Source organism: Lissotriton vulgaris, chromosome 2_1 (assembly GCF_964263255.1).
Source record: "Lissotriton vulgaris chromosome 2_1, aLisVul1.2, whole genome shotgun sequence".
Lineage (NCBI taxonomy): Eukaryota > Metazoa > Chordata > Amphibia > Caudata > Salamandridae > Lissotriton > Lissotriton vulgaris.
This window is the reverse complement of record NC_141687.1, coordinates 631,997,119-632,119,014: the sequence shown is the minus strand read 5'-3', so window position 1 is coordinate 632,119,014 and position 121,896 is coordinate 631,997,119. Positions and strand designations below refer to the sequence as shown.

Sequence of the window (121,896 nt, the reverse complement as noted above, 5' to 3'; positions counted from 1 at the left end):
AAGGGGTTAAAGGGTCCAGTCAGGACCAGCGTTAGGAGGACTGAAAATGGCAATCGTAGCCTTTTGGAAAGCTTGAATCTGCCCCGTAGAATCTCCCTTTGGAGGAAAATTCTCCTGAAGAACCTCTACTAGATTTGGAAAACACTCAAATCGGAAAGAAAATGAAGTCTTGGCTGATTTCTTGTATTTGTGTGTAAAGACTTGGAAAAAGAAGAGAAGACGCCATCAGCATTCTATGTACTATCCTGATGTCAAATCCTGAGCCAGCTCAGCTCATTCTCATAAGTCGTTCAACACCATCAGTTGCTGAAATATTTTTTTAGATCCAGTCCGAAAATTACCCATCCATTAATAAGTACAGATTACAAAAGCACCATATAATCCATTGCTGACCGAGTTTTTCATAAACCTTTTGGAAGTTCCAGGGATTTGCTAAGCATGTGGACCTATAACATATTGATGATAAAAAAAAACACAACCAAGTTGAAATCACTGGCTATACCACTTCCGGAAAGAACTAAAAAGAAGTATTCTTGCAGAACACAAATACAGAGCAGGTGATCTTGGATCCAAGAAGGTAACACAAACACGACACAGGTTGAGAATTTCTTTAATTGGACTAAACAAAAACATGTTGTAAAGGGAAGACAAAAGAAAGTAGAGGAACTCAGGAATGGGTGACAGTACTTGCTTAACTGCAATCAGCACAAACTCTCTGCTGATAGCTGTTATGTGCCTACACATCATGCATCATGTATATACCACCCAAGTCAGATTTGTACACACACATCACCCTTCCTGTAGGCATATACAGCTGTCACCCTTACATAAGTACTCACATGGCTACCGCTCTCAGATCTGTGCGCTCTAACCAATACCGCAAAATAATCTGTGTACACAAGGCTTTAGTCTTGAGAAATGCATGTACACTGCCATCCCACAGGAATGTGTACAACACAAGGTCTCTCGCCCCTTCCACCTACCTTCCTCCAATCCCCTTACGCATATGATCAATGACCAAGATCTGTGCCCACTTGGTTGCCTCCACTGTCAAGTAATTCTAGAGATTCCTGCTGACTCTCTTCCCGGATGTCTCGGTCTACAGCCTGTCTATTAGCATGCACCCAGCTGCTGTGTGGAATGCTCTAAATCGGTAAAATCAAAATATACATATCAAGGGAACAAGCGCATCAGTCCACGGTATGGCCAATGGTGTTTAGGAGGAACACACCGATTCACAGGATGTCAATAACAATAAGATTTACCCTGCAAATACTTTGGGGAATGCTGCATTACAGCTCTAGGGTGACGCTCCTAACAAGACAAAACTCCAGATTTACACATCTCAAAAGAGCTCAAACACTGCTTGTGCATACCAGACCCGAAACATTATTGCTTTTTTTTGTAATGGTGGTGGGCTGACATCAGGGAGGTGCAGCGGTCACTCACTACTTACGGTGGGTATAATCAATTACAGTCCACCAAATGCTGACGAAGGCTGAATACTAATGAGGCTATACTGCTACCAGACGTTAACAGTGTACAGACATAAGAGGAAATAACATCATGTAATACAATTTCCATAGCTGTCTATCCATCAGTCAGAAGGTGTTAAACTCCTTGGTGTTAAGGATTAGCCGTTTTATTGTCATCTAAATAAAACATCAGTCAGGATTAATTGCCATATTTCAATGAAACCCCCTTAGTGAAACTTAGTGTTGCAAACAAGGGTCACAGGAAAGACCCACCAGGTCCCTCTTGCAGCATTAAGGTTACAGTAAATAGTAAAGCATGATAGTAATAGGTGCAACAGACAAACCGTGTACACATCTGTTCTGGCTCATTGGTAAGGGAAAGAAATGCGGGCTGCCAAAGTCTCTGAAATTAGTCTACTGACGGGCCCCTTTGGTCGCTTTATTAAACATCATAAGGGACACAGGTTGATGGAGGACACATTGTTACTTAAGCGTGTATTGAAGGTGTCTTATTATGCATCTTACGGAGAAACTACAATTACTGTCCCGGCAAAGGGGCCCTTCTAAGGCCAGAGGCATGCAAGAAATTCAAGAGTACAGAGGTATTTGGGTCCAGTTCACAGCAGGTCTGCAGTGCATAGCATGAATGAAAAGCAAAAATGACCATGCACCATGTGGTGCATGGCAAACAGGAACACCAAGAATGGAGTACGCCTCCTGGAAATTCAGAGTCTGCGGCTTGCACAATACATTGCGCTGAAACACGCTACACTGGACATTGCTTCCAGATGAACAGTAGCTCCCAGCATGGAGGTAAGCTCTGGGGCTCCAGGTACCGCTCCTAGTAATGCACGGAGATTCTACATGCCTTGTTCCAAAGTTTTTTTGTTGTTATTTCAATAATGTGTATCCAATGCAGCTTCCGGCAGGTACCACTCTGGCTGCTCAGCATAACTGTGAGGAAACAAAGGCTAACTAATTTCCTTCTGAAATGCTATCAACCGATTTCCAGCCAGATCATCTAAAAGTTTTTCGTTTAAAGTTTTTAAAATTCTAGTGCAATTAATTTTGCACATTTGCCAGTAACACCTTTTTTAGATTGTTCCATATTTGACATCATTCAATGTAGGTTTTCATCTGAACTACTGTTCAATATACTTTACCTTTGTGATTGCTATAATACTTGGACCATAAATCACCGGCAATACATTTCAAAACACTCAACTCCTTCAGGGATTGCACTTTAGTAGGCATTCTTTTTGTAATAATTACTCTTCAATGGACACAGCAGCTCAACTTCAGACCTACAGGCCAATGACATCCAGGATCGTAAATGGAGATGTAATTACTCATGCGAGTGCAGAAGCTAAATTCTTCATGCAGTTCAGCTGTCTCTGCCATCTGTAAAGGCATTGCTAAAACACACATAGCAAAAGAGATTATATTTGTTACAGGGCTATCCAAGGAGGAGGATTAACACTGCAAAATGCCCTGGAGATCATTTATAGCCTCAGAAGTATACTAATCACAAAGGCAATGGATACTGAAGAACAAGTGATATGGAAAAATGCAACTGAATTAACTTACAGGTAAATAAGGAATATTATTTACATTATTCCATGGGGAATTGGTCGGTGTGCTCCTGAGGGGAAAAAAAGCTATGCTTCTACCCAATACCAAAGCATATGTGACACGTTAAGACAATGCACACCAACATATGGCAGGCAGAGACCAAACAATGGCCGCAATTTGAGCTCCTATACTCTGGGTCCTTTTGGAGGAGTGGAAAGGCAAGGTAGACATGGTGATGACTGCATATATAAAGGCATGGCACAGTATGCATTATGATTGGCTTACTGTAGGGACTATCTTGTGAGCCTCAGTGTACAAGGGTTACTGTTATGAAAACAAAGCCTTAAAAGTCAACATTGAATAAACTGATGAGATACCAGAGGACTCTCCTCTGAGTGTGTGACATGCATGAGAAGTGACTGATATCAACAAGTGGTTCACATCATGTCAGATCATACCTCTGTACCATGAACCAGCAGTAGATCCTTCAAGGACCTGACTGTTGGTCATGGAAGAGTCCATATTTGGCAGAACGACGACTCAGAATCCTAGAGTTGCAGCTCATCCTACTGCACTGTCGTTCTAGTTCATGAGCCAGGACACAACTTTTACCATTAAGAACGATTGGTTTCTGCTATCTTTTCTGACTGATTGAAACAGGTAGTACGTTGTGCATAAATTCTCCCTAAGCTCATATAAGTAAAATTGATCTCACCACCCCTTCCATATACAAGTTGATGAATTTTCTTCAACAAAAGAATCAAACCAGTACAAACGAAGACTACTTAAGAATACTGAGAATTAATTGCCAAATAAATCTACCGGTCCCACCATTAGTGTCAGAAACACATACTTGCAGGCAACATCTTTCCCACATTTACTGTGGTATCTTGTATTTGATATTTTCATTCAAAAATCTGTTTCCCTGAAGAAAGTCACAAAAATGGTTACGAATTCTGAAACCCTGCAAACCCTTTAAAAGGCCATGAAAGAGTTAAACTTCATAAGTGCTCTTGCACTGCTGGAGTTAATCATAATCATTGTACAGTGCCAGGCCATACTCTCCTTTATGTAAAACAATAATTTCGGACTCATCTGACCCGTTGTTTAGATTGTAATTTTAATTCTTAAGAGAAATACATTTTCGCTGTAAAAAACACTTTTAAGTGTCTCTTATTACCCCAAGAGTACAGCACCACCTTCTCCAATTGATAGCTGGTGGGCCCTGACCCTTGACTTAAGTTAATACCATAATTCGGGATTAGCTGCAAAAAGGCTGTGTTAACGTAACCCTTGAAAATTTAAACATCAAGGGAAGTCAAGTCTCCCCATTTATTCAAACAATTCCAGCAGGAATACATGATATAAATGGAAAACCCCACAGCTCAAAGTTCAAATATTAAAATAGGCATGCTCACCTTGAGCAAAGAAAGAAACATGGCTAAATGTCTTTCAAGACTACAACCAGTGCATTTTTTGCACAAACCTAGCTCCCGTACCACTATCAGGGGCAGGGCACTGAAGTCCGGGACAGAAGGATCTACAGAAGAGACAACCAACGATGAACTGCAACTCAAGGTAGACCCGGTCTAAGGAGGGCGGGGTACAGGAGCGAGAGCACAAGAGACAATGAGAGAGAACCTGTGAGGCAGCTCAAGATAAATCCTGCCTGATATCACTGATCTGCATCGCTAATGAAGCAGAGATTGGAACAGGAATTGATTGGTGACGAGACATGGAAAAAACATCTTGTAGCAAATTTGTTCTACATTCCCACAAACTCCTTGACATGCTGGAAGGTAATTCAGAATCTGGTCTAAATGTTTTTGAACCACCAATCCTGAATAACCTCCACTCAATACAGCAGTCAACAGCAGAAATACATACATATTAAAAAATGTAAAACATTTTTTTAATACTATAAACTACAACTTGGACATTGAGGCATGAATGAGGAGGTCAGGCGCCCATAAAATGTGTGTAGCAGCATCTGAAAAAGTGGCTGTACTGGGGGACTCATCAATGTAGCATCAGGTCAGGGAAACGATCAGAATTCAACAAGGATCCCAAGTCTCACCACAGAGACATGACTGAAAATTCTAGGCATTCTTAAGCCTTTAGAAAGTAAAAATAATAACTTAAAGAAACAAATTAAGATTCTCAATCTCAAAAATGCCTACAAGATCAGCAGCATTGAAATTGTTATTAAGAACCTGAACCTGTGCAAATGGTGTGAGTTTAAAGAAGTCATACCATATGCAGCTGGAAAGCGCTATGCCACGAACAATAGAGGGAAGCCTCGAAACAGGCAGGTGTGCACAGGACATTCGGAGGGAGTTGTTAACTGTGCAGTTTGACAGAACAAGAGAGAGACATGCCACTTGCTCTGTGCAGCTGGAGGAAGGTATGCCCAATGCATCAAAAGGAGACAGGAGTGTGAGGCTGAAGGGGGCCATATCCTCCAACACTGAAAACAGCTGTGACCATCGCAGCAAGAGAAGCCTGGTGCAAGTCTTCCTTGCAGTTGCAAAAGAACAAACGAATGCATATGTGGCACAAGTAGATAAAATACAACAGTAATACAGTAGTTGATGCCTTTGTCAGGAGTAGAGGAGTAGAGGGAGACATCGAGAGTTTACAGTACAGTCGTGAGAGAACAGCCCTTTCTGGATTACTGGCAAATGCCTTTTCCGTGAAAGTTATACTTTAAGGAATTTTGACATGCTGACATTTAGTTAAAACTTCGCTTGTAGAATGAGTCAAGAAATTGTAGCAAAAGTGAAAATGCTGCAGTGAGGCCACTAATGCCCCAGAGTCCTGACTCCTTGGGGACTGCTGTGTAGTTCAATTTGAGCTCCAGCAGCGAGAGCAAGCACAGTGGCTCCTGTAGAATGAGCACTGGCATCAGCAAGAGCTGTAGCGCAATGAGTCTCAATGTTATGATGGCTACCACTAACCAAGTCTGCATTCCTTGACACCTCCTGCAGACTAAATCTAAGATGTATGTGAGCAGTCGAAGGGTTACGCAAAGCTCTTGGGATGGAGGGGCGCGGGTTGCAGAAAAGAGAAAGATAACACTGAGTAAGCCATTCCAGTTGCAAGAGAGAGACAAGAATAGAGGGGTGGTGTCACATAGTAAGCACAGGCTTCATGGAGATACAGCATGCCGAGGATGCTGTTGCAACATGATCCCACCAAAAGAGAGCCATTTTAATACCACGAGAAGATTTGCAAAGCACTCCAATGCAATAAGAGTTGCCACACAGCCAGTCTCATTACCGTAGAAGCTACCCAAAGCAAACCCAGGCTCCATGGGAGTTGCCACAAGGTAAGCAATGCTTCCTAGAGCAATTCACATTACCGTGGGTGCTGCCACTCAGTGAGCCCCAATGCCATGCCAGCAGCCTCAAACCAAACACCACTGGCATAATACTGAATGCAGAGCCAACCCTGGTTGCACTGAAGTTGCCACAGAGTAAGCAAATTTAGGAAGGAATTGAAAATATCTTTTCAGCAACATACTTCAATAACTCTTCTCCAGTTGACTACAAACCCCCAGGGTCTGTTATCTGATCATTTAAAACTTCTCGTTAAAATGAAACTAGCGCCAAAATGCCTTATGGTAATTGCACACTCTATAAAATGTATTAACATAGCAAGTGATGTGCAAGCCACAGTTACATTGCAGCTGCGGCTGGACAGGCCCAGGTCACATTGAAAATGCCACAGAAGGGACAGTGGTCCATCAGAGCTGCTGTAGAGCAAGTCCCCAGCAGAGCAAGCCCTTTAACAGAGCAGCAGACAGACCAAAACACAATACCAGGAGAGGTGTAGCAAAGTGCTATGGGCAACTATGTGCTGCTACAGAAGCAGGAGTAAGATGATGGTGCCACAGATCCAATTAGCCTATTGAAGGCTGATGAGAATAAGGACAGGGTTAGACATATATATTGAAGTGCTGTCCACATACATGGACACAACCTGGGTGTGCTCCGCACCTTTATTCCGAAGTCCATCATGTGTTTACATAGGCAGACCGAGAGGGATGCCCCCGCTAGGGCAAACAATAGAAGTGAGAGAGGACATCACTGACTCATGCCCCTCTCAATATTCCATAACTATCATATACTAAGCCCAATTCTTGTCATCTGCAGCAGACAGGGAGAATGTGTGCCTCCCTGTAAATGAGCACATAAAAAAAGATGGTGTTCTATCTGGCACCAGTAGTGAATAGCAAAATACTGTTGCATTAAAAAGACATAATCTGTGTAAATACTCAATAATTAGTGAAAATTATCAGTGATGATGAAAAGTAAGATTTTGGAAAACTGAACTGATGTCAGTACTCCAGAATACACAAGGAGCAGAAGTGACAGATAAACAAAGTAGTGCCCTCTGTCAACAGAAGGAGGCAGAGAAGAGTTAATTATCATACATCATCAGGGCATTTCCACTACGAAGAGGGAGCTGGGGTAACCAGAGCACTACATGGCTCATTCTCAATGTGCACTGGAAAACATAAGTTGCTGAACACCATAAATGACAAAAGCACTCTCATCCCAGAAAGAAATACGCCACAGCATCTTCCCTCCCTTGGAGAACACCATGAGAAAAAGGAGGCAGGGCACCACAATGCTGCCCCAGAGACTATGAGGAAGAAGGAAGTTGTGGATCACCACGATCGCAGAGCACCGAGGGGCCACTTGCCATAGCAATCCTAAAATTCTACAGTGCATCACAGAGGTCATCAGGTAAAAGACGGGGCGGACAGCCACAGTGCTCCTTCAGCATGGACTGGAAAGCAGAGGCCAATCCTTAACAAAACCCTTCAGACCACACCCAGAGGTAGAGAAGTGCACTGATCATAAACAACATTGTCCCTGTCCGCATACCCCCTACCCCAAATGAACACCCCAACTCCTTTAGCAAGAGTGCATCAGGAGGCAGATGTAGGCGGATGACCACAGCCGCCTACCCCTTACCCCAAATAAGGACCCCTCTCCTTTCGGATGAGTCCAGCAAGAGGCGGATGACCACAGCTCTCATCACCAGAGTATGTTCAACATTGAAGAAAAAAAAAGTTCAGCATTCAAGCACGTAATATGCAGGACCAAGGAGAAGGAAAGGCAGAAATATTCACATACACGAGCCGGCAGAGATGGAGGACAGACATGAAGATCCACACGTGTACCAGACCGGATTGGAGAACAGACATGAGGTTCCACGCATGTTCTCCAGGTTAAGGACAGACGTGAGAATCAGGAAGGATGCAGGAAACAAAAACAGAGTTGAGGTTGGTTGGCATGGCTTCCTTTTGCAGATTTCAGGTTCCGGTTAAGAGGTCAGAGGCTGCAACCACTTTTCTCCTTGATACAGTCCAAGTACTTCTAAAAGACTCTGGGAAGAAGCTTCTCTATGAAATCTTTCACAGCATCCATTTCCTGTAAAACAAAAAAAGAATTGTAGCATAAAATAGACAAGTAGTTTCACAAATATGCTATTACACAGTTAGTCGTCTTGCCTGTGCACTGATAAGCTGTCTTCCTCAACTGCTGAACCCAGTGGTGCCGCTTGTACTCGTTACAAGTCCCTCTAGAAGCCATCAGCCTTTACCTCTGGCACCTCAAAGCATAATGCCCCTCTAACTTCTGTGCACAAAATGTAGTTTGTCCCACTTCCTGAACCTTGTCTAACAACTACTCTACTTGACAATGCGGGACACCTACCTCCAATTTCCAGTATCTTTAGACCTGTTCTAACTCCACATCGTGTGAATAGAGATGATTTTCCTCAAAGTCTTATAACTCAAGATGCTACCTTCCCACACACATATGCCTCAAGAATAGGGTATCTTCCCTATTCCTTAACCTTGAGGTGTTCTCCCACCTTTGTTCGGAAATTGTCTGCCCTTACATGGTGTGCCTTGAGAGCGCCTCTCGAGATGAGGGCTGCATCTACTCCTTCACAAAAGGAGATGGTCTGCTCCACCTTTGTTGTCTGAAAATACAGAACTCCCCACTGCCCCTGACTTTAGTCTCTGCTTAACACTATTTTCTACTCATCAAGTTGTCTATCACATCTTTTTTTCGTTAAATCTTTATTTTATCAAAAAGTTAATAAAAGTACAACACAAAACTTGGGAACATCTTGACAAGAGTACGATAGCACACTGACAAATCTATTTACTTTAGATTGCCCTCGTACATGACGGTACAACATTTGCAAGCCAAAGACCTATTAATACTCATCCAATAATCGCATTTCTGTGCAGAAACTCCAATGCAACATACATTTGTTCATAGGAACCTCGCATATATGTATGGCGTCCGGTGTCGATACATCAATAAAAGGTAAAACATTTGTATGTTGCCTGTTATTTCTTAGAAAACAATTATAGCATGGACTCTGGCGACTGTCTATTCCAACCCTGTAGTTAATCAACTTACCATGTCTGCCCACCACGCAAGCCCTTCCAGGACTTCATCATCAGCGTTGACCTCTCAGTCTACATTCCTCGGCCAATGCCGGTCATATCTTTCAGCCAGGCATTGACTGTAGGCACTCTTAATGACAGTCAACTGATAGGTATGTACCAGTTTCCCAATATCACCCCCAGCATGACAACATTGTATGCATTTTACTTTTGTTTTAGGTATGGGCAAGAGCACTAAGATGCAGTGCTTCACTACAAAAGTTATATCAATCAATGTCTCTCTATTCAATTTCTTAACAACCTCCTCTCAGACAGGCCTACATTCCCAGAACATATGGAGGAATGCAACTTAAATCACTTCTATATTTGGGCACTTGTGAGTTCTGTCTGCAAATATTTTGGGAATTCTGAGTGGTTAAGTAACTGATACAAGACATTAAAATGAGACAATTTAAATCTAGCGTTGCTAGCAATCATTTGGACTACAGCACAGGCCACATACCAGAGGGGCTTTTGCAGATCCACTTCTCATTGCAATCGAGCATTCATAGGACTTTTCGCTCTCTTTCTATTCAGAGCTTCATTAAGTCGACACACCAGTTCTCAGCCACATCCGACATCTCTAATGTTTCAGACACTAGACCAAGGTGAACTCGGTCGATATCTCCCTGACCATGTGGGTTATCTTAGCAAATTGCAAGAACTGTCCCCCGCCCCATCTGAATGTCTCACACGACTCTTCAAATGTTATGAATGACTCCTCCGGATTTAGATCTCTAAGTGAAAGACATCCTCTCCACTGCAAAAGAGAGAGAGAAAGAGAGACCATATTTGTGATGTTCTTGTGAATAGAGCCCCTCCCGAAAACTCTTTAGTCTGCAACATTCCACAACGTTGCCACTATACAATCAGCAGTTTGGCTGATTGATTTTTCCTCAGCATCGAGCAAGCATATCTATTTCAACAGTTCTTTAAGAAGGTCTTCCTCCCAGTTCTCATCTCCACAACACGAAGGTAAAGCATGATGTAGTTGTGTGGTTAGAAAATGAAGCTGCATATCCAGAATTTTAACTCTCCCTCCATTTTGTCTGTTTTCACGTGCTCTATTATCACCCTGCTTAGTTTTCCTGCCCAAACCAATGAGGTTAATAGCCAACTGAGTTCCTTGAAAGTTGATCAGGGAATAGAACAGACTGAATTCTGTAAAGTACTTTGACAACTAAAGAGGAGGACCATATTTACTAATGCCACCCTGTCCATCACCGCGACAGCAATAGTGTTCCAAAAAGCAACAGATATTGTTAACCCTCAAATGACCTTGTCTATATTATAGAAGTATTGGGCGTTTGGTGTGCGCTGTTTGATTCCCCAAACATCAATATTGACCGGCCTCATTTTTAGCTCACTTGCGGCAGTTCTTGAAGAGATACATGCATATGCTGCCAATGAGAACAATACAGTCTTATTAGTAATAGGTTGTCCGCCAGAAAGTCAGCCAAAGTTTTGTAGCTCATTCAAAAAGATAGGAATTGCTTCCACTGGGTGAGACATATATATTAAAGTGTCAAACACGTAGGGATACAACATGGGTTGTGCTCTTCACCTTTATTCCTCAGCCATCATGTGTTTACATAGACTGACCGCAAGGGGCTCCACTGCCGGAGCAAGCAATAGCAGTGAGTGGACATCCCAATCTCGTGCCTCTCTCAATATTCCAGCTATCTTATACTAAGCCCCACCGACTTCACCGCCGCCTTACCGACTTCATTCTAGACACAGGGTCAGTATAAAGTAGTCTAATCCAACGCTTAACATTTGTGCCAAATTCCCATCTTCTGCCATACCATATGCACACTTTCTTACTCTAGTGTGTAAAGGCTTTAGCTCATGCCACTAGAGCACCTTCTAGCTGCGACCCTCGGACACATTGATAACATGGTGTCATTTCTGTATATTCATCTGAGTGTTTCTGTCCGGAATAAAGCTGCATTGCTTTTGATTGGCCAACTCAGTAATCACGTGTACAACCATGTTGGTTAAGGTTCAGGATAAGATCTTCACAGGTACATGAATCACAGACAAGGTTCTATAAGACTTCAGCATATGGCGATCGCTATCTAGTTTCAACACCATTTGAACCAAAGCTTCTCTCAGGAGCCAGGAGCATCTGACAATTTAGCACCTCCTTCTCCCTACCAAGAACCCCCTGAAATTTACAATAAAACTCTGGGGGGGAACCGTCTGAACCTTGAGTCTTTCTTCCCTGCCAGCATGCCCCTAAGCTCCACCATGATTTGTTCTTTAGTATGGTTTTGCTCCGATGCTGCAGCTCGTTCCAGAGTAAACAATGGGGTCTGGAAGTCATTCAAGAAGCTGGTATTTGTTCTTCCAAAGAAGTGGGATGCTTTTTGTACACTGTGGTCAGGTATTGTGCAAACGTGGAGATTATTGCTACCTGGGTCGCTATTCTCTTATCAGGGCAATCCAAAGACAATGTAGCAGAGGATGGGAACTCTCTCCTCAGTAGCCATGATAACATTTTATCTGGCCTATCACCTTTTTTATGTAACCGTTGTCTAAAGTCTCTGTAGGCGAGTCTATTCAAGGCGGCTTAGTCTTCCCCAACTCTAAGCTATACCTCTACCATCTAGGCGCATCATCTGGTCTATGTGTTTAGAGTCGAGTAAACTATTTCAACCCATTCTAGGTTATGTTGCAACTGTTTGATTCCATATAGCGTGCTCCCAGAGAACAACTTTCAGAGCACGATTGTTGTGACGTTCATAATCAATATAACCTCTACCCCGGCGCGCTGACATCAGCTCTTATTTCTGCACAAGCCAGTGCAGACCGGTCGAAGAGAGCTTACCCCCTGTCATTTTTTGACACTTTGTTTCACTTTTTGTTCACTCATTTTGGTGTGCTAGGGATGTCTAGTAAGAAGACCTTGGGGTGCAAGCAGTGCGGCGCCAGTCAGCCTGCCAGGTCAGTCACGGACCCCCCCACTTGGTATGTCTCTGGTGCCTGGAGCAAGGCCACACCATAAAGTAGTGCTCAGATTGCCAGGTCATGGCGCTCAATGCTTTAAAGGAGCGGTCCCTAAAGCTACTTGCGTCACAGCACCTCGGAGGTCGCTGCGTCTATCTTGGCCTCAATCCCGGTCGAGAGGAAGGTCTGCGGACCGCTCCGGAGGATCAAAGTCTTCTTCTTTCAAGTCGTCGCAGTCAGGTAAGAGGCATCACAAGAAGCACAAGAGGTTGCACAACGAGACTGAGGAACCACTGTGTTCGATGCCGCATGGAGCCGGGGCCTGGGTCGGCTCGCTCGTTTAGCTTCCTTTCTGGGAGCGATCCCCGCCCAGATTAAGGAGTTTCAGGACGCCATGTGCACCATATTTGGGTGGCCTGACCCTGCCGACAAGACTTTGGGCCCTGCAGGGTCAAATGACAGAGGAGTACCTGTGGGTTCCGCGCCTTTGACTCCGGCCATGGCAGCATGGCCTCCTACTGCAGCCATTCCTGGGTCAGGACTGGCACCAGTTGCACCTCCACAGCAAACTTCCCCAGTGCCACATCCGCTGCAGTCCTCTGCGTCGCCTCCCCAATCCTCATTCCAGACGACACTGAGCCGGTCAGTCGTCCACCGACGCCAAGATCAGCGCTGGCAGAGCTGTATGGCTTCATGGCGTTCAACCTGCCCTGTTCTGAAGGGTTAGGAATAGATGAGGAGGATTGGGAGGGGGAGCAGGATCCCTTAGAAATCCCGCAACCTCAATACATGGACTGGTATGAGAAACTGGGTGATGCAAGTGGCTTGGACACCTCCCCACTTTCTGGCATTCTGTCTCCATCTAACCTGGCCACGGAGAAGGGGGCATCATTTGCTATGGTGGTGTGTAGTGCTGCAGAGCTCTTGGACCTGCAGCTCCCTATGGTGGCAGTCAAGACTAACATCTTGGCAGAGGTCATGCAGCCTGTTGTCTCCACCTCGGGACCCTTGCTGCCTTCCAATGAGGCCTTGACGGACGTTCTTCTGTGCAGCTGGTACAAGCCCAGCTCAGGGGCTCCTGTGAACAGAACAATTGCCCGCTGCCATCGCCCTGCACCGGGTGATCCAGCTTTCATCACCGCCCACCTCACCCCACAACAGCTTGTTCGTTCAAGCTTCCACTTCCCGTGGCTCGCTCCCTTCCGCACCCCTGAACAGGGAATTCAAGAGAATGGAAATCTTTGGGGGAAAAAAATCTCTTCCGCCAGTCTATCATTGTGGTCGGTGAGCACAGCAAGCCTTTTGGGCTGTTATTTTCATTCAATATGGGACACTGTTGCACAGATGCTGCCCAGATTCTTGGAGCAGGACTGGATTCTGCTCTCCCAAGCTATGTCAGCCAGGAAAGATTCAGCGCAGTTCGCCATTGCGATGTGGCTTGGATACAACAGACTCACTGGGTAGAGCGCTTATCACTATATAATGTAAATAACAAGGACCCCCTGTTCAGAAAATTAATTCAAAGTACAGGGAAATAAACAGTGTAAACAATATGGCAGATTATCGACATATGACAAGGGAGAAATCGTAAGGAAGACACCAAAGTAAATAAGTAAAAAAATATAAAGTCTCATTTAATATATAAACTAATATTCATGGTTAAAAACAATTAATAAAAATACACAAAGTGAACCTGTTACATAAACAACAAAATAATTCAAAGCACAATGTATCCCATTAAAAATACATATAACATAACATATATTAGTGGCAAACAGATTGTATTGTTCGACGCGCATTTCGGCGTTATTCAGAACGCCTTCTTCAGGAGCCACAATAATATCTGCTCAAAAAGATAATTATGTAGTTTGTTCCTTATACAGTAATAATCTGCTGTATAAGTAGGGAGTTATTGTGATCTTGACACCGTAGTAATTTTGTTATCTGTTATATATGGAATATAAATGTATTGGTTTTTTTGTTGTAAATGAAATATTTTGCTCCTTTTTTACACACTTAATATGTTTTTCAGATATTATTGTGGCTCCTGAAGAAGGCGTTCCGAATAACGCCGAAACGCGCGTCGAACAATACAATCGGTTTGCCACTAATATATGTTATGTTATATGTATTTTTAATGGGATACATTGTGCTTTGAATTATTTTGTTGTTTATGTAACCGGTTCACTTTGTGTATTTTTATTGTTTTTAACCATGAATATTCGTTTATATATTAAATGAGACTTTATATTTTTTTACTTATTTAGTTTGGTGTCTTCCTTACGATTTCTCCCTTGTCATATGTCGATAATCTGCCATATTGTTTACACTGTAGAGCGATTACCACAACAGTGGCCATACGCCGCCAGGCTAATCTTACGGACATGCCTTTTTAATGGCTCCCATCTCTTTGGAGACAAAGCAGATGTAGCGCTTGAGCGTTTTATGGACTTGCAGGCTTTGACCAAGTCCTTGGGCCTCACCACAAAATCCTGTCTGTGTCTGCTTTTCGCTCCTTTCATGGATTCGGAAGGGGCTACCCAACTGTGCCAAACCTATTCCAGCCAGAGAGCCTGTAAGTTCAGCAACCTCTGCAGGCCCGTGGATGCAGTTCACCCCGACCCCGAGGATCAAGAGACCAGTAGTCAAGCCAAGCCACAATCCCCTCCTCCACTGCAAATCCCCCAGGATCATTCACACCTAGTTGGTGGCAGAATATGTCAACATCTTCATCTGTGGAACATCGCCTAGGACAGGTGGGTGTTGCAAATAGTCCGAAGGGGCTACTCCCTCCCTTTAGAGACTGCCCCTCCATCCATGCCTCCAGTTTAAGATTAGCATACGGAGGATCACCTTGACCTACTCCATGAGGAAGTCAAAATTCTCTTGGCAAAGGGTTCTCAGGCCAGAAATAGGCTGTGGTTGTTATTCCCACGATTTTCTGGTCAGAAAGAACGACGGAGGCCTTCGTCCTATCAGCGTCTGAGCCCAAAAAAGTACTTCCTCAAAAAGTAGTTAAAGATGCTCCGGTCCTGTCTGCCCTGGACACAGAAACCTGGATGGTAGTGCTGGATTTGCAGGACACGTATGTTCATATCCCCACCCTCCCTGCCCATCGTCGCTTACCTGCGGTTCACGGTGGACCATGATCATTTTCAGTTTGCCGTACTCCCTTTCGCCCTCACCAGTGCCCATCGGGTGTTCACCAAGGTGATGGCGGAAATGTCAGCCCACCTGTGTAGATCCGGGGCTCCAGTCTTCCCTATCTCAACGACTGGTTTTTAAAGGCGGGCTTGTCCTAAGCAGTCATCTCTGACCTCCTGATTACAGTGACCCCCCTGCATTAGCTGGGGTTCACCATCAACGTGACAAAGTCAAACCAGATTCCCTCTTAAACACTCCCTTTCATCAGTACACAGTGCAGTTTCAGGCCTGTCCTCACGAACAGGGAGTCCAGGATATTCAGGCTACGATACCGATGTTTCAGCCTACATCCTGGATTTCAGTGAAAATGACTCAGACTGTTGGGCCTCATGGCCTCCTGCAACCTACGAGTGGACCATGCAAGATGGCACAGGTGGGCTGAGCAATGAGACCGGACATTCTACTGGGCACAGCATCAGGGAAATCTCACCGACCTGGTACAGATATTGGAGGGCACTGCAGTGGTAGGTGAGGAACCACGATTGGGACAGAGGCAGACCCCTCTCCCTTCCTCACCCAGATCTCACTGTAGTGACAGATGTGCCTCTTGTTGGATGGGGCGGCCATCTGGGGGGAGGTGGAGAACAGAGTACTCTAGTCTCTGGCGGAAGCAAGGCTCCATACCTACTTATTAGAGCTTCGAGCGATACAATTGGCACTAAATGCCTTTTTACCGTCCATCAAAGGAAGGCTGGTTCAGGTGTTCACCAACAACACTTCCGCCATGTGGTATTACAACAAGCAGGGCGGTGTGGGGTTGTTGAATCTCTGACAAGAGACCCTGCGGCTCTGGACTTGGCTCGAAACAACAGGGCATTTCCCTGGTGGTTCTGGCTGGCTCTCTGAATGCCAGAGCAGACAAACTCAGCAGACGGTGCCTTGGGGATCACGAGTGGCGTCTCCATACGGAGGTGGTACATGGTCTCTTTCAGCAGTGGGGAGAGCCTTGGTTAGATCTGTTCACCTCTGAAGAGAACGCACAATGTCAGCAGTTTTGCGTGTTGGAGTATCCAAGGCGACTCACTTGGTGAGGCTTTTTGCCATGAGTGGAGCCAAGACCTCCTGTACGCCTTTCCGCCCATACCACTCCTGCCCAAAGTGCTCAAGAAGATCAGGAGCGACTGGGCGCAAGTCGTTCTTGTGGCTCCGGGCTGGGCGCAGGGAGTCTGGTATCCCGAGCTTCTGGCAATGAGCATCTATATTCCGATCAGGCTGCCCCTTTGGGAGGATCTTCTGTCCACTCTCCGCTTTCTTGCGTGGAGATTGAACGGCAACAGATGACAGCATTTGACCTTCCTCCCGAAGTATGCAAAGTTATTCTGGCAGCCAGGCACCCCTCCACGAAATCGGTATGCGCCTGCCGATGGAACAAATTTTGTAAAAATTGTACAGAATGGTCCATTGACCCCATGTCTGCCTCTGTTAGAAGTTCTCCTGTCCATCCTTTCCTTGGCCCAGCAGGGCTCTGCTCTGGGCCCTCTGAAGGGCTACCTTTCGGCCCTCTCAGCTTTTCTTCGGCTGCCAGATCCTGGACTTTTTAAATCCCCTCTGCTGCAGAGATTTTTGAGGGGTTAACCCACTTGTTTCCCCCTTCTCATTTCATTATGCCACTGTTTCTTGATGTGCACACCATTTGAGACACAGCACAACTGCTCTTTACAATTGCTGACTCAAAACAGCCTTTTTGGTGGCAATTACCTCTGTCTCCTAACTTGACCGTATTTCTGGACAAAGTGGTACTAGGGTATCTTTTTTGCCCGAGGTTGGAACACCCTTCCGTCTGGGTAGTCTGTTACTCAGCCAACTATCTATGCACATCAGTATCCTTCTAAAGAAGAGGAGCGTCTCTACCGTCGGGACCCAAAAAAGGGCGTTACCATTCTACTTTGATCGCACCAAAGAGTTCTGGCTGGATGATCAACTCTTTATAAGGTACGTAGGAGTAAAACAGTGGCATGCTGTTCAAAAGAGGACTATTTCACACTGGGTTATCCTCTGTATTAAAATATGTTACACCTTAGAGAAGAAGTAGCCTTCAGAAGGCCTTCGGGCACATTACACAAGGGTGAAGGCAGGCACCACAGCCTTCCGGTGTAGTGTGCCAATTGCGGATATCGGTCAAGCGGCCACGTGGGCATCTCTGCACACGTTAGCCAGACACTATTGCCTAGATTCTCAGGTTCGCAGGGATGGCCTGTTTGGCCGCTCTGTCTTACAGGACTTTCTGGTCAGTCCCACCTCCAGGGTAGGTATTGTTTGGGTATCTGTTCAAAGGTAAGGAATCTGCGGCTAGATGTCTATCGAGGGAGAGGTGTGGCGCCGCGGCCAGGGCGACTGACTCCGGAATCTGGGGATCACGGTTCGATCCCCCAGGGCTGGTGGCAGATTAGCCCAGCACCATGTGACTCTGGGCAATAGCTTGCTTAATCTTCCCGACGGCCCCCAGCGCCTAGAGACCCTTACGGGTGATTGTGCGCTTTACAAATGTGGATTATTATTATCAGATGGGCAAGTTACTTACCTTCTATACCGCCTTATCTGGTAGAGACATAGTCTAGCTGCAGATTCTTTACCGACCAACCCATCCTCCCCATACTGCAGAATTGTTTTTAGTGTCAGGGCTGTTCCCCTTCACAGCCCTAGTTGTTCTTTTTATCACACCAATGTCAGTCACTTCATGGCTCCGCGCTTCTGGTGTGGAAAGCCATGAATAGTACATACGTCAGCACGCCGGAGTGGCGGTTATGTTGACGATGCGGACGACTCCGAGGTAACACAGAGTCGACCGACGCCATCTACCGGCACGCAGGGGTACTGCTAAAAAAAAAAAATCCGGATCCAGCCGGACACCTGGAAGTTCATAGGTAAGGAATCTGCAGCTAGACTACGTTTCTACAGTTAAGGCATTACCGAATGTAAGTAACGATTAGTTACTTACCTGTAATCCTAGTTCTCTTCCAGGGGTATACTCATTAAAGTCATAAGCACTGAATGATCTCCGCCCATGAGCGGGAACCCGGAATTATCTCCGCCCATGAGCAGGAACCCGGAACACAAACAATATACATGTGTAAATATAGCCAAAAGTACATAGTACTAACCAATTATACACATATACATGTATAATAACCATAATATGCAGCCTAACATTAATACATAGGCTAATCAAACCAAACCTTACACACGTTCTGAAGCATGAAAATATGCTATATATAAATGCAATAAACAGGCATGAGCCTAAAATGCATTTCATAACCATGAAAAACCTTTTATTTTCATCAAAGAACCTGTTGTAAACAGTTATTTGCCTAAAAGGCTGCATATGAAAAAATGTCTGTGTACAGAAAATAAGACTGGCACCTTGCCTTTAAGGCCCCAGAGAATATGCACACTTTGCCTTTAAGGCCTCCAGGAGAACTCTGTTCCCATCATGCCCCACAGGTGACAGTTAGGTCAGTTCTTTTTTCCGGCTTGTTCTGTGATGAACCTGGAACTTGAGCTCTGCTCATTTGTAGTATTTTCTGTCAGAAGTTGTTTTTTTCTTGTAATTTTTTGGCAAAATATAGCTTTGGTGGTGGTTTATTATCCTTTTCTGACTAAACTGTAGGTATACTAGCACACTTTGGTGTCAAACTATACTTAATCGAGAGAGGAGTATAGTCCGAGAGGAATCAAAACAGGTAGTGTGCCATTTCAACCCAGGTCACCAAACAACTCAACCAAAATGCGGTCTAACCTACAGTATGTATCATGTACTAATGCATGATACAAATACTCTTTAGTGTTAGGGTGCTATCATGGCCATATATCAATGCACCCTAGATTTGTCAATCTTCGCAAGCAGCTCCTTCCAAGTTTTGAGTGGGTGTCTGTCCAGGCTATCATCTAAAGAACAATTCTAATTACTCCCCCAAATTAGCAGGACATCCACAACTGGAGAAAATGTGTCAAATAGATCAAAAATATAATTTATCTTCTCGGTTAGGTGCATAATTATTCAGTAGGTAGATTCCCACCCCACCCAGTAGTCCGTACACCAGGACATGACTCTCCTCCACATCAGCTCTAGTGTATTTTTGCTGTAACATGACACCTGGGGCGACCTAGATAAGCATCCCTCTGGCACATGATTAATATGTTAGACAGAACATCTGACCCCTCAATTTTTTCCAAAACTTGGCCACGTCTTGATCGGTGTAAATGTAAATCCAGTAATTGTAAAGCGCGAACAGTTACCCGAAGGCATCCCGGCGCTGGGGGCCGTTGGGAAGATTAAGCAAGCTATTGCCCAGAGTCACATGGTGCAGGGCTGACCTGCCGCCGGTGCCAGGGATCGAACAGCGAGCCCCAGATTCTAGTGTCAGTCACCCTGACCGCTGCGACACACCTCTTCACCTCCTCCATCAAGTGCGTTTCCAGGACAAACGCAATATTGATTAACTATCATTTTAAATTATATGCAGTCCATATCTTTATCTATAGCAATAAAAGACAAGGACATTACAAGCAATACATTTTGCACTGGTGCCCATAATGACTCAGGCTCATTTCGGTCTCCAAAATGAGTGCAACTAAACAGATGATTTGTGGCTTCCTATAAAAACAAGCATTGGAAATGCAACAGGGCTCGCATTAGGAAAGTTTGAGCTATTGGTCTTATAAATGAATTTTTTTAAATTTATGTGTTATTTTTTAAAATAGCTAAATTAATAGCTTTGTCATTTACAATGCCAATAGTTATAACTTTTGCAAACACCTATAGCATTTGTAATGCACCATGTTTTGTATTTACGTGACTTAGATGTATTGATATTACAAATAATGGCTTTTAATTTTTTTAAATAATTAATACTTATATAAAAGTTATTGTAATGTATAAAGGCAATAGCTTAAACATTTGTAAATAACTTTTGTGAACATTATGTTCAGTGTATTTTATTGTGACGAAAATCCAAGAACAGAAGTGAAATATTAACATCTTTTTGTGACATTTGTAATAAAGCTTGAAACATTGAGAGAACATATTTGAACCAGTTGTTGAATGGCTGCACAGATTGATTCTGTGGTGGCGCTGCGTGATGTGGTTGCGGCGAGTGATGCTATGGTGTTCAGTGATGCTGTGGCAGCACATAGTGATGTTGTGATGCCCCTGAGTGATGCTGTGGTGATGCGATAGATAGATAGGAGGGCGATAGATAGATAGGAGGGCGATAGATAGAAGGAGGGCGATAGATAGATAGAAGGAGGGCGATAGATAGATAGAGGGAGTGAGGGCGATAGATAGAGGGAGTGAGGGCGATAGAGTGAGGGCGACAGACAGACAGATAGATAGATAGATAGATATAGGGCGATAGATAGAGGGCAGAGGGCGATAGATAGAGTGAGGGCGATAGATAGAGTGAGATAGATCGATAGATAGATAGATAGCTAGCGATAGAGAGATAGATAAAGGGCGATAGATAGAGGGCGATAGATAGATAAAGGGAGGGAGGGCGATAGCTAGATAGAGTGAGGGCGATCGATAGATAGCTAGATAGAGTGATGGCGATAGAGTGAGTGAAATAGATAGACAGATAGAGTGAGTTATAGATTTTCTGCTGTGGGCAGCGTGCTCCTCAGAAGCATTCCCCAGGTAAAGGGAGGCTTTGTGCGAGCCACATTCCAGGCAATATACAGTGACGGGATGACGAGAGAGGCAGATAATGTGATGAGAATTGGCAGACCGCAGGCCTCCGTTTTTACTGATGCGCATTAATCTCAGTAATTAGTCTGCATACAAAGTGATATATTTATCCCCCCTCAGCCGGAGCCGTTGAACCACTGGCTCTATGTGTTGCATGCATTCGTTGACGTGGCAGTCTATTTTGGCCATAGCCGCGCTTACAACACAATTAAACGGAACTACTATTACCCAATGTAACAGTACTCAATTCATCCACCTTAGAAGCTGGAAGTGTGAGTTGGTCCTGCCAGGATGTGAATTGATGACCTTTATTACATAACTGCAGATGTCAGCAGCGAGCGTTTAAAAAGCAGAAAAATCTTGCTGTGAATGTATGTGTGCGTGCGTGCGTGTGAAAGAGGTAGCAGTAACAAACAATACCAGATGTGGACAAGGCTCGGGTGCGCCCTGACTGCCAGAGAATTATGGATGGTGATGAACACGCAAAGGACCATGAGCCTGACGTCACTGGCTCTTCCCAGCTCTAACAACCTGAGATAGTCCTTGGCCAAACTTAACCTGGCCGTTGACTGACCTTACTCCTCCATGCCAGCACTAAGCTCTTCAGTGTAAACTCAAAGCAACCCTAGCAGCAATTAAAACCGAACATAAATATAAACAAGCAATAGTTGCTGCTTATTTATTTTATGCAACTAACAATCACTGACAAAGCCAATTGACCGGACTTGTAGGAATGATGTGACGCACAGGCTCTTCCCCACTGAGCTAACTTACCCAGTTTAAACTAATGAGCTGCGGGTTACTCGTAAATCACCTTTAGAAACACGTGAGAGCGTGGAGCTTTGTTGCTGGCATTCACACCTGACCGAGCGACAAGCGGCAGTGCTGCGCAACAGACACGATGACCATGAATGCTATCAAATACAAACTCCAGCTTGAACCTGCAGATTACAACACGGGGCTCCGCAGTATTAGAGGGTCCCTCCTTCACCTCCCATAATGAAGCGCACGGCCTGGGGGCAGACACGGGAGTGTGCAGACAAACACAAAGAAATGAGCACTCCACGCCGCCCCATTGTGAACCTCACACTCCCGCAGCGCGGCAAGCACAGCAGGAAATCCTGCGTCGTGAAATGTGCGGCAGAGCACCCACACCCATTGACATTTTTTTTATTGTAACTTTTACTGCGCTCATTTCTTACTTAAGCTATCCTATTTTCCTCCAACCCTGAAACAAAGTTGGAGAAAAGAGCAAAAAGGATTCTATTTACAGATTCATTACAGAAACCTAGCAAGCACGCCTGGTAAATAAACAAGCAGTGAATAATACACATCCATGCAATAAAAATCATTAAATAACACAGTGGCACATATCAGAAGGCTGCTGGAGCAGCAAATAAAGAAAGGGCATAGAGAGGAACACTGGATTATAAGGACATTGGTGGACTGTGATTGGTTTAATTTTTCCTGTTTCCTCTCCTTGAGGTTCGTAGGAAAGGTGGTACTTAATGTTGGTTTGCAAGCTGCTGTAATGAATACAGTGAAGAAAGATGAGCATAATTCTCGCTTCCGAGCATGACACGGAATCACATTTTCTGTTTACCAGGATGTTGCGGGAGAGGATGTGGCCTAACGGCCACAGCAGCAGACGTTGAAGCTAGGGAGCCGGGTTTGAGTCTGAGCGTGAGGCTCTGCATCCTCGGATTCCTGGCAAATCTCCATGCCAAAAAATGTACGTGTCCATCTGTAATGCAACTGGCGCTCATGTAAAGCGCTCTGATACCGTAGAGTCGAATTTGCACTATATAAAACTGCAAAAACAAGCAAATTAAAAACGTGATCCCAGACTGATGTTGAGGCTGATAAAAAACCTGACCATGTTTCTCCAGCACCCGCAATCGCTGCATCGGTTCCATAGCGAAGAGCACATTCAATTTCAAGCATCGGGTCTTATAAATAAACCTTTTCAGTCATAAGCATTGCTCCGTTGCTTTAGTCCCCACCCCTCCACACACACAGGAAAGTTAATCATCGAGGACATTTTATGTCACATGGGCAGACCATGGTTTATAAAGAGCAGCTGGTGAAGAAATACCACGCATGACACGTTCTAGAATGTACTAGAGGCTGCTTTCCTTCAAAAGAAAGAATGCACTTGAAAAAAAATACCCTTGTTCTTTTCTAGAATTCTCATGAACAGTTTTTCCAGTGGATTGTGAGATTCATACATGGCCAGCACAGCCCTAAAAGGATCTCCTTTCTCTAGGACTGCTTGGCAATGGCCGTTGAGACAGGCCTTTTGCCACCAAGGTATTGTTTATTTCTCATTTATATAGAGAACCATCACAGTACCTGGAATATTTAGGTGTGCATAATTTGGGAGTGCTCGCTGTATGTTTACTGTTCTACCTTTATGCATACCGTGTAATTAGGATTCAAAGACATTCACGCAGATGGTCAAATCTGTTTGGGTCTACTAGTTATCTGCAGTGTCGCATAAAGAATATTTTTGTTATGGCTGCCCTAAATTATCCACTCATCGAGCTTCCGTGTGAGACAAATTAATGCATTTACATACTTTCCCTGGACGTTGGGTTGGCATGTCTGTGCTGAAATGCATATTCATGCGAGTGAAATGAAGACGGAGGGAGACTGAGATTCCCTTTATAATGAAGGGACGTGGAAAGTGACTGCAGAGTTCAGGCAGTCAGTAAATACATTTGGGTCGAAGATCTGTTCCTTGCTGAAGGGCGAACGCATTTGCAAACGAGCATTGGCAGCGCGGCCGGGCCAAAAATAAATAATTAAAACAAGAAAAGGATGGGCTGCAGCCTCGGCTCCTGGGCTCCGGGCTGGAGCGCCCTTTCTGCTGTTTTGCCCGTGGACTGAAGGATAGGACGGGGATGGGGGCAGGCGTTGGGGGAAGGTCCTGTAAAACAAGTTAAACAAGTTTTAAAAGGAGACACCCGCGAAACTGACAGTACGGCCGGTTGGCCGTGAATAATTAGGGGGTGAGAAAGGCGCTGGGAGGTCTGCCTTTGATGTGGTAATGCGATGCAGGCAGGCAGGCGGCTGGTGGCATTGTGCACACGCTTTTTAGGGCTTGCGCAATGACCTAAAAAGCACATGCACTGCAAGGAATCGCCAGTGTTGTTAAACACTGGATAAGCCATAATAGAGCTTCGCCAGCTATGCGCAGAAGCGCATCAGCAGGCGAGCCCTAAAAAGGTGACATTCTAATGTATGCCATTTGTTCTCTATTTATCGCTTTTTGAGATGGCACTTAAGAACTCATAAAATGCTAACAAAAACCCAATTCAAACCCTGCTTCTCAGAATAAACCAATATTAACCAACAGCCTGTGTCACCCCTTTTACTCAATCTGCAAGATCCCCAGTAGCCCGCAAAGTATGTCATGGAAAATTAACAATGAACTAGGTATACTGTTAATTCTTAGTGAATAGGTAGTGGGGGGGGTACAGTGCGGGCAGTCAACAGCAACTCCCCCCCAAGGTAAACCATACACAATACCAGGATAGCTTGTCCATTCCGTTCCCCATTTTCATTCAGGGAGGGGGCATTTTCCAAGTCCCTTTCAGTTATACTCTCTATTTCATGATCTGGTACAAGACCACCAGAGGAATGTCCAATTGCCAAATTACCATTCTCCACCACCAAATGGTAGCTTCAGAGATATTGTAGAGAGTGATCCCGTATTCTGCTCCTCTCCTCCCTCATGTTGAGTCAGCAACCTCCTCGTGGATCCACAAACCAGCCAGATCATGCTCAAGAAGGACTTTGGTTACAAACCTCCAACCAGTCCCACAAATCTTTCAGAGATGTGAAGAAATGTGAACGACTTTGCCTGAAATAACATGTACTGCAAGTTCACTGCTCTCTGTTTCACATCAACTAATGCTTTCCTCTTGTTCTAGACTGATTGAAATAAGAGGATCAAATCATTAGAATTTTCCTGAATTACTTACAGTAGCCAATGTGTGTGGCACTCTGTAGGATGATGTGCCTATCCGAATAATTCATGATTCTGGCAATTATAGCTCTTGGGGAGGCTCCAGGAGGCAGGGGAAGTGCTTTGAATACCTTCAATTATGAACAAAGGAGACAGACCGTCATTCTTCAGGGTATATTTCATCCATAAGTCAAGAAATGTCTTGGGAGTCGCACCCTCAGCAAGTTTCGGAAACCCCACAAAACAAATTGTTACGACGAGACTCACCCTCCACATCCTCCATAATGGCTTCAAATCGCTGAGTGATTTCGGTCAGTGAACTAACTTGGGAGTTTAGCTTCCTTCAAATTAGACTTTAATGAACCAAAAACGTCTTCATTTCCAATGTCCTCATACAGTCAGGTGTTCAGGTAGCTCCTTGTGGCTCACCCCATCCCTATGTCTACCCGAGTTCCAGCTGGCTGACCGATCTTTCCCCATGGTGTGATTTTGTGGTTGGGGTCGTGGAGAGAACTGAACTGGATTTTTATGCTTCATGTATCAGTTTTAGCAATCTGACTTCTACATCTGCAGGCCAAAGCGCCCCTCCCTGGACTCTCAAGCAGCAGTCGCGCCAAGAGCGGGGTATACGGCCAAAATATCAGTTCACCCCCCACTCACCAACTTGCCACAGGCTCAAAGAGCAAGGCGTTATTTGTTCACTGAAAACTCTTCAGTCCAGAATATATTGGGCTCTGACGAGACACTTTTTCCAATCACAATCGTCAAACAATCTCCTCGTGTTTTTGAAACATCGCCAGGATGTGTGGACCTTCAGTCTTCATGTAGACTCAGGTGCCCACCTTATTTGTTTTCACTTCAGTACAGACAATTAATCTGAGGTTAGCAATGCAGCATGGGAGCAGTGCAGGTGCATTAAACAGAATATAGAATGGGTGACGAGTGGCCTAAATTTACTTTAGAAAAGCTCCAACCTCTCTATTAAAATTATTAATCTTTTTAGTTATATTTAATTATAAATTAAATAAAATGTGTATGCTTAGGCCGAGGTCCCCTGCTTCGAGTAATGACTCAGAGGGGGTGCCCGGGTTCCAGTAATGGTTGAGTGTAGGTCCCCAGAAGTAAAAAGGTTGAGAACCACTGTCTATGAAGCCCAAATTACCCTGTTGAAAGCTTTTCCACAATCCAGGGACATCACAGCCACACTTCTTCCCCCTTTTTGCAGCTAAGGAGAAGACTTAGGGCATTTTCTGATGTTGTTGCTGCCTTCTCATCCTGTAAAAAAGCCAGATTGATTAGAATGTATAAGGATTCGAATCATTGTGTTTAGGTGGGTTGTTGCAATTTCAGTGAGGATTTTGATGTTGAGAAAGGAAATAGGCAACTATGGGCAGACGCACCTGGTTTTGAAATCTAGAAGATTATCGATTCTGACAATGTAGGCGTCATTCTTTTTCTTTGACCATTTTGTGGATGTTCTCTGTTAAAATGGAGTATAGCTAAGGAATTAGGGTTTTATCCTTGTAAGTGGCCCGGCTCTCACTGTTTTCTCAATGGTCCTCAATATGCTTTGGCCCTATGTTGTCTATGGTCTCTGGTGCTTTCACTGGATGTGCCCAAGGTCACTGAGTTAAGTTAAGCATTATAGTGGGGTGCCCCCACGGATGCCATGCTGCTGTTACAGTTGAGCCTGCTTAGCTGTGGGGTGACCCAAACCAATCAGACTGGCTGCTGCTGTCTTTGTAGCAACACGCATGGCCTATGTAGCAAAGTACTGGATTCTTAAGGCAATATCTTATGCAAGCGGTCACGGTAAACCTTGGCTGGAGTTGGCATATTAGACATCTCAGATCTATGCTGAAGACCGGATTAGGGGCTTGTCTTGTCTTCCTGCAGCAGCCCCTCACTCGGTTTTGTCTGGAGGAGGTTTGGCTACTAGGACATCTTGCTTTCTCCTCACGGTTGAAAAAGAAGCAGAGTCACTCGCCTATTGCCATACTGGTGCAAGCTCTGCTCAAACTGATTTATTAACATATTTTTACTCCAAGCGCATAAAGATTGAAACAATTTACAGGTACAGCTGACATTCCCAAATCAATGTCACCGGATTCCTACACATTTCCAGTATATTTCCTGTAGCTGGTAGAAGTTTAAATTCCATGACACTTGCAGTCCAGAGTTTATTTCCCCATAATGTCAACTTCACAGTGGACTACTAAAATCTTTCCATGGTAACAATATTTGTTCTCATTTTATTGATGTGTTCTCATTTCATTGATGTGCTTTCCGCAACCATACATCAGTCTATAATCCTTTTCCCAATTCTTGAATTTGGAGATAGTAAATCCTCAAAGTCTGGCTATATTTTGTCTCGCAGTCATAAGAACTAGCCTGCCAAAAATGTGCAGACACTTTGGCAGCACCACTTAATTCAAAATATCTAATACTAATAGTTTGGTACTGGGTACAATAGAAATCATTAGAAGCTGCATCTAAGGCTCACAGAAGGATCCGGTCTCTTTCTCGCTTTCTCCCTCTGTGTTCACTATGTACACATCCATATAACAGACCGAGATTTAGCCTTATATTTCTACTAGACATAAAGCCAGATTGGTCAGGGTGTACTAATGGCCCATTCATCCTTTTTATCTTGGTTTCAGCATTCAATAATACTGGCCTGGAGGAGGCACATTCGGTTGTGGGTTCACCAGGTATTTGTACTACTACGATAGTTGAAAAGCGGAGGTCACACCATAGTACTCCTTCTGCTGCCTTTGCAGTCCTAAAGATCTGGAGTAAATGAGTGAATAGTCTACTTCCCATGCCTTTAAACAGCTCCATCAGCAGACGGAGTACGCTGGTACTCAGGTCCATGTGTGGCATATCAAGGGGTCGGTAATATTTGCTTATGCTTCCACATCTCTCAGGATATCCTTGATATTAGTACTGCCCATGTCTATATGTTCATGTATCAAATTATTTCTCTGCTCTCTTATTCCAAGCCAGGCTAACAATTTGCTGGTTTTATTTCCTACTTCATAGAGATTCTTTTGTGTGGTCAAGAAATGATTACATGTTTTTTTCATTGCCACAACTTGATAGTCCTGCAGTTTTAATTTTAATAGATGCCCTAATCTCTCATCTTTAATTTGTACATACGGCCCCTTTATCTGAAGAACTTCTTGATAGGGTCAGCATCAGTTATTTTTCTCCTTTTTTGCCACACTAGAACTGAAATAGCCTGTCCTTTTATTACTGCTTTCTTTAACTCTGACAGAACAGTGAGTGACCCAACAGTGTTCTCTTTATCCTTGAAATATAGTTCTGTGGCCTGGCGTAGTTCGTTTACTATCACTTTGACCAAATAGTACCAGGGATCGAACCTCCACCCCGTAAATTATCTTGCGTTCCATCAATTTAACTCCATCCATAGCATGAACGCTTGTATATTCTCTTGCCATAAATCTAGCATTATTCAGACTGACCGTGTTGTGGCATTGTGGGAGGAAATAGTCAGGAGAAACTATTATATACATCGAATGGATGAAGTACTACTTAAATCCAGGGTGATGAGCTCTTCACACATCCTTCAGGTCAAAGACTTCAAGAAATCATCTGAGCTGTGTGAAAGAACAAGTTACTTCTCTTCGGTAACGCCTTATCTGTTAGAGACTATCTACCCGCAGATTCTTTACCTTAGAATATTACCCAGGCATCAGACTGTATGTGGAAGAATTTCAAGCAGTACCCTTGTGCCAAGAAGGTGGCATCATGCGGTTCAGTGTGGCGTCGTCAGCACCGGAAGTGATGTGCACGGTGCCTATATATAGGCACTTCCTCAGCATGCTTAAGTCAGTTACTTTTGTGCTTTTCCAAGCTAGGAGAGAGGAGCTACAATGAGCACAGTGGTGTGACGAACACGGGCCCTTAATAGGGTGTTCCCTACACAGTAATTGATTCACAGAGCAGAAAGGATGGGAGGGTCAGTAAGGAATCTGCAGCTAGACAATCTCTACCAGATAAGGTGTTACCGAAGGTAAGTAACTTGTAAGGATTCTGAAGCTTGAAGTCTATCAGAGGAACCTTACAATAGATACCCAAGGAATAACTCCCCAGTTGTGAGACTGTGAAACCAATTCTATTCTAAGTCCTGCAGGAGGACCGAACAGACTAAATGCCTGTCATGACGGACCCAACTGTCCTTTTAGTAGTGCTTGGTGAATGTGTGCAGTGAGGCCCATATTGCTGACTGGCAGATGTACAGGCCTAGGAAACCAAGGGCAAACGCAGTGGTCGCAGGTTTGGCTCTTGTGGAGGAAAGAAAAGCCATCAAGCTGACTGATGATGATGAGGATTCTATAACCATAAAACCGGTGACAAAGGGGAAGCCATAGTGATTCTTCAGACCAACAATTATAACAACAAATGCCCACACCAACTGCGAGGCGTCTGTAGTTAGATACTACAGACGCCCCACAGTTGTACCAACTGATGGTCTCTCAACCAGGATAAAGTCCCTAGTGGATTTGGCCGAATCTCAGGGCTGGATATCCCCCAAAAAAGCGAGGTTCCTCATCAACACGGACCTGAGGGTTCTTTATTTCTACATCTTACCCAAGATTCATAAGAGGACCCTCCCACCCGAGGCCGCCCAATTGTCTCAGGCATAGGATAGCTCTTGGAATCCTCTGATCAAATTCTGTGATCACTTTCTGCAACCTATTGTGAAGAAAATTCCTTCCTACCTCCAAGACACGAGGGATGGTCAAAATTTGATTACAGAGTCACATGAGCGTTGAGCTCACCCACCAGATGACCTTAGACATGAAGGCCTTATACACCAACATCCCCCAGGACGCCACACTCGCTGTTGTAGAAGTCCAGTTCTCGGCCTGTTAGCCGAGAACAGGACTTCACAAACGCCTGTCAGGTTCATCATGAAGTGTGCCACCATAGCCATGCTTTTTCTACTTCAGAATATGCCATGCTTTTTCATACTTCGGAATATCATGTACCATCAGGTTCAGGGGACTTTCATGGGTAACACCTTTGCTCCAAGCCTGACATGTCTCTCTATGGTGGAGTTTGAACGCATCCACATCTACAACCGTATTCGACCAACATTATGACATGGCGTCGTTACATGGACAATATCATCATTTTCTGGAAGGGAGAAGGAGACCTGCAACGCCTTTTATGAATGGATCAATTCACTCAACCCATTTCCGAGGCTCTCACGCACAGTCTCGGATCAAAAGATTAACTTTTTAGACCGTACCATCCGGTTGAGGAATGGCCATCTCTCGAACACACAAAAAAAAAAACCACGGATTGTAACAACTTACTGTGCTACGACAGTATTCATCACAAGGCACTCCGGGATAATCTTCCATATGGCCAATTTCTATGTTTGCACAGGAATTGCAGCTCCATTTCTACCTTTGATAAAGAAGCCAAACTACTGAGAAAGAACTATCCAATACTTGTGATCAAAAAATCTTGCAAGAGGGCTAGAAACAACAACAGAGAGGCTCTGCTGGAACCTAGGACCAAAGAAGAGGTACCTGGATGCAGAATGTGATATGGTAACAGGTGGATTGTGCGATTGGGAGATCCTAACAACCCGATGCCACGCTTTGCCTTCAAGTGCACAAATAACTTCTGTGATATGTTGGTCCACCCTCGCCTTCCAACCAAGCACACACCATCACAAAGAACACTATGGAATAGGATACCTATCACAGGACATTATCCCTATGGCCAGTGTGAAATGTGTCATTTGACAAAACCCTCTAAATCAGTGTCACTAAATGTTAACCAGATCTGGACCCAATGCGCACACACAAAGTACAAAACCAAAAATTGCATATACCTTATAGAATGTCCATGCTCCCTGAGATACACTGGTATGACCAAATGAGCAGTCAAGACCCGGGTAATTGAACACCGGAGCAATATCCGGCGTAAAAGAAAAACTACCAAAATGAGTGTACATTTCATCAACTATCGTCACACTCCCAATGACACACAGTGGACGGTGTTAGAAACTAACACATCTTGGCATAAGAAGAAACTTAGTCAGTCAGTCAAGTTTCTTTATTCGATTAATAAAAATCAAAAAAGATGGACACAATACATTTCATCATTACATCATTACAACATTACAAGCACAGTATTTTGATTATTAATTACGAATTTAAAAAGTGTAAGAAATTCATACAACCTTATTTCATGAAATTAATACATATGGATGGTATCTAAAAGTTATAAAAAGTAATAAAAACGTCATATATGCTAAAAATGATCAAATATTAATTAGTGAAGACCCTGAGTTTAAGCGATTCTTGTTAATGCGTACTCCAGCAACTAAAAAATTTGCTACATGGAATGTTACTTTGGCGGTGGGTAAAAGTTGCAGGAACATGAGTTCTGGCCTGACCTGTACAAAGCCTGCCTCACGTAAAATTGGTAAAAAGTATTTTTTCCTAATCATGGTGTAGTGATCACAAAACATAATAAAATGTAAAGTGTCTTGAATGGAAAAATGATCACAGTCACAGGGTTTCGCATTCTCTGGTATATCCCAATTTTGATAATGACCAAGCATTAAATGAATAAGGTTAAAACGAAATCTGATTAAAAGAAATCGATGAAATGGTCTGGTTACTAAAATAAGATAGGGTTCAATGCCCGGGACAGTCATTAGTGTGTAATTCTTTCTGACAATTGGCCGCTTTAGTTCAGTTTCTTCCCTTTCTGATATATACATATTAGCCGAGGTACTTTTTACTGTGTTGACATCCGCTTTTGTAATACATTCTGGGGAGAAAAAAAAAGGTCAGGACGACCCGCTTGTGTGAGTTGTAACTTTACATATCTCACCCATGGGATGTTTAAGGCTCTATCCAAGGCTAAACAATCTTTAAGAATTATATGATTTATTGATATCTCCTTGTTGAGCCAGGTTTTTAGCCAGCAAGTAACTGGGGCTAACTTTAATGCGTCTGTTAAGTAACCCAGACCCAGTTCCGCGTGTAGTGAGTATATAGGGGTGGAATTAGGGACAGAAAGCAACGATCTCAGAAATGTATTTTCCACCTTTTGAATCTTGTTGTCGTTTGTGTGTCCCCAGATGGCGGAGCCATAATAGGCTATAGACAGGCATTTTGCTTTATATACTTTTAAAATAGCCTTTTCGTAAATCCAAGCAAAGCTGCAGCTGCTCTAGCTACAGCGTTGCTTTTTGAAAGTTGCTGGGGGCCCCAGGTTCCTCTATCATCAAATAAGACTCCTAAGTATGGAAAGGATGGGACTCTCTAAATCCTGCTGGTACAAAAAAAGTTTTAGTTTTCTTTTTTCTACCTGCAGCTCCAGTGATCATGATCTGGGATTTCTGAGTGTTAATTTTCAGATCTAGGGAGGCCATAAGAAGAAGAAGAAACTCATCGAGATAGAACAATAGTGGATTTTCCACCTGTCCATGCAAAGAGATGGCATGAACAATGAGATACCAAGGTACGAACTGAACATGTAACTATCTGACTGACTTTTCACTCTACCCTATTCCTTTCCCACTTGCATTCATGTGGCATGAGCTGTTACAATTCCTTATTAGCGCGTGCAAACTACAATACCCTTCATTTGAGACCATTTTCCTTGCACAAACTCGAGACTATTCTTAGGTGGAACTCCCACAACCCCTTAGGTGTTCTGCAGTTAGGACATCGAGAGGTTCATTAGCCAGGGTCAGTGCTCCAACACTTGCTTTTTGCGGTACCCTACACTCTTTCCGCCTATATTGTCTTGCACAGGATATTTTCCACCTGTGATTCGTAGTTGACACTTAGGCTACACCCCTTTCCTTCTTTCAGCCCCCACAGATTAACATCACAATACTCCCAGTGTCTATGAAACTAACTCCCCCAATATGGCCCGCCGAGCTGAACAATACTCTATTGAGGCTGACCTACCATTTAACAAGCCCCATCACCAATTCCCATTTGTACAATGAGTAACAATAGTCTCTCCAATGAAGGTTAGCCCTCACACATTGCTGCTCTACAGTTGTACTTAGCCCTTATGCCCCAGGTTTTCCTCGGGTCGACTGACCATCAAAATATGGCTGCCGTATTAGCCACACGCACAAATGTAGACACAGACTCTGCACAGCCAGAGACGCGTTCAAGCGATCGGTCCTATTTGATGGCCATTGCTGCCCTGGCTTGACGTTCCAGGACTTTGGAGGTGAGTAGGTTGCCGGCAGTGTCCTGTACAACTTCCAAGTAAGTGTCCCATCACCTTTTTTCACAGCAGAGTCTAGGCACTCGGTTTAAAGCTTCGGTTTCAGTTACGCATAAACCTGGAATATGTCACTATCCCCACACCACAGCGCGATATCCCGCTAAATGGAACAACCTCGCTTCAAATCCACGAAGTACGGGGCTGGGGGCTACTTCTATCCTGCTACGTGATCACTGTCATAGAGCACCACAGTAATGGCTTGCAGAACCCTAGCCACCCGATACACAGATGGCCCTCACTTTATTTTATATAATTTTAATAAAGATGTTGATGCAACCCTTTGTAACCACCTCAGTGTGGGGCATCACCTACGAGAACAAGCTCCCTTCCGATTTTACGTAGTCTGGGGGTAGAGGCACTTTATGTTGGGCAACTAGGCAGGTACACTATAAGAGAGCATCATGCTAATGGGTTCACTAACCTAAGCGACCGGAGCACACAAGGCTGACTTATTTGAAAAGCAGATGGTACTTTGGCATTTTGAAACCGCGTGCCTAGGCCAACACTCATGGTAACAACATTAAAAAACCATAGGGGCACTAGGCTGCACTACGGAGTAAATCATCCAGACACCAACACTCACGATCAGGGCTTAGGAACTTTGATTGATAATATCTAACATGCCCTGCCTCATTGCACTTGGTCACCAATGGTTACAATCATCGACCTCTGGATCCTTAATCACATGGCAAAATAATGCAAATTCACTCACTGGGAGTTGTTACCGATTACTACTTGATTAGCCATTTATTTCTTTGGAACCATGTAGGTCTCTTTTAAACGATGGCCTTGGTCACTGTGCTTCTCCCCCCGAATCAAGGTGCCCCTAAGTCTGTCTGGGACCCTCCATTGTGCCCAAGAAGCACTGTTCCGCTCACCTCGGGGTAAGTTGTGACTGCACTAGAAGGTGCTCTACGATACACCACGTGAGTATGACTGATGGCGAGCATACCATGTTAATTTAGTGTGTTGATTGAGCCCATGACAATTTTCGTTGGTACCTTTCTGTGCCGAAATATGAGCGCTCATCCAACCACGTTTGTTTGTTTTCCTAATAATTGTCACCTGACTTCGAACAGTTCAGGCACAACCTACTACTTTCGAGTGTATTCTCCAAATGACCTATTATGTGTCCACGGTGGATACTGATTTACATTTTTAACATTGTCGATTTAGCTTGCCCACATTTTGTCTCCTTCTCTTTTAGGTGGATTTGTTGTGCTGCAACCATTGTGGTACAGCTTCACAAACATTGAGAGACTATCCTTTATTAGAAGGCGTGGTCCCTGACCCCTATGGGGGCGCTTAGTCACTGTAGGAAGGAAGGATCCTTCTGCATGTATATCCCTCCTTTTTTCCTGGAGCTACGCTGGGTTTTGACTAGTCTGACTGGGATCCTGCTAATCAGGACCCTAGTCTATCTGCTATCTCCCTAAACGGTTACGTTAGTACCTAGGTACCATCCCTGATTGGATACTGGGGTACCCTGATCAGTCTCCAGTATAGGGTACACATGTACCCAGGGCATAGGTACCCCAGAGATCTCCAATGGGCTGGAGCATGCATTATGCCACCCACAAGAGACCATGCAAACTGGAACTACAGGTCTGCCATCGCAGCCTGTGTAAGGTGGTGCATGCGCCACTTATTAAAGATATAGGTTTACTATATTTAAGGGTCATTGCTCTTAAAACCTATACGTCACCCCTATAGCAGGCCTTCACAATCCTGAAGGCAGGGTGCTTGGTTCTAAGTGAGAGGGTGCACCTGTATGAGCAGAGATCCCCTGCAGCCTACGGAGTCCATGCTCCAGAGTTGTCATTAAAGCAGCCATATATGAATATAGAGGGGCATTACGGGACTGCACGATGACCATCTCGTAACGGCTGCAACAAACCCTATTGTGTTTGGTGTCAAACATGTTGGAATCATCCCCCACACCGGTAACCAGTGTGGGAGGTATGATTCCACCCATCGGGAGAGCCCTCCGTTAAGCTCTCAGTGTTCCTGGTACCAGCCTTCTAGTTCCGGACAGCACAAACTGGCTGCTTCCGATCAGAGACACATTTCTGCCCTCCTACTGCTGACCTGAGCTCGAGCAGGGGAAGACAGAACAGGCATCCTGTCACAGGGAGTTGCGACCACCTGCCAGACAGGATTAAGTGTATTAGGGCTGGGGGGTGCACTTGCGAGCGACTAAAAGTCTGCATGGGGGCAGGACTTTATTCAGCGCAGCGCAGCTGTTGTTTTGGACTCAGCCTTCCTCCATCAATATAGATAGCATATGAAAAGTACCTGTGAGAGGCTCTCCTTCAGCAGGCAACTGTTGGGTTGGAGATTATATATATATAGATATATATAGATATATATATAGATATTACGTACAAAACCTTCAATATCCTTGAAGCATTCACGGACACCAAGACAACAAGTGGAATTTGTTGCTGAAAGGTTTATTTTCAACTACAAAGCACTAATATATATATATATATATATATATATATATATATATATATATATATATATATATATATATATACACACACACACACATACATATTACCTACTGGCGGTCGCCAGTAGGTATATATAGTTAGGATTTTTTCTCTATGGAACTTTTGAAAATTCTATGTCTAATAACTTTGGCGTTTGTGGACGGAATCGGCAGAAATTTTCAAGAAAATGGCACATTTTGTTTCTGAGCAGCCCCTGAAAATTTGGGGGGGTTCCGTCAAGGGGGGGGGAGGCCGAGATAAAAGGGGGGTCCCAAAACGCGTTTTTCCCATTCATTTTTCCATAGGGCCTTTGGCCTCACTTTTAGCTCGAACGGCTGAATGGATTTACACGAAACTTGGCAAAATTGTAGGGACTGTTAGCCCGATGTGCCTTTGCTGGGTCTCAATATATGTGCTCCAGTGGATTTTGAGAAATCAACGTTTAAAAAAACAGATATATCTGTGACAGCGTCCTAGATAGCGCACCAGATTGCGTACTTTTCGCGTTACGGAGCTTTGCGTAGCGAAGCTGATTGGCTCTTCGGTGTCTGTCAACATTCTAAACAGTCCGGTGCGGCCGCCATCTTGTCTCTCGGTAGGATCGAGAGACAAGAGGAGGTGAAAAACGAAGGGGGAATTTAATGAAAGGGGGCAAGGTAGACTTCTCTTGACCCCCTAGGAATGATGTTGGGGTTATTAAAGGGTCCCGTGGGGCAAATAATTAAAATTAGATTTTTCGCGGTAGAAGCGCTTCTCGGTTCGCGAACCGGGCCGCAAACTGGTAGCGAAACGGGAATTCGCCATTTTGTGTTTCGATTTAATTAAATTACTAGGTATAAGGGGGTACGGGAGACGTATCCTGACCCCTTATGTTTTCTGAGGGTGGCTAAGGAGGCTCATATATGTTGATACATGTCTTCCAGCGGCTGTGCGTGAGCTTTTTTTTTTTTTGCTGCGTGACGTCTGTTAAAGTTCGATTTGATGGAAATCAGGAACTGTTGACCGCTATTTTGTCACTGCAAGTTAATATTTTGTTAAAAATAATTGTTTATTGATAAACATTGTTTGCGCCATCTTGCCTTTTTTGCAATGCCACACTTTTGTTGAGCACGGCAGCCATTTTAGATGCCTTGACCAGACCTACTCTCTGCACGCCGCCGATCCTCAGCATGGCTCCCCACCCTCGCAAGCATCTCCCTCACGCACTGGTCACCCCCGCTCACTCTCTCATGCATGGGCCAGAAACCTCCTCCCATCTGCGCTGTTCGTGAGCGTTTTTTTTTTTTGCTGCGTGCACCCCGCTCTCTCTCTCATGCATGGGCTTGAAACCTCCTCCCATCTGCGCTGTTCGTGAGCGTTTTTTTTTTCTGCGTGCACCCCCGCTCTCTCTCTCATGCATGGGCCAGAAACCTCCTCCCATCTGCGCTGTTCGTGAGCGTTTTTTTTTTCTGCGTGCACCCCCGCTCTCTCTCTCATGCATGGGCCAGAAACCTCCTCCCATCTGCGCTATTCGTGAGCGTTTTGTTTTTTTTTGCTGCGCGACGTCTGTTAACGTTCGATTTGATGGAGATCAGGAACTGTTGACCGCTATTTTGTCACTGCGATTAAATATTTTGATAAAAATAATTGTTATAAATTAATCCTTATTGATAAACATTGTCTGCGCCATCTTGCCTTTTTTGGAATGCCACACTTTTGTTGAGCACGGCAGCCATTTTAGATGCCTTGACCAGACCCACTCTCTGCACGCCGCTGATCATCAGCATGGCTTCCCTCCCTCGCAAGCATCTCCCCCACGCACTGGTCACCCCCGCTCTCTCTCATGCATGGCCCAGAAACCTCCTCCCATCTGCGCTGTTCTTCTCTTAGAATCACACCCTGTGCCCGCCCGACACCTCCCTTTCACCCTATTCACTACCGCACCCTGTGACACTCCTCTTCCTCTGTGTCCGATTGTCCAGGCCGGTCCCAGGCTATCACCTAGTCCTGCAGGTGTAGTTTATGGCCCCAGCTGTAGAGAATCACCCCTCTTCAAAGGAGTTACAGTAGATCAAGGCCCCCACCCGATGAGATCCGTCACACCACACGCGTTCCTACTATCTGATAACCATCCTGTATTGTGCTTGGGGAGGGGATTCTCACTGTGAGGGTGTGTGGGTCCGAGCCTGAAGCGGAAGATTCCAGGGATGCCTTTTTGTACATCAAAGTCTTCACAATTATGTGTCACATTAAAAATATATAGCACTCCAACAAAGTTGTAGGATTATAACACTTTAATAACTTATAAATATATACAACGGAACAAAAACAGTAAATACATTTAAACATTTTTTTAAAAAAGCAGCAATAATGGTCAGTAGCTGTGTTTTGTGCGAATAGTCCCAAGGCAGCACAACGTGCTGAGTTCTGGACGGCACCCAGGTGATGTTACCTGGGTGCCGCACTGGTTTTTGGTATCCTACAATGCAGCTCCGAAAAACGGCGTTGGGCGTCCCGGGTGGTCCGGGGGGAGGCCTCGTCAGTAGCGGTCTGTTGTGCGAATAGTCCCAAGGCAGCAGAACGCGCTGAGATGTGGATGGCAACCAGGTGATGTCCAGTAAGTTGCCGCACTGGTTTTGGCATCCTACAATGCTGCTCGGAAAAACGGCGTGGGGCGCCCCGAGGGGGGGGGGGGGGGGGGGCGGCGGGAACGGGCCTCCCCAGGTGGAGGCTCGTCTGCTGTACTGGGGCACCCCTTTACCGTTTCAGTTGCCATTCTGCTTTTGCTACACTGTGCCTCATCCTCCATTCAGCTGGTTCTCGCCCGCTCTTGCGGCTACAGCGTCTCACTCACCATGTAGTTGAGTTGCGCCCACTCTTGCGGTGCAGCGATAGGCGACTGCTACAGGACTCTTAAAATGGCGGACGGCTCTTCGGATTTGGGCCTGGTCCACTAAAATGGCCCTGGGACACCTTGGAACTCGGATGTCCCCTGAGCCTTGAAGATTTTACAAAAGTCTTGAGGGCCCCCGACTCCTGCAGGCTTCCGGTGGGGAGCGGCTGCCATGATTGCTCGCGGAATGACCACGACGGAGCCACGAGATGGTGGTGCTCTCATGCTGATGCCAGCTTCAGTCTGAAACATCCAGAAACAAGGTGGGGCTTTCATCGTTTGGGAAAAAAAAAAATGTTTAATCCAATGAAAAGTGTTATTTTTAGGTCATATGATCAAGCCTTCTATCATTAGGAAACCAAAAGTAAAATGAACCAATGAAAAGTTTTATAAACAAGTCACATGACCTGTTATGCTTACGTTACGCGCTGGTATAAAAAGCATAGAAAATCCGTTGGCACGTGAGGCGGCGTCAGTAGCGGACTGATGTGCGAATAGGCCGAAGGCAGCACAACGCGCCAAGATCCGGATGGCACCGAGGTGGTGTTCAGCAAGTTGCCGCACTGGTGTGGCCATCCTACAATGCTGCGCCGAAAGTCGGCGTGGGGTGCCCCGTTGGCTTATGAGGTGGTGTCAGTAGCGGACCGATGTGTGAATAGGTCGGAACCAGCACAAGGCGTCAAGATCCGGATGGCAAGTCCTGGATGTTGGGTGCCATAGTTGAGAGCCAAGATCCGGATGGCAAGTCCTGGATGTTGGGTGCCATAGTTGAGAGTTCTGAGCAGTGCTTGTAACACTGTCTGAAGCTTATTTGCACCTGCTGCAGCTTCACTATTGCCCTGGTGTGGCCAAAGATCGCCCATGACATAGGCGGCCGGCTCCCATGGTCCGGCGGAACTTTTTTCCTTTTCCTTTCTGCATCTTGTCCCACAATCCGTTTGACCTGAAGACACGACCAGGTCCCTGAATGTGTGCAGGGGGACGCTATTGATTGAATCAAAATGGCGGCTTCACACAAAGCTGACTCAAGCGTTGCTGGTGATGCTATACAGACAAAAAATGGTTTTCAGTTTGTACATTTTTCAGGATTTTTCCATCCAAGTCTGCTTGAGAGTTTGTAGAACAATGGCTTCAGATCTTGCCCTCCCCTCTTTTGACTGTTGGTTCTTGTTGCCTATCTCTTCTGTTGTCATTTAACTGAACCTTTTTTGACTGCCGAAAGGGGTTCTGGTCCGACCGCTGGTTGGTGGAGACATTTTGACTATATCCTGGACCTGCCCGGCCTCGCCCAAAATGGCGCTGGTATAAATGGGACTCGTAACTCCTTGTTGTGTACTGGTTGAACAACCTTGATATCACGAGATACGTATGCAGTTTTGAAGCACATGGCGGGCGGGGACGAGAATTGATTGAATATTTCGACATCCTTATTGATATTAAGTTCTGATGTGTTATAGATTACTGAACTATTGTAAGTTCGAATTAACGTCACCCATGGTACTTGCCCGCAAATGTATATCTAGAAAATTTTATTGTTAGTGGCCCTGTTGTATTTTAATTACAAAATGTACGTCCACCGATTCCGCAACTGTTAGACACCTTAGTTCTTGCAACCTAATGGCCCGCTCGTTACGTTCCTCTACAGTGTAAATGTTTCCTCATCATAAACGTTTCCAGTTTGCTCCGTGGCTGGCCCACGTGGTTATAGGCCCGTATTTGTATACTGACATTTTCACAATAAAGGATTTTAAAACAAAACATGGTAGTAGTATTTACATTGGTAAAGTTTTTAATTTTAGTCACTGTTTTCGGATCAGTAAAAGGCAACTGAAATAAAGCAGTCCAATTACATGACGGATAAAAGGTATAATACGCAGGAACGCAGTAAAGATAAATGGTCAAGGGCTGTTGTGTTTTCTACTCCTGCAACATAAAGTGATCGATAAAAATCTGATATTCAGGCGTATCGGCGACTAAGACAGCAGGCCGAGCATCTTTTGCTCAACGGCTCCGTCATGGGACGAAGAAACGCCCTTTTGCTAGAAAAAGGAATATATTTTACTTGCAGGACAGTTGTAAATTTTCCGGGAAAGTACATTAGCCTGGAACATTATAACATATATGTTTAAGAAAAAATAATGTTCGAAAGCAAAAAAAAGCGTAATTTTTAGGTCATATGACCAAGCCTTTCATCATTAGAATAACAAAAGCAAAATGAACCAATGAAAAGTTTTATAAACAAGTCACATGACCTGTTATGCTTACGTTACGCGCCGCGCCCCGGATCGCTTCCGGGAAGCTGCGCTTCGCGCACCGGAGCACTTCCGGGTGCGCTAACGCGACGTGTCATAACGCATTACGCGGCAACGTAGGTCCAGAATATAGTCAAAATGTCTCCACCAACCAGCGGTCGGAACACAACCCCTTTCAGTAGTCTAAAAAGTTCTGTTAAATGACAACAGAAGGGAAAGGCAACAAGAACCATCAGTCAAAGAGGGGAGGGCAAGTTCTTCCCTACCGGGTCACGTTGGGGCGCTACCGGAACTGATCGAACTGGTAGTCTACAGTGTTTCTGGATGTTTCAGACTGAAGCTGGCGTCAGCATGAGAGCACCACCATATCGTAGCTCAGTCGTGGCCATTCCACGAGTAATCATGGCAGCCGCTCCCCACCAGAAGCCTGCGGGAGTCGGGGGCCCCCAAGACTTTTGTAGAATCTTCAAGGCTCAGGGGACGCTTTCGAGAATGGGGCCCAAGTCCTAGCAGACAAGCGTCCGAGTTCCAAGGTGTCCCAGGGCCATTTTAGTGGATCACGCCCAAATCTGAAGAGCCGGCCCCCATTTTGAGAGTCTTGTGGCAGCCGCCTATCACTGCAATGCAAGAGCGGGAGCAACTCAACTACATGGTGAGCGAGACGCTGTAGTCGCAAGAGCGGGCGGTAAACAGCTGAATGGCGGGAGAAGCACAGAGTAGCGAAAGCGGGCGGAATGGTAACTGAAACGGTAAAGGGGCGCCCCACTACAGCGTGTCTTCAGGTCAAACGGATTGTGGGACAAGGTCCAGAATGGAAGAGTCATCAAAAGGCTAAAAGTTCCGCCGGACCCCGGGAGCCAGCCGCCTATGTCGGGGGCGATCTTAGGCCACACCAGGGCAACACGACTTGGGGAGGGGGCAGGAGCCAAGCGCCCCCTCCCAGTCCGCGCCACCACATCGTATGTTGAAAATCTGAAGCCATCGTTCTACAAACTCACAACCAGCCTTGGATGGAAAAATCTTGATGAATGTACAAACTGAAAACCAGTTTTTGTCTGCATAGCATCAGCAGCAAAGCTTGCTATCAGAGTTTATGAGTTTCATGCTCGATCGATTGAGCTAGCCGGATCGGGCAACTAAAAGTATAAAATAGTTATGTAAATAGTTATTTAATAAAATGTTTTACCCTGTTACTTTGCTGGTGTGTTGTATATATTTATAATATTTGCATAGGGTTTGTCGTTATTTTGGGTGGGGTGGGTGGCGGAGCCGAGCTGTATTGCAGCCATCATCGTGTGGAGCTCAGTTCATCTCACTAGTTTCGTATTTCTCATGAGGGGTTGTTCTTAATGTTTCTATTTTAGCTAGGTCAAAAAGAGATCTCATTAGTGGCCTACTGATTTTGCTCGATTCCTTTTGTTTTTTAAAACGATTTTTCACTATCTGCAAAGACTAAACAGAGTATTGCGACTCTGTGCTTGTTTGTAAATAGAGAATGAACCAAAGAGAACCAATTCTAAAACAGTAAATGCTTGGATAACAATGAATCAAATGGAGAGAGAAGCAGACACGACGGATTAGAACGGGGGCATAGGCCTGCGTTAACTACCCTTCACTATCTGCAAAGAGAGAGTACTGCTAAGAGAAAAGAGGGGGGGGGGGCAGCGTTCAAAGTACATCAGCGTGCATAAATACGAAAATGTTTTTACCTATCACGTACTTCACATTTGACAGCTTTTGATATTTGCTATTAAAAAACCATTGAAATTCACTGAAAAAACCATAGGTTTTAGGCCATATATAGTTAGGGATTAGCATTTTCAAAACCTTAATTTACTTGCACAAAACCATAGAAATTCGCATATATAGTTAGATGCAATAACTATATATCGCGCACCCGCAATCCACTGCTGATGATGTCACATATTACATCATTAATGACATGGTCAGTGACATCACTGATGACATCATCCAGTGACTTTATGTTTCTGTAAAGTTAAAATATGTCTTACATATTGAAGAATGAGTGGATGTAGAAGTGTCTGGATGAAGGATTTAGTAGGTGCATGACTGACTGTATGAGTAAATGATTAAATGTGTCTCACTGAGTGCATGGGTTAGTGACTAAACTGTCTTAATTTGTGCATCATTATATCTGTTGTTCTATGAAGTGCTGCATGTGTTAATCAGTAGCTATATGAGTAACTATATGAGTAACTATATGGTTATTGAATGGTTGCCTAAGTATTTCTATGGGAGAGTAAGTGTGTGTGTGGGGGTGTCTGGGAGGTGTGTGACTCTGTGTATACAGGTGTGAACAGTTGATTCACTCGATCTATGGGTTCAAAACTGCATGTTGAAACAGCTGTATGGGTGGTTGACTGTGTACGAGTGTATTAGTGAGTGAATGGATATCTCAGTGCTACATGTCAAAGTAAGTAAATACGTAAAACACAGTACATGTGAGAGTTCACAATTATAAATTACTGTGTATAAGAGCCAGTGAATGTGTGAGTGGCTGAATGGATCATTGAAAACTTGTATCAGGAATTGTATAAGAGAGTAAATATGTGTTAGTATATGTTTGAATAAATAAGGTGTGTATAACTGTATAGTTGAGGAAATGGAGGAGTGACTGATTCTTTTCATGACTGACTAGATGTATGAGTAACTCCATGGATGAGTGACAATCTGCGAGTGTCGGTTTACACTGAGTGTATCTAAGGTTATATTAGAGTCTGAAGAGGTTCATCGTATTATCACATGAATGATATCATCAGTGATGTCATCAGTGATGTCACTGACCATGTCATTAATGATGTAATATGTGACATCATCAGCAGTGGATTGCGGGTGCGCGATATATAGTTATTGCATCTAACTATATATGCGAATTCTAACTGTGGCCTAAAACCTATGGTTTTTTCAGTGAATATATATATATATATATATATATATATATATATATATATATATATATATATATATATATATATACACATATATATATACACACACACATATACACACACATATATATACACATATACATACACATATATATATATATATATATATATATATACACACATATATATATATATATATATATATACACATATACATATACATATACACACATATACATATACACACATATACATATACACACACATATATATACATATACACACATACATATATACATATACATTTTTTTTTCACTGAAAAAACCATAGGTTTCACACCAGTTATAGTTAGCTGAACATTTTACTCATACAAAACCATTGATATTCCCACGTTATAGTTAGACTCATAACTCGTGCGCCCGCAATCCACTGCTGATGTCACATATTACATCATTCATGACATGGTCAGTGACATCACTGATGACATCATCCATGTGATAATACGATGCACCTCCTCACACTCTAATCTAACCCAGTGTTAAATACAAACTACCATTCCTGAAATTATTGACACACCAATACCAGTAACTACATACGCACTCACTGATTTCTAGGTCTACACACACATCCACTCATTCACCCATACAATCACTCATACATACGGTAACTCATCAATACATATACTAACACATACTTACTCTCTTTTACAATCACTGATACAAGTGCACATTGAACCATACAGTCACTTACGCAATTACAGGCTCTCATGTATAGTCATTTATATATGGCAACTCTCACATGCACTGTGTTTTACATATGTACCTACTTGGACATGGAGCACTGAGATAGCCATTCACTCACCAACACATCCATGCCGACAGTCAACCCCCCATACAGCTCTTTCCACATGCACTCTTGAACCCACATACCAAGTGAATCAACTGCTCACATATATATGCACAGTCACACACCTCCCAGCCACCCACACACACACACACACACACACACACACACACTCACCCTCACATACAAATACTTGAACAACCAATCAATAACCCATATATCCACTCATATAGCTACTGATCAACACGTGCAGCAGCTTACACAACAGACATACTGATGCACATATTCAGACAGTTTAGTCACTAACCAATGCATTCAGTAAGACACATTTAATCACTCACTCATACAGTCAGTCATGCACCTACTAAATCCTTCATCCAGACACTCATACATCCACTCATTCTTCAATAAGTAAATTATTAACTTTCACTTAATTGTATTTTAACTTTTCAGAAACACACAGACACTGGATGATGTCATCAGTGATGTCATTTGAGATGTCATCAGTGATGTCACTGACCAGGTCATGAATGATGTAATATGTGACATCATCAGCAGTGGATTGCGGGCGCGCGAGTTATAGTGAGTCCAACTAACTATAACGTGGGAATTTCAATGGTTTTGTACGAGTAAAATGTTCAGCTAACTATAACTGGTGTGAAACCTATGGTTTTTTCAGTGAATTTCAAAGGTTTTTTAAATGCTATGCTAATTCCTAACTATAACGTTTGTGAATCTTATGGTTTTTTAGTGAAATTCAAAGGTTTTTTAAAAACGAATTCCTAACTATAACGTTTGTGAATCTTATGGTTTTTTCAGTGAATTTCATAGTTTTTTTAAAAGCTAATTCCTTTGTTTATCGACTTTGTAACCTACGACTTTTTTTTATTAGCTGTTTTTACAACAATTAATTATATTTAAAAAAAATAAAATTATTTGTTCAATGTATATATTTTTTTTAAACATTTTTTCCTGGTGCCCTCAGGGTGCGCGCACCGGTAAGCTCTCCCGAGAGCGCACCGAGAGCACTATTTCTGCGTTCGTAAAAAAAAAAATATGTATGAAATGTAAATAATAATGCAAGACATTTAGTACCATACTTATTAAAGCAGTATTTTTGATTTACAAAATGAAAATGATTTTACATTTCCGTAAAGGTATCAAAACGTCACTCAAGCGCGCCGCGTAAGCGCCCCCGGAAGCGCCTACGTTCGCGCCGCGTAAGCGCCCCCGGAAGCGCTCCGATGCGCGTAGCGTAAGCGCGTCAAGTCATGTGACTCTTCATTGGTTGCTAACAGTTTTTTTTTTTTTTTTTTTACACAGAATGAAATCCCCACCCATTTCCTTCACTTCTTCTTTCACTTTTGTGACTGCAAGACTTTTTTTTTTGCTCTTGGATCATTGTTGGATTACCATGGCTGCCAGAACATCCAGCAGCGAAGATGACACAGAGAGATTTATTGATGAAGAGGTTCCTCAGCCCCGGGTAAAAGAACACTTCATATGGAAGTTTTTTTTCCATTCCAGATGATAAAAAAAAAAAAAAAAAAAAATAAGTAAATGCTCCAAAGGTGGAGTGCCAAACTTGTCACACTGTCCTCTCACGGGGTGACCCCACCAAAAAATATTCATTTGGTAACTCCACCATGATTCGCCACGTCGAGAGGAGGCACCCCCAGAACTATGCCCGGGAGAGTGTAAGAGCTCTCGCACAAGAGGCTCCCAGGGATGGTGCCTTTACTTCAACCGGAGGACCAACTACATCGGTGAGGGGGCGACCAGAAGAGCTGAACCCTAATATTCAGCCTGCTTTTAATGAAGCCGTAATTAAATGCAGAAAATGTGATCAGCTACTTTGTTATGGGGAACAAAGTGTTATGCTCATGGTTCGAGCATTAGACAACCACCGCTGCCCACCCCAGTCCTAATTTTGATTACTTTTTTTTTGCTCCTGTTGAGCAGTTTCCCATTCCCTGTTTTTGTTCCAAAAAAAAGAAAAAAAGAAAAAAAAAAAGTTCTTTTCAGAACTACCTCCAATTCTCGTCAAAGAGCTCTATTCTTAAAAAAATTAAAAAGAGTAACTGAAGTGGAGTGAAGTGAGAGAAGAGAGGAAAATGAGTGAGAAAGCAAAGAAAGGGACGAGAGGGGAAGGGAAGTGACAAGGGGAGTAAGGCAGTGAAGAAACAGAGAAAGTGAAAGAAAAAGTAAGAGTAGAAGACTGAAGGCCTCATTTATGAGGCCATGCGTCACTTTTACGCCGCCGGTGCGTCACTTTTTGTGACGCACCAGTGGTGTAAAAAAATGCGCCTTGTTGAGTCAGATTTACAAAGTGAAGCATCCAGGTAGATGCGTCACTTTGTAAACCCCTGCCCCACATTATACCTGCGCCAGGTGTAATGTATGCAAAGGGGGCATATTGACGCAAGAAGGGGGCATATTGACGCAAGAAAGGGTCGTAGAAGTGACGCAGTGAAATCTATGAGATTTCACTGCGTCACTTTTACAACACTGTTGCGTCAAAATCTTGCACCTGCCTCACAGCAGGCGTAAGACTGACGCAGGCCCTTTCACATGGGGCTGGCCCCATGTGAAAGGATGCATTGCTGAAGTTGCGTCACTTTTGTGACACTCCAGCAATGCATCACTTTTGCGCTTACAGATACGTCAGAAATACTGACGTATCTGTAACTCTTTGCAACATAATGAGTCATACATTAAATATGACGCATGAGTAGAAGACTGAAGGCCTCATTTATGAGGCCATGCGTCACTTTTATGCCGCCGGTGCGTCACTTTTTGTGACGCACCAGTGGTGTAAAAAAATGCACCTTGTTGAGTCATATTTACAAAGTGACGCATCTAGGTACATGCGTCACTTGGTAAACCCCTGCCCCACATTATACCTGCGCCAGGTGTAATGTATGCAAAGGGGGCATATTGACACAAGAAAGGGTCGTAGAAGTGATGCAGTGAAATCTATGAGATTTCACTGCATCACTTTTACGACGCTGTTACGTCTTAATCTTGCGCCTGCCTCACAGCAGGCGTAAGACTGACGCAGGCCCTTTCACATGGGGCTAGCCCCATGTGAAAGGATCCATTGCTGGAGTAGCATCATTTTTGTGACGCACTCCAGCAATGCATCACTTTCCTCTAAACACTCTACTTTATTTTTTTTACTCTATTTTTTTACACTGTTTTCCCCCATGGTACGCGCACCTGTGAGCGCTCGGAGAGCGCCTATAGATATATATGTGTTTTTGAAGTTAATTTTCGTAAAAACCACTGAAGCAATTTTCACCAAACATAGCAAAGGCACATCTGCGTACCAGTCCCTACAATTTTGCCAAGTTTGGCGTAATTCCGTTCAGCGGTTCGGGCTGTAGACTTGTCAGACCGTCCTATGTAAATTAACATGGAGAAAACACGTTTTGGGACCCCCCTTTTTTCTCAGCCCCCACTTCACGAATCCCCCCGAAACTTTCAGGGAAGGAGCGCAGCGGAGCTGGCCAAAATTTTGGAAAATTACACACAAATTCCTCAACCAGCGCCAGAGTTATTCCCAATAAAATGTTGCGGATTTCCTATGGTAGCCAATCCGAACTATAACTACCTAATGGCGACCGCCAGTAGGATATATAAAATTCTATCCTTAACATGTATATAGGTCACTGCTTCGTTTACACGTTATTTGATTATATGCTTATGGGTCTCCATTTTATGGTATATATCACAATAATTGATAAGTTATAAGTGCTTCACTTTTGAAATATTGCGTAAAATATCAAATAAACAAAGAAATGTAAGAAACACAAATAAATTAGCTTTATGCACAGCAACGCTTGATAGTCGGAGTGTCTAATTATTTATCCATACATGCACAAATGGGTCTTTATATAATACAACTTTATACCTCTTTATTATTTTCCATATACATGTATACCTTTTTACGTAGGTATGTATCTATATATTTATTACTTTACTCCTACAGTAGAAAAAAAAACTTAACTTTCTTCAATTCACTACTCTGTGTGTCTCATCCTATCCTTGTTTCAATAGATCTTCTACTCATTGTACTACTATGCCCTCCCTAATAAACCTTTCCAGACCCTTCACTCCTCTATCCCTCATTTGAGTCATCCAAAACTCATTTTACTACTATGATCTCCTAAATAACACTTTCTAGACTCTCCTTCTATCCCTCCTTTATCCTATTCAATCCTACTAACTAACTTGCATGTCCAATTAACTACTTAGATTTCCCTATACTAATCCACCACTAATCAACTTTGAGTTCCGAAGTAGAGTGCTACTCACGGAAAAGAGCTTCAATGCCTCGTCAGGGATAGTAAGCGCTATATAAATGCAATTTATGTATCTCAGCACCACTGATGACAGACGACTATATATTTAATCACTATGTGGGTCAATGCAGCACCAACAAACATGGGCATTTGCACATCAAAAGAACCTAGAAACTTCATGAGAACCTATGCTGTTATATGCATCTGCACACATACTATTCCCAATGCAGGTGTTATCCTAAAACCATGCAACAAAAATAAAAGGTTATGTGGTGAACAAACCAAGAAAGGGGTAGGGCAGAGCAGTTGGCAACAACACACACTGCCTCACGTGGACCTCATACAACCTTCAGGGCATAGGTGTGCTCTAAATGCCTGCAGGGAACCCCAACTGCATGCACCAGACAAACACTCAATTGTGCCTAACACAGAAGCTTCGTGGCATGCAAAAGAGTGATGTGCTGCTGCCCGATATAGACAAACTGTAGTATACAAGAGGTCAGTACACTCATTCCTACCAAACAGAGCCTTTGCAGCATGTAGGATATAGATATGCATTAGCCTGCCTGACATTTCACTTGTAGTACACTCTAAGCTCTTTTTTGTTTACTAAGTTGTTGTATATAGGTCCAGTGACATTCTGAAACAATGCAGCATTCACAAGACAGCTATGCTCTGCACTTCATGTACTTGTGCGAACTTTCACTGACCTGGGTACAAGAGCTGTGCATCAATCCAGGGTAGGTTTTAAACTGCACTTTCGAGGGATTTACAACACACTTGAGCTTTTCAGAAGTTAGGGCTCCAAAGCGAACTGGAATCATGGGGTCCATCTCTCCGTGACACTGCAGGATGGGAATGTCCTTGTTCACACCATTGCCAGCAGCCTAAAGAAAAGATGACCACAGAAATGTCAGCAACCAAACTGTACAAGTGTAGAATGTTCTGTGCACGCTGAAGCTTACTCCAAGGCCCCACAGTAGATTATCTCCGGGGCAAACAGCAGCAGGTCTACAGATCTAGATGGATGAACCTTGAGACACAATCTACAATTTTTTTTTTAATCCATCTACAAAAAGCGTTTGCCATCTACTGCAAGTACCAATGTGATCAATATTAGGTCCACAACATTACGCGGACAGCTAAACTGTGCAAACGACTTACATTATGGGCTTGGTGATGAGGAAAAGTAGTTCTTTACTGCACACAAAAGCAGTGTAAATCTGTCAGCAGCAGAAGCCGCTTCAAACATTGAAGGATCGCAGCCCTGACAGCTACACTGACCAGTGGACTTCCACTGAAGGTGGCTGCCCCTGTAACTCTCTGCAGAGCTCTTCCCACACAGCATACCCAGAGGAGTAGGACACAACACTTTCTTCCTACTTCTTCATTTCATATCCCATTCCACACACCCTTCTTCTCTTACTTGCACCCATTTTTAATGGGTCTGCTGACCTTTCTATGCTCCAGTACCACACAAAATTTGCTTACCCGTCTAAAGGTAAGAAGGATCACTTACCTGAGGAAATGTTTGGTGAAGAGGCAGCCAGCAGCTGAGCCCTACAACTGCGCAAAGCTTCTGTGGGCAGGTGAGAGCTGTGTACATTGAAAGAGCCCCTCCCTAGAATACAAGAAAAGGATAAAAATCTAAGGAAAAGACAAAGTATTCTGCACATAAAATAATGTATTCAAGGCAACGCATGCCGAACCAACCCAGTTTAAGTATTAGTTCTTCTCACCATATCCCAATTTGAGTGAAGGCAAGATGTTTTCCGCATGCTTTCAGTTGAGTCCCAGATGTATGATTCAATTTTAAGTGATGTTCACATGATAACTTAAAAAGCTTTACATTAGGGGTTTGGGGGACATTCCCTGGAATAACTCCAAGATGTGAGGGAGTTGGGGGTGGGGTTTGGCAGGGGAGAGACGGACATTTACACCATATTGCTCTTACCTGTGAAAATCCTCCTAGTATAATGCGATTGGCTGGGATTCCATTCTTCACCTCATGCTCAATAATCGCTTTGACTGCAATAAACCAAAAGAAAAATAGATTCATGCATTATCTCTGGTACATAGTTACACAATGGGAGTCTTCAGGCATAAGTGAAAATACATCATTATATAATTCAAGGAAGGTGTATGCGATAGGTATCTGTGAAGGACTCATTCCAAAATGGACAAGTGTTGCTTGGAGTCTAATAGCTTAAATGCTGAAAAGTGAAGTGAGTTATTTCTTCCTCCCCAAGTGCCTGAAGTTACTTCATTTGTAGACATCTGATGTGTGGCCATAAACTAATAAACCTAAGCAGCTCTACTACTGCAACCAAGAAGGAACTATCTAGGAGTAACTGTGGCTCCAGAACCTGATAAGAAACAGTTATCTTATTGATGTAAAAAAAATAACCAGCTCTCCCCAGGCTTCCAAAGCAACTGGATCAAAAATCTGTCAGGAGCAGACTGTTTCTTATGTTTTCTAGCCCAGCAAGACTACCTGAAATATTTCTGACGCCTGCTTCTGTCAGCCACAGCCGTCGTCCTTCCAAAAAATGATTATGCTACAAAAGTGCTCTTCTCCTATACGATGTGAACTTCTGAAATCCAGTGCCTGGCATAAGCCACCCAACGTGCAGGAAAACCACATTCAAAGTATGTTCCAACAGTTCTCCATCATTCAAACACAATTTTCAAGTCAACTTTCCTAGAAGGAATGCATCAGATCCAATTTAATAATTAGGTGCAACTTTAAAGTCATGAGATTAAAGTCAGCTTCAGCGGCCATTCATCAGCTTCTTCCACATTCTGTAGTCAGAAATGAACAACTGCTCCTCTTATGGGGGATGTTACAGAACAACATTGGTATCCCACGAACAAACAGGAAAACCCATCTGTAACTTTCCGACACAATGCTATACAAATAATGTAAATCTATTGCATCTCGAAAGAAACTTGCTTCTGGAAAAAAAGGAAGCAAGAACCAATTTTTTTTCTATAACATCTTCAAATCCCTCGGTGAACAGAACAAGAGGTTCACTGATCATTCCATACAAAAAGGTCTAAAATGAACAAATAAGTAAAGTTGATCAAAAGCCAGGCTGCAAACTCAAAAAGGCAGAAAACTGTCGTAATCAGTTTACTGAAGAAACAGCAAGTAGGCCTATCTGATATACCAAACTTTCGACAATTACAAACTCGCCATATCCAGCCAAGCTATGTAAACCCAGTGTTACAATGGAACAGATGTTTTTCCCCAAACAACCAAATTGCTATATCCTGTACACACAAGTTTCAGGACTGTACAAGGCACAGAGTGAGGGTCTGTCTTTACCTCCATCTTCGATGGAAGATGAAGGCAACAGCATTTGAGGCCTAATATTACTAGGTACAACTTTCTTACAGCAGAATGTATAGAACCTGAACATGCAACCATCACTCCCCAAATATGCAACTAACTGGTCACTAGGGTGCTCAATAGCACATGCTTCCACAAGCTACCTAAACATCTACTGAGGAAAGTGCATGTGCAGGGAATGAGATGTCCCAACCCCAAACACACAACTCACAAGGGTTGACATATTCACCAGACAGAAGCACAGAACTTCGATTCTCAACTCTACAAATCAACTCAGATTTCAGTCTGTGATGAAACCTCAGAAAAATGCATAAAGCTATCCCTGGATTACTGAGTCTGCTGCAATGCCATACCATGGTAGATCAGGTTGTGAACTAAAAACAAGAATTTACTATGCAATGGTCTCGTCTTTGTTAAAGTTAGAGCTATTGGCATTGCTAATGACACTATTTTTGTTTTTAAAACATATAAATAAATGGCATTGTCATTTACAATGCCAATAGCTTAATCTCTCGCAAATGCGAGACTTATTGCATTTGCACCCACACACAGACAGAGCCACAGCCACACACACAGCCACACACAGAGAGCCACACACAGAGAGCCACGCACACAGAGTCACCCACACGCACACAGAGTCACACACACGCACACACAGAGCCACACACAGAGAGCCACACAGAGCCACACACACGCACACAGAGTCACCCACACGCACACAGAGTCACACACACGCACACAGAGCCACACACACACACACACAGAGAGCCACACACACAGAGAGCCACACACACAGAGAGCCACACACACACACCAAACAGGAAAACCCATCTGTCACTTCCCGACACAATGCTATACAAATAATGTATATCTATTGCATTTCGAAAGAAACTTGCTTCTGGGGAAAAAAAGCAGAGCCACACACACAGAGCCGCACACACACACACAGAGCCGCACACACACACACAGAGCCGCACACACACACACAGAGCCACACACACACACACACACACACACACACACACACAGACACAGAGCCGCACACACACACAGCCGCACACACACACAGAGCCGCACACACACACAGAGCCGCACACACACACAGAGCCACACACACACACACAGAGCCACACACACACACACAGAGCCACACACACACACACACAGAGCCACACACACAGAGCCACACACACAGAGCCACACACACAGAGCCACACACACACACACAGAGCCACACACACACACACACAGAGCCACACACACACGCAGAGCCACACACACACGCAGAGCCACACACACACACACACAGCCACACACACATAGAGCCACACACACACAGAGCCACACACACACACAGAGCCACACACACACACAGAGCCACACACACACACAGAGCCACACACACACACAGAGCCACACACACACACAGAGCCACACACACACACACACACACAATCACACACACAATATTAAATATATACGCAACACAACATTACAGAAACACAGAATTACATTTCATGAAAGTAGTACAAATGGCTTCTGGCACTCTGGTTTATCATACTTCCCCACTTCCTACCTATTTATGGGATCCCCTTCTGATATTGGGAAGGGGGCACAGAGAATTGGGAACGTTTTCCGAAGATACCATAAACTACACTTTGGGATGTCCAGGGGCACCTGTGCTCTCCCCTCCCGCCAGGCCCTCCAGCGCCCCTTGGAGTCAGTTTCCTCTGCTCCACCAGTTACATAGACATAAAGGGAGTGGGGGGTAGCAGGTGGGTCACTGGAGAGAAAGTCGCTGCAGATCCAGAAAACAAGGGGCTTTGCACTGCATTAAGTTGTACTTACCTCTGTGCCCTACACTCCCTTACTCCTGGCGAGGAGGAGCTCCAAACATTAGGAAATACAGATGCTGAGGCAGCCAACAGGACAGACACTGACCAAGGAGAGCATCCGATCGGAAGTTGAGATCTCTTTCCAAGTGTACTCTAAGGCCCGGGGTGTCCCCCGCGGATGACTTCCAGCAGGACATGCTGTCGGTTCCTCAGCCCTGGCTGCGTGACTGGGACTAGTGTGGCAGAAGGAGCCCAAGGGAACAGTAGTACAGAATACAGGAACCGGGACAAAAATGCTTTATCAAATGTAAACGAAAACGGAGCATGTATTTCGGGAACAGTTATGCCATTGTCTGGTATTACTATGGCCTATGTAATGTTTTGATTATTCTTCGAGTTTGTAATTTTAAATGTAAAAGTGCAGATTTTTAAGGTGTTCAGGATAAATATTACCATTTTGAATTTGAGTTGTTTGCTTTGATGCAATGGTGGGATTCGAATGTGAAACAATTTATAGGTGCAGCCATGCTGGGTGTAAAATGACATGTATTGGTCTTTTAACTCACTGAGATTTTGATGCAATGGCTTAGAATTCAGTGGGGCACACATATTTCAATAGTTTGATAGGCAGAAAGTAACAATTCAAGAGCATCTTGTTACAGACACAAAGTAACAGTAGTCATTGAGGCTGATGTAAGGAGGTTGTGAACATGTTTTTCAAATACAGAGATGTACTTTGCACATTTCGGAAAATAGATACGGCTCCGTTGCTTAGATCCGCTCTCTGCAAAAATGCTGCAGTGCACTGGTGGGTGCTCATTGTAGCTTTTAAATGGCCAAACAAATAAGCTCGCGCTCCGGTCCGCTCAATAAGACGGCGCACAAAGGGCGCAGTGCTTTATATTGTGCAAGGGTTATTTGTTATCGTTTGAAACGTTGCTGGGACAAAGGATGTATATATTTACTGTGTGCTGTGCCATCAGGGCGCGCATGGTTCTGTAGGAAGCAGCCCAAAGCCTGTGGGTGCTGTCAGGGCAGACACCGTCACCCTTAGACGTGTGAGTGGGAGAGCGCTGCCGGGGCACGTTGTGCCCTCCCACCCCCGTGTTTGTTGCGCAGTCTTGCAGCACTCCAGCAAACAGCAGGGTTCGTATTTCGAGCCTCAGCCAGTCGGACAAATACAGGAACACACACGGTTTGGTCACGAATTAAACTGCTCACGCGCCACACCTCCCCTTTTCACATTTATTTGGTTGGGGGCATTTACGACCTGTTATCTGTGGTCTTCTCACGCTGCCTGCACGCGCCAGTCGGCCCTCTGATTGGTTAATAAGGAACACCAATGTAGAGCTGACTTGGGCGTGCAGGTAGCGTGATGGGGGGCGGGGGGGGGGAGGGGGGTCCTGAAGACGTCACGGAGAGAAAGGACAGGAAAAAACACGCCCCTCAATCCCAAACGGACGGGGCTTAGAGTGACAGGCAAAGCTCTTCTCCAATGGCTGGCCACCGTTTAGGAAGCCAGCCAATGGAGAAGAGCTGGCTTGTTTAAGCCCCGTACTAGAGACCTAAGATCTCGCAAGCGCAGCCTATGCAGGCCGAGACCTAAAAAAAAGTGGTCCACATTTGGAAAACCGCCAAGTTCTGAACTTACTAAAGACATGCTGTATCAGTATTTTGCAAGATATGGAGGGCTGTGTGCATGCGTTTTAACAGCACACAATGTAGCAATATCAGGAAAATCAACAGTTAAACCCGGCCCGGGTGGTCATAAAATAGTTCTACAAACTGTTCAGCGAGACCGGCCCGTCGGGCACTGCCAGTTTGACCCATAGGCCAGTCAAGCCTTGACCGAACATCAGGATTCGGCACGCGCACTGTGCGTGAGGTCCGAGAAGCGAGAAATCCATGCTTATATCACACCTAATTGCTCGGAGGTGTGTGGAAAGACATATCGTGGGCGGGATAACCTTACAAGGCCTGGTATGAATATCGGCAGGGGAGGACGATGAAAGAGATACAACATTTTTTATAATTGTAATATAGGTGGCCCGAACAAAACTGTCCCGAATGCCTCCCATCACACCGCACGGAAGAGGTGTCGCCGCCGCTTTGAAGGTTATTTTCAACTTGATAAAAGCCGGTAATGAGCCACCTACCCCCAACTTCTGTATGGGCGCCCTTGGAGTCAGTCTTTGTAGATTGAGAGCCGCTTACGTTGTGATCACCTGAAAGTGAACAATTGCCATGAGATGATGGGCCTTGGGGCAGAGAGAGATTACTCCACAGGGTCGGACACTTATCAAGGCACCACAGGGGGCGCTGAGAGGGAAGAACCCTTCGGAGATTGGACACAATGACTTTCAGCTACACCCCCCACACACACACACACCTTCCAGTGGAGCTCGGAGGGGTTGCAGTGTGTTAATACTGAAGAGGCCAAAGGGTGGAAGCACTGTGACCAGACGCACCCGACACTGCCCTTAGTCGTGAGGGTCTTCGTACATGAATTTCACCTTGAGCGGCAGAATGCTCAGACCGCTGGCGGGCCCGGACAGTCCTTAACTAGAGACCCCATCCTGGTGAGGAGACCGCATGGCCGAGGAGTGCTGGGGCCCTCCGTTCCTGAGGCAGGACCGCCGAGCAGAGCCCCATCTCCACGGTGAGTTGTCTCCCGGACCGCCCTTCTCAGACTGTGGGGCTCTCCACAACTCCTCGGGGTGGGGAGTGAGGGACGCAGGTGGGTGCTGTGGTCGTAGAGCGTTTTAGAAACACAGTTCACATTTTTTGTCTACACTTCCCATATTCCAGTGGTTCACAGGAGGCCCAGAGGTCAAAACGCCCCCTTGACAGCTGAATTGTTGAAATGCTCTTACACCCAGGGAGAACTCACACCGTCACTCGTCGAATATTGGGTTCCTATGAAGTCCCGATGCATTTTGCTGCTGGTAGTTTCTCCTTATGAAGGGGCGACATCAAAACTACAGGTGCCAGAATGCAAAGGTGATCCACTCCTGCGGCAATCATTTAAATAAAAAAGCGACTATTCGTTTTCGGAGAATACTAGTACTCACCAGACCTCCATAAAGGGATAGCAGCGTCGAGTTTTCCTTACATTAGACCATGTTATTACCTTTGTCAATATCGGTTTTCTCAAGCAGATTCTATAGGCTTTCCTTGCACATCGACATCCCAGGGAAACATCTGAGTCTGTCAGAAGAGGGGCCCCAGAGGGCGACGACAGGCTTCCAAGAGACGCAGGGAGTCTCCCAGTTTTCTAACAATGGTGGGGGCTGGAGACACTTTAAGGACCAGGCGCTAGAGTGGGGTAGTCGGAGGAGGCTTTGCCCCAGAGCGCTATCCCACCTAGGTTGTCCCGTGCCTGAGAGCTGGGCTTCCCGTGGGCAGTGGGTCTTTTGCCCCAGTGAGGACGGTTGCCCTGCCTCTTTCTCCTGAGGCGAAAGGGGGCGAAGCATTTTCTTTCTCTTGGGGTGGACGTTAGTGAGTGCTTGTGTGCCTTAAACTGTCGATGGTATGAGTTTGTGCTTATCCTGGACTTCATGGGCGTTGAAGAGGGTTTTCTTTTCTCTGTCGGCGTGTGTTTTCACCGGGGTCATTTGATAAGTGGTTTACTGTCTCTCGGTGTGAAGGTGAGTGAGGGGCTTTCTGCCTGTGATTCGTCTTTCTCTAAGTGGACTATCTCTACTTTCCGACATCTCTTCCAGTGGATGGATATTCTCCTTTTGATGGATAAAAGACCCCCACGCACCTAGAATGTTCCTCTCCCCTGTAAGGCAGCGCGCAACAGCCATTGGGCTGACATGACTCGTCAGGGTCATTCATCCGGACTGAGTATGCAGCCTAGCACTTGCCCTACAAGCACGCCTGTGTGTGACACTTCCTTTTCTTCGGCAGCGTCTCCTGCTGGGGCCTCTTTCCGAATTAGTATTGTCTGCAGGTGTGAAGTCAACGCCCCCCCGATTAGTTGCCTCAGTGGGAGGCGTGCGGCCGTACTAGGAGCCATGACCTGAGCAGTGTGGGGCTCTGTGAAGGGACAGTGAGACTCGTTCATGCTCCCTCCTTATGCATTTTAGGTGAGGGAATGGTGAGAGTCGCGAAAATACTTTTAAAATGTAGCCTGCGGAAGGGGCAGGGATGGGTGACCGGTTCGGCTTCTTCAAAGTTAGGAAAGCAGGTAAACGTCATATGTAGCGATACAAGCAGTTTGTTGCCTAGCGTTCATTCTTGGTGTGCTGCTAACTTCTATCTAGATAAAATCCAGCTGGGGTGTGCTTTCTTAACTCCGCACGACTATCACTTCGAACAAGCGCTCACCATTTGTATCTAAGACACGTCCTTTTGCGATTGGGGGGCGTGTTTTTGACTTTCTTTCTAGGCTGTAAACAGTCAAAAACACCCCCCCCAGTCTGAAAAGGACGGGGCTTACAGACAAATGGTTCTTCTTTCTATCTAATTCCCGTCCTTTTCAGACTGGGGGGCGTGTTTTTGACTGTTATTTACAGCCGAGAAAGAAATTAAAAAAACACGCCACCCAATCCGAAAAGGACGGGGCTTAGATACAAAGAATAACATCACTTGGACCACTTCTCTAATGGCTGGCCGCCGTTTAGGAGGCCAACGAATGGAGAAGAGGGGCGTGGCTTAACCTCGCTACTCCAAGACAGAAGATCTCGTTAGCGAGACTGCGCATGCGCAGCCTACGCTAGCCGAGACCTAATGATAAGTAACAATAACATCTGCAGTCTTCAATACCACTGTCATAGACATTGAATCTTTTGGCAAAGTTTCATACCCTTACACCTTTCAACAGCCCTGGGCAGGATTAAAACCACCCTCAACAGATTACAAATATTCACAACACCCTCTTCCCACATATCCCTCCTTCTCTGGTGTCATTACTCATGTTTGAGAATTCTCTAACTTGTTCTGACTTATTTTAACACTTTTATGGTGACACTGTTTAAGCAGATTCATTTTGTATGATTGTAACTCTTTAAAAAGCAAGTATAGACAGGCATTATAGGTTCTTTTTTACCACTTCTTGACCACTGGATATGCTGTAGCAACTTAAATGTTAATCCTCTCAAAAGTATGTAATTTTGGGAACATTTGTCCCAGACAACAGTGAGATAATCCGCTTTCAGCTATCAGTGGCAGGCTGGTTTACTGATACTGTTCAACACTTTAGTAAACTATGAGCCCAGAAAGGGATATTTAACTTAAATAGTTCCATAGGTTCACCATCTGTACCAGGAAGCAAGCCAGGCGGGCTTAACATCAACGCAAGAACAACATCCTGATGATTAAATTATATTTCAATAGCTTCAACTTTAGAGCCAACACTCGTGCGATTAGTCTCCTAAGAAGTACATGCTTTGGAAGCGCATCACCCAACAATCAGCAGAAACATGGGTTCCCACACTAAAGATGTGTTATTCGACTTAATAAAGATTACAGTGTGCCAAAATAATTTAGAATATGTATGGTATCAGCCATTACCGATTACCATACTTTTTTTTTTTATCTCAGCTTGCCTTAAATTTAAATGGCTCGATATAATGCTACATCCACCTTAATCCCTGGACTTCTTGGAAAGAGCTACATGAAGAAGTCTGTTCCCTACAGAACAGACGGAGTCTTACTGTCTAGAGGAACTTGCATCTGAAGCATGCATTGGTTTAGAGATGGCCTAACCCCGGATGCAGCATTGGCCAAACGTGGCACGTTTTATCAGGACGTCTGTAAGGTTATTCCCCTGTAATGTTCTTCTTTAACCCTGAATTATCTTTATTGTCAAGACTAGTGTCTATAGCAACACAATCACTGGAAAATATATTTATCCTTATTGGTTCAGGAACACAGCATTCTATCCTGAGATTTGGGCACCTTCATGTAGGTGTACCCATGGGCTAGTGTTTATCCCACTAACAGCTACGGTCTTTCCTCTATACTTGCTGGACAGATATGCGAGATTGCCTCCTTTTTGTCCCCCGTGCTCCATTCCACTGTGAAGTTTGGAACAGCTTGCACAAGTGCACTGATGAAGGTGTAATACATTTTTGGGTGGTCATCGAAACGTGCGTCAGTGCAGGTTACCACATGAGCACCAGGATGCCAACCTCTGATTGAGCAGCTTATGTTAAATTACACAATATTTGATTAAGCAGTGATTGTTCCAGGTACATGGATTAGCTTGATTAGTTCTATATGAATATATGTAATAACAGTGAGACCAGCTAATATTAAAAAACATATGAAATATTAATCTGCTCTTTAATATCCTGATGTATTGTCTCTTGCTTCTGTTTTTTCTAACTCTGTTTTTGTATGTGTAGTGTGGATATCAAAGAAGATATAGTACATTGTGTGGCAGGTGATGGTTTGTATGGTTTGAGTGATTTGATATACAGGTTATCTATTGAGTATTAGTTCTGGTTATTTTGTTTTTATTGAAAGGGTTTACTTATGGAATTTCTAATGTATTTGGAGAATTTTGTATTAAATATTTATACATGTATGCATTAGTTCATTTATATTATATCGTATATTTGTGGCTTGGTCATTTTGGGAACATTTGTCCCAGACAATAGTGAGATATTACGCTGCCAGCTATCAGTGGCAGGGTGGTTCCTTTTTTATTTGATTGTTGTGTTGGGTTAGAGACAGATCTTTTAATCAACTGATTAAAATCTGTAAACGCATAACAATATTGTCATCAAAGGCTAGATGTGTTGAAATGGTCCATACTATTTCAAACTTATCCTACAAAAAAACTAGATGAGGTAGTCTCCAAACTAACCTGAGCCTTTTGTCTTTGGTCTTTTAGATGCAAATTCTCCTTAGCAGTTTGGTGCAAATGAGCGTCTGGAATCATTAAAATAATGGTCAGAGGGTTATGATCACCCACGTTTTTCTCTAGTACCTCTCTTCCATTAAGCTGATCCACCAAACTTCTGGATAATAATATAAAAGCAATAACAGCTCTGCAGCCTCTACCAAAAAACGTGTGCCAAGAAATTACATCCCTATCGTCCGATTCTAGAGTGTTAACAAGGGGCCAGATATATCAATATTAGGAATAGCAACTAACTAATTGCGATTTCCTGCTAATCGAAATTATGAAATTGCTATTCCTAATGTAAAACTCATTGGGTTTCATTTAGCGATTGCTAGTGGGTCGCAAATCAACATACCTCAGGAACATTTATGAGGGAGGTCGCAATTTGTGACCCATTGGGAATCGCAGCCATCATAGGGATGATGGCTGCGATGGGGGTCAGCACACTACCATGTCTGTGACTGCTCCATGCACCAAACCGCTATGCTAACCATCCTACGCATTAGCATTATTATACCCCGGCACTGAGCCTCATTTCGTGCATACTGAAACTGATCAGTATGCACGAAAAACAGAGACACCTGTTTCGTTACAGCCAGTGACTTCTTTTGCCGACTACGGGATATAGAGCACACGGCTAGGAACGGCGGACTTACATTTAAGGGGCCCATTACAGCCCAGTCCGGCTTGGATACATAGTTGCGATTTCGTGAAAATATTGGGGGGCGGGGATATACGGATTCCCTGGTACTTAATCATGCGCCGGATGATTGCTCTTTTTGGATTACCATATCATTGACAATGTATCTGGATGCATTCTAATATCACTGAAGAAAAAAATAAGGATACAATTGGACGGTGCATCGTGATTTGATTTATCGTAGCAAGTCTATTGGTAGCTGCATTTGAACGTAAATTCCTGGATTTTTCCTGTCCAACAACTGAAAATCCTATGGGCACCTTATACAAAACACTGTTGGTTTTGGATGCCACAAACAAGTCCTGTATTAGTATATGAAGGGATTTGGTTGGTTATCACTACGACTATTTAAACATTTTCTGAGAGCCTTGAGGAAGTTACTGTATGTGACAAAACACGTGTCGCCTGTTTTTCGTGCATACTGATCAGGACCTTGTAGTGCAACGATTTCTGTCAATATCGCTGTATTTATAATTGTTTCAAAATAGGGGTAAACACAGTCCTGACAGAAATTGTTATATGCACAATGGGAATACTTGCATAAATTAAAAGAAAAGGAACCTTTGAACAAACTCATCTCTGTTGTATGCCTTTAATAAATTTAATCTTGAGTTGTATGCCACTAACTTATCAAGGTTATACACTGTTATATATTTAACGCTTAGTGTGCCGGGGTATAATAATGCTGTAACGTATCTCACAGAGACTGGTTTTGGTCCCTGTGATTTTGTGCACCCCATGTAGTAGGTACACCTTACCCTTAGTGGCACCAGTACAATCTTGCTAACTGTCGGATATACACAGAGGTTTTTACCATACATTTGGTTGCTCAGTCCACCTGTACATTTTTTGAGGTGCGACCCCCAGAACACTACTACTGATTCTCAAATCATTAGCTGTAGTATCAGTTTAACTGAAATATTTTGACTAATGTACCCAACAATAATTTGTAAAAAGACTGCTGTAAGAGGGGCCTGAGAGGGGTGGCATGATTTTTAGTGTGTGGCAACAGACACTTTTAGCTGTTTGTTGTGAGCAGCACTAAGTCATACTGGGCTTCGGCAGATTAATGATAGTTACACTAGGCCTTTGACTTTCCATTAACTATTGCCAATACTAAGGATAATATAGTTCCTACCGTCATTTTATACTCTACAATTTCACATGCATGCAATAATGTCTCCAGCCTTTGCCAACTCTGTGTTAAATACATGAATTTCTTTTGAGCTCATTGATACAATGTAAGACAGACTTGCAGGCTTTGTGAATTAATGTTTCTTACTGCTTTCGGATGCTTTTTTTATTCCAGCCTCATCTTCAGGGGCATCGGGACTCAAGCCCATCAGGTCAAACCTGGCAGAAATATGAAAAGAAACACTCCGATTCAGAAAAATTCTAACACAATTTCCATGCAAATTCAAGACATGGTGCAACACTGAAGGGGAGTAACAATCATCTGTATGTTCGAAAAACTCTGCAGATAAATACTATTCCCTACAACAACAAAAAAGACAAAGAAACTTTTCCATCAACCGGCTCCAAATTGATTTGAAAAACATTTAATTAAAACTGAAGAACATTCTAGCCTCACCAACCAAATGCGGGGAAAAACAGACAGTAGTAAAGCCAAGTGTGAGCAGAGAAGTCCTTTACATCTTTGATACCTCCTTTCTTCTGTGGTCCATCCTTCTGTCTTAGACAATATGACTGGACATCAGAGACCAAATACACCAGAGTCTGGGGATAGGTAGTGTCTGGCACTTCTGGACATGGTGCAAGACGTACTACTTTGGTTGAGCATTTGCCTTTCAACACCCGCAAGAAGAGCAGATATCATTTATAGGGTTGAGGGAAGGCAAATAGTGGATGGTTAGGGTATCCATGGTAACGAAGGTTCACTTAAGCGGTCACAAAGTGAAACAGGAGTATTAGGAATCACTGTAGTCATAAACACAAAGCAAGTGCAACAAAAAAACCTAAAATTAAATAGAATATTTTTCGGCAGTCTCTGCTTAACACAAGGGCCTGTTTTTTCACAGATATTTTCTTCACACAATAGCTTAGATAGAAGCCCTAAGGTCAAGTCTTCAGTCTGTCATATTTAGTGTGGAAGACTAAGTTGTATGCCTGGCTCCAACCAAGTGTTAATGAGGAGATGGGTGAACAGAGACTGTAACCTGCCACCACAGTAAATGGCACCAGGATTAGGATGGCAGAATCACAAACACCAGCAACAAGAATAACAGGCCTGGCTAACAAGGCAGTGAGTGGAGAGCCACAACCATTGAAGGGTCATACAGAGAACTAGGTGAGCCAGAGTTGTAGTAGAGTGCCTCAAATTCTGCACAGATTACCCTCGGATAATATTAGTCACAAATCTGGTTATGGCTCCAAGCAGACCGATAAGTGTCCGCACTTGTGTGTGGACACGTGTACATCAATTATCGCTACAAAAGCAGAAACACCATCCACATGCATGCGATGAATCATTTCACATGTTAACGGAAAATAAAACATTGACTCAACACTGACCAGGACGGCATCACCATCTTCATATTGAGTGTCACTGGAATTCTCGGTCTATAAAAGAGGAAATTACGTCAAAATAAGGAAAGGATAGTAGATTCACAGCAATTGAAGGAGGGCTGATTCGTAGGATTTGTGTATAAGTAATGGACACCGTTGTGACTTACTTGTTGCCTCTCCTTTCCCTTAGTTACATCTTCCCTACTGCTCAGCCAGGAGGAATTTTGGAATGCTTTTTGATGTGTTGGAATGCATGGGTGCGCGGTGATGTGCCAGTTGGTGTGTACAGGCTGAATAGCAGGGAGGCTGTTCCTGGTGGGGCTATCAGCTATCTTACTTACCATCTTCATCATCTGTAACTGACTTAATAAACCTCCTTGTTATAACTTACTACCTGGCTACACCTGGACCTCCTTTACCTACAACAGACACTAATTGGGAAATGAACCTTTGCGCAATGCAACTACACACACTGCATTGCATTTTCTTATTCACGGTTAGGCTCAAAGCACTTTCTGAATTATGCAAGTCAGTAGTTGTTTTGTACTAATTATTTAGCGATTCATATCCAATGCAAAGGCGTCAACTCAGATTTTTATCTAAATTCTAGATTTCCTTCAAAATGAACGGCCTATATGGGCATGTTGGGTGACGTCCGTGTGGCATTGTACTGTGACTATCCCTGCACATATGTGTGGGTTGTTGCAGATTGTCATGCACACATATATTTACAGTCTTTAGGAATGGACTGCATCTTAATCGGAAATGTCACTGATGCACCAGAAGGGGTCACAAGGGTGGGTATTATAAGGAGCCCACTCAGAAGTAAGAGAACTCAGCATCCAAGAAATGTAGGTAAAATCATCAAACGAGATTTACATGGAGTCTACACACGGGCAGAGGGATGCCGACCTAAACTGGGGAAAAATCAAGCCAAAAGAAAATTCAATAGAGTCCACACAGGATCATTGAAAACCAAACCCAATTTGAGAGCCAATAGTGCCATCAAGGGAGTAAATATGTAGTTGTAAACAGGGTCACACACATGAGGGCACCATTAAGCCATAAGGGGGGGATACTAGATGGTGTTCCCTAAAAATACAGCATTACAGGATATAGGTGTAGATATTGCATAGGAGCATAAAGGCCCTACCCAAAGAACAAACAAACACCACAGTCTATGGGGTCCTTCAGTAGCACCAAGAGAACATATAAAGTCAGAGTAATGCATGTGAAAAACAAAAGGGAAACGCCAGACTTGGAAGATTATCACATATACTTGCTCATGATGCAACTCTCCAAGTGTTATGTTAAAATATTTGTAAAGTGCATGGCCTCCCAAATGAAATGAAATGAAATTGAAATGAAATAAAATTCAAATATTTATAAAGCGCACGACTACCAAGTGGTTTCTTGGCGCTAGGGATGCAACCATAGGACAGTGGGAGGGACGAACTGCTAGTGTGGGAAGGCTTGGGCAAAGAGAAATGTTTTCAAAGCTTTCCGAAACTCCAGATAGTGGGGGGAGGACCTGAGGAGTGGGGGGAATTCCAGAAAGTGGGTGCTAGCGTAGAAAATTTGACGCCTCCTGACCTTCTTCTAAAACGAGGGACAACCAAAAGAGATTGCGAAGAAGAGCGCAACTCTCCGCTAGGAAATTAGGCCTTGATCTCAGAAGAAATAAAGCCGGGGGCTGTCCCCGCCCTGGCCTGGAAGGTGATACAACCCATCTTAAACAGGGCACGTTCCCGGATAGGCAACCAATGCAGAGCTTTGAGCAGCAGGTTGACATGATGAGACTTGGACAGATTGTAAGCAAGACAGGCTGCCTGGTTCTGAACCAGTTGAAGTCTCCGAAGGTTGTATGCGGGGACACCGGTATACAAGGCATTGCCGTAGTCTAAATGGGAGATCACCATCGCAGACAGAATAAGTTTGAGTGCAGAAAAGGAGAAAAAAAGTGACACCTTTCGAATAGTGCGGAGAGTGAGGAAACACGAGGAAACAACTGAACTAATCTGAGAGTGCAAGGTGAGGTGGGCATTAAGTTTTATCCCTAGAGTTTTGACCGAGAAGGAAGGGGTAGGAGGAGAACCCAGGGAGGGAGGCCAAAACAAAGAATTCCAGGGACTGGAGGAACCAACTGTCAACACCAGCTCGGTTTTGTCGGAATTAAGTTTCAGATGGTTGTAGCTCATCCAGTCCCTGATGAAAAGCATAACAGAATGAAAATTATGAGTGGAATCTGGGGAGGAGGATAAATTAAAAACAAGCTGGAGGTCATCAGCGTAGTTGTAGATCGTAACTTCCATCTGTTGAAGTGCCAAAATAAGAGGGGAGATGTACAAATTAAACAGCAGAGGGGACAAAGAAGATCCTTGCGGGACTCCGTAGTGAACCTTCTGAGAGGGTGCAGAAACGTTGGCCAGGTGGACGGCCTGAGAGCGATCCCTCAGAAAGGATGCCAGCCAAACCAAGGCGGTTCCCCTGATACCAACCGCCTCGACACGGGAGAGAAGGATGGAATGATCCACCGTGTCGAAGGCGGCGGACAAGTCAAGGAGAACCAGAGCTTGGGGTTGGTTGGTGTCCATGCCCGCTCTGAGGTTGTCCATCACAGAGAGGACTACGAACTCCGTGGAGTGCGCCGGGCGAAAACCGGCCTGGTGGGAGGCTAGACAGCCATTCTCCTCCACAAAGACGCTAAGTGTTCTGGTGATGTGACGTTCCAGTAATTTACCTAGGAAAGGGAGAAGAGAGATGGGACGATAGTTTGCAAGTGAGGATGGGTCTGCACCGGGTTTTTTTAGAATGGGAATAATAGTCGCAGATTTGTGAGATTGAGGGACAATGCCATGGGCGAGGCAGTTATTAGGGAAAGTGAGCGGGGGAAGGGACAGGCCAGATAGATTTGTTTTAAAATATGTGCAGGGTAGATGTCGGATGGAGAGCCTGACTTTACCGTTGAGAGAAGGGACAGAAATGATTCCTTAGTCAGAGGGGGAAGTGGTCAAGGTGCGACCGGGGGGAGGAGGGCTGTGGATCCGAAAAAGAGGGAGAGGGAGGGGAAATGTTGGATTTGATAACAATTACTTTCTGGGGAAAATTATAGTTAAGTGAAGAGGGTCTGGGATGGGGAGGGTTTAAGGGTAAATCTGTCCGAAAAAGCCAAGTCCTGCACAATAGAGAAGATTTCTCTCGGCCGATTTTCGGCGAGCAAGATTTTAGAAGAGAAGTACTCAGTCTTAGCAAAGAGAATGGACTTCTTATATTGGTTCAGAAGAGTGGTATATTGAGTTTTGAAAATGGGGCAATAGGCACGTCGCCAGGCACGCTCCGCTTGCCGGAGGGCCATCTTTTCCTCCTTAAGTGCGGCGTTGAACCACCTATTGGCGTCATGGTCGCGCCGGGCAGTAACTCGCCTGAGTGGGGTCACCTGATCACAGCCTCTGCTGAGCCAATTGTTTAAAGAGTCCACTTGAGAGTGAAAGGGGAGATCTTGAAGGTTGGGGCAAGAGGCGGAAAGGGAGGAACAGAGAGATGTCATGTCAACATGATTCCAATTACGGGCCCAAGTGTTCCTGGGAAGAGGAGGCTTCTTGACAAGACTGGGGTGCAGGAAAAAAGAAATTAAGAAATGGTCAGACCAGACACATGGGGAGACCACAGGGGAGGAAACAGGACAGTTGAGCGACCAAACCTGGTCTAAAATATGGCCATGGATTTGAGTAGGGTGTGAACATGGGACACAAAATTGAAAGAGCAAAGAGAATCCGAGAATTCTTTAGATGAGAGATCCTCAGCCGGGTCAGAGGGCCAAAAATTAAAATCGCCAAGCACCAGGATGGAGGAATTATTCACTGCCAGAGTGGCCAGCAGGTCCTGGATGGCAGGAAGGAAGTGCGGGGTAGGATGTGGGGAACGATACATAAGCAAACAGGTGAGAGGTGGCGAGAAGGAGGCAGAGCGAACGACTAAATAGTCGACCGTTGCCATGGGAGGGGCTGATAATATCTGGAAAAGAGACCGGTGTCCTGGCAAAGATCCAATTTATCAGAACATGCCATGAAAAGAAAATGAAAAAAGGGTCTATTGGAAGAGCTAGGTGTTTATATTTTTCTTGAAAAGAGAAAAGTTGGTCTACTACCCCAGCAACCTCGGACTTTCCCCAAAACAGCACTCCAGTCAGCCCCCCCAAAAAAAAAAATACGAAGGGCAGATTTAAAAGCAGCAAAGAACGTAAACTTCAGGCTAAATCCAATAATGGAAATGCCAACCGCCAATAGTGGCAGTAAATAATATGCGTAGAATTCCCAAACATGCAATTCTCCATCTTGTACTAATAAATGATGACACCATTATCAGATTAATTTGTGAAAACATGAGGGAGATCTCGAGAGTTCAGGAGAACGTTGTACCTCCTGAGGTGCACAACCTTTTTTTTGCAAAATGTGTTATCACTACGTGGTCTCCCTTGTACGTCAATGCTCTTTGACGCATTGCAACTGGTAACTATATTAAAACCATGTAACCCGATCACCAACTGCCACCTGAAAGGGAGACTCTTCCCCCTAGCTGCACATATCAAAACAGTCACCAACACTGAAATAGTTTTTGATAGGATCATGCACATTGTGCCTGGGGATTGTCTTTCACTGTCCTAACAGATACTGAGAGCAGAGTATCTCAGAGAGGCCAGCTGCTAGAAAACTAGAATCAGTGCGCAAATTAATCATTGCTAGGGCAGCAGCTGCAGATCCACTGGCTACAGTGAGTAGGACAACATATAGTTGATCAAAAGTGCAGTATCCATGAATAGGCAGCAGACGAAGAACTTGTGGATGCAGTATGTAAAAAAACAAAACTGTTGCTAAGAAAGGATAAGTCTCAGTAAATTGAAATGGTGGGCAGCACTCAAGCTTATATTTGGTGTCAGAGACATACTTACGCATGAGGACATATATACTTCACATAGGGAAGTCGAATTGCAGACATTGCTTCAGCCCAACCATGCCTGGGGAGAAAAAGATCAATTCACAACACTGTCTGGTAACATTGACATAGAAAATCCTAAAATCAGTGAAGGACAGAAGACCAGGGACTTGACAGAAAAGAGAGAAGCATAAGACCTTAAAAATACGAGCTGTACAAAGTACTCATGCCTGCCCATTGATGCCAAGTTATACCATGTGATGCTCCTCTCTCCTTTAAAAAGGCCTCTTAAAGATCGAGGAGTTTGGTGAAGGCGAACAAGAAGACAACGTTAAACTTTAAGCACTAGCACACCAGTCTCATCAGTCTTATTTTTTTATACAGGTCAAAACACATTAGAATATTCAGAGGCTTTTCAGAAATTAGTCAGGAGTCTTTTAATCTCAGTTCTTGCGCAGAGTCCAGCCTGGACTCTGCGCTCAGTTGCCTGTGTTGTGTCTATAATAAGGCGCAGGCATAGAGACAAAGGGATTCCCGCATTTGCTTGGGGCCACGCCCCCATGCAAATGAGGGAACACGGCATAGTGATACCGCTGTCGCTTTATGTGCACCAGTGCTATCTGTATTACAGAAAGGGCCACGTAAGCGTCTGCAGCCACTTCTGTAATATCAAAGTGCCACGGTGGTGCAAAAAGTGGGCGCGAACACCTGTTGCAATCCGGGGGCACTTCTGTAATACAGCCCCAGGTGTGCTTCAGTGAAATCTACAGCAAAAGAGGGTGTGTGTGGAGTGTCTGTTTTTCTGTTATGTAAGAGAGAACATGAATTTGCCTCGTGTTGGCTTACCTCTTCCTGACCATGTTCCTTTCTTGAAGAACCTTACCACTAGCCTATCATAGGCATCCATGGCAATCTGTGTCTCCAATGCCATGGGCTACTGGAGCAATCTACTATGTGATTGAGGACACCCTCATCATAGCGGTGCTCATTCTTTGCATACTGCTGGCACAACGGTGTCCACTCCTGGCCCTTGCAGATTTGTATATTGTAAAAATTTCCTGGATAGGACATGGTTTTGCTTTAGTTCATGGGATGCGCTGGTTTGTCAAGGTGCTTAATCTAGGTTTTTTTTAATACATTTGGTGCTTTTCATTTTGTAAATAATGGTTAATTATTCCCCAGCACCTATCTGATGACCGCCCGATTTATTTTTTCACTTTAGAGGTTTCACTTATGTAGTTATTCCAGACACTCGACTAACATTTGTACAGTCCATAAAGGACGAGTACCCTACATTCAGTCTTCAGGGGCCACTGAAAATTCCATGAATCACAAATTGACACTATTTTCCCAGTGACACTTAAACAGATTTTAGGAGTGTTGAATCATATGCTTTAGAAAGTATGAATGACAGAAAGCGAGTTACAGGTGAGTTACTAATTCTCTATTTTTCATATATTCTAGATGGACATACTTTTAGAACATAATACAAAGCAGGGATTAGACTGGGACGGAAGGGAAACCACTTGTCTATGGAATTATTATTTAGAATAGTCAACTCCTCTTGGACTTCTTAGCCAACATACCTACGAATTTTACAGAGGAAGTTACAAATAGTACTTTATATTTAGCTTTGAGAGATGTGTTACAGAGGAGTACTGAGGTAGTAATTTATCCTTTATAGAATGTACTATTACTCTGCTTGGTAGACATTCCTGGTCTTCAAACCTAATGTAAACAAGCATTTGCAATGCAATAGGTCTCGCATTTGCGAGATTTAGAGCTAGTGGCGTAGTAAACGACAATGTATGTGTTTTGGTTTGGAGTGGATGCATCTGGTTTGGAGTGGAATTATGTGGGTTGAATTCGAATTGTTAGCTGTGGAATTGTGTGGCGAGTAGTGTATTTGTGTGGTGGAATTATGTTATATGGATAATAGATAGCGGTGAGAGATGCACAGAATAGACAGAAAGGAAGACTGAGAGGGATAGGTAGTTAGTGCAGGAAGTGGTGAATGACCTATATAACAAGTACGGCAGCTTTCAAGCCTCAAGGGAGCCTCTATGTCTAGTTTTATCTTACACACTTCACACAACCAAAGCTGGGAAAGCACCCAGTAAATCACTTATCTATCTCCTTTTGTGTTGTCCTCTCCTTGTCCTCTGTTTCTTTGTTCCTAGTGGTACTCTAAGAAGCTTACAAACGTCGCAATGAGCCTTAAGAAAAAACACAAAGCATTGCCAAAGCCAATAGGTCTAGGTCTGGCCTTTTGTTAGGAGAATATTTGGTAACGGAGCGTGCTATCCCATGCTGTCCTAGGAATTAAGCCCCACAATTAAGCATCATCCAGGTAACGGTAGTATCGATGTCAGGAGTAGTGCTTCTTTGCTGATCAAGCTCATTAATAGAGTACGGTGTACCCTCAAAAACGAGTGTCATAAAAATCAGTCAGAAGATTAAAGCATGTGTTTGAACTGGTTAACATAATAGGCAAACGCAGCAAAATATTGCATAGGAGCTACTTCTGGCAAGAGAATTTTTTCTGCATCTTTAAGCGTGCCCACGTGCATGCACATACATACTTCTGAACAACAAAGCAACATACCCAAGAATTTATAACAGCAAATTCAAAACGAATTAATGTGCAAGGTCGATTAGTGGATATCACAGTGAGGTTAAATATGCCTAAGCGCTAAAGCACTATCTTGCACTGATTTACTAACTTAAGTCAAACAAAAAAAAATGTATTGATATCACATCTCGAAAACCTAAAGGTAAGTCAGATTGAACAACGTAACTATCTTCAAAAAGCCCTGGGTTTGATGCAAAAATCCTCCAGGCAATGACAAAGCACGAAAAACACAGGAAAGACAGGGGCTGACCTCACTTTCTCTGTATTGCCTATTGTACTATTTGAAGAGCTGAAAACATCATCAATTTAAACGACAACTGTATACAGCAAGACCTAAAAAATGCAGTTAGTTACATAATACAAAGGCTTCCATGCTTACAATAAAATAATTATCACTACTGATTGCCCATTACCTTCCAAAAGAACTAAGAAATACACCCAAACTCAAACTCTTCCGATGGATAAAAAAGAAAAAAAAAAAAATCTACTGAGTTACACACCAGTTGGTAATCTAGGTCCCAATACATCGCAGATCGGGATGCTGGAATCGAGAAGTGGCAGCAAAAATCAAGTCCGAGAAATTCAGACTTCTCAGCCTTCAATAGACAAGGAGACATCGCATCCCCGCCTTGAAATTGAAGGCTGGTTTAGCCTTATAGCCGTAAGAGGTCGATAAAATGGACTACAAAATAGGGTGATATAAAAAACATATTTGCAGCACACTGAAACAGAAGCGCGAAATAAAAAGCTATATAAAAATAGATATTCTGACTATTGTATCAAAATACATCAAGAAGAGCACAATCCAAATGAACTAAAGTGTGCAACGAATGGTGTGAAATAGGTCCAAGACATGTCCCTTCCTGTAACCCAAAACAATCGAGTATCCCACCACAGTACCTCGCTCCAGTCCGCCAGCAATCAGTTCATATAATAGATTGCCTTTACATAACCCCACACTATTGCCCAGGCCCCCACCATAGTTCTGAAACTCACCGTAGACTCACGCTTAACGTCCAGACTTGCTCTTACTGGCCCGGCTGAAAGCCAGTCTCACACCACAGACAAGGGACTGTGAGACAAGACGGACACATGTTCTGCTTTAAAGGGCTCGTGCCTGTGGACTTTAAGCAAAACCTAAAACCAGGCTTAGGTCGGCTCTAGGCAACCCCACCGCCAGGGACGGTCTGGAAATATTGGGCGTGATCATGACGTGGCACAATCCGCTTTCGTAGAACAGAGGCTTGGCTGTTTCCAGGCCTCGGATGAGGCGTTTGCGACATTACAAAGACACAGGTGCAATAGGGTGCACACTTGGCAAAGGGGAGTGCATTCCTAGGACACCACGAACTGTGAACACACAAGAAAGGCAGCAGTGTGACGGAAGACTGTTGCGCAGAGGGGGCCAGGAGTGGCCCAAGACAAAAAAAATGACAAAAATAGCAAGAATGTTCGACAAGAACATTTAGAGCTGAAGGCAATAATTGCAGGGGCAATGAGTAACAACTGCACGAGTGGAAACAGTCTATAAAGGAAAGAATGAGCCGTATGGAAGTATTAGGAACTGTAGAGAAACTCATGAACTGCAGAAAGGGTGGCCCTTACAAACTGCAGGAGAAGTAGAGAGCAATAACCGGGTACAGACCAGGTATTCCCGCAGGCGGAATCCATCAGAACTAGAAAAAAATGAAACATGAACTGCCAAAGAAACCAGCACCGCCTCTCCCCTACCTCCTCCACCGCCGAGGAACGCGCAGGAATGACTGCCAAAATGCACACAAAAAAAAAAAAGACGGAAACGCGATAATGAATCCCGCCCCTCCAGGACTGGTGACCTGACTCATGGTTGCCATGGCGATATTTTAGAAAATACGCCTGCAACACCGTAAGTCACGTCACCGGGTCCTCGAAAGGCGGGATCACAGCCGGGCAAATCATCCGAACATGGGCTTTGTCCAGTGGCAGGCTTCCGTTTGGCGAGGCCAGCCAATGGAAAGCCCCCTCTTGCTAACAAGAACTCTCGCCTGCGACAGCGCATGCGCTGCAACGCAGGCTTCAACCTAAAAACAATCCTTCTGAAAATACCTTGACTGTACTTCCTCTTATACCACAATCACAAAATGGCAGTATGTGCCTCTACAAATCATGTTCCTGTTCACACAGTAACAAAGCACCATCTTTACATCTGAAGATGCTAAAGATATTAAATTCCAGATGGTTAGCACCGTCAAGTATCAAGTGTTCTTCTCTAAGCATTCACGACTGAAGATTTCTTGAGATGGCAGCTTTCTACTTATCAAGTTAGGATCAACCTCTTTCCAACAAGCACAGTGGGCCTTCTATTAAAGGCAATTACATCCCATGGCATGGACAATTTCCTCTACTTGGGAAGTTACTGCCCATTCAAGGTGTCTGTCTCCACCTGATGAATAGAAAGGGGGGGGGGGATTTGTCTCAAAATGTAACAAAGCCCAACATATCGATTATCTGCTGCATTCAACCATGGAACAACAGTTTCTCGCCTACTTCCAGTCACTGTATGTAGATATGCAGAAAGATGACAAATTCAAAGCCTTACTAGAATCCGAACCCTGTTATATATAATATTATAATATGAACCCAGTTTTCATCAGAGGTAATCAAACCGCTGGTATAATGAGGGCACTGCCATAATTTGTCACTGCACTGCATGGCACTAAAATAAACTAGTGGACTTCTTTTTTTTTTATGAGACAAATAGATTTCTGAAACATGCCTTCTGTTAGTTACGTAAATATTTTATACAATTCTACACCCCTGTATAACATCGGCAGAGATACTGAGATCATCTGCTGGCTAAACTATTGTCGGTGCCCAAACACTAAAAGCTGCAGAGTGTCCTAAAATGCTTATGTTAGCCCAGCTTAGCCCATATTCGCAAATCTGATACACAGATGTCAGTTTCATGATTATATAACTTACATCCATGACAACACTTCTTAGTTTCAAACAGTGCTGCATATCACTCCTTAATAGATGACAGTGCACCATGTGATTCTTGATTTTAGGAGATGATGTATTATGTCCCACTCAAGTTACATAATGTGTAATTAGTTATCAATTCCCAATGACACAAAACAGATTACAGAAAACATCACTTCCTGGTGTCAGTGGACGATGCTTTGTTTCGATTGCTCATGACTGTACTTCCCTCAATATTCAAAAGACTTCCACATGTCCTCAGTACAAATGAGGTTCTAGACACTCATACAGAACTTTGAAGAACTAACCAGGAAAACCACTATAAATCACAATAAGCAACATTAAAAAGGAATTAAACTGCCACTGTTGATGCAATACATTCCGATTAAATACCCTTCGTTTCAATGCGGAGATTTTGACAACAGGTGCTTAACACAGTGGCAGCTTTATGAAAGTCACAAAGGCGACTGAGGAAAAAGCATGGGGTACAAAGATACACAGTAGACTAAATTATTTTAACAGTATTTTGTTTAAACATATAGAGCATAACTCTATCCAATGGGTTAAGGAGAAGTCTTGTGAATGCATCCAGTGTTCTCAGCACAAAGGATTGATTTTCTTGAAAAAGTCTCATTGTTTAGAGAACATATAAAAAAAATATATATATCTATATCTATATATATAACAAACACTTACCCGGTGTCGCCCAATCCATGTAAGAATATTACCTGGTGATTAAAGAAGCAAAACAAATATACTGAGAAGAGTGAAGGATTCATAGCCAAAGTTGGTGGGGATGATACAGGTGTGCATAATCACTCATTTTGTTTAAGATGCATTGCTTTCATGAGGCAAACATGCTGTACGCAGAAAGAAATTGTTGTCCCACCTAGCATGAATGGCAGCCAGCCTTCCCCCAATCCGAGTTACAAGAAGTATTCTTGCCCCATTGAAACAAAGTTGTAGTAGATTTCCAACTAAACTGGATAGACCGGTCACCATAGAGGGTTCCGAAATGCATAACATATTACTCAATAAATCCAGTAGTCATACAGAAGGAGAACGAATGCCACCTTTATACAGTCTACTTGCCTCTTCGCTGTATCACACTGGGAGACGAGGTAAACAAAGCTTTGGTACTATGTACAAAATTAAAATTCCCTTTGGCCTTGCAGGCCAGTACAGTGACAAGGCTGCCACCATTTTGAAGCCACTTAAATTGTTTATCTGTTTTAGGCTACAGTTTATCGGTCTCCCCAGATCAGCATACATCAAAAACTTTCAATGCATATCTGAATACTCCTCCCCCCAACCCACCCCACCAGTCTGCAGAACGGTTTGCTGAGGTTCTGACAGTCATGAACATCTACTGAAGCTAAGAGAAAAACTTACTGCTGCTGTTTCCCGCTCTGTGCCAGAGACAGTGACCGCATCGGCGAGGAGAGGCACAGACATGTTGTTACCGCACATACAATGAGGGGGTTGACACGTGGTACCTGCCAAAATAAATGTATATACATTCAGCAGAACTTTGAGCTGCGATTTATGAGCAACACCTTGCTAGACTTCCACTTCCGCCCTCAACATCACCATCCTACCCCTCCACTTCTGACCACAACACAATCACTGGAAAGGTTACAAACTATTACCAAACTCTACTAATTGCCCAAAAACTAAAGACTTTTCCCCCTGTACACCCGTAACTGCCCTGAACATGAACACCCCGCACTTCTAACAATGCTCAAAAGAATTTGATACATGGCTTTCAGAGATGTGGGAGTGGCGGAAGAAAGTTGTCTGAAAATAGTACGCCTAGACGAGCATGCTGAACGTGATTTAGAGTACTGGGGACACAAGCACCATACGCAAACAGAAATATACAGCATATCCCTATGTATATTAGCATTTATTTTTACTAAAGATCTGTACCTATCTTTGTGCATTGCTTGCATAAACGTGTTGAATAATTATGTTGCCAAAAAATAAATAAAATACATTTTTAGCTACAACACTTGAAAACCAGAGTTTAACTCATTATCTTTAATCTATAGAACCTTTTACTTCCTTTATGCATCTATATACCTTCCATGTACTTGGATCTATACATTTCTTTTCTCCTAAAATAGCACATTAAATGCACTACCCTATTTCTCATCCTATACTTCTATCAATATCTTTAATCTACATATACTTACCTCCTTTATGCATCTATATACTTACCATGTACTTATGGATCTATATATTTATTACTTTCTTTTAATTCAGCATATCCAATGCACTACCCTATTTCTCACCCTATACCTCTATCAATACCACTACTATGATCCTCAAAATAACCCTTTCTAGACTCTCGCCTACTCTACCCCTCCTTGCATCATCCAACACCTCTTTTACTATACCGATCCCGCAAAACAAGCCTTCCTAAACTCTTCCCTCTGACTCTTCCCCTCCACATCCCTTTTTACTCATCCCAAGCCTCCTAACTACTGCTATGACCTCTAAAACAAAACACTACAAAAGTCTAAATCCTTCACCCTTGTATCCCTCCACTATCCTTTTCAATCAAAATAACAAACTAACATGTCCACGTCTCATATTTCACTATACTAATTCACCACTAATACTTTATGGGTTCCAGAGTAGCATGCGAAAAAGCGCTTCAACACCTCATTAGGGGTAGCAAGCAGTATATAAATGCAAACCTTTTTCCCTGTTCTATCCCTCCCCTACCCGCCTCAATCCAAATAACTGACTAACATATCCAGCACTCAAATTACTTTCATATTTCACTATACTAATTCAACACTAATCCTTAATGGGTTCAGGAGTAGCGTGCTAATCGCTGAAAAAGTGCTTTAACGCCTCATCAGGGGAAGTAAGCGCTGTCTAAACCCGGTACTGCAAAATGGATAATTAATGGTTTGGTAACCTCAATATTTAGAGCGAAATCCGTCACCAGACACTGCTGTGCAATGTTATAGGGCTTTTGTTTCCTCATTCTGTATGATTCTGTATACTCATTACTGCGTGCGGACTGTGAGCATAAGTGATGATTGGGTGATTGGGCATCACTTATATATTGCAATTCAATTCTTGTTGATGGCCCATGGGCAGATTAAGAGAAAATGTAGAATGTAACAATTTCTGTTACTAACAAAGCAGTATTATAATTTTATAAAACGACAATACTCAAAAGACTACCACATGGTACCCCCGTTCCTGCCAATACCCAAAATACGCACAGGACCATCACCAAGCAGAATGATCTATAAGAACATCACACTTTACCAGAACTTCCCCACAAACCCCACCACATCTATAACAAAGCACGGCTCCTTATATCCAACAAGCATTGGAAATGCAATAGGTCTCGCAATAGAAAAGTTTGAGTTTTTTGTGTGTGAAATGTAAATATTTTTTTATTTTTGTTTATGTTTTGCAAATTATACAAGTATTCATTTTGTTATTTGAAATGCCAATAGTTAGAAATTTAGCAAATGTTACATTTATAGCATTAGTAAAGGTACATGTTTAGTTTTCCCCCGTCTTACATGTATTGATCTGACAAATCACATATGTTGCATTTGTGTCGTTATGCAAGTGCCGGTGTGTGTGTGAAGTGCCTGTGTGTGTGAGCAGCGTCTGTGCGTGTGAGCAGTGTGTGTGTGTGTGTGTGAACAGTGCTTGTGTGTGAACAGTGCCTGTGTGTGTGAGCAGCCTGTGTGTCTGAGAGCATTGTGTGTGTGAGCAGCCTGTGTGTCTGAGAGCATTGTGTGTGTGACAGTAACTTGTGTGTGTGAGGGCAGTGTGTGTCAATGCAACTGGGCTCATGTTATCAACCTCAGAAGCATGAAAAGTGTGTGTCTTGGAACGTTTGAGGTCAGCTCATGTTTATGACCTTTAGAGCGCGTGTGAAGTGGGCGCGGATAAAGTGATTAAGTGTTAATGTGGTGATGCTGAGTGATAATAATGTTGCGCTGAGTGGTGCTGTGTAGGTGCTGAATGATGCTGGGGTGCCGGTATTGGTGATTTGTGGGTGTTGCTGATTAATGCTGTGTTGTTGTTTTTTGATGCTGTTGTTGCGTTGAGTGATGCTGGTGTTTCACGGAGTGATGCTCGTGTTGGGCTGAGTGATGGTGGGGTGTTTATTGCTGTTGTGCTGTTGCTGAGTGGTGCTGTGGTGATGTAGAGTGATGCTAGTGTGTCCCTTTTAGATGCTGGTGTGGTGCTGAGTGGTGCTGTGATGGTGCTGTAGTTGTGCTGACTTATGCTGAGTTGGTGCTGATTAATGGCTTATTTTATTCAGTGGTCCTGTGGTGGTGCATAGTGTTGCTTTTGTGTTGTTGAGTGAAGCTGTGGTGTTTATTTGGTGGTGCTGAGTGATGCTGTGGTGGTGCTGAGTGTTGTTGTGGTGGTGTTGAGTAGTGGTGTGGTGGTGCTGTTGTGGCGCTGATTGTTAATGTTGGGCTGCTGATTGATAATGTGGTGTTGCTGGTGTGTTGCTGAGTGATGTTGGTGTTGCACTGATGTTTTTTTGGGTGGTGCAGAGTGATGCTGTTGTGGTGCTGATTGTTGCGCTGAGTGATGTCGGGGTGTTGCAGAGTGATGCTGGGCTGGTGCTGAGTATTGCTGTGGTGGTGTGAATTGATGTTGTTGCGTTTAGTGATGCTGTGTTGGAGCCGAGTGGTGCTGTTGTTGTGCTTACTTATGCTGTTTTTGTGTTGTGTAATGCTGTGGTGGTGCTGAGTGGTGCTGTGTTGTCCCTGAGTGTATTTGTGTCTGTGCCGAGTGTTGCAGAGTTGTGCTGGGGTGTTGCTGTGGTGGTGTGTAATAGTGCTGTGTTGTTGAAGAGTGATGCTGCCTCTTAACATTATGAGTGTATTGTATGTTGTTGCATTATGCTTATTGTGTGATGTTTGTTATGTGATGTAGCAGATTTGATGTGTGGGTGTGAGTATTTTGTATGTGTTAATGTTATGTTTGTAAGTAATTTGTGTGTGTGTATATGTGTGTTTATTTTTTGTTATAGGTGTGTGCTGCTAATGTGTTGTAACCTTTTTTCTTTACTAATTTAAAAATGGCGGGCGCTATGTTTTGCCTTTACGTAATAGCATTTAGTGTTTTAGTTTTTTGTCCTTTGCATTTCCTCTTTGGCGTGACGTAATTTGTAGCCAGTCGCAGCGCTACGTTTTGTGACGTAGTATTGCGTTTGACGTGCGTCAACGTGGAAATCCCCAGATTGCCGTGAATGTTCGTGTCTGAAAGGTGTGTTCTTCTTCCGGTCTGTTGCTGCATCGTTTGACAGGTAAGAGTTAAGTTTTATCATATTTATTACATTATGATAAATGTATTTTAACTCCCATTGTACGAATTTGACAAATGTATTGTATGTATTCGACGTTTTTGTATCGCAACTGTTTTATTCGTTACCGTATGTATTTAGTATATACTCCTGTAATGTTTAAACTGTGTATGTGCTATGTTTTAAAGTTTAGATTTATATTCTTTGTTCTTTTTGATTTGCTATCGAATTTCCATGTTTTTTAGATGTGTTATGTATGTATTCTTTTTTTATTAATATATTGCAATGTTAATAATGTTTTGTATGTACTGGTCATCTTTATTGACACTTTTTCCCTTTGCGTATGTACAGTATCAGTCAATATTTGTCTTGCATTGTCACATTTATATTGCTTAGATGTGATTCTATTTGGATTCACGATGCGGGCAGCTATTAGAGGTGTGTGTTATCTTTTCGTGGGTGATTGAGAATATTAGCTGAAGTGGCAGGTTATCCATTAAAGAAATAATCGAGATTAATGAGTCCTCGGGCACCTTCTCGATGCCTCCAGACATTTATTGTTTAGGTCGAGTCTGTTTAACTAGGACGTCTGCAACACGTCCCAGAACACAGCCGAGGCTATAAAATGCGATTAAAAAGGGATCCGTGGAGTTTATTTAGTGAGGACAAATGACTACATGCATGACTGCACTTCTTTTATACAATTTGCTCCAGGAATACACGAAGTCTACACAATAGGAAATAAAATAATTTTTGATTAAAATGTTGTAAAATGGATGGGTAACAAATAGGGAATGCAAATTTAATAAAGTAAATAAGAAATCCGTTTAATAAAGTACTTACGTCACAGTGCTATTACAAATGTAGTACTATTTGCCATTGATTATGGCGCTACATTGTACGTATATAGTTCTGTAAGGTTATAAACTGTGTATGTGCTATGTTTTAATGTTTATATTTGTATTGTTTATGTACTTTGTGATTTGCTATTAAATTCCCATTATTTTAGATGTGTTATGTAGGTATTATTTGTGTAATTAATATATTGCTCTGTTTATATTTTTTGGTACGTTCTTGTTATTTTCATGGACATTGTTTCCCTTTGCGTATGTACAGTTTTGGTCTTTTTTTGACAAATGTATTATGTTTTTATTTGCGTAGTGTTTTTATGCACATTTCATTGGGAAGTTGTTTAGTAAGATGTATTTTGTGATCCATTTTTTGGTTGTTAATTATTGTTAATTGGCCCTTATTTTCCTTGGCGTTTTATTGTAGGTTCAATGTTTTTATTGAGATAGTTCTACTTCTTTTAGGATGCGTTAACTATGTATTTTTACACGTTGCTCTCAAAAAAGCACCCTTAAGTGGCCTTGCATTCTGAAATATGCAGATTTTCAAATTTGCGTTGGCTTATTGTTGCTGTTGTCTTTTTTGTATTGTACTCTATTCTTTAGTCACAGCTTTTAAAAGCACGGATAATGCTGTAGAAGTTATGTACTTAAGCTGTAGCAGCATGGAATTGTTGAATCTGTTTTCCCGAGAGATCTGCAAGCAGTGTTTTGTATATGGCATCTAGAGCAGCATCAAGCTTTTTAGTTTATTAGGAAGGATAACGGTTAAAACTTGAATGTAATGCTTGTGATGTTGAATACGTAAAGAAAGAGCGTACGTGATTGTCTTGATTGCTAAAAGAATTTTTGTTGTAATCTTGTTGTGTAGTTTAACAGTATAATTATTGTAGGTAGTATATGTTTCCATTTTTTTATTTTTGGGGTGGTGCTGAGTGATGGTGTAGTGTTGCAGAGTGGTGCTGTGGTGTTGTAGAGTGATAATGTGGTGTTATGTATTGTTAATGTGGTGGTGCAGAGTAATGCTGTAGTGGTAAGTTGTGTTGCTGCGTTATTTTGTGGTGGTGCTGCGTGCTGCTGTGTTGGCGATGAGTGATGCGGGGCTTGCGCTGAGTGATATTGGTGGCTGGTGTGTTGGTACAGTTGTGGCTGAGTGTTAATGTTGGTCTGTTTATTGATAATGTGGTGTTGATGAGCGTTGCTGGTGTGTTGCTTAGTGATGATGGTGTTGCGCTGATTTTTTTTTAGGTGGTGCTGAGTGTTACTAGTGTTTCACTGAGTGATGCTTGGGTGTTGCTGTGTGATGCTGTGGTGGTGCTGAGTGGATGTTTCGATGTATGGATTGTTGTGGATAGATGGATGGATGGTTGTATTTGGGGGATAGATGGATGTAGTGGGGGGATGGATGGAGTGGGGTTGATAGATGGATGTAGTGGTGATGGATGTAGTGGTGATGGATGAGTGGGGGGATGGATGGATGTAGTGGGGTTGATAGATGGATGTAGTGGTGATGGATGTAGTGGTGATGGATGGAGTGGGGTGATGGATGGAGTGGGGGGATGGATGGAGTGGGGGGATGGAATGATGTTTCAAGTGGGGTAATGGATGAAGTGGTGTGGATGGATGGATGAATGGATGATTTTTTGGTGATGGATGGATGTAGTATGTGGATAAATGAATGGAGTGGGTGTGATGGATGTAGTGTGGGTGATGGATGGATGTAGTGTGGGTGATGGATGGATTGAGTGTAACAATGTAAAGGGAAAGTTATTTTAGGCACGCTAAATTTAAAAATAAATGTTACGTGTAAGTCTTTAGTCTGATTGTAAAGTAATCACCTAAGACGTGTGCGCGCTGGAGAGGAAGAGGGGGTATGAGTAGACAGCTTACTGGACGAGAAGCTGTGGTCTTTTTGTTTTCAAACGCTACTTATTATTAGTTATGAAAACTAATTAATAGCATTGAAGTTGCATTCCAGAGTAAGAATGACAATTTTTTTTAAAACTTGTGTTGAAGATGCACTAGTGAGGATGTCTTTTGGGCTGATTGTTTGCTGTAGATGTCTAGTGGTGGAAGTATTGGCTTTATAGTAATTTTGTGTGTACGCCAAGTGTTCATTTTTTTTATCCCCCCCCATAATTTTATTTTTTAAAACACGTATTTTCATTAACGAAGAGAAATTTATAACATTTGACATGCCACTCTGGGGGGTGAGTGGTGCCCCAAAAAGGGAGAGCAATGCGCGCGCTAGAGAGAGAGGGGGTGGTCTAAGTAGCCAGCTGAATGGGAGATAAGATGTGGCCTTTATGTTTTAAAATTAAACGTATTTATCATAACGAAACGTAAGTAATAACATTTAAGGTGCAGCTCTGGGTGCAGAATGTAAACTATTGTAAACAATGTTTTTTTGTTTTTCAGAAAAGAAAAGAACAACATTAGCAGTGCATGTTATTTTGTGACAGGGGATTGTGTGTTGTAGCCTGCCTTTCAGCAGTTTTTTTTTTTTATAGGGCTAACAAGAGCTTCGCATCCTGCTGTTCAAATTAGCATATTACAGATGCAGCTTGACAACTGATTAGAATCTTTAAGACGGTGCTTAACGCACTCCAGTATACTGTAGTTTCGTTTCCCAACGCCTTAAAGTCTGTGGCCTGTGTGTTTATGTTAATGAATTTGTAGAGTGGGGCGCGCGGTACAGACGGAGTGGGGTGTGGGGGGGAGGTATTAGTCAGCTGGATGGGAGAGAGGCTGTGTGTTTGGTGTTTTCGGAAAACAAATTTTTCCTTATGACCGAAAACAAATTTTTCACATTTAACGTGCAAGTCTTGTTGCAAACCTTAAAATGTGTTAATCAAATGTTATTTGAATGAGGCAGAAAAAGTAATTACCTTTTACGTGCAAGCCTGTAGTCTGAATCTAAAGTAATACTATTGAGCAGTCGCACGCTGGAGAGGGTGGTGGGGGGGGGGAGGGGAAATGAGAACGCATGCTGAATGGGAGGGAGGCTGTGTGTTTTGTCTTATTTGTAGACGAGTATGTTTAAGTAAAGGTAGCCATCCCTCCTGTGACATGGATGGTGTGCGGGTGATGGATGTATGTATTGTGAGAAATGGATGTATGTCGTGGGGGGATGGATGAATGTCGTGGGGGATGAATGGAGTGGGTGGATGAATGGATGGATCGAGTGGGGTGTGGGGGGGAGGTATTAGTCAGCTGGATGGGAGAGAGGCTGTGTGTTTGGTGTTTTCGGAAAACAAATTTTTCCTTATGACCGAAAACAAATTTTTCACATTTAACGTGCAAGTCTTGTTGCAAACCTTAAAATGTGTTAATCAAATGTTATTTGAATGAGGCAGAAAAAGTAATTACCTTTTACGTGCAAGCCTGTAGTCTGAATCTAAAGTAATACTATTGAGCAGTCGCACGCTGGAGAGGGTGGTGGGGGGGGGAGGGGAAATGAGAACGCATGCTGAATGGGAGGGAGGCTGTGTGTTTTGTCTTATTTGTAGACGAGTATGTTTAAGTAAAGGTAGCCATCCCTCCTGTGACATGGATGGTATGCGGGTGATGGATGTATGTATTGTGAGAAATGGATGTATGTCGTGGGGGGATGGATGAATGTCGTGGGGGATGGATGGAGTGGGTGGATGAATGGATGGATCGAGTGCAGTAATGGATGAATGGAGTGGTGTGGATGGATGAATGGATGAAGTTTTGTTGATGGATGGATGTACTGCATTGTTGTGGGTGGATGGATGTATGGTTGTAGTTGTGGGATGGATGGATGGAGTGGTCAAAGTACCTCGAATGACAACTCACATTATATTTGGTGAGTTTCAAATGCTATCATTCACAAGGAGACAGAATCTCTGGAAGAAAAACTACACATTAAAAAGATATATTTATATTTGACTGCTTACACTCCTGCTGGCCATATTGTATGTTTGTGTATGTGTTACCTTGCATCTACACACGTTGTACATGTTCAGCATGTGAAGGAATCTTGCAATAATGCTGCCAGGCCTATCTGTGGTTATGCGGCTGTCAACGCTCCTGCCCCTAGTACTTTGGATTGGGATGTATGTATGTATGTATTAATGTTGTGTGATGGATGGATGGATGGATCGAGTGGGATGGATGATTGGATGGATGGATTGTTGTGGGTGGATGGATGGATGGTTGTAGTTGTGGGATGGATGGATGGAGTGGGGAGGATGGATGGATGGCTGGATGGCTGGATTAATGGATGGGTTGATGCATGTAGTGCGGCTGATGGATGGATATAGTGAGGTGATGGATGGATGCGGTGCGCGTGGTACAGACGGAGTGGGGGGGTGAGGGATTAGTCAGCTGGATGGGAGAGAGGCTGTGTGTTTTTTTCTGAAAACAAATTTTTCCTTATGAACGAAAACAAAATCTTAACATTTAACGTGCAAGTCTGGTTGTAAAACGTAAAATATGTTTACAAAAAGGTATGTTCCTGTACAGACGTAGTTGGGGAGGGGGGGCTGGGGGGGGGGATTAGTCAGCTGGATGGGAGAGAGGGTGTGTGTTTTTTTCGGAACCCATTCAGTGTGCATGGGTAACTGTGCAGCGTGCAGAAAGTGAAGAACCAATAGGAGAGAGGGTATGGGATGCGTGATAGCGTGCTGGAGAGAAAGGCGGTGTGATGAGCGCGAGGCGCACGAGTCAGCTGAAAAGAGCGTGCAATAACTGAAGAGCCAATGGGAGAGAGGCTGGGGAATGAGTGTTAAAGTGCTAGAGAGAAGGGGGAGTGTGAAAAGCGTGAGGGGAGAGACGGCCTGGCGGCCGTCAGAGTGAAAGCCGTGGGCAGTGAATAAATCAGAGGAGGAGAAATGCCTGAGGCACAGCGCATGCTGCGGGATGCCTGTGGGAAGGAGGCTGGTGGCTTTGATGTGCACGTGCTTTTTAGGTCAATGCGCATGCGCATTGAGCTTGCTTTTCACAGGCACAGCATCAAATTGCACGATGGTTAAGCTCTGGTTAAGCCCCTATATTCTCGCAAGCGCATTGACAGGCGAGACCTAATAAACCAACAACTGCCCATATACCACCAGAGTCCATACATCCACCAGTTACTCAACCACCAGTCTGCAACCTATCACTGTCCACACCATCACCGTTATCCATAATTCCACCACACTAGATCATCACAGTGTCTACAAACTAACCAAAATCTGCATCAACACAGCTATGCGTTGTACATTTATGCCAACCATTGTTGACCTTCCTCTAATTTGGGAATTTGTTTGCCAAGAACTAGCAATCTGGATTCAATCGGTGTAGCAGGACAAAATCTCAATGTCGAGTTATAAACCTATTGCAGAAATGGACATAGGCTGGATAAAATAGACACAACCTACAGAAATATACACCATAGCCACCACCCACCCAGTCAAACATCACTACTGCCCTTCACCATGCAACATTACATTACTCCGCGTGATAGTTCCACCCTTCCTCATTGCATTATTTCACATTCCCCTGGTCATTCATTCTATTCTCTTTTAGATATTTAAGCAGTGGGCTTCTTGTAAACCAACTAAGACACATGATTAGCCTAAGTGAGACCCGAGTCTAAGATGATGCCCTGTCAAGTGTAAAAGGAGTCTTGCTTTAGCATTTGTCCTTTAGGTGACTAAAGGAAATTCTATGTCAGGACCGGAGGCTTCAGATTATGCTATATCTTCCTTCGCTTTATTAACATAAAGACTCCACAGCAGCTTAGGAAAAGATATATAATAGTAACCAAAATGCTTTCAGACATAAAGCATTGACGGAACGTTCAACAAATCAAACAACAACTCCCGAGAGTCTCTTTGTATAACGACAGTCCATAGTCCTTCCACTCTGTCCATCACCGCTATAAATCCGGTCTTCTCTTCCTCTTCCTCCTCTTTCTTCGCTGCTCCCGCAGCCAGATAAGTGCTTTTCATGTTTTTTCCTTTCATTGTTTACTTGATTGTATTGTGTGTACAATCGTTGGGGGACTCATTGCATGGTTTATTCCCTTACAGAGTCCCCGGTCGCGGGAACGCTCCGTCGTTCCTACGCGATCTTTCTTTCCCACTTGTGTGCGGTGCGTAAGTAGGCCGCCAGGGGGCGCCCTGCCGTCTCGCCGACCCTCCGACGCGCCTCCGCAGTTGCAGGGGCCGCGCCGTGGAGTCTGCTTGCGCAGGAGCCAGCCCTCGTGTACCCCTCTGACACCTGGTGCTCCGGGTCTGTACATCCCTACTCCTGACGCCCCGTTGGGGTCTGTATTGCGGCTCTGACCGCGTAAAACACCTCCGGGTGAACTTTGTGCACCTTTTTGATACGAAGTGTGGCTTAGCGCGCTTGAGGGGTGCGGAGACCCGGTCCCGGCGAGGAGGGTCGGCGCGCTGGGGGATTGGTGCAGCCCACCTGCCAGTCCAGTTGGCCCCGAAAAGTGATCGCAGCCAGTTGGCCTGCCCATATCCGAGATTTATCTCGACTGCCGCCCTACAGGGTGCCCCGGATTTACCCCTGTGCTTCAGGATGGAAGGGGAGTACGAAGAGGAACCCTACCCCTATCTGCAGGACGACGAATTTTACCAGGCGGTGGACAATTCCATTTACCGCTGCGTGACAGAGGTGGTAGGCCCTATGGAGGACCGCCTCTCCGCCCGCATCGTGGAAGAGTGCGCGAAGCTGGCATCGGCGCACGTGCCTCCGAGCCCCGATCTCCCGGGGACGTCCGGCGGGTTACAACCCGCCCCGAAGAGGCCTTGTAAGGAAGGGCCATCATCGGAGGCCCAAGGAGTGGACAGGGGCGCGTTTGAGCACCTTCGGGACGCCTTTCTGGCAAAAGCAACAGCGGTGCCCCCTGCCCCCTTGGTGGATCCTGGGGCCTCGGGAGACGTGTCGACGGCCCCCGCTTCCCCTCTGTACGACTCTCCAGACACCGACGACGACGGGGAGTCGACCCGATCTTGGCTTCCGGCGTCCTCTGCCAAGGAGATGCCAAAGGATGAGTCGGGCATGCTGGATCCGAACGAGATCGTCCACCCCCGCTCCGCGGCTTGAACGCCGGGAGAGACGGTGGCTAAGTTTGTGGCGGGCAGGCTGCGCAAACCCCTGGAGAAGGAGGCGCGGGGTTGCCTGCGTGGGGAGTGCCCTAGGCCTACCCTGGAAGGCAAGGTGGCCATGACCCCGGAATTGGATGCCAAGATGGCCACCTTCCTGGCAAAGTTTATGAAGGATCCCAGGAAAGGCATCGATCGGTCCTGGCGGGCCTGCCAGGATAAACTGCTGGATGCTGTTGGGCCTGCCACGAAGATCCTCGATATGGCGGAGGAGGCGAAGGTGAATGGCACCGTCATTTCCCCTGAGGTGCTTTCGAATTGGGCCCAGAGGGTGATAGTGTTCTTGGGCAACGCCAACTGCGCACTTTCTACGGAGAGGCGACGCTCGCTCCTGATCAAATTAGACCCGAAGTTGGGAGACCTGGCCTCGTCGGAGGCGGGTGCGGTGGCCCAGGGAGGCCTTTTTGGCGAACCCTTCATCAGGGAGCTGGGCAAGTTCGTGAACACATTCACGTCGCTGGATAAGGCCCAATCCAGCATGAAACGGGTGTTCCCACAACGTTTCTCCGGAGGGGCCGGTCGCGGTAGGGGCCGCGCGATCGGCCGTGGCCAGCAGACCACCAATAAGGGACAAGGCTCCGGAAGAGGACAATACCAGACCTCAGCCAACTTTAACAACTTCTACCCCACCAGAGGGCAGCGCTTCGGCGGCAGAGGGTTCAGGAAGAACTCCGGACAAGGAAATGCCCCCGGTAAGTGTCCTTTGTTTGGATCAAGTTCCAATTGGGGGGAGGCTGGCAACCTTTTACGAGGAGTGGGAATTGCTCACTGCCGACGCTTGGGTCTTGCAAACTGTACGTGGGTTCCACATAGGATTCTACGAACAGCCCACGCAGGCGGTGCCCCCGAGCCCAATGGTTTTTTTCAGAGTCCGATGCGCGGTTGATAGACGGGGAGGTCTCGGACTTGCTCCGCAAAGGGGCCATCCGCCTATCAACGCGCCACCCGCACGGGTTCCTCAGCAACGTTTTTTTGGTGGACAAGACCGATGGGGGCAAGAGACCTGTGATCAATCTCAAGGAATTCAATGGGTGGTTGGTCTACCGACATTTCAAGATGGAGGGTATACACCTCCTTCGAGACGTACTTCTCCCTCGGGACTGGATGGTGAGACTGGATCTCAAGGATGCCTATTTAGTCATCCCCATCCATCCCCCGCATCGTCGTTTTCTGCAGTTTCTATGGAACGGCAGGGTGTTCGAGTTCACCGCGCTGCCGTTCGGTCTGTCATCGGCCCCCTGGTGCTTCACGAAAGTTCTCCATCCGGTAGTGGAGTTCCTCAGAAGTCAGGGGGTCAGAATGTTGGTGTACTTAGACGACATCTTCCTCATGGGGCAGTGCCCGGAGGTGTTGGCGGGCCAGCTTCGGCAGGCCGTAAACCTTCTCCAGAGGCTGGGGTTCGTGATCAACGGCTCCAAGTCGGTTTTGGTTCCTACTCAGAAGATCACCTTCTTGGGTTTCGTGGTGGACTCGGTGCAGGCGGTCTTGAGCCTGCCGGGTCGGAAAGTCGCGAAAATTCGACACCTGCTTCGGCAGACGATCGCAAAGGATCGCACTTCCTTGCGCCATATCGCCAGGGTGGTAGGACTCCTGTCGTCCTCCATCCAAGCGATTTTCCCAGGCCCCCTGCATTACAGGGCGCTCCAGCGTCTGAAGGCGCAGCACTTGCGTCGTGGGATGAGTTACGATCAGTGGGTTCCCCTCACGGACGAAGTGAAGGAGGAAATGTCCTGGTGGCTGTCTCACATGGAGGCATGGAATGGTCGGGCGATCTTCGGTTCGGCCCCGGACCTGGTCATAGAGTCCGACGCCAGCAGGTCGGGCTGGGGCGCCCGGTGCGGGGATTTTTCTACCGGCGGCGCCTGGTCTTCAGAAGAACAACGGTTGCATATCAATTGTTTGGAGCTCCTGGCGGGCTCCTTCGCAGTCCGTTGTTGGACCAAGGATTCGGTCAAGGCCTGTGTCCTTTTACGGATGGACAACATTTCGGCGGTTCGCTATGTGAACCATCTAGGGGGTCCTCGTTCCCGCGCTTTAGCGGACTTGGTGAAGGACTTCTGGGACTATTGCCTGTCACGTCACATTGCGGTGACAGCGGAATATCTACCGGGTCAGTCCAACCAAGTAGCGGATTGGCACTCCCGGCACCTCAGGGACGCCAGCCAGTGGAAGCTGGATCCGGAGGTCTTCCGGTGGGTCCAAACTCTCTGGGGTCCCTTTTCAGTGGACCTGTTTGCGTCCCGTCTCGACCACCAGCTGCCGTGTTTTTCCAGCTGGAGGCCGGACCCCCTGGCGGAGGCCACGGACGCCTTTCTGCAGGATTGGAGTCGGGAACAGCCGTTTGCGTTTCCCCCGTTCTCCATGATAATGCGAGCGGCGGCCCAAATACGCCGCCAGGGAGCGGAGTTGGTGTTGGTTACACCGCTCTGGAGGTCTCAAGTGTGGTTTCCGGTTCTTCTGGAACTTTCTTGGGATTTTCCAATCATACTCCCCCTGTTTCCTCTGCTCCTGACAAATCCAGATCGGGAACCGCATCCTCTCATCACGCAAAGCTCTCTCCGCCTCGTGGCATGGAGGCTCTCAGGAGACGCTGGTCGCTCCCAGGCCTTTCGGGGTCTGCTTAGCACTTGCTCTCCAAAGCATGGGCCGATAGTACGACGAAGCGCTACAGATCCGCTTGGCTTAAGTGGATGCGTTGGTGTCTTCGAAGGGATTTGGATCCCTTGGTCGCAGGCCTCGTTCCCGTGCTGAATTTCCTAGCTCACCTAGCCGATAAAGGCTTGGCCTATAGGACGATCAATGCTATTCGATCGGCGATTTCAGCAGGCCACGATAACATCGATGGCCACCCGGTAGGGGAACATCCTTTTGTTTGTCGGCTTCTGCGGGCTATTCGCCTCGCGTTGCCTCCTGAGACCAGGTACTCCGTCCTTTGGGACGTCAATTTGGTTCTGAACTTGTTCTTGTCCTGGCCGGCCAACTCTTATCTGTCTCTTAAGGAGCTGTCGGCGAAGTTGGCCATGTTGTTATGTTTGGTTTCTTGCAGACGCGTCTCTGATGTGCGCGCGCTGGATGTCTCTGCACGCATTTTTTCCCCGGATGGGGTTACGTTTACCGTGGGCCGACGCACTAAAACGTCGTCGCGATCCATTTCCTATCCAGCTTTTCTTGACACTCCTAAGTTGTGTGTTGTGCAATGCCTCAAAGCATATGAGGATCTGACCTTGGAGTTGCGCCCTCCGGGCGAGCGTCAGTTGCTGATTGCCCTGCGGAAGCCACACAAAGCTGTCTCCTCTCCAACTATTGCTCGGTGGGTGCGGTGGGGCATGCAGGAAGCGGGCATCAATACTTCTCTCTTTGGAGCACACTCCGCCAGGGGGGCCATGGCCTCTAAGGCATTCTCAGTGGGTGCTCGCTTGGAGGACCTAATGCGAGCGGCGGATTGGTCCTCGGATTCCACCTTTAAGAGGTTTTATTTTAAGCCGGTGGTGGATTTGGCCCAGTTGGTGGTAAGTAAGCTTTGAACTAGCATAATCTGAAGCCTCCGGTCCTGACATAGAATCGAAATTTGCCTAGCTTACGTAACGGTAAGTTTCAATTCTATTAAGGACACGGAGGCGAGGATTATCCCACCCAGGCTACAGTGGTGTCTCTACCCACCCGTATGGCAGTAAGTAAAGCGTTTTCCTTTACATTGTCGGTACTGTACTAGTCATTGAATGCTCCTCGCCTTATTGTTGCATTCCTGGGCCACCTCGCTGATGCGGTTTCCTTTTTCGACAGGCAACGAGGGTGCTAAGCAGGATCAATGAGGTTCAGGAGTGATCTGCGCAAAGAAAGAGGAGGAAGAGGAAGAGAAGACCGGATTTATAGCGGTGATGGACAGAGTGGAAGGACTATGGACTGTCGTTATACAAAGAGACTCTCAGGAGTTGTTCTTTGATTTGTTGAACGTTCCGTCAATGCTTTATGTCTGAAAGCATTTTGGTTACTATTATATATCTTTTCCTAAGCTGCTGTGGAGTCTTTATGTTAATAAAGCGAAGGAAGATATAGCATAATCCTCGCCTCCGTGTCCTTAATAGAATTGAAACTTACCGTTACGTAAGCTAGGCAAATTTCGATTCCTTGATGATTTGGGAACTGCAGTAACTTTATTTTAGAATGAACCGTTAAATACAAGTTTATTGTTGCCTATTTCAGCAAGAGCAGTGAAATTTGCAAAGCTATGGGTGTCCTGTACATAAATGCTTAGGGCAGGAATGTACCACATTCCAAACATGTTTAAAGAGTTGGATACACTTTGTACATTTTTCTAATTTACCTACAGAAACTGTAACCTTACATAAATTGGACTAATTATTTACTCCAATATACAAAATTGTACATAGATTAGGGCCTCTATTATTAATTACATGCTGGCTAACTGTCTCACAATGGTTAAAAAATGCATACAGGTTATGCATTTGGAAAGGGATGCAAAGGTAACCATGCCTAAATTTGGCAAACTGGTTTACTTCATTTTTAAGCAGGCGGTGAAAGGCTTTTGACTATTCAAGAAAAAATATAAAGTGAAAATAAGTTTGATTAGTCTGCATGGAAGTTGGACGCCACTTCGATCAAAAATAAAATCAAAATTATTAAAAAGGCTTGCCTGAATGCACAAAATTGATAAAATGGACCGCAGGGTGGAAGAACAAAAGAAGTGTTTGGGGGAGAAGATGGGGAAGAGGAGAGGAAAAGTAGCACACAAGAGATACAGCAAAATGGAGGTGGTGAGAAAGCACATGATGGAGAAAACACAACATGGACACGGAAGGAGAAGCACACACGCGTGAGAGTAACATGGGGAACAGGAGGATAAGTATGCGAGTGAGAGAATATCAGAGAGCACAGGGGTGGGGGAGAAGTACACAAGAGAGCACAAGCAGCAAAGATGAGAGAGTAACACAGTACCCCGGCATTTAGGTTGGAAGCACACAAGGGAGAGAGCTGGACAACACATGCACACTCATGGAGTCGGTAACCAAAATTTTTTTTTAAACAAATTCCTATATGTGAGATGGGTGGGGTGGGGGGAGTGGGGGAGGGGATAACGAGCATTGGTAATGCATCGTTTTAGCCTGTGTAATGAATAAAGAGACGTTTTCATCAATCATCATCCAGGAGATGGAAAGAGCTCCCTGACCGATAAAACGGGAGTAAAGAGGATGTGGCGCAGCGGACAGAGCTGTTGACTCGAGAGCTGGGGATCCCTACTCTAGTCTTGGCGCCACACAACATCCTGTGTTTCTATGCAAATCACTTAATCTCTCCTGGTGATAAATTGTTATATAAATATGCAGGAGTAAAAGGCAAAACTTTAGGAAAATATAGTTCAAGCAAAGCTAATGTTAACAGTAGTTCGGAGGCGGGAAACTGATAAGAGAAGCAGATGAGGAACAAGTATTGCAAATGAGATTAATAATAAAGCCAACCAATGGTAAGAAATGGGCGGGTTATTGTAAGCCCAAAATAAAACTTTTGCAACTAGACAGCTTGCAAGATCTGGAAGGTGAGGCTTAAAAAGCCCAGGAATAACGGTTTTAGCTTATTTAGGGATGCAGCAAGATTGCTGAAAAGTCTAAGCACCAAAATTAACATTTTGCTAGAAAGCAACTAATAGTTGAAACAAAAAACAGGTTAAACTTGGCTGCTTTTGAAAGAGTTCTAATTTGAGCCCTATGAATCTCTTAGCCGGATTTCAATATTTGACAACAATTTGCACAGCAATTAACCCATATATGGTCGTATTAAACCAGACAATTACCAACGTGAATGTTTCTGAATTTTATGGCAAAGCAAAGATGGGTATATTATACACTATATTCATTTAACTCTACACTGATCACAAATCAAACTATGATGCAATTAGTATAATGTTTGGAGTCTCCACTGAAACTTTCCATTGACAGTGAAAAACGGGCAATCTTACAAATAACATTTGTATAGCGCTAATAAAACTGGAAAGCAGCAGAGAATTGTACATGGCCAATGGCAAAAAATATACACTCAATGAGTGATTGAAGGTGTAACTAGGTTAAAAGAAGTGAAATAGGATTACTTCAATGCGATTTAGAGTTCTTAAAAGAAGTGTTTCCTCAGCTCTTTCCTGAATTGGAAATATACATATATATATATATTTTTTTTCCCCCCAGCTCCTAGGTGGATAAAACGGAGAGGGAATTTTCCCTTGATTTTTTAAGCCGTGCCTTCCTTCAAGCTTTGTGTTGTTGAAAATACCTATTTTGAATAATAAAAGGTAATAACAATTTTTGACGCAGCTGGTATCCCAGGAGACTCTATGGCAGCAATTTTTTTAGATGCTGAAAAGGCTTTTGATAGAGTCTCCTGGGAATACCTATGGGGGGTACTGAGGTGGAATGGCATTGGTGAGAAATATATTAAGGCAATGCAGACGCTGTATAAAAATCCAACAGCTAGATTTAGGGTATGTAGGGGGCACTCAGTAGGAATCAGTATTGAAAGAGGAACAAGGCAGGGTTGTCCATCGTCACCTCTTCTATTTGCTTTATATTTGGATCCCTTTCTGCGTCTGCTGGAATTGAACTATGGGATTCCCAGGATGATTCTGAATGGATGTGAAGTTAAAACATTGGCATACGCGGATGACGTGGCTATTTTAACCCCTTATCCGGAGGAAGCGATGGTGGAAATAGAGAGGGAGGCAGAACTTTTTGGACGAGTCTCCGGCTATAGTTTGAATAAAGCTAAGACCCAAATAGTCTGCAATCAATACGTACAATATGGAGCAGATGCAAGAGTGGTAAAATCTGCAGTTTATTTGGGGGTGGAAATATCTGCGGATCTGGAAATAGTAGTGCAGAATAATGTGGCCCCCCTATTGGCGAAGGTAAAATCGGATTTGGAACGGCTTAATAACTTACATTTGTCCTTGGTTGGGTGTACAAATGTAATTAAAATGCTTATTCTCCCAAAATTTTTGTATTATTTTAGGGCAATACCGCTATTTTTTGAAGCAAAATGGTTTTCGGCATTGGAAGGAATTCTTAATAAATTTATTTGGGCCCATGGTAAAACACGTAGGGCGTATCGGTACATGACTCTCCCCAGAGAAAGAGGTGGTTGGGGGGCACCTGATTTCAAACTGTACTATTGGTCTGCGGCTATTCAATATATGCAAGGCTTACTAGGAGGGGGAGAAGATCCAAGGGCAAGGGATTGGTCTTCTAGAATCTATAAGGTTGTACTTGGTGAAGAGGTGGAAAACTGCTTTATAACTTGTGCAGAATATGGACGTCTTAAAAGGACTAGATACAAGACGGTGGAGGCAGGAGTCAAGATATGGACGGCATTTATGAAAAAAGTGGGACTAGGAAGGTTTAATCGATATACCAGGCTGTTTAAAAACAGGTCATTCCCAGACAAGGTCTTTGGTGATATAACAATGGAGAGGTGGATGCAAAAGGGGGTAGTAAGTATTGGAGATCTTCGGGGGCTGGAGGGGCTAGTCACTTTTTTCGAGCTAAGCACTAAGTTTGGGTTGAATAACAAGGATTTCTTTAAGTACTTGCAAATTAGGAGTTTTTTGGGAAATAAGCAAGGCGGGCTGGTTGGGTACAATAAAGTTGAGATTATGGAAAAGATAAGAGCTGGGGGGGATTGTTCAATAGGAAGCCTATACGCCAGTTTTGTGTGTGGTATGCAGGATGATATGGATAAATATAGCAAGAAGTGGGAAGAAAAGCTAGAAGGGGATTTAGGATGGTTTCAGGACTCATTGGACTTAGGGCGCACAGTACTTTGTTCGGCATCTCTACAGTCGCAGCATTATAAAACTATATATTCCCTTTATTACACTCCTGCAAGGATAGCAAAATGGGGCGGGACTGAAGGTATAACCTGCCCGCGTTGCAATGCAGGAGATGCGGACATAATACATATGTTCGCGTTATGTCCACAGCTACATACACTGTTACGAAATATGGAATATTTCTTAGAATTTTCATTAAAGATTAAGCTGGAACTTAAGCCAGTACATATACTTTTAGGAATAGTACCAGAAGAAGGGGAAGGGTATCAAGAGTTTGTTTTCCTGGCCATGGCAGTATATAGATTATGTATCGCTAGGGCATGGTTAGACCCCAATCCCCCTACACTACAAGTATGGCTGGCTAGTTTGTTGTCTTCATATAATTTGGAAAAGCCAATATATGCAAGGAAAGGTAGGAGGGGAAAGGAAAGAGGGCTGCGTATCTGGAAGCCAATAGCAGATTGGCGTAGTGGGATAGGATAGGATACATCTGAAGAACTAAAAACTAGATGGGAATTCAGGGAACTGTTTTATGTTTACTGTTATCTGATGATATATGTTTTCAAGCATGAAGTATATAGGCTGTGTATGTATTACTTTTTTCTTTTCTTTACAAATGAATAGATTGTATATTACTTTGTATTGCGCTCTGTCAAAATAATGTGCTGGGTTGTAAGAAAAATAAATAAATAAATTGAATAATACCAATATTTAGACCTGGCTTTGGGCAGGAACATTGCTTAAAAGTGGTTGGCCTTCTTGGCAATTTCATTTGCTGGATTCTTATTCAATGGCTTCAGTTTTCTTTCTTGTTTTACCCCTCTCCTTGAGCACAGCTTATTTGCTGCTTCCCTTCCAAATACCCACCCATGCGCACTACATGTGACTCCCTCTTAACCTCCTCCCTCCAACTACCCAAACTCACTTCCCATCTCTCGTCTGTTGCTTTCCGTCCTGGCTTTTTGCTTCATTTTTAATTCCCTCGCCTCAAAATCTTCCATTGCTTGCCCACCCAATCTAGTCTTCCATGACCCTTGACATTTCATCGTCAGTCGCTCCTCTGTTGCTCCCCTGTCTCTCAATCACATTCACTTTTTTTTTTGTATAGTTTTTAATTCTTTGGAGGCCCAGGAGCAGCAATATGCTGCTAGACCGCTCTTTTTAAATATGCATTTTTAAATCCACACTTTTTTATTTATTTTTATTTACAGCTCTAAGATTAGAATCTGCCATGATGGAACTGTAATCTATTTACTGTGTCAAGATTGGTACCCACCATCTCGGAATAGTATGTTTACAAAAAACAGAGGTCATGCGGAATTGTATGAACGTCCACATGAGCAACTATACAGCATTCGTCTCGGCCAGCATAGCAACATGAACGCACACATGACTGTTTTTTTCCCTCTTTTTTGGGCCAATGCTACAAGAGAGTGGCAAACATTAGTAAAGCTAATACCTCTGCTGAAGGTGAGGCCTATTTCCTTTTCCAACACTTACTTTTTTTGCTCTTTTTTGGGTCCATTCTCATTAGGTCCTAAAAAATTCTATGGCAAAACAGACATAGGGTTGCAAGCAGTTACCTACCACATGCCCAAATGCCAGGCCATGCTCTAGTAAGGCCAAGAGAATAGAACTTCACCACAGCAACTGTTCAGTTAAAGTACAGTGGGGACCTCTACTTTGGTGGCCTAATCCAAGTCACCTCAACTGTTTGTGTCAAAGCTTGGACTTCTGCATCCTGACAAACACCCAGAATTCAAAGGGCTTAAAAAAATGAAGAAGAGTCGTACCCATCAGCCACTATTGTAACTCCTGGCACATACCCCTTAACCTTGGTAAATGAAGAGGAGGCTGGCTATGGTCTTGTGCACAAAAAGTGAAGAAGAAGTGTTTGAATTAATCTCAGACATCAATAATCACCCCGGGTCGCTTCCTAGACTATCTTCTTTTCCCCCCCGTTCATTCGTGGATCACCCATATGCAATTAAGGCTTGGCCCAACCCAAGAAGGGATCCGTGTTCAAATTACAAATGTGTGTCCATTCTAGCTGGGAACACAAGCACCTCTGACTCATTTTGGCTTGTTCAGCCTCGTGAGTGAGATACAGCTTAAGTTAGTTACATAGAACAATAAATTTGAGTCGTTTATGGGCATAAACCCTCCTACTTAGGTTTATTCACTTAGCATAAAACACGGTGATGGTTGAAACACTTGAATTAACGTCAGAAACTGGAAGTCACCCTGGACAGCATCACACAGCTTGTTGGTGCCATTACAGAGAAGGACCAACCATATGCAAATGAATTTTGGCCCTTCTCCAAAAGCAACAGTCCACCACAAACTGTTAGGCCATACACCTCTGAACGGATACAACAAGCAACTCACACTGTTTTCAGACTTTTTGAACCTCACCAGCAAGGTGCAGCATGATTCATACACCACAGTAAGCTTGGGACCCACATTTGGGCTTAGCCCCTCCTACACAGACATAGCAAACTAAAGTGATGGACTGATTTCTTGAATTGATTTCAGTTACTTGTAATCACTTTGGGCCGCATTTTATTTCATTATTACTAAAGGGACAATCACCACTGTTATGGAATCTCAGCGCATTTCCAATCTGGGAATCCTTTTGTGCGGATCTAGAAATCGATTGAGCAGGAGGAAACTGCTTGATAGTTTGTTGGGGTTTTGTTGTTTAAGGCTTGTGTAAGTTTGTTAAGAGTTACGTTTCAAAATTGTGTGTTATTGTGAAAATAAAGCAAGCACCATTTTAGAGGATCTATGTGGTGCTTAAGTTGTTCATCTACTACAGTGCTCTCTGGTGTCATACTGTTTGGAGTGGGTTTGTTGGAAAGGAGTGTCTGCGGGTAAGCTTGAGAAGAAAGAGTTGTGGCCAGAACCTTTGCCGCACCAACTTCTCTCACCGCTTGAAGCAGGGGCAGGAGACCACAGCCCCAGGCTCCACCACTTCAACGCGCCAGGAGGCGCATAAAAGCGAACGCCTGGTCCCGCTGCACAGGATGTACCCGGGTCCAGGACGGGCCTGTCTGCGCTCGTCAGATCACAGGGCCCTCTCTTGGCGAAGCATGCTGCACAGTCCTCATTTCACCTTTTAATCCCATCCAGCTTAAAGATCAAAACCATCAAGGTCTGTGGCGGGTAGAAATTGAACCAGAGGTCCTCGATCCCGATTAGTAAAGCACGACCACTGGTCATAAAATGTCTTATTTTGTATTCAACCATTCACATCAAGCAGTTTGCCTTGCCTCTGTTCTTCTATTTCCCTCTCTAAGTAGCTGGAGTGTTAGTGGGTTAGTTTTTGTGGGTGGAGGTTAGTGGGGGGGGGGTCTGTATTGTGCTACCATCTAAGCAACAACAATGGGAAAACAGACCTGTCCTGGTAAACTACAATCTCTGCCGCAGGTACCTTCCTCATCCTCCTATTACAAGGGCTATAGGTGGAGTAGCCACAGAAATAGAGCTCACTGAAAGATGCTTGTCACGAAGACGACCCGACTTTTGTTGCTCTGAGATCGACTCATTTCCCCCCCTCCCCCCCCTCCCCTCCCCTCCCCACCAACTGCATCAGCTCCCACAGTTAGGGTAACCACTCCCCTGTTATCTCCACAAGTTGTATGTAACGAGGAAGGAGCTGTACCCAAAGTAATCACAAAAGGGGGATGTGGCAACCAGCATACCCAAGAACAGAAATCGTAAACAAGTGACCAGGGTCAGGTCAAAAAGAAAGAAAATCAATGATGGGTCTCCCATAAACACAGAGAACTTGGACGATCCGGACTTGAACTCGGGAAATATTGCCAGCACACGAACGGGCATGGAATACCCAGTCTGGGTGATGAACCTGATGGACCTACAGAGCCAACTTAGATCTATTGTGAGGGAAGAGCTTACCCCTCTGGTTAAACGCATAGACAAACTGGCGACACTGTAGGAAAGCAGGGCAGGAACTAAAAGTGAAAGCCACACCCAGGCCATAGTGAGAAACTATTTCAGTTGCAAGACAGATAATTCTAGTAGGACATCTATAGAAAGGCCAGCTTCAATGTATGCCCAAGACTCCACCACCATCCCGGGCTATAAGAGTACTAATTGTGAGGCTAGGATTAACGAACCCGTCCAACACAAGAGGGGTATAAACAAAAACAGCTTGTCCACATATGGGCGATGCTGAGCAGAGAAGGGGTGTCGGGTGAGGGAGGCACAGAGTGTAGGGATGAAAGGGACAGTCTATCTACCATAAACCTTCCTCACACTCCATCTCTATATGTAATTATACTGACAGGTGTACCTGAAATTAAAAGTGGCCAGAGGGAAATCCAACTTGATCTAGGAAACAAATGTTTGTTCTGTCTGGCGAGGCACAGACAGGGCACAGATAGGGCAGTGGAAATCCTCAAGGTCCGCAGAGTCAGCTGGGTGGGCAGCAGACAAAAAGACATGCAAGGGGACTGTGTAGTTATCAATTTTAAAACCCACTGACCGTCTGTAGACTACTAATCAAGAACCATTGCAGTCAGGAATTAGCCACAGTAAACAGGTCCTTTTCGCTGGACCATTTTTATACTCCCAGTAAATGTTATCTAGGGCCCATAACAACTCAGAGCTAGGCATGTGCTCTTTAAACCAACGGATTCTGGGCCAATGGCATCGACCTCACAGACACTTGCTATTTAATATCCCTGTAGAAAATAGATTTGGGGTTCTGGAAGAAGTAGATTTGCAAACAATGATACAAAATCCAACTCAGGTGGTTAACAGCCTCTCTCTAGGGACTGTGGGTCCCTAGAGAGAAAGAAGAGAACAGTGGAGGCCAGTGTGGTCAGATTACCCATTATGGGCCAGGGGTAGAAACAGAGAAGCAACAATTAGAATCAAACCAGAAGATAAAGGTTATCGAAGATCTATAGGAAGAGTCACTGGTTACGTGACTGCCCCAAGCTGGTAACACACCGGCCACTTTTGCACGCTCCCCTGCAACACGAGTCTTGACTAACGTACTAGGAATAACAGTAGACTCAAGCCCCATACCCTCAAGTAACATCACATTGTGGGAAGGAGCCCCACTAAGACTTGCAGAGAAGCACCCTTGTGGCCAGAAATTAAACCTCCCAAAACCCATACCCATGAAGCTGAACAAGAAAGCCGAGGGTTCTATCTGGAATGTTGCTGGCCTGAAAAACAAGCTGAAATGCTTTTTGTGGACCAATATGAAGCATGTATGTTCCCGGAAACATGGGCATGGGAAGATGCAATGCGGATGGGGTTTGCATCATTCAATGTACCTGCCACTTCGGAAGGAAGGGGCAGACCATCTGGGGGCCCTTGTATATGGGTGGGTACACACTTGGGTTGCACGGATGAGCAGTTGAAATCTCCTTCTAAATATTTCCAGTGCATATCACTCACCTTTTCTTCTAAGATCTGGATTACTTTCATTAAGGTCTACTCGTGGCCCGCAAGTATCAGCCAAGAATCCCCGACCTTTGACCAACAGGGTCAATTTATCCCCACAATCGTCACAAATATGTGGTTGGACACAGGTGGGGATTTTAAATGCCAATTCGAGTCCCTCTCTGATCCTAATAATGGAACACTATGTGAAGAAGACTTGCGCTGGGCAAGCCCAGACCACAAATTTCCCCAATCAGGGCATGTTCCCCGCTGGCACTCCAGATAAATTCACTCACACTAAATCACTCACTAAGAGCTTGTAATGGCCGCACAAAATCTGATACACCAGGGAAGCTAACATTTAACAGAGCTGGCCAATCCTCCCCGTTAGACTATATCTTAGTGGAAGCCAGGATATGGCATAGGGTTGTTGATTTCGCTCTCTTGCCTCGACCCGACAGCGATCACAATGCTATGACCATGGAACTGGAGTTGCCAACTTGGGGAACCCTTTGGCTCCCAGCACTCCGCTAGATGATAGACTAATACTTTCCAATAATAGGAGCAGAATAAGGTGGGCGTTAATCCAACAGGTCCCTGAAAAGCTGGCCTCCTTATACTCCACTATCTTGACCCTAATGGAAATGGGAAACATCATAATTTTAGATGGCATTCTATTCACTCCAAATAGAGTTGCAGAGCTCCATCTAGTATTGACATCTAAACTGGGTAAAACATTATTTCCAATCGATCCTGGTTTGATGGCAGCTGTCGGTTGGCACAGATAGATGCCAACAAATTCAAGGATAGGTGCCAAATCAAGCAAAGTAGTGTACTGTATAGACATAGCATCTACCAAGCAAAAATGACCTGGGAATTGGATAGATGGGATGCATTAAAAACTGCCCTATCAAATAACGACATGAAGACGTTCTGGAGTATAGTCAGTCCAGGCGGTAGTGAAGGGAACCAGCCACAGAGGCTCATATTAGACATCCAGCGTAAAGAACATATCTCTGGTCACCTGAAAAACCTCCACTGGCTACCCGTCAATAAGAGGATCACCTTCCGTCTCCTAACCCACGCACACAAAGCACTCTACGAAATCGGACCAGAATGCCTCAACACACGACTGTCCTTCTACTCCCCCTCCCGCCAGCTACGATCATCCAACCAAGCCCTTGCCACTGTACCCCGCATCAACAAAACCACCATGGGAGGTAGATCCTTCTCCTACCTGGCAGCTAAAACCTGGAACTCCCTTCCCACTCACCTTCGCCTTACTCAGAATCACCTAGCATTCAGAAAGCAACTTAAAACGTGGATATTTGACAAGTAATTCCCCTCCCCTCCTCAAGCGCCTTGAGACCCTCTGGGTATGTAGAGCGCTATATAAATTCTTTGACTTGACTTGACAGAGCCAAATATAGCAGCAGACGCATGGAAGACACATTTCCAGGCTTTATATACCACCATGGAAACAATGGGCTTCAACGATGAAACAGCAACAAGCAACATAGAGATTCTTATTAAGTGGCACCCGAGATGACCTTGATCGAAATTACAAATGCCATAAGTTATCCCCCGGTAAAGCACCAGGGCTTGGTAAGATACTAAGGGACCTTTTCCAGGGGGAAACCGAAAATACGGGGACCATATCTATGGGTACTATTTAATGTTATTTTGCATGGAATGGCCATCTCTGTAACCTGGGCTGGTGCAGAAGTGTTCCCAGTATTTAAAAAGGGTTACCCACTTTTGCACACAAACTATAGACCCATCAGTTTGATTGATATAACTCAGAAATTATTTGCACGGGTACTACTGGATCGTCTTCAGGTATGGATGGATGATCATGAAATCTTGAGCCCGTACCAAGCCAGATTTAGAAAAAAAAACATCTCCACCATCGACCAAATATATAGACTTCAACTCTTATACTGGAAAACGATGACATTAGATGGTGGCAGTCTCCATCTAATATTTGTGGACCGAAAAAACAGCGTTCCACCTGGTACCCAGGGACAAATTATGGGCTGTACTTAAATATCTGGGGGTCCCTACCAATCTTTTGTGCATGCTTATGAGACTACATGAAGGCAACTATGCGCAAATTAGGTATGGGAAACATGGTGAACTTACCTCTCCCCTCCCAGTTAATGAAGGAGTAAGGCAGGGGTGCATGCTCGCACCTACCCTGTTTGCTCATTTATCAATTCATTGGACGATTAACTTATAGAGGTGAAGGATAATGATGCCCCGAAGCTAGCACATAGAAAAGTGCCCGCAATGATGTTTGCTGACGACACCCTTTTGCTTTCGAAGCCACCCATGGGTATCCAGAGGATCCTCAATAGTTTCAATTCCTTCTGTAATAACAGTGGGCTGGAGATCAACATACAGAAGACAAAATTTAGGGAATTCCATCCAGCCAGTATGACATGATCTAATCCCTGTTTGAATGGCATCATGCTTGAGAGGTTTGACCACTTAGGTGTTACCTTAAAAGAAAATCTGGAAAGGGGTCCGCAAATGGCTAAAGCAAGTCTTAAGCTAGCACAGACAACAGGGGGCTGGCAAAGTTATATAGAACTCCTTCCACAAACCAGCTGGGCCAATAGTTGAGATCTATAAAGTGCAAGCAAGGGGTGCTGCAATGTATAGGGCAGAACTTTGGGGGGCACTGCTTTCTAAGAAATGTGAATAAGATAGAGAACAACTTCATGAGGCAGTTACTTGGCCTTCCTCCCCAGCACTCCACTCACTCCCCTACGCCTGGACCTAGGATTCAGACCAATCGCGGACTAGATTGGTCTTAGACCTCTAACTTTTTGGCATCGTCTGTGGGCTACCCCGGAACTGGCTTCTTATAGGTCAGAGTTATAGGCGGTTTTGAGACTTCCAGGTGCAGGTAAAATAGCATGGTTTGTTTATGTTAAGGATGCATTCCGTATGTTGGGTCAATCGAACTTATCGAGTAATACGGAGGAAATGTACCCTGTAATCTCAAGATCTGAATTAATAAGGTGCTATAGGGTGGGCAAACTTGCTGAATTACAGGAGAGCTCATTAACTGGATCATTAACAGCTAACTTTATGAGAATTAAGGACCAGTACACAGAGTCTTTCTTAGATGATATCCATCCAGCTCCTGCTAGGAAATTATATAGCCAATTAAGACTTGGGACCCTCCCGCTGCACGCATTTTCCAAAATAAATGGGCTGGCGCCACCCCTTTAGGATGTCCTGCCTGTAATTGTGAGGTAGAGTCAGATACATGTATTTTTCTTTTGCCTGGGATACAAAATAGCCAGGCAGCGTTGGCTAATCCAATTGTGCAGAAATATAGGGTCCGAGAAATGAAGATGTATTTAGGATCCTGAAATATGAAACTTACATGCCAATTGTATATGCAGTGTAGAGATTTTTAACCTCTATGTGGTGGGCGTGCAGGTTGTTTTTGTAGTCCACCGAACTGCAATATGCTGATGCATTGCTTTTCCTTTTTCTCCTCCAAGTGGTTTTAAATGTTATTCTTTTTTTCAAGGTTAATCTTGTCTACAATTGACTTTTAAATGTTGATATGTGTGTAGTGACTTTGCTTATATTTGGTATTAAAAAGGGGCAACATTTATTTAGCTGGTTGCTGGTGGGAAACAGAGGGCTGGTGATCTCGCGTATGGGGGGTTAACGATGCAACAAGCTATGGACCGCTGGGGGCCAAAGCACTGTGAACTTTGTGATACATTTTAACTTTGTATACTTACCAATTGTTCAGTCCCTATTACTAGGATTGTTTTAATATTTGTAAGTTTATTGCACAGGCACTTTTATGGTCTATTCGACCGAAATAAAGCATATAAATGGAATGGTGTATTAGCTATGTGGGGGTTTTAAAGCACTTTGTCTTTATTGGGTTTTGATTGCTGCTGATTGGCTCAAAAATGGTGTTGCTGCATATGCAGCAACAATATATGCAATGTATTGTTATAAAATGCTGCTCATGTAAGGGTGTATTAGGTTTGTGCTAACTCTGCGTTTGTATTTGTATTTTATTTGTATTTATTTATTTGTAAAGCGCAAACATTCATCCTGAGAGGACATCACGGCGCTGAAGAACATTGCAAGTGATTTGGCATCGGCTCTGTTTGAAAATTATTGATCTGACCTGGGGAAAAGGAATGTTTTCAGTTGTTTCTTAAATGAGACAAAGCAGTCATTTGTTCTAATTGTAGGGGGTAGCTCGTTCCACTTTGTTGCCGCAATGTGAGAGAAGGCCCGCTCTCCCATCCTGACAGTACGAGCTCGGGTGATGACTGCTCTTCCTAACGTCATAGATCGTAGGTGTCTAGAAGGTTTATGAAATCTGACCCTGTCATGTAGGATGGTGGGGCCTGTGCCGTGGAGTACCTTATAAGAAATGCACAACAGCTTAAAGATGGCTCGTTGCCGCATTGGGAGCCAATGAAGTTCGCGCATGCAACTTTTAGCTGAATCAAATTTTCTTTTGTTGCAGATGGCTTTGGCAGCGGCATTCTGAACCAGCTGTAATTTAGAAAAGAGATAATCCGCCATACCTACAAACAGAGAATTACCGTAGTCCAGCCTACTCATCAGTAGTGACTGGACTAAGGTTTTCCTGCAATCCGTTGGCACCCAGGGGAAGACACGTCTAAGCAACTTCAGAAGTCCAAAGCTCCTTCCACAAGTTGTAGAAACATGGGATTTCATGGATAAATCCCTATCCAGTATTATACCTAAGTTTTTTGCTTTAGCAGTGGGGTTGGGAGGTAAACCCAAGTCACTTGGCCACCAGCTGTTATCCCAGGCCTGTGTGCCTCTGCCGTTTCTATGGTGTATGCTGGTGTGGTGCCCGTCAGTATTGTTATTTTGCAGCGCCTTACCAACAACAAGTCTTTAGAGAGGTACTGTACAGGTGATGGTGAGAGGTTTCTGTTTCATATGTGCTGTATGACTATTGGGAGAGGAGATAGGAACAATGTTGTGCTGTGCTATGGGGGGTGGGGTGCAGGGTGCTGTCTGAAATCTGATGAAGGAATTATGGAAGATAAGTTGGGTGTGTGCATTAAGGGATGCCTACAATGTATTGATTAAAAACCAGGGCAAACTATATGCAAATTACAATAAAATGGAAGGTCTAGTCTGCCTTTTTAGGCTAAATCCTCTTTGAGCATAAACACAAGAAACCCAGGTAACTTTTGGCAATGTTGGGCCGCATCAGCGAGGCTTCAGTCCTTTGCCCCAGCAAGCTTGGGGATCCTAATTAGGGCTTATACCTACTGTTTATGGACCGACTAATAAAGCATTACAAGTGGTAATGGGATGCCTGAATTGCTCTCAGCCACTTAGTGATCATTCCGAGTGTCACAGTGCAGTCAAAGAAACCCTTCTACAGCCCTTTGGATCTTTTGTGCCCATCTTCAATCAAACGGACTAGCTTTGATTTGTAATTCCCTGGTGCTCATGTTTCGACAGAGAGATATGCATCTGGAGTGCCTTCATTCTCTCTTTCTAAACACCGATCCATTGCTTATCTACTCTGCTGCTTCCATCCTGTCAGCAACCAGACTCCAAAGGTTGACTTTCGAACATGGTCTATTGCTCGGTCAGCTGCTGTTGTGTAAGCATTCTGTGACTGCTTTTCCTATTCATTAGACTCTCCCTTCCTTTGCTCTCTTCTTGGCCCACATTTGCCCGCCCCCTCCATTTGCTTTGTGGTGGCAGCATTAAGCACTTTACAAGTAACCAATGCACCATAATGAATTATTTTCTTATAGTAGTTAAGAAAGATAATTACTTGTCTAATGCATTCAATCTATAAGTTAAAAAAAATTGAGGGAAACGGCTACCACGTGACAGAGGGAGAACAGCAACAGATACAACAATTACCCTCGCATCAGACTAAACATTGAGGTGGCTATTGCTCCCTTTGCATGATTAAAACGAGGTGGGCATGCTGGGAGTTCTACTCTTCATAGTTACCAAAAGAGGAGACGAAGCAACACCAAGCTGCTTATAAAATATTATGGTCTAACCGGACGCCTGTGTCGCTACAATCCCCAAGAGAAGCCATTTAACTTTATCAAACCCTTACTCTGTGCTCTTCCCCACCAGCTCTTTTATCCCCTCTTACGTCTCCTGATTTTCTTCTCTCCCCCTCCTTGAGTTTTAATTTCCAGCCTTACGTCCCCCATTATGTTGCCGTACCTACCCTTTAATTTAAAAGTTTTCCCAAGCACGCTGTCTCCCCCTTTTCGGACACTCCATCCACTTTATTATTCTCCTCTCGACTCCCTTTCTTCTTCTTTGTAATTCATCTATTTCACTCCACCCCACATAGGACCTCTTACTCTCCATATCTCTCCCACCCCTACTAATCCTCTCCGTTCTTTCGTCTCCTTTCATAGGTAATCCCCCCCGCCCCCCAAACATTTTTTTTCTTTTTGATTTTATAAATATAGTCCAATCTCTCCCTTCTCGCAGACCCGCATATCCTCTGTGTCTTTCACCAACCTTCTCTTTTTCGGTCACTACCCGATTATTCTTCCTCTTCTTTCATTTCCTCTCTTCTCTACTCCCCTTCTCTCAGACCCCACCCCCATATTCCGCTTTGAGACACAGCTGCCCACCCTTTTTGAAAATCCCTTTCTCTTACCTCCTCTCGCCTTCTATCTCCTCTTCTCTCCTTTCTCTCACCTCCTCTCTCCACAGCCCTCAGTGAGCCAAACGCGGCGGAACTTCCGCTTACGTCTGGGTCACGCGGAGGTTGCGCCGGTTCCTATAGTAACGTCATGGGTATGGGTCTCGGAGCTCACGTCTATGAAAGAGAGCCCAAAGACGGAAAGAACAATGGACATAGAAGGAGGACTCCGCTATCCTTCTTCTATGTCAACTGCTGAAATTCTACAGGGGATGCTTCCGGTCCGCCTTCTGTGTTTACTTCCGAATTTATTTCATGTCCCACAGTGTAAGCGATAAAAAAATATTACCCAGATAGATCTCACATTTTTCGTGTTGGGCGAAGATTCAATTTTAAACGGGCAACAAGCACTGATATTCGTTGTAGCAATTTACAGTAGAGAAAGTTTATTTTGGTTCACTATCAAAAGTGGTTGTCTTGTTTCTAGGTTTATGGTCTAACTTGACAGCGCAGCTGTCAGGAGACAAATATGTGAGAACCACCAGGAGAGGGGCTTTGGCTGTTCGTTCGCACACATGTTGAAAATGTGTAGTACATGTATGAATTGAGCAGAAGTAGTGTTCTCCCACAAAAAAATGCTAACCTTCCATACGGCTGTGATCATTTTGTTTATTTACCCAGCAGGCTGAGATTGAATTTCAGGGAATTGTAATGTTATGTTACGGTTGTAACTTTCCCCCTTGCAAATGTCCCCTCCTTGTTCCCGTACCTTCCGCGCGACCCTGCATTTGCATACGTTACGTCAGATGGCGTTTGTACTTTGCCATCTGACAGTTAGTTGATGAGGGCAGTTGCAGCTGTCCATGATTTGAGCTGGTGACCGGAGCGCTCTACCCGGTGTGTCGTATTTACAAGAAATAAAGTGACATACCGTGTGTTTACTTTACAAATTTGGCGACGAGGACGGCACACCGGAGAACCCACAACTTGATGAATATTTAAGATGAGGTGACAAGGAGAAAGACGGCATCGTGAAGCGTGTATTTTCATACATGAAGTACTATTGAGTTGAGGAAAAAGAGCAGCCTCCGTGAATTCCGGCAAGTTTGATATATGAGTGAGTTAATAAAACGAACCTTGGACTTTGAGCGGATTATATGACCGGTAAATACTGATTGAACTTTGGGCGTTATCATGAAAATGAAATATTAACTAAAAGTAAGACCCGAAGTAGGTGAACACTGGAATCTGCGCAAGTTCATAAGGTGAGCCTTGGAAGCTGGGAGGAGGAGTTTTGAGCGGTGCAGGAAACAAGTTATATCTCTGGAACCGCGTTTGAAGTTGATCTAAAGTAGCGCGCTAGCGTGTGAAAAGTTCTCAGTACAACAGCGTTTGTCCAAGAAGTAATTTAAATAAATACTGGTGCCATGGGGCCATTTTGAGTATGAAAGTCACCGTGCAGTAAAACTAATCTTACGCGTGGCTTATGAGTTAAATCTGCAAAGCCGTGAGGTGGAGTAGTGAGCGGAGCAGGGAACAAGTTATATCTCTGGAACCCGCATTTGAAATTGATCTGAAGCAGCACATTAAGCGTGTGAGGCGTGATCTCCACAGAACTTCATTGTTCACTCAGGAGCAAACGTGATTACGTAATGGCGTAAAGGAGCCATTTTGAGTTTGAATGTCACCGTGTCGTGAAGCTAATTAAACGCACGGACATTATTGAAAGGAAATTAAAATGTATAAGCACAAGTATTACTTTTGAGGAAAAAAAATATATAAGCAAGGAACGTAACTATATAACAATAATACATGGTGTATAATAGCTAAGAAGGAAGCAAAGTGAAACTTGTGCACTGTGACTAATTATAAACAAGTATAAGATCTCTAATAAATCAGAAGCCTTAAGCTTTAAGCGCACGCACTGAAGGGAATAAAGGAAATAAAAATTACAATGCAATGAGTAAAGTCTTAGGGCGAAAATAGAACTACGTGAAAATGAATAAAACTTCATGTACATGAAAACTGTTGTTAAACGAATATCTAAATACTCAAGTAAAGGTTAAGGAGAAAATATCTCATCTAAGGGAACCACGAGTGTATAACATACTGTACTTTAAATCGCGTGGGAAAATCGCGCTGGATGAAATTGTGAGAGACTTGACTAGACTACACGCATCACCAGTTGTTTGCAACGCGGATAACATCGCTAAGAACGTAACTTACTGGATGAGTAAAGCAAAGTATCCTTTGCAAGAAAAAAAAAAGATAAGAAAATTAAACAAGTTTAAATCGAATTTCAAAAAATTAAGAATAAAAAGAACTGTAAGCAAAATTGGATCGATAGCAAAAATAAACATGGATAAAAACAATATGTACAGTTTACTGCAACCTGTGCCATTTTTGGAAAGCGATGGTACAACTACAACAAAATGGAAAGAGTGGAAAGAATATTTTTACAATTACTTATCCATATTGTTACAATGGTTAGGTACAGGTGGGAGAAAAGTGTACGATAATATTGAAAATAAAGTCCACGAGGGAGCAGAAAGGAATGAATTTGAGGAAGTCATGAAAAATTAGATGATCATTAGAAGCAAGTGACGTCTGTTGATGAAAAAAGATACGATGTTTGCAAGGAAGAAACGGATAACAAAGAGGAGGTGAACATAAGTAAAATAAACCAAGAGTGTACCATCAACATAGGTGGAGTAGAAATAGACATAATCGCTGATTCAGGGTCACATTATACTATAGTTAGCACAAGTATATGGAAAGGAAAATTAGCTGAAACACTTGGAAAAGAATTAAAAGAGGCCAACATACACAGGCGAGGACATTAACTTAATAGGATGCAGAGAGCTGGAATTGAGTTACAAGAAGAGAAGTACAAGGAGTAAGATATACATCTCAGAAAATGAACCCACCGTACTAGGGTGGAAGGACCAGAAAAAATTAAGAATAACGCTTAATCAAAACAGTAATGAACACAGAAGTGATTCCGAAAAGGGGGTGGTGATGAACAGAGTGTCTGAATTAAGCAGACCACTCTTACCCAGTCCAAAGATCAGGGCTTGATCCATCACCGTTATTTAGCTCCCTGCACCATCCCAGCTCAGAACCTGGCTATATGCAAATTAGTCTGTCCCTGGCCCAGTGCATCATGGGAACAGGGCAGACCAAATTACCAAGCCAATTCTTCACCAGAAAGGAGACAAGCTTCCGGGGACCGCTTTCTGGCATTTCAGCGGTCGTCGGCCCGGCTTGCTTGAATCCTGATGGTGCAGTGAGCAAGGGACTCATGTCTGAGTATACCCTGCCACACCTATAGTGGCCAAAAACGATTCAGAAAAGGGGGTGGTGATGAACAGTGTCTGAATTAAGCAGACCACTCTTACCCAGTCCAAAGATCAGGGCTTGATCCATCACCGTTATTTAGCTCCCTGCACCATCCCAGCTCAGAACCTGGCTATATGCAAATTAGTCTGTCCCTGGCCCAGTGCATCATGGGAACAGGGCAGACCAAACTACCAAGCCAATTCTTCACCAGAAAGGAGACAAGCTTCCGGGGACCGGTTTCTGGCATTTCAGCCGTCGTCGGCCCGGCTTGCTTGAATCCTGATGGTGCAGTGAGCAAGGGACTCATGTCTGAGTATACCCTGCCACACCTATAGTGGCCAAAAACGATTCAGAAAAGGTGTTTTGATGAACAGAGTGTCTGAATTAAGCAGACCACTCTTACCCAGTCCAAAGATCAGGGCTTGATCCATCACCGTTATTTAGCTCCCTGCACCATCCCAGCTCAGAACCTGGCTATATGCAAATTAGTCTGTCCCTGGCCCAGTGCATCATGGGAACAGGGCAGACCAAACTACCAAGCCAATTCTTCACCAGAAAGGAGACAAGCTTCCGGGGACCGCTTTCTGGCATTTCAGCCGCCGTCGGCCCGGCTTGCTTGAATCCTGATGGTGCAGTGAGCAAGGGACTCATGTCTGATTATACCCTGCCACACCTATAGTGGCCAAAAACGATTCAGAAAAGGGGGTGGTGATGAACAGAGTGTCTGAATTAAGCAGACCACTCTTACCCAGTCCAAAGATCAGGGCTTGATCCATCACCGTTTTTTAGCTCCCTGCACCATCCCAGCTCAGAACCTGGCTATATGCAAATTAGTCTGTCCCTGGCCCAGTGCATCATGGGAACAGGGCAGACCAAACTACCGAGCCAATTCTTCACCAGAAAGGAGACAAGCATCCGGGGACCGGTTTCTGGCATTTCAGACGTCGTCGGCCCGGCTTGCTTGAATCCTGATGGTGCAGTGAGCAAGGGACTCATGTCTGAGTATACCCTGCCACACCTATAGTGGCCAAAAACGATTCAGAAAAGGGAGTGGTGATGAACAGAGTGTCTGAATTAAGCAGGCCACTCTTACCCAGTCCAAAGATCAGGGCTTGATCCATCCCCGTTATTTAGCTCCCTGCACCATCCCAGCTCAGAACCTGGCTATATGCAAATTAGTCTGTCCCTGGCCCAGTGCATCATGGGAACAGGGCAGACCAAACTACCAAGCCAATTCTTCACCAGAAAGGAAACAAGCTTCCGGGGACCGGTTTCTGGCATTTCAGCCGTCGTCGGCCCGGCTTGCTTGAATCCTGATGGTGCAGTGAGCAAGGGACTCATGTCTGAGTATACCCTGCCACACCTATAGTGGCCAAAAACGATTCAGAAAAGGTGTGGTGATGAACAGAGTGTCTGAATTAAGCAGACCACTCTTACCCAGTCCAAAGATCAGGGCTTGATCCATCACCGTTATTTAGCTCCCTGCACCATCCCAGCTCAGAACCTGGCTATATGCAAATTAGTCTGTCCCTGGCCCAGTGCATCATGGGAACAGGGCAGACCAAACTACCAAGCCAATTCTTCACCAGAAAGGAGACAAGCTTCCGGGGACCGGTTTCTGGCATTTCAGCCGTCGTCGGCCCGGCTTGCTTGAATCCTGATGGTGCAGTGAGCAAGGGACTCATGTCTGAGTATACCCTGCCACACCTATAGTGGCCAAAAACGATTCAGAAAAGGGGGTGGTGATGAACAGTGTCTGAATTAAGCAGACCACTCTTAACCAGTCCAAAGATCAGGGCTTGATCCATCACCGTTATTTAGCTCCCTGCACCATCCCAGCTCAGAACCTGGCTATATGCAAATTAGTCTGTCCCTGGCCCAGTGCATCATGGGAACAGGGCAGACCAAACTACCAAGCCAATTCTTCACCAGAAAGGAGACAAGCTTCCGGGGACCGGTTTCTGGCATTTCAGCCGTCGTCGGCCCGGCTTGCTTGAATCCTGATGGTGCAGTGAGCAAGGGACTCATGTCTGAGTATACCCTGCCACACCTATAGTGGCCAAAAACGATTCAGAAAAGGTGTTTTGATGAACAGAGTGTCTGAATTAAGCAGACCACTCTTACCCAGTCCAAAGATCAGGGCTTGATCCATCACCGTTATTTAGCTCCCTGCACCATCCCAGCTCAGAACCTGGCTATATGCAAATTAGTCTGTCCCTGGCCCAGTGCATCATGGGAACAGGGCAGACCAAACTACCAAGCCAATTCTTCACCAGAAAGGAGACAAGCTTCCGGGGACCGCTTTCTGGCATTTCAGCCGCCGTCGGCCCGGCTTGCTTGAAACCTGATGGTGCAGTGAGCAAGGGACTCATGTCTGATTATACCCTGCCACACCTATAGTGGCCAAAAACGATTCAGAAAAGGGGGTGGTGATGAACAGAGTGTCTGAATTAAGCAGACCACTCTTACCCAGTCCAAAGATCAGGGCTTGATCCATCACCGTTTTTTAGCTCCCTGCACCATCCCAGCTTAGAACCTGGCTATATGCAAATTAGTCTGTCCCTGGCCCAGTGCATCATGGGAACAGGGCAGACCAAACTACCAAGCCAATTCTTCACCAGAAAGGAGACAAGCTTCCGGGGACCGGTTTCTGGCATTTCAGACGTCGTCGGCCCGGCTTGCTTGAATCCTGATGGTGCAGTGAGCAAGGGACTCATGTCTGAGTATACCCTGCCACACCTATAGTGGCCAAAAACGATTCAGAAAAGGGGGTGGTGATGAACAGAGTGTCTGAATTAAGCAGACCACTCTTACCCAGTCCAAAGATCAGGGCTTGATCCATCACCTTTATTTAGCTCCCTGCACCATCCCAGCTCAGAACCTGGCTATATGCAAATTAGTCTGTCCCTGGCCCAGTGCATCATGGGAACAGGGCAGACCAAATTACCAAGCCAATTCTTCACCAGAAAGGAGACAAGCTTCCGGGGACCGCTTTCTGGCATTTCAGCCGTCGTCGGCCCGGCTTGCTTGAATCCTGATGGTGCAGTGAGCAAGGGGCTCATGTCTGAGTATACCCTGCCACACCTATAGTGGCCAAAAACGATTCAGAAAAGGGGGTGGTGATGAACAGTGTCTGAATTAAGCAGACCACTCTTACCCAGTCCAAAGATCAGGGCTTGATCCATCACCGTTATTTAGCTCTCTGCACCATCCCAGCTCAGAACCTGGCTATATGCAAATTAGTCTATCCCTGGCCCAGTGCATCATGGGAACAGGGCAGACCAAACTACCAAGCCAATTCTTCACCAGAAAGAAGACAAGCTTCCGGGGACCGGTTTCTGGCATTTCAGCCGTCGTCGGCCCGGCTTGCTTGAATCCTGATGGTGCAGTGAGCAAGGGACTCATGTCTGAGTATACCCTGCAACACCTATAGTGGCCAAAAACGATTCAGAAAAGGGGGTGGTGATGAACAGAGTGTCTGAATTAAGCAGACCACTCTTACCCAGTCCAAAGATCAGGGCTTGATCCATCCCCGTTATTTAGCTCTCTGCACCATCCCAGCTCAGAACCTGGCTATATGCAAATTAGTCTGTCCCTGGCCCAGTGCATCATGGGAACAGGGCAGACCAAACTACCAAGCCAATTCTTCACCAGAAAGGAGACAAGCTTCCGGGGACCGGTTTCTGGCATTTCAGCCGTCGTCAGCCCGGCTTGCTTGAATCCTGATGGTGCAGTGAGCAAGGGACTCATGTCTGAGTATACCCTGCCACACCTATGGTGGCCAAAAACGATTCAGAAAAGGGGGTGGTGATGAACAGAGTGTCTGAATTAAGCAGACCACTCTTACCCAGTCCAAAGATCAGGGCTTGATCCATCACCTTTATTTAGCTCCCTGCACCATCCCAGCTCAGAACCTGGCTATATGCAAATTAGTCTGTCCCTGGCCCAGTGCATCATGGGAACAGGGCAGACCAAATTACCAAGCCAATTCTTCACCAGAAAGGAGACAAGCTTCCGGGGACCGCTTTCTGGCATTTCAGCCGTCGTCGGCCCGGCTTGCTTGAATACTGATGGTGCAGTGAGCAAGGGACTCATGTCTGAGTATACCCTGCCACACCTATAGTGGCCAAAAACGATTCAGAAAAGGGGGTGGTGATGAACAGTGTCTGAATTAAGCAGACCACTCTTACCCAGTCCAAAGATCAGGGCTTGATCCATCACCGTTATTTAGCTCTCTGCACCATCCCAGCTCAGAACCTGGCTATATGCAAATTAGTCTATCCCTGGCCCAGTGCATCATGGGAACAGGGCAGACCAAACTACCAAGCCAATTCTTCACCAGAAAGAAGACAAGCTTCCGGGGACCGGTTTCTGGCATTTCAGCCGTCGTCGGCCCGGCTTGCTTGAATCCTGATGGTGCAGTGAGCAAGGGACTCTTGTCTGCGTATACCCTGCCACACCTATAGTGGCCAAAAACGAGTCAGAAAAGGGGGTGGTGATGAACAGAGTGTCTGAATTAAGCAGACCACTCTTACCCAGTCCAAAGATCAGGGCTTGATCCATCACCGTTATTTAGCTCCCTGCACCATCTCAGCTCAGAACCTGGCTATATGCAAATTAGTCTGTCCCTGGCCCAGTGCATCATGGGAACAGGGCAGACCAAACTACCAAGCCAATTCTTCACCAGAAAGGAGACAAGCTTCCGGGGACCAGTTTCTGGCATTTCAGCCGTCGTCGGCCCGGCTTGCTTGAATCCTGATGGTGCAGTGAGCAAGGGACTCATGTTTGAGTATACCCTGCCACAACTATAGTGGCCAAAAACGATTCATGGTGCAAAGATTCATCTCATTGCACCATCAGGATTCAAGCAAGCCGGGCCGACGACGGCTGAAATGCCAGAAACCGGTCCCCGGAAGCTTGTTTCCTTCCCAGTGTAAGAATTGGCTTGGTAGTTTGGTTTGCCCTGTTCCCATCATGCACTGGGACAGGAACAGACTAATTTGCATATAGCCAGGTTCTGAGCTGGGATGGTGCAGTGAGCTAAAAAACGGTGTTGGATCTAGCCCTGATCTCTTGACTGGGTGAGAGTATTCTGCTTAATTCAGAAACTCCGTCCATCACCACCCCTTGTTAAATATTTTGTCCACCATAAGCGTGGAAGGGTATACTCAGATGTGAGTCCCTTGCTCATTGCAACATCAGGATTCAAGCAAGCCAGGCCGACGACGGCTGAAATGCCAGAAACCGGTCCCTGGAAGCTTGTTTCCTTCCCAGTGTAAGAATTGGCTTGGTAGTTTGGTTTGCCCTGTTCCCATCATGCACTGGGACAGGAACAGACTAATTTGCATATAGCCAGGTTCTGAGCTGGGATGGTGCAGTGAGCTAAAAAAACGGTGTTGTATCTAGCCCTGATCTCTTGACTGGGTGAGAGTTTTCTGCTTAATTCAGAAACTCTGTCCATCACCACCCCTTGTTGTTAAATATTTTGTCCACCATAACCGTGGAAGTGTATACTCTGATGTGACTCCCTTGCTCATTGCACCATCAGGATTCAAGCAAGCCGGGCCAACGACGGCTGAAATGCCAGAAACCGGTCCCCGGAAGCTTGTTTCCTTCCCAATGTAAGAATTGGCTTGGTAGTTTGGTTTGCCCTGTTCCCATCATGCACTGGGACAGGAACAGACTAATTTGCATATAGCCAGGTTCTGAGCTGGGATGGTGCAGTGAGCTAAAAAACGGTGTTGGATCTAGCCCTGATCTCTTGACTGGGTGAGAGTATTCTGCTTAGTTCAGAAACTCTGTCCATCACCACCCCTTGTTGTTAAATATTTTGTCCACCATAAGCGTGGAAGTGTATACTCTGATGTGACTCCCTTGCTCATTGCACCATCAGGATTCAAGCAAGCCGGGCCAACGACGGCTGAAATGCCAGAAACCGGTCCCCGGAAGCTTGTTTCCTTCCCAGTGTAAGAATTGGCTTGGTAGTTTGGTTTGCCCTGCTCCCATCATGCACTGGGACAGGAACAGACTAATTTGCATATAGCCAGGTTCTGAGCTGGGATGGTGCATTGAGCTAAAAATCGGTGTTGGATCTAGCCCTGATCTCTTGACTGGGTCAGAGTATTCTGCTTAATTCAGAAACTCTGTCCATCACCACCCCTTGTTAAATATTTTGTCCACCATAAGCGTGGAAGGGTATACTCAGATGTGAGTCCCTTGCTCATTGCAACATCAGGATTCAAGCAAGCCAGGCCGACGACGGCTGAAATGCCAGAAACCGGTCCCTGGAAGCTTGTTTCCTTCCCAGTGTAAGAATTGGCTTGGTAGTTTGGTTTGCCCTGTTCCCATCATGCACTGGGACAGGAACAGACTAATTTGCATATAGCCAGGTTCTGAGCTGGGATGGTGCAGTGAGCTAAAAAAACGGTGTTGTATCTAGCCCTGATCTCTTGACTGGGTGAGAGTTTTCTGCTTAATTCAGAAACTCTGTCCATCACCACCCCTTGTTGTTAAATATTTTGTCCACCATAACCGTGGAAGTGTATACTCTGATGTGACTCCCTTGCTCATTGCACCATCAGGATTCAAGCAAGCCGGGCCAACGACGGCTGAAATGCCAGAAACCGGTCCCCGGAAGCTTGTTTCCTTCCCAATGTAAGAATTGGCTTGGTAGTTTGGTTTGCCCTGTTCCCATCATGCACTGGGACAGGAACAGACTAATTTGCATATAGCCAGGTTCTGAGCTGGGATGGTGCAGTGAGCTAAAAAACGGTGTTGGATCTAGCCCTGATCTCTTGACTGGGTGAGAGTATTCTGCTTAGTTCAGAAACTCTGTCCATCACCACCCCTTGTTGTTAAATATTTTGTCCACCATAAGCGTGGAAGTTTATACTCTGATGTGACTCCCTTGCTCATTGCACCATCAGGATTCAAGCAAGCCGGGCCAACGACGGCTGAAATGCCAGAAACCGGTCCCCGGAAGCTTGTTTCCTTCCCAGTGTAAGAATTGGCTTGGTAGTTTGGTTTGCCCTGCTCCCATCATGCACTGGGACAGGAACAGACTAATTTGCATATAGCCAGGTTCTGAGCTGGGATGGTGCATTGAGCTAAAAATCGGTGTTGGATCTAGCCCTGATCTCTTGACTGGGTCAGAGTATTCTGCTTAATTCAGAAACTCTGTCCATCACCACCCCTTGTTGTTAAATGAACACATAAGTGGGCTGGCGCTAAACAACAGTACACAAATAGTAAAGTATGAGTTGTTAAATGCAAGAACGCCACCATCTAAGGTCGTGGTAGCTAAGAAAGGAGCTGCAAGGAGAAAGAAATGGGAAAAAGAAGCAGCTATGGACAAATTCAAAATAAAACAAGAAACATACCAGGAAATGGACGACAAAAAGAATATAAGCAAAGAATACGAGAGAAAAAACAGTGAAGAAGAAATAGTAAAAAAAGGTGAATTTGAAAGAAAAGGAAAATGTATGGTAACACAAGTAAAGAGGAGGAAGTTTGTAAGTCTAACCGTCTAAATTTTAGGGAAGAGCGGCATGGAACTACATTGGCTGAGCACAAGACTAAAACAAGAGAGGAATATGCTGATGACATTGACCAAGAAGGGGAAGATTGTCTGAGTCTTGTTGAGTCAAAGTGTGACAACAAAGGAGAGTATTATCAATGGTTATATAGTGAAAAGTTGGAGAATGAGATTAAGGAAGCACAGGAACTCTTACAATGTCCACTAAACAACATTGTGTTAGGGAAGAACAGTGTGCTTATAAAATACAGGAGAGAATATGAGTTCTGCGGCCCAGAAGACTCAACGGCAGCCTCCTGCGGTATTCACTTGATGAAACTGGAGGAAGGACAGGTCTTTGAGGAGGCTGGTACTAATGGTGTGGAACTTATTGAAAAGAAATGTACCAGTGGCTCTGGTACTGATCACAACAAGAGAAATGACGCTGTAGGATGGTCAAGACCAAACACCGATGATGACAATGAGAAAGAGACATGTTGTATCAGAAGGCGTAGACGCAGTGTGGTCTGGCCCAGGAAACTACCCAAGAAAAAGGATCTTAATGTTGCTATCACTCACCAGGATGGAGAAGATGGTACGAGTAAGAGAAGTGTGGAGCACGATAGTAAAATGGACTGCTGGGTCTGGTTAGACTATGAGGAGTCAGAGGAGGAGAGTAAAGAAGCACACAAACCAGTACAATTCCCACACCATGAAGTAAACTTAGGAGCTGACTGGATGCATATTGGTGTTGAGGGTGAGCACGAGTTCAGGGGATCAGAAGACTGCAGCATCCTCCTGTGAAGTTCATTCATCCACGTTGGAGGAAGGTCAGGACATTGCGGTGGCCTTTACGGAACAAATGAACCTCATTTACAGTAACACCACCAGTCAATTTGGAATTGAAGATAACTAGAAGTCTGTAGTGGACTAACCACAAATGTTGACAATTGGGAAGTAACCACTTGCCCGTTCCTACACGGTCCTCGTGTAGACAGACTCATGTATTACTAGGAGCATGTTTGACTAACTGTTACATGTTTTTGTTTACTTTTGTTCTCCTCTTTCCCTTCGGAAGGAGATGTGTTACGGTTGTAACTTTCCCCCTTGCAAATTTCCCCTCCTTGTTCCTGTCCCTTCCGCGCGACCCTGCATTTGCATACGTTACGTCAGATGGCATTTGTACTTTGCCATCTGACAGTTAGTTGACAGTTGATGAGGGCAGCTGCAGCTGTCCATGATTTGAGCTGGTGACCGTGAGGTTCTGTGACAATTGTCAGTGATGTTTTCGACTCGCACGAATATGGTCGAGTCTGGTATCTATGAACCGCAAATGACAAGTTTAGTGGGTGTACGCAGTTTCGCTGTGCTAACCTAAACCGTTTGTCTGTTACGTGGGTATTTCTATCTGTACCCACGGGTTCCATCTTAGATACGGCATCCATTTTGTCTCTTGCCCTCAAGTAGCCAGCGAACGGACGTTGTCCGCTTCGCGACCCTGGGATTCCCAAGATACTTGTGGAAGCCACATGTCCTTTGAAACTGTCTTTATGACGAGGGGGATGATACTGTAAGGCAGATGGCCCCGCTCGAGGCTCATCTCGCCGTGCCGGTCTATTTTCTCAGCCGTGCATCTCATTAGGCACGTCCCTTTGATGCCTGTAGCCCGTGTTTCCCGAGACCTTCCTTTTTACACCCTTTCCAATTCCCCACTGTCTCCATCTTCCTCCACACCTGTTCTTGTTCCTTCTTCGATCTGTTTTACTGCTGATTGGAATGTACTAATGGTGGGAAGATGGGTTTTTACAGTTGGGAACCGCCAAATGTTTCCGCACTTATGTTCCGGACCTTGTGTATATCAAAGTGACCAAAGTGACCCCTCTGGGGGATAATTGTGGGAACCGGGTCATAAACGTAACCCTATGGGTAAAATGTGTATAAAAGGAGCGATCCACAGAACCAATTTGAAGCAGTCTCCACAAGTAGCACATGTTGTACTTGCCGTGACTTCTGTGTTCCCTGCAGTAAATAAAGCTCAAATCTTTGACGCCGAAGGAAGTGTCCCGTGTCTCTGTGATTCGTACGCCGGAGCAGGTTACCCACGAAGGTTTCAGGTGTTGTTCCCTGGCACCGCTGGGTCTTAAATAACCCAGTCCTTCAGTTGGCGCCCAACGTGGGGCTGCATCAGTGGTACCGGTCCAAGCCCGACGATCGTGAGGAACTTCGTGTGAAATCTCCGAGGGAAGGTGCACTCCGCTTCATCGATCCTGTTGTCGAAATAAGTGGCCCGAAGACTTTTCCCGCGAAGATTCCCGCCTCCTGACGGCTGCGACGGACTGCTGCCCTGACTGTAGACCTGTTTTGGCGCCTGGCGTAGACCTTGGTATAGCGAGACGATTGACGGGCCTTCCTGGTGACGCCATCGATTTTTGAGTTAAGTATTTGTGGGTCGCTCCCAGAGTTCTTGGTTGTGGTTCTTAGTTGTTGCATGGTTCCATTGCATTTGTGGTTCTTGGTACTTAGTTGTGATATTTGACGACTGCAGACGCCAAAAACCGAGGGTTTTCGCTCTTTGCTGGGACTTGGTAAATCCCGTAACCCTTGAAGTTTGTGAAACTCGGCTAGTGTGCAAGATGCCTGGTCGTAGTACTTAGTTTAGTTGTTTCAGACGTTGTGGTACGGATTCCCGACTGGAGGACTCGTGTCCGATACCTCCGGTTGGAACTCCCACCTATGAACTGTACAGTAAGCACGAATTGGGC

The 121,896-nt window shown here is 44.5% G+C and overlaps 1 protein-coding gene across 1 annotated transcript; it reads right to left on the bottom strand.

Moving 5' to 3' along the window:
• Window positions 1–594: 594 nt before the first annotated feature.
• On the bottom strand, window positions 595–108,504 carry LYPLA2 (lysophospholipase 2). The gene is made up of 10 exons (XM_086955796.1): window positions 108,298–108,504; window positions 76,488–76,591; window positions 75,792–75,823; window positions 69,519–69,584; window positions 64,577–64,624; window positions 63,327–63,397; window positions 51,256–51,329; window positions 50,821–50,922; window positions 50,012–50,188; window positions 595–8,488 (listed from the first exon to the last, which is right to left on the bottom strand). The coding sequence occupies exons 2-10, from the start codon at window positions 76,563–76,565 to the stop codon at window positions 8,435–8,437; spliced, it is 702 nt and encodes a 233-aa protein (XP_086811922.1). The 5' UTR covers window positions 76,566–76,591; window positions 108,298–108,504; the 3' UTR covers window positions 595–8,434.
• Window positions 108,505–121,896: the final 13,392 nt, after the last annotated feature.

Excerpts from the sequence above, each read along its gene's own strand:
- LYPLA2 (XM_086955796.1), bottom strand. The coding sequence starts at position 76,565 with ATGTGCGGTAACAACATGTCTGTGCCTCTCCTCGCCGATGCGGTCACT. Across the intron at positions 63,398-64,576 it reads AAGATGGTGATGCCGTCCTG|GTTTGACCTGATGGGCTTGA; the intron begins GTCAGTGTTGAG and ends TATTTCTGCCAG. Across the intron at positions 51,330-63,326 it reads AAAAAAAGCATCCGAAAGCA|TCAAAGCGATTATTGAGCAT; the intron begins GTAAGAAACATT and ends GGTTTATTGCAG.